This window comes from Saimiri boliviensis, chromosome 3 (assembly GCF_048565385.1).
Source record: "Saimiri boliviensis isolate mSaiBol1 chromosome 3, mSaiBol1.pri, whole genome shotgun sequence".
Taxonomy (NCBI): domain Eukaryota; kingdom Metazoa; phylum Chordata; class Mammalia; order Primates; family Cebidae; genus Saimiri; species Saimiri boliviensis.
The window spans coordinates 119,322,480-119,466,658 of record NC_133451.1 but is presented as its reverse complement, the minus strand read 5'-3'; the positions used below and the strand labels follow the sequence as shown (position 1 = coordinate 119,466,658).

The 144,179-nt window shown below is 42.0% G+C and overlaps 1 non-coding gene and 1 pseudogene across 1 annotated transcript; one reads left to right on the top strand and one right to left on the bottom strand.

Annotated features, from left to right (window-relative positions):
* Positions 1-23,395: 23,395 nt before the first annotated feature.
* LOC101041451 (little elongation complex subunit 2-like) lies at positions 23,396-83,144 on the top strand (annotated as a pseudogene).
* LOC120363686 (U4 spliceosomal RNA) lies at positions 38,310-38,448 on the bottom strand. Its single transcript, XR_005579143.1, has one exon. It is a non-coding gene; the product is annotated as a U4 spliceosomal RNA (small nuclear RNA).
* Positions 83,145-144,179: the final 61,035 nt, after the last annotated feature.

Sequence of the window (144,179 nt, the reverse complement as noted above, 5' to 3'; positions counted from 1 at the left end):
GCGGCTGCCGGGGCTCACACTCCTGATACAGCAGGAGTCGGGCCCAGGATTACTGGTGCTCATGAAGCCGTCAGAGCAGCCGCTGCTGCCGCCACTGGAACTGAGCCACCTGAGAGGGGACCCGGGCTTGCATCTGCCTGTCACTGTGGTCACCGCTGCCAAAGGCACTACCAGAAAAACAAACGACTAAATACATGGATTTGCCCTTTCTCCCACCTTTCTATTTCTTGCCAGTGCCTCCCATGATCAAAATCTTATTAAAAATCAGCCAGAAGGGAGTCTGGGAAATGTAGTTTGCAGATATCCAGTCCCTGTGATTCAGAAAAGAAGGCAGAACAGGAGGAGGGCCGGCACACCGACAGACACGGCCTGGCCGGCGCTGCACCTGCAGAGCTCTGAAGGTAGAAAGCTCTGCAGGAAGCCTGGCTGGGCGCGGGTCCCCTCCCCACAGGCGACGGCTCATGACACTGCAAGATGCCTTTCCTGCTTCTGCGGTCCCTACTCCTCTCTCCTCCTCCTTCTCTCCTCTCTCTCTGCTACCATTCTCTGTCCCTGAATCCGCCTGGATTTCCATGCTTGTCCGGAGCTACGTCAGCCACTGTAACACACCTGGCGGGCCCCGTGGCCCCTGGCCACATTTTCTCCTACTCCGTTGTCAAGAAGCTGTGTGAATCCTCACAGAAGCCATAGTTTTGTTTTTGTTTTTTAGTTTATCTGGTTGGTTCCCTCACAAGAAATTCACCTTATTATAGTAAGAAAATTGGAACTGGAGATCAAAGACTGGCTCTAGTATCGTATCCAGTGATTACGTGTAATGTTAGCAACAGAGCTTTGAGTCTCGAGGAAAATGAGTACTTAGACAAAGGATTTCTTGACAGAGCAACTGTACTTGTGCGCAGAGAGGCCGCTTCTTGTATGGTGGTCACTACAAGGGTGTGTAGAATAAAGGAGGGTGAAAGTTTTTATTCTTTTCACCAATTTCGCTTTTGTGTCTTTTCTTCATTGGCTGGGGTCAGACTGCAGTTTCGGCTAGACTTGATTAGCTAAACATGCCCTTTTGTTTTTAGGTAAGGTGGGCACGTAAGGGAGAGAGGGGAAGGGAAGGGGCATCTGCGGTGAGCTAGAGAGCTAATCGTTTAACCAAGGAGAGGAATGTGAGCTGGTGCTGACGACACCACCAGTGCCATGGCACACCTGGGCACGCAGGAAAAGCTGAAAGAAGGAGAGGAGAAGAAAGAGGAAAGGGCCCTGGGAATGAAAGGCTCAGGCTGTCTGAAGAGAAATCTTGCCATGTCTTACATGTACGATGAACTTGGGAAAATCTTTTCACATTTTGACCATCAGTTTCTTCATGTGTAAGATCCAGGAGTTGACTGTGATACCTAAATTTTTTTCCCACTCAGTGTTATGAGGGTTTGTGAAATTCAGTTGTTTAAATATCTGATTATTATCTTATTAATTTTAAAAACTTTTTACCACTAAGTCTATAACATCTAAGAAAAAAAAAAAAAACACAGAGATCCATACCAAGAATAAAAACTATAAAGCCATTACATAATCAGACACATGGATGGTCTCGAACTCCTGACCTCATATAATCCACCCATCTCAGCCTCCCAAAGTGCTGGGATTACAAGCATGAGCCACCATGCCCAGCTGTTTTCTTGTTTTTCTTTTTCTGTCCATCTCAGAAGTCTTGTCCTTCGGTCTGAAAGCCCCCCAGGCTTCCCCTTGGAAGGCCTAGTGAATGGTCTCAGGCGACTGTGTCCAGAGATTAAGGGGTGAATGACAACCATCTGCCCTTTCTTTTCAGGCTTATAAGAACACATCTACCAGGCCATGCACGGTGGCTCAAGTCTGTAATCCCAGCACTTTGGGAGGCCGAGGCGGGTGGATCATGACGTCAAGAGATCAAGACCATCCTAGTCAACATGGTGAAACCCTGTCTCTACTAAAAATACAAAAAATTAGCTGGGCATGGTGGTGCGTGCCTGTAATCCCAGCTACTCAGGAGGCTGAGGCAGGAGAATTGCTTGAACCCAGGAGGTGGAGGTTGCGGTGAGCCGAGATCGCGCCATTGCACTCCAGCCTGGGCAACAAGAGCAAAACTCCGTCTCAAAAAGAAAAAAAAAAAAAAAAAAAGAACACATCTACCAAGCAAAGGACTTTTTGCCAATGTGGACACTGTATAGCACAACCTCAGGGTATTATTATCCCTCTGGCAAAAACCTTATTTATTAGTTTACTTTTCTATGACTCATGATGCAAAAGAACAGGTCATGATAGGAGGGGAGGATGAGAAGAAATTCTGACCTACCTCAGTGCAGAATGTGAACAGGGTTAACTACAGCATAAATTGTAAACGCAGGAACAACAGACTTCTAAAGTTTTCTTTTTAAGTGCAGAGCACAAGTATGGGGGTAGGAGAACAAATTTAGTTTACTTACCGCCTTGGCCTGTAAGCCGTACATTTCAGTATGCATGCTTATATTATTTTTCCTCTTGATGGCAAATGAATGCTTCAGTGAAATGTGTCAGTCAAGGGAGCTGAGATAATGAAATGAGGACTGTTAGGAAAGGGCACTGATACTTATTGGTAACACTTACATCAGAATTATATACTAAAATGAAGTTTCTAAACTAATTTCCACATTTGACTTGAACAAAAACAGCTTATTTGCAAGACAATGCCACACATTTCCAGAGCTTGCCCAAGATTTCCAGCAGGTGCACGTTCTGTTGTTTAGAATCAGTATTCTGGTCACTGTATAAATCAATACTTTAAAAAATTGTTTCTATTAAGCAACGTAATAAAACACATGCTCATTTTTTTACATGTCCAAAGGCCTTGAGAAATTTTGAGCAAAAATAGAAGGAAGGAAAATTATAAAAACAACAGCAATATGTTCGTTTCGCATATTTTGAGGTCCACCTGTTTAAATGTTTCCAGAGTCATTAAACACATCTGTTATTTTTTCCTCTAGATAAACAAAATTATGTGAAAAAGTAAATAGACAGTTTCTAAAGCCAATTCAGATGGGCTTTCGCATTGGGCACTTACCTCTCCACGTGCTTCATCTTCATCGTCTATGAAAACAGGTTTTCCTTATTTACCTCTGAGTCCTGTGAAGTGTTCCTGAGTCCACGCAGTGCAAGGACAAGGCACAGAGCCGCCCCTCAGTTAACGGTGGGCATTATCGTTACAGAGGGAACAGCAGGTGGGTGTAGTCCATGCAGGCATGCATGTGTATTTCCTCTTTTCATATATTTAATCTTGTGGAATCTCAACAGCCTGCAGCTTCTCTCACTAGAACATTCAAAAGAACATTTAAAATTAGGAGATGGTCTCTAACAGGCCTGTACCTCTGATACTCTGGGAATCTTTGAGGCTGTGTCTTAGACACTATTATTTTTGTTTTATTTCAATGTAACTATGACCTGTCTTCTACCTGTGAAGATATTCCACAGTCAGAAACACATCCTTTTTTGAGGTATAAGGCAAGACTCCTGAGTAGCATTCTTGCATTAGCATTTATAAGCATCCCCTTGATACTAATTGTGTTAAACTTCAGTGGGGAATGTTCTGCTTAATACCACTGCATCATCTGCATGGGACTCTGTTTTATGGGCAGCTTCTCTTCTGAAGAAGACATTCCTGAACAGTTCTCATTGTCTCACTTTGTCCCCGCCTCAAGAAAGAAGACCTGGCTGGACGCGGTGGCTCATGCCTGTAATCCCTGCACTGTAGAAGGCCAAGGCAGGCAGATCACTTGAGGTCAGCAGTTTGAAACCAGCCAGCCTGGCCAACATGGTGAAACCCTGTCTCTATTAAAAATACAAAAAAATTAGCTGGGCACGATGGCAGATGCCTGTAATCTCAGCTGCTTGGAAGGCTGAGGCAGAAGAGTCTCTTGAACCTGGGAGGCGGAGGTTGCAGTGAGCCAAGATTGCACCATGGCACTCTACCCTGGGCATCGAAGTGAGGCTACATCTCAAAAAAAAAAAAAAAAAAGACCTACTCCAACCAGCATTAGTGAGAAATGCGTATTTTACTGAATATTTCTTCAAGAAACATGAATGATTGGAGGGTACATCCCTAACAACACAGCAATTCACCTCCCTGCAAAAATAAAAATATCCATTAGATACTATGTCGGTCCGGACCCTCAGGATTTTATTAAGAAACCTATTGTATAAGAACATAGTGAAAGAGCCAGAGGAGTCTGTGAGAAAGCATCTCAGGCTGCTTTCCAGTCTATGGAAGGTTCGGCAAAGCCACTGGGAAGTGCATGAGCCAACCTCAGCCATCAGAGGAGCGCGTGTCTCCCAGGCAGGCAGCACTCTTCTGCCTCAGTCACTGGCCGGGGAGCGGCCGCTGGGAATCTGTGTGGCACAAATGCGCGGTGGATTTCAGCTCAGTGGCCAGGCTCTTGGTCTCTAATACCTCTGTAAGTGGAGACCTGCAGGGTGTAGTCTCTTTCACCACAAATCTCTCTTCCCAAATTCTGCTCTGGTATCCACCGCAAATTCTACCCACTGTGCCAGTGAACTTTTCCTTAGTCTAGTCTGTCTTTCTTTCTTTCTGGTTTTTTTTGGAGACAGAGTTTCAGTCTTGTTGCCCAGGTTGGAGTGCCATGGCGCAATCCCACCTCACTGCAAACTCCACCTCCCAGGTTCAGGCGATTCTCCTGCCTCAGGCTCCCGAGTAGCTGTGATTACAGGCACCCGCCACCACGCTTGGCTAATTTTTTTGTATTTTTAGTAGAGACGGGGTTTCTCCATGTTGGTCAGGCTGGTCTCAAACTCCCGACCTCAGGTGATCTGCCTGCCTTGGCCTCCCAAAGTGCTGGGATTACAGGCCTGAGCCACCGTGCCTGGCCTAGTCTAGTCTTTCAAACCTCACACACTCAAGAATTCTCCCTTCAGAGCCTTTCCACATCTCTTCCTTTCTCTAGTCCCTTCTACAAGCTTATCCAAATTTGCATCATCCATCATTATTCTCAGGTATATTACAAGCCCTTCCAAGCATCACAAGCCACGGAAGACAGCAAGCAGGAGGGTGCCCAGAACCGTGTTTCCGCCGTGTTAGAGGAGAGCTGTGTTGGCATCAATGCTGCACCGTCTCCTCTGGCTTCCATCCGCACCAACATACTGAAACGGCTTCATAAAGTCATCAGTGTATTTTTAATTGCCAAATTTACTGGACATTTCACAGCCATTATTCTTGACTTTTATAAGCATTGGACATGACTGATCATTCATTTATTGAAATTCTGTTTTTCCCAGATGGCCGTGATCGAGCACTCTGAACATTGTTCTCGTGCCTTTACGGCTACTCCATTTCTCTTCTTTCTTACGTCTTTTGTTCCTCTCCATTCCTTAAATATGGCTCTTCCCAGACTTCTTGCTTTGGTCATGTGCTCTAAATACATACTTTCCCTAGGAACTGTATTCTCTGATGCAGAAGATAATTTTCATTTACTTATGTATGTTGTATTTATCAAGCTCTTAATGTGGCAACATATATTAAGTTCTGAGGATAATATTACAGCGAAAAATCTCTGTCTTTAAGGAATATACTGTCCAAGGTGAGAAACATAAAAGCAAACAAGCAATTGCAAGGCAATGAGCTGCTGTGACATGCGGAGGTACAGGGTTCAGGGCGCACACAGGAGGACATCTAACTCATACTCGGGAAATTAAAGAAGCTTCTCATAGGAAGAAAATCACCAATGTGTCATACTAATAACAACAGGAGCAGGAGGGCATTCCAAACTAAGAGGGCTCCGCATTTGAGCAGCTGTAATTCAGTTAGAGTTCAGTAGATCAGCCACTGAATCAAGGACAATAGGAGAGGCTGGGTCACAAAGATGCTGAACCATCAAGCTGCTGGGATGAAGGACGCTGTGTGTACCCTTGCAGCCTTTGGCTCTCATGCTGGCAGCCGTGAGGATTCAGACAGGCTTCAAAGAAGAGCATGACCTCATGTTTCACAAGATTTTTGGAAGTTTACTCCATACGAAAGAAGTGGGATATTCGGTTGGCAGTCAGCATCCATGGGCTCTGCAGGCAGCCATTCAACCTCGTGCAGACTGAAAATGCAGTTAGTCCTGTGACCATCGCATGTATGCCGAGAAACGTACAGGCTTGATGCTGCTCCCTGAACACCACAGTAGTGCAGCTGTTTCCCTAGCGTTTACGTCGTGTTAGGAATGACAGGTAGTCTGGAGGTGAGGTAATGTGCACATGTCTGTCCATGCCATGCAAACATGACACCGTTTTGTGTAAAGGACTTGAACATCGGTGGATCTGGGTAAGCGCGGGGTTCCTGGAAGCCATCCCTAGCAGATCCCAAGGGATGACTGAATTTGAGGCAAGAACAGTATCTAAGAACACTCCAGCTCAGGTTGCTAGAATATTACTTCAGCCGACTAGGTACCAAGCCCTTTAAAGTGTTACGCCTTAAAGGCTTGCTTAAGAGTAACGTGTATGGGACAATCCCATTAAAGAAAACCCCAAAATCAAAGAAAAACAAAATAAGTTTAATGTTCTTTCAAGTAGGTATGTAAGCTGTGTTTACACATGTAGTATTATGATGGAGTAAACTACTGTAACTCAGTTACCCAAACCAAAAATGCCTCCCTCATCCCTCTTCCTCGAATCCCATTATCCCACCTGCTCCAGTTCTAAAGAAGCCCCGTGTGCGCCTGTTTTTCCATCTCCATTGCCACCACCCCCAACTCTCACGCCACCCACTCTTGCCTAACCTCTGCAATTAGCTTCTTAAATTACTCTCCAGTTTCTACCCTTCCTCCCCTGGGATCCCTTTTCCACACGGTAGACAGAATAATCTTTACCTTAGTGAGTCTGACTGTATCGTTCTGCATCTGAAATCCTCCAGTGACTTCTCATTGGATTTCAAATAAAGCGAAACTCTGTCCCACACCCTGTAAGGCCTCATGTAATCTGACCCCACATGCTTCTTGACTCCTCCTAGCTGTTCTGGTCCGCCCACTTCCCCGACTATATTCACTCAATGATTCTGCAGTTTTTAGAATAGGCTGTGATGTTCTCACATATTTCTATCTACAAGATACGTACTTTTCACAGCCTCCGCAGTCACCACCCTGATCCATAACACCACCATTTCTTACCAGGGCTTCCTGCTATTTTTCCACACAGCAGCCAAAGTGATTGTTTCAAAATGTAAACCAAACTATGTTGCTCTCCTGCTAAAATCCTTCAATAGCCTCCCATCACATTTAAAATGAAGTTCAATACCCTGACCCTAATTAACCAAACCTCACATACCTAACTGGCTCCTGGCTAGCCTCCCCTTCATCCTGTGGCCCACATTCCACCTCCCTCCAGCCATCTGGACTCTCCACTGTTCTTCAGACATAGCAATGAGCCTAAGAGCCCCACTGCTCCCCTGCCCAGGACCCTCTGTCCCCAGATGTCTTCAGGGTTCTTGCCTTCCTGTCAGTTTTCATTCAAATAGTATCTCCTTCAAAAGCCCTGCCCTGGCCACCCCCACTTTCCTTCATCACTTCCTTTAAAAAAAAAAAAAAAAGACTTCAAGGGCTGAGCATGGTGGCTCATGCCTGTAATCCCAGAATTTTGGGAGGCCAAGGTGGGTGGATCACAAGGTCAGGAGATCGAGACCATCCTGGCTAATACAGTGAAACCCCATCTCTACAAAATGTGTGTGTGTGTGTGTGTGTGTGTGTGTGTGTGTGTGTCTACACACAAAAAAATTGGCTGGGCATGGTGGTGCGCACCTGTAGTCCCAGCTACATGGGAGGCTGAGGTGGGAGAATAGCTTGAACCTGGGAAGCGGAGGTTGCGGTGGGCCAAGATCGCACCACTGCACTCCAGCCTGGGTGACACAGCAAGACTCCATCTCAAAAGAAGAAGAAGAAGAAAAGACCTTTACTGATGGTGGGCACAGTGGCTCACACCTGTAATCCCAACATTTTGGGAGGCTGTGGAGGGCAGATCACTTGAGGACAGGAGTTGAAGACCAGCTTGGCCAACATGGTGAAATCCCATCTCTACTAAAAATACAAAAAATAGCTAAGCATGGTGGCGGGCGCCTGTAATCCCAGCTACTTGGGAGACTGAGGCAAGAGAATCACTTGAACCCAGGAGGCCAAGGTTGCAGTGAGCCGAGATCTTGGCATTGCACTCCGGCCTCAGTGACAGAGTGAGACAAGGTCTCAAAAAGATAAAAATAAAATAAAATTAAAAAGACCTTTATTGAGATATAATTTAAATATCATAAAGTTAATCTAATTTTAATGTATGATTCAATGATTTTTAGTCAACTTGCTAAATCTGCAGCCATCCAGTTTTAGAGCATTTCCATCTTTCCAGTAAGATCCCTCAGGCAGTCAACAGTGAACCGCCATCCCTCTCTCAGCCCTGGGCAAAGGAAACTGACCCGTTAGTCTCATAGATATTTTTTGATAAATGTAGAAAGAAATTGGCCCTTCTAGTCTTAACGCCTGAAACTTACATTTGTTTTATCTGACTTCCTTCCTCAGGAAATGACCTTCAGATCTCTCTAAAAAAAGGGATCAAAGAACTGAAACTCACCAAATCACCACAGCCAGACAAAGAGATGCCAAACCTCTTATTTATCCTGCTTCCTGATCGCTTCCTTGCCCCCCTCCCCCAGTTCCTGTTTTCTTTTCTTTTTCTTTTCTTTTTTTTTTTTTTTTTGAGACAGAGTCTCACTTTGTCACCAGGTGCCAGGCTGGATTGCAGTGGTACAATCTCGGCTCACTGAAACCTCCGCCTCCCGGGTTCAAGCAATTCTCCTGCCTCGGCCTCCCAAGGGGCTGGGACTACAGGCACGTGCCACCATGCCCAGATAATTTTTTTTATTTTATAGTAGAGGCGGAGTTTCACCATGTTGGCCAGGATGGCTTCAATCTCTTGACCTCATGATCCGCCCGCCTCCACCTCCCAAAGTGCTGGGATTACAGGCGTGAGCCACCACGCCCGGCCCTGTTTTCTTATACATTGTTACAATTTTTTTCCCTGCCATATAAACTCCTGGTTTTAGCAGGTCAGGGAGACAGATATGAGACTCAGTTTCCATCCCCTTGGCTGCAGCACCAGATTAAAGATTCTTCCTTATCTCAGTCGCTGGCTTTCTGTGCAGCCAGTAGCAGGGTCTAGACCAAATCCCTGGTGTTTCTGTAACATAAACACTAATAGACCTTCTTTCTCCATATATTTGCCTTTTCTAAACATCTCATATAAATAGAATGGTTAAAATAGGTGGTCTTTGGAACCTGCCTTCTTGGTATATTACACTGAAAATCATATGTTCAGCCAATTCTATTGAGCTTTCACTTTATATATATACATAGAGAGAGAGAGAGAGAACATGGAAATATATACATATTTCCATGGTCTCATGAGGAGAACAGAGTGAGCAAATAACCATTTAAATAATGTCAGATTTCATGGAAGTCTCATGACGTTCTGGGAGCATGTCTGAGAGGGGACGGCTTGCCTGTGGAAGCCGTATTTGACTGTGGCTGAAGAATATCAGTTACCTAGGCAAAGGGCTAAGTGTTTCAGACAGAGAAGTCAGAACATGCTTAGTAACAAAAGGAAGAGTGTTTAACACAACTGATGGAGAAGAGACTTGGCTGGAGCCTGAGAGGAAAAGCGTGGTGGAGACAAGGCTTTCCCATCACTTTCTATCCCTGTATGTATGTTACTGTACTATTCTTTTAAAAGTTATCACTATCTGACATTGCAGTATATACTGTTTACATCCTTCATCACAACATAAGCTCCTTGAGGGTAAAAACTTTCATTTTTTTATTACTATTATTCCAATATTTAGAAGAGGGTCTGACATAACAGGCATTCAATAAATACTTGTTGAATGAGATAATCAACTAAGAGATTGGGTCGCCCTGATCATTAACAAATTAGAATAAATTAAATAGCTACTGAGAACCATCTTACACAGCATCTTTCACACATCAAAGCTATGCTCAGATGAGAGGAATTTGGTGAAATAATGAATTTGGGGGGAAAATACTAGTAGATTTACTTAACTAATAATAGACTGGAAATATTTAAAGTATAATGAACTATGTAGCATTGTTTTATGTTAATAACTTCTTTAAATTTGTCAATGATTTTTGTTAGTGATATCCTTTGAATACTATACCCATTTCATTTTCTTTTTAACCTCACAGACTAATTTCCTAAATGCAATCAGCTGAATGTAACTTAATAAACCTGTGGCTTCCAACATTTAAATCTTGTCAGGAAGAAAAATATGACTTTCTCAGTTATTTTCATAAAACAAGATGACTTTCTGTGGAGTAATTCTCATAAAAGAGTAAGTATTGGGTGAATAAAATATGCTGGAAATATGTATCTATTTCAAAAGTATATTTAAATAGGCTTTTTAAAATAAGAGACTACATTTTAGGTCCATGGATTTCAGTAGAGTTTTTTCTTTGGAAAAAAAAAACCAAATTTTTATGACTTCATTTAGTTTTAATAAAAATATTCTATTTAATAAAATTATATGTTATAAGGCCATTCACACTATATTGATGATTGCTCCAATTATGAAACCTAGCCAAATTTAGACAGGTTTCAAATAAATCAGTGCTTTTAAAAAAGTAAGCCTGAATCATACATTAATTGTGCTATAAACTGAAGGTCTTATGGAAACAAAGATGTTACTTCTCAAAAATAAAAGTAATGACTATCATTTCAAGGTGGAAACTCAACCTACAAATCAGATTCCTCTAAAGTGCTGTAAAAGTTCTGCCTAACACAAAGTCAGTGAACAGATTCCAAACAGTCTCTAAACAACAGATCGATAAAAATGCCTAAAAATACCATTTAATTTATTCGAAAGTGTTTCCTGGGGACTTTCTCTTCATGAAAGACTGCTGGCTTTAGGAATCAAAACAAACGGAGGACAGAACCTTCCTGAACGCCCTGGAAGTGCTCCTGGAAGAATGTGCACTCCGCAGCTGCGTCAACAGTGGTGCGACTGCCGGGTCAGGAATGCCATTTTTGGAAGGGATCTTCAGCCAACTATTTCATACCTGCACATTTCCTGTGACATTCCCACTAAACGTCTAGTCAGTAAAAGCCAGTAAAAAGAAAAATATTTTCCTCCAAAGGACAAGTTAGACCTTTGCATAGTGTCAGTAGTTACAAGTTTTTCTTTCTAACCGTGAATCATGTTGTCTCCAACAATCAAATCGATTTTTAACCCCTTAGGGTCATGCAGGAAGACAAATAAGCTCACCTTGGGGACTGACTAGTCACTGGAGCAAGGGAGAGAATGGAATCTGGGGTGGCTCTTAGACTTACAGCTTGTATTTATATGAGACTGTGGATGGCAAATTCGTTTTTTTTTTTTAAGTGGCATGTGTTATAGTTGTCAACTTTGTGTAAACACACGGATTAATGCATTGTAATTCTTCTGCATTTAAACAAAGTGCTTAAAACCACATTTAAATTGCAAATGTTGGCTTCAATAAAATTTTTCTCTGGATGTTAATAAATATTAGAAACTATCAAATATAATTCTTATGATTATGATAATATAGTTTTTCAGAAGCCAAATTATCTTCAGTTCCAAGAGTCCTACAGCACACGTATGAGGAATATTTCTATTTTAGTAGAGTCCTTTGTATTCAGCAGTAGAGAAACATCCATATGCCACTTTGCAGTAAGTATAAAACAAAAATACAGGCCGGGTGTGGTGGCTCACACCTGTAGCCCCAGCACTTTAGAAGGCCAAAGCAGGTGGATCACAAGGCCAGGAGATCAAGACCAGCCTGGCCAATATAGTGAAACCTCGTCTCTACCAAAAATACAGAAAAATTAGCCAGGTGTGGAGGTGGATGCCTGTAATCCCAGCTACTCAGGAGGCTGAGGCAGAGAATTGCTTGAACCCCGGAGGCAGAGGTTGCAGTGAGCTGAGATTGCTTCGCTGCACTCCAGCCTGGGGGGCAAGCAAGACTCCATCTCAAAATGTGTGTGTGTGTGTGTGTGTGTGTGTGTGTGTGTGTGTGTGTGTGTGTGTATAAAGACGCAAACATTTCACAAAATGTAATGTCCTTCCTTGATTTTTTGTGATGAAAACTATACATGTGTTGGTTGACTAGCTGTATATATAATTAGGTGATAAAATTAATAGAAAACAAAAGAACTGAGGTGCAAACAGGAAAAAGGGGAAAAAGGCAACACAAGAAAAAGCTGAGATGACAGACAGCAGGGAAGGCTGTCCAGAACGATGCAAAAGCGGTGGCATGGCTCAGTAAGAATGCTGAGAACTGCAGCCTTTACAAACAGAGGAAGCCTGCACCTGGAGTATTTCTGAGAGAGTGTGTGTGAAGGTCTTTGTGTGTCACTAGTGAATGAAGAGGGCTCACACACAAAACATTGAAGTTAATTGCCCCTAAAGTATGCATTAGCCTGCTACTGCTGCCATAATAAATTAACACAACTCCTATTTATCACCTCCTAGTTTCCATGAGTCAGAAGCGTGGGTACAGCCTGGCTTGATTGTGTTCTCCTACAGGGGCACGCAAGGTGTGACTCGAGCTGCCAGCTGGCCTGGGCTCTTCTTGGGAGCCTCTGAGAGACACCCGGCTGCAGGCTCATTCAGATTGTTGGCGGAATTCAGCTCCATGTTGCTGTAGGAGTGAGTGTCCTTGTGATTTTGCTAGCTATTGGCTAAGGGATCCTTCTCAGCTTTTGAAGTCACTCATATTCGGTGGCTTTGGGCCCCCTCTGTCTTAAATACCAGTAATGACGTGTCCCACCTTTTCACATATAATCTCTGATTTTCTCTTCTACCTCCCTCTTCCGACCTTTAAAGAGCTCATGAGATTACAGCCAGCTCACCTGGATAATATAAATTAATCTCTCTGTCTTCAAGTCAACTGAGGAGCAACGTTAATTACATCTGCAAAGCCTGTCACATAACAGGCTGTGAAACTAGATGGCTGAGATCACGAGGACCAAAGTTCTGCCCACCACAAGGTAGCAATACAATATGTTAAAGATCAATCAGTATGTTGGTCAAAGAATGCAACATGTCATCTGGACAGCAGGAACAGGTGCAAGAGATCTATTGTACCCCACGGTGACCTGCTTGAAAATTGCTAAAGGAGTAGGCTGTAAGTGATCCCACCACAAACAAACAAACAAAAGTTACATGTTTAGCTACATTTACCGAATCCACAATGTACACATGTTTCAAAACAGTATGTTAGGCTAGGTGCAGTGGTTCACACCTGTAATCCCAGCGCTTTGGGAGGCCAAGGCAGGAGAATTGCTTTATCCCAGGAGTTTCAAACCAGCCTTGGAAATACAGGGCGACTTCTATAAAAGGGCTCTACCCCCCCGCCAAAAAAAATTAATTAAATTAAATTATCCAATTGGTCCCAGTTATTGGGAGGTTGAGGCCGGAGGATTGCCAGATCCCAGGAGGCAGAGGCTGCAGTGAGGTGAGATCGCACCACTGCACTCCAGCTTCAGTAACAGAGCAAAGCTCTGTCTCAAAAAAGAAAGGAAAAAGGGAAAAGCCACACTCTGTGTTGAATGCCATAAATAAGTACAATTTGTCAACTACAGTAAATAAAGCACATGTTTATTTAAAAAAGATAAATCAGCAGCACCACAGAAGTGACTGAGGAGGGACACAAAGAAGCAAGGTAGGACAGTGAATAAGAAAGGGAAAAAGTAAACCTGACCTGCACTCAGGTTCTGCCTGGGCCACTTACCATCCACGGGACTCTCAGCAAGTTATGCAACTTCTGTGAGACAGTTAGCTCACGGATAAATAAATGTATAAGACAGAAGCTCAAGAAATGATAAATACCATGTCACAGCTATGCCTTACTGTTGCCTGACTGCTCTTCACTGGGGGCACAATGCTCCCTTTTGCATGTTTGCTTATAATACCTGGAGAACTGAAGCACGTTTATATTTGACTTGGATTCTTTGGATAAACTGGCTTTGATATCGAAGAATCGTTTTCCTGTGCCTTGTTTCCTAGTCTCCTAAGATCACGGTGTGGTGAAAGATCAGCTACAGATGTGGGCAGCAGGAAGTAGCAAATAAAAACTGGCTTGGATAGCTTTAGATTTCAGTCCTACTATATGATTTTTTTCTAGTATGTCTGAATAACTGACTTATTTTCTGAGCCTCACACTTCATATCTTTAAGACTGAAATAACCAAGCTTCAGTGAGTGTAAAATCTATGAATAAATGTGAAAGCATTTGTAGTCTTAAAAGTGCTACAAAATAAAAAACACTGCTGTTATGATGGTAACAGTGGTTGGGGGGGCACACTTTATCCAAGTATCAATAGCTGGGGCTAAAGAATACAATATTTAAATTGAAAAAGTCACTGGATTTAAGAGCGTACTCAAAACCCGTGAGAGGAAACATCAATGTACTTGAAAACATTGCAACAGAAACCATCCAAACTGAAGCAGGGAGAGAATAAAAAGACTAAAAATAAATCAGAAACTCAGTGAACTGTGGAAAAACAGCCAGTCACCTAACATACATGCAAGTAGAGTCCAGGGAAAGCAAGAGTGGGAGAGGGAGGAAGCGGGTAGGAAGATGTTTAAAAGAAAATAGCTGAACATTTTGCTGGTTTAATGAAAGATATACACTCACCAGTCCAACAAATTCAGCTGACTAAAATCAGAAAGAGAAGCACCAGGAGTTATATCAAAATAAAATTACTGTAACTTAGTGTTGAAGAAAAAAATCTTAGAAGAGCTGGAGAAAAAGTACATACCACATATGGGGAACAAAAATGAGAAGGACTGAAACTTACCAGAAATGAAGCAAAAACAAAGTATTCAAATTTTACTTTAAAAATTTAAAAACTGGGCTGGGACAGTGGCTCACGCCTGTAATCCCAGCACTTTGGGAGGCCAAGGCAGGTAGATTACAAGGTCAGGAGTTCAAGATCATCCTGGCCAACATGGTGAAACCCCGTCTCTATTAAAAATACAAAAAATTAGATGGGTGTGGTGGCGCATGCCTGTAATCCCAGGTACTCAGGAGGCTGAGGCAGGAGAATCACTTGAACCCAGGAGGTGGAGGTTGAGGTGAGCCAAGATCACACCATTGCACTCCAGCCTGGCGACAGAGCAAGACTCTGTCTCAAAAAAAAAAAAAAAAGAAAAAAATTTTAAAACTGTCAATCAAGAAATGTAAATTTAGCAAACAGCACAACAACCATCATTCAAAAATGCGGATAAAACAAACTTTAGGAAAAAAAACAGCTGGGATAATTTGTCTGCAGCAAACTTATATGGCAATAAATGAAAAACTAACTTATTTATAATAAAAGAAAATATCAAATAGATACTTTGATTTACAATATACAGAAAGGATAGAACAAAAGAATGCTACCTTGGGAGTCAATGCAAATTTTTTTCTCATTTAAAAAGACTTATTTAGAATAAAATTAATAGTTTAAAACAAGAAGAAAATGTCATGTGAAATTTATAACATGCAGAAATAAAACGCACGGTAATTCTCAAAAGAAAGATAAGAGAAAAATGGAAGCATACTGTCGTAGGGTTTTTCTTTCCAAAATGGATAATATTATTTGAAGGTACATTGTGACAAATTTAAAACGGACAGGAGACAGAAAGCACACTGTTATAATGGTCTTATGTTACATGCGAAGTAGAAAAATATTATTTGAAAGTATACTGTGATAAGTTAAGATTGTAAACCCAAAAGCAATACCTATAAAATAAAGAGCTGTAGCTAATAAAGCCATAGTGTACGTAAAGTCAAACATTAAACAATAGTCAACTAACATGGAAAAAGGTGGAAACCCACAGTGAAATAAGAAAAATATGGAACAAATGGATACAGTAAAGGTAAATAGTCTAAATACTAAATTTTAAAACAGATTTTTTTCTCATAGACACAACATTCCATCTAAAAGAAATTCACTTTAAAAGTAAGAGGAAGAAACAAAAATGTACTACGTAAGTTCTTAATAACAAGAAAGTTACTGTGGTTATGTTAAATCAGGAAAAAGAGGCATGCCGAGGTGCAAAAAGACGGTTCATTTTTTAGCTAGTTTTGTTTTGTTGAGATGGAGTCTCACTCTGTCGCCAGGCTGGAGTGCAGTGGCACAGTCTCGACTCACTGCAACCTCCGCCTCCCGGGTTCAAGCGATTCTCCTGCCTCAGCCTCCTGAGTAGCTGGACTACAGGTGTGTGCCCCAACGCACGGCTAATTTATTGTATTTTTATTAGAGATGGGGTTTTCACCGTGTTGGCCAGGATGGTCTCGACCTCCTGACTTCATGATCCTCCCGCCTCGGTCTCCCAAAGTGCTGGGATTACAGGGTTGAGCCACCGCGCCCAGCCCAGAAAGACATTTTATGACGGTAAAAGTGTGGATGCATCAAGAGGACACAAGAATCCTAAGAGCAAGCACCACGTAACAGCTTCCAAATATATCAAACAACGTTGGATAGAAATGAAAGCAAAAATAGACAAATCCAAAATTATGCCTAGAGAGGGCAGAGAAAGAAAAAAAAAGTGAATACGAATCAACATATTTGTTTAATGCTCTCCAGCTTCCTTCCGGCATGTTCTCAAGATGTTGTGTTTCCATTGATGTACGTGGGATCTGTTCCCAGAGCCAGTCTTCAAGCCAAGAACAACGTGGGCAGAGGTGATTCTGGCTACCAAGAGCTTTCAGGAGACGTGTGGGCTAGAATTTCTTAACTTCATCTCAGTGTGCCGTACTGAATCTCAGGGTCCCTTTCCTTTATAATCAGTCGCTCAGCTGCTGCCAGTCAATGGAATTATGCATTTAACAGGTACTGAAACTACACAGTCAAGCAGTTAGTTTTGATCCTTTCTCCTTTGTGTAGCTGACTTTCAGGTATACGAGGTATCTTTTTTTTTTTTTTTCTTTTTGAGACAGTCTCACTCTGTCACCAGGCTGGAGTACAGTGGCACAATCTCAGCTCACTTCCACCTCCGCCTCCTGGTTCGTGCGATTGTTCTGCCTCAGCCTCCTGAGTAGATGGGATACAGGCCTGCACCACCACGCCCAGCTAATTTTTGTATTTAGTAGAGATGGGGTTTCACCATGTTGGCCAGGATGGTCTCAATCTCTTGACCTCGTGATCCACCCGCCTCGGCCTCCCAAAGTGCGTGAGCCACTGCACCCAGCCCCTTAATTTTTGGTATTTTAGTAGAGACAGAGTTTCACCATGTTGGCCAGGATGGTTTCGATCTCCTGACCTTGTGATCTGCCCGCCTCAGCCTCCCACAGAAGATATCTTTTAAGGTTACCACAGTGGCTTTCTAATTTTCCATCTGCATCTTGAGTTGAGATTTTAAAACCTAAAGCTTATCTTTCGGTGTTCCTTTCTGTACGTTTCCCAGCACAGCCAAAAGCAAGTCTTCTACCATATAATAAGGTAGAAAGTAAAGGAAAACCAGACTGTCTCTTTTCTGCTCCATTGCTCCTTTGCCATTGTTTCCCTGCGGACAGCTGCATTCCTCTGCAAATTCAGCTATTCTGGATAGCTTCTCACAATTCTGGCCTTAGGGAATTTAAGCAATTCTACTTCCACACCTGTCACCGCAGCTCAAGTGGTGGTCACCGTTACTATTCAACCCTGCTTCACTTCTGTAAGTAGTCCTTATATTACTTTCTCTTGATTTAAACTATTTGAGTGAATTCAGTCTTCTGTTGTAGCCACAGCGGACATCAGGAGTTGCCAACAGGAGTTGGTATTCTCAAGATGGAATTTGCATCTGAGTCACTTATATATTAAATAAATACATAAATAACTTCCTTGTTGAGGAAGTTAGCACTGACAATTTGTGGCATGCAGTGGTATCTTTTGTTTTTTTGTTCGTTTTTTTTTTTTCTTTTTTTTGAGATGGAGTCTCGCCCTGTTGCCCAGGCTGGAGTGCACTGGTGTGATCTTGGCTCACTGCAGCCTCCGCCTCCTGGGTTCAAGCAATTTTCCTGCCTCAGCGTCCCAAGTAGCTGGGACTACAGGCGTGTGCCACCATTCCCAGATAATTTTTTTGTATTTTCAGTAGAGACAGGGTTTCATCATGTTGGCCAGGATGGTCTTGATCTCCTGACATTGTGATCTGCCCGCCTCGGCCTCCCAAAGGGCTGGGATTACATGTGTGAGCCACCGCGCCTGGCCTGGAGGGTAGTTTATACAGCTAAAGTATCTTTCAAGAATGAGGACAAAATAAAGACAAACGAGCAGATTTTGAAAGAGTTTACTTCTAAATAAGCCTCAAAACAGCTTCTAGAGGTTGGGATTCAAAAACAAAGAGTCCCGTAAGGAAGGTTTGAAATGTATCAAGGAAGGGACATGAGGAACAGAAAATTTGACTCTTGCTTCTGTTCAGTATTAAAGAATGTCTAATTTGTGGATTATAAAAGCAAGATAGAATTTTTTAAAATACAACTGAAAATGCGATTTGAAAGGAGTGATGAGAAGTAAAGCATTCTCAGCTCCTTGAACTTGAGGGGGAAGAAAGTAAAGACACTGATTAACTTCAGGACTTATGTTTTATACACACATCCAGATTTTCAGGGTGACTATTAATATAGTATAACAAAGGACGTAGCTTCCAAACGGTAATGGAGATATAAGTTAAATACTGTCTTCAAAAGGAGCCACGGGGAAGGGGAACAGGATTTTCAGGACAATTTTTGAGATGTGTTAAAGAAACCAATTCATTTAGTGCTCACAATGAACTTGTGGCGTGGGTACTATGATTAACCCCATTTGACGGATGCAAACCTTAGGCAGAGAGAATTTGTCTTAGTCTACTCAGGCTGCTATGGCAAAATACCACAGACTGGTGGCTTAAACAAAATAAATCCCTTGCTCACGGTCCTAGAGGCTGAGAAGTCAGAGACTAAGGTTCCAGTAAGATAGGCTTCATTCTGAGGCTTCTTCTGCCTTGTAGGAGGCTGCCAGCTTGCTGTGTGTTCACATGACCTTGTCTTTGTGAACGTGTGTATGTTGTTTGCGTGTCGCTTCTTACAAGGGCACTGATCCCATCATGGAGCTCCACACTCACAATCTCACGTAACCCTAGTTACTTCCCAGAGTAATTACATCTAACCCTAATTACATCTCCAAATACCATCATGTCGTGAGTTAGGGCTTCAGCATATGAATTTTGGGGGGACGCAAACATTCAGTCCATAACGGAGGTTAAACGGTCGGAAATAAAGGGCAAGATTCAAACCCAGGCAGTCTGACTGAGGAGGGAGTGCCTTAAAACACCAGCATGACGTGTAATTTAGAAATAAATATCACTATTTCAAATATTTAAATAAACAAACTGAAGTGTCTAGTTTTCTAGAGAATTCGTCTCACTGGAATAGAAAATAAAAACCTGCTCGCTGAGGAGAGACCTGCCTAAAACAACATGAGATCTATGTTTCTGCAACAGTATTTATTACAGAGCAGTTCATTGTATGCACATATCATGATTACTTTTCCCATGTGGTGGACATTTGGGTTGTCTCTCATTTGGGACAATGATGAATTGAGCTGCTGTGACCATTTCTACGCAAGGATTTTTGTAAACCTGCTTCAGTTCTTCAGGATAAATACCTAAGCCTGACAAACTGCCAAACAATTCTCCTAAGTGGCTGCACCATTTTATAAGCCTGTTCAGCAGCATATGAGGATTCTTGTTGCCCTACTTCTTTGCCAAATCTTGTTATTATTGAGTGTTAAATTGCAGTCATTTGAGTGTGTGAATGGATATATCCCTGTGATTTTAATTTGCATTTTCCTGATAACTAACGATGGTGAGCAGCTTTTCATCTGCCTGTGGGTCATATATCTCCTATTGTCAAATGTATCTCAATCTTTTCCCTATTTGCAGTTTTTCTCCATATTGTTATTATTTAATTGCAAAAATTATTTATACCTTTTGGATACAAGTTATTTGACATAGGTTTTACACATAATGTCTCCCAGTTGGTGGTTTGAATTTTCTCATGGACATGAACTTTAAATATTTCTATAAAAAGTCAAGAATATGTCATAGAGATAAAATTTAGGAAATATGTGGAAAATGTCCATACTGAAAACTGCCAACATTGCTGAGAAAATTAAATTTCTAAATAAATGGTGAGCACATCTAATTTCAGTTTTCATCCTCTGCATTTATTCTGTATAATCAGCATAACTGTTGGCCTGGTTCCTTTGAGCCGACAAATGCATAGAACAGATACACTAGCAGGTGAGGTAGACCTTTGTGCTTGGATTGGAAAACTCAATATTTTTAAATATTAACTTTCCCCAAATTAATGTAATAGAGTCAGTGCAATTCCAATCAAAATACCAGCAGGATTTTTGTGTGGAATTTGGCAAGGTGATTCTGATATTTAAATGGAAACACAAACAACAATACAATAGCTAGAATCTTGGTTTTTGAGGTAACAAATTTCCATCTTTATTAATTTTATTCATAAAAATTTCCTTCAGTGTATTAACTATATTCTTTGACAACATTCTTTGATTAAATTAATTTAAAGCTATTTTATGGAAATTCTTTGGGGCTACGGTCTTTAACAGTTCAGGCAGGTGATAACTGGAAGTTGAATAACATCTGGGTGCTTTGGCTGAAGCCTGTATACAATGAATCACCACTTTGTGTAAATGTCAAGTTATTTTTATGAATATAATATACTTTTTATCATTTTTCACTTTGGCTTTTAATATTTTTATTAAAACAGTGCAATTTAATTATCAAATGTTATATATAGCTACATAAAACCAAATCATACCCGGCCCCACTGTTCCTCTTCATGCTGCTGCTGGTAGCAATGTACAACTCAAGGCAGAGGAAGAAGAGATTAGACAGTGAATGCTTTTCGTTTTGCTCAATATCATTGATCAAATAATTTGTCTGTGCCTATATAACAGACCTGATAAAATGGTGCAGTTTTATTAGAGGTAACTTTCCAGAATCAATAACTTTCCTAATGAATATAAAGGCACCCAGCCTTGCAGCCCAAATCCGTGCAACTGGATGGCTTGTTGTAATCAGGCACTGGCACCAGCGTTCTGGTGCAATGAGGTAAGTGCTCCGTGATTTAGCCCTCAAGTGTTTCTGGCATTTCCACTCTTTGTTGGCATATAAAACGTACATTTCTCCTGTAGTAAAAGGTAATTTATTGACTTTTTATAAAAAACATTATCACCTGTGATGAGCAGACTATTGGCCTCATAAGCTTTTCTATTCAAACGTTACTGGGCAGAAGTTGGCTTCCTCAAAGCTTCGCAAATTGAAATTCAATCCAGATCAATGAGCGTTTTTTTATTCGATTTGGTCCTGGAATGGAAAGAATCATCACATTTTTAGTTGAGCATGTCTACTTTCAGTTTCCGTCCTATGTATTTATTCTGTATCAGCAGATAACTGCTGGCCTCGTTCCTGTGAGCTGACAAATGCGTAGAGTAGACACACTAGCAGGTGGCTGTTTATTTGGGAGGTAGTGAGGAAAGACTGTGCTTAGACTAATCATGAAAATCTGATAAATGTCAGCCTAGAACTTGTGTCCCTAGGAATTTAAAACAATTGTATTTCCTCATTGTCTACATAGGTGACAAAAACGTATGCATAATGGTGCCTTATTTTACTTAAATAACAACTAGTTTTTCTCTATGAAATGCTTCCAACAGAGAAAAATATAAAGGACTCTAAATTAGATGAAGTAGCTTAGCTAAAATATTCTCTGATGGGCTGTCAGAACTGAAGTAGTTAAACACACTGTGTGGGTTAGATTTTGCTACATAACAAACCACCTAACCTCACTGGTTTAACATGACAACCGTTTATGTAACTCATCCTATGAAAGCAATTTCAGCTGCACTCTGCTTGGAAGTTCTGGTCCAGGCTAGACTCACGTGAGCATCTGTGATAGCCTTGGTCAGCTCCGGGATCATCCAAGACCTCCTGGCCACTCAGGTAACTGGCGGTCAAATCATGGTTGGCTCAGGGCTGAGCTCAGTGGTTCATGCCTGTAATCCCAGCACTTTGGGAGGCTGAGGCAGGTAGATCACCTGAGGCCAGGAGTTCGAGACCAGCCTGACCAACATGGTGAAACCTCATCTCTACTAAAAATACAAAAATTAGCTGGGCATGGTGGCGTGCGCCTGTAGTCCCAGATACTCAGGAAGCTGAGACAGAAGAATTGCTTTAACCCGGGAGGCAGAGGTTGCAGTGAGCTGAGATCACACCACTGCACTCCAACCTGGGCAACAACGTGAGACTCCATCTCAAAACATTGACTTAGTTGTTGGGGGCAGTCATCTCATCCTCCAGAGGGCTGGTCGGGGTGTATTTGCATAGTGGTCTTGGGTCTCCAAATGCATCAAAAAACATGCTTCAGTGCACAAGTACTTCTCAAGTTGCTGCAAGACCCATATTTGCTAGTGCCCCACTTGTCAAAGCAATCCAGTTTCCAATCCCAGCGGCTGTGTCAGAGGACACGACCAAAGTGAATGGAGACAGAGTGAGAGCAAGTTGGAGCCACCGCTGCCATCAACCCACCCTGTGCTGCTGCCTGAGCTGTCCCTCAGCACTCCCACCTGCCTGTCAATAGAGGCACTGCCTCCTCATTTCTAGAGTAGGGCTGTATTTGTGAATACTTCAGTAGCCTTTGCCTAGTTCCTGATAACAAAATAAAGGTACCGTTATGAAAATATTTTCATTCCCTTGCTGTAATTTAAAAGTCTCCACATTTTTCTAATATGTGAATTTTAAGTTTTCAGTTTATACTCTGTAGCTGTTTTTCGAGCTCTAGGTTTAAGCAATTTTCCTGCCTCAGCCTCCCAAGTAGCTGAGACTACAGGCACGCACCACCATGCCCAGCTAATTTTTGTATATTTTAGTAGAGATGGGGTTTCACCATGTTGGCCAGGATGGTCTTGATCTCTTTACCTCGTGATCCGCCTGCCTCAGCCTCCCAAAGTGCTGGGATTACAGGCATGAGCCACCATGCCCGGCCAGAAGGGTACAATCTTTTAAAAGAAAAAAAAAAAAAAAAAAAAACAATCTTATGAGCAGGCTCAAGAACGCTTGGAGTCCCAAGGAAGGCACCAAATGTGACTTCCCTTTTGCTCTCACGCACACAGTGCTTTGCACAGACGCCCACCCAGACGAAGGGCATCAGGACCCGGCCGCGCTGGGTGTTGCCTCCACCCCCTCCCCCATCCTTGCTGTCATCCAGCTTCTCCTCCCTGCGTCACCATCTCCTCGGGTGTTTCCACTCCTCCATCTGCGGGAAAGTGCGGTGATGCCTCCAGGTCGTGGGTAGAAGCCCCACATGGGCCTGGTGAAGCTGAGCGCGCTGGATGTGCAGGAATCCTGCTGGAGCCCAGGAAAAGTAGCTGCACCCTGTGACCGCACGTGGCCCAGGAATCAGCGAGCAGAGGGTCTGTGTTTTTGTCTCAGCTGTCAGTGCAAGGTTCACAGGTGCCTGATGGCCTTGGAGCCCTGGAGGGCCGGGGAAGTCGTCAAGCACTTGAGCTTGCAGAGAGGGGCGGAGAGGCTGCTGGCCAGAGATGTGAGCACGAAGCGGGCAGGTGGCCGAAAGACAGGGCTCCTCTGGGAACTGGCAGCTGAGACCAAACAAATGACAGACACGTCCAGACACCCCTGTGCAGAGGTGACTCTCACCAAGGGCAGGAAACCTCTCCACCTCACACACGTGGCGCCGGGAGGGCCGCCAAGAGTCTGACTTGACTCTGGACCAAGGGGGTGTTTAAATTGCCACAGGAGACTTTGAATATTAATATGCTGAGTTTTCACTACTTGATGGAAAAATCCAAAAAATAAAAATGACATTCAGCAATAGAAGAAATAAAATGGCCATTTTTCACCCATGAAATTGGTCTGGGAATTTTTATCTGCTCTGCCCACAAAGCCTCTCCTTGTGCCTTTGCGCTCGCTCTCTCTCTCTCTGTCTGTCTGTCTCTGTCTCTCTCTCTCTCTCTCTCAACCAAGACCCCACTCTACCAAAGCAGAAGGGATATACAGACAGTAGGATGAGATGCATGAAAGATATCCTGCCAGGCCAGGCGTGGTGGCTCATGCCTGTAATTCCAGCACTTTGGGAGGATGAGGGGGGGGCGGAACATGAAGTCAGGAGTTCAAGACCAGCCTGACCAACATGATGAAACCCCATCTCTACTAAACAACGACAAAAAAAAAAAAAAAAAAAAAATTAACTGGACACGGTGACATGTGCCTGTAATCCCAGCTACTCAGGAGACTGAGACAGAAGAGTCACTTGAACTGGGAGGCGAAGATTGCAGTGAGCTGAGATCATACCACTGCACTCTAGCCTGGGTGACAGAGCAAGCTCCATATCAGAAAAAAAAAAAAAAAAAAAAAAATCATCCTGCCAAATTTGAGTGACGGAAAGAATATTTTTATGATCATTATTGCAGGTATGTTTTGGTATGGTATTCAAAAGCCTATCTTGGCTATAATGATTAATGTAACATCATTAGGGAAGAAACCCTCCTCTTCCTTTCTTTACTCACAGAATAGTGGAATAAAAATGTCCGTGAATAAACTCATTGTTTTGCCAATGATAAGAAAGCATTTTCTTAAGAAAAATTAGAATCCTCCATTTTCCATTCCTGCTAATTATTTGGATTTAACTCTTGGATGTGCTTTCTAAATTAAAGTCTACCAGGATATACCGAAGGCAAATAGAAGAATTTGACAAAAAAAAATCATTAGTTAATCTAATTCCAAAGAGCAGAACTTTCTAGAAGAAATTAACAGTGAAAGGATTATTCTATCAAAATATTTTTAATTTTAAAATGCTGAAGTCAAAAGACTGACTATGTCCTAAAAGGAAATAAAGAATCATCAATAGCTTTACTGACTGCCATTTCTTAAGTTTTATTAGTGTTTTGAAAAACCTTTTTACATCTGTTATCAGAATTTGAGAGAAAATATTGATTTACTATCTTGACCTACTCAAGCTAAAAATATATTACTGAAACCATTTTAATCAAATGTTTGTAAGTTATATATTGCTTAAATTTTCAAATGACATGTTTTAGTAAATATTGATTTTAACAAAAGCATTTTATCCCTTGAAAGTTGACAGAAACTTTTAGTTTCTTTTCTTAAAGACAATTAAATACAACAACAAGCTTTGTTGAAAGAAAACAATGGCAAAATTCAATTAACTAAATACAGCCAACCTCCTGAAATGACTATTATGAAGACTAACAACATAAGAAATCAGCAATTGCACAATGGTTATTATTCCAGTCCAAATTATGATTAGAATTGTGTACAATATCCTAGTCAAAACGAATTTCTTATTTGTTCCCAATTCCGGATAGAAACCATAAAGTAAATCACAAACAGAGCTAAGTTTATTTTGCCTGTAATGTCTGGCCTTGTGATCACTGTGGCTGATGAATCTAATGAGATGTCAGAATCCATGAACCACAGGCCAATCAGGTGAATGACAAGCGTGAAGTCCAACCCTTTTTCCAAGGTAAAGATACGCTGAATTTGAGGTGTTTATTGCTTTAGCGTTCCATGATTTAAGACGATCATCAGAGGTCATATCCTTCTCTCTTTCGAATCTATGGTTCTGCGATGCCTACAAATTGTAAATGATAGACAAAGCTTTCACAGATTTGCTCTGAATTATTGGGTATACAATCCAAGCCCATGTGGAACTTTCCCTTATAGAACTCCTCAGGGCTGAGTGCTCCCCACATATTTGCCAGCATGATTGAACTGAGACTGTACAGGGAAGTGAGAGCCTAGAAATATAATGGATGGACTTCAGCCACCACCTATCCGATATGAGCACACAATCCAGAGAGCACCAGAGCCAGTAAGTCAGGCTGATTAATGGAAGTGAGCAGCTCAGAGTAAGTGGCAGTCCAAAGACAATAAATCTCGTAGTGTAGCCAAGTTCTAGCCTGCTCTTTTGAGGAAGATGGGGAGGCAAATGTTCGGCACAGTGACAACAACTGTGAGAAATACACTCTCCCAGACAAGTGTGTGTAATCCAAATGCACGTACAGACAACATCCCTGACTACTAACAGAAATGAGGAGAAACACAAATCAGAACACGAAACACTGCGACGTCTCATTTTAGAAAAAGACAATGTCGTTATTTGAAGTAAAAACATTTTCAAATTTTCAATGCGGTGTTTTAAAACATGAACGTGCTGAAGACAAATGTAAGAATTTAACAAAATAATGTCAGTTAATCTGATTCCAAAGAGCTGAACTTTCCTGGCGAAATTAACAATCGAAGGAATATTCCATCAAAGATATTTCTAATTTTAAAATGCTGAGGTCCAAAGACAGATTACGTCCTAAAATGGAATGAGCTATACTTCTTTTAATCTTGAGACTGGAAAAGTTTTTCGGAGATGAGAATCCTTTCTGAAAAATTACTATGTCGAATGTTCAAATACACACACATACACATCTGCTAACTGCTCTTCTGTTGATCTTGGCTTCTCCAAATGCTGTGATGATTATAATAATCCATCTGGGGAAAGAGGATCTTCAATTTCATTACATTCTGAACAGGGGTTCATAGATTTCACTTGGCTTCCTAAACACTGAAGTTGGGAGATCCAAACTTTTAGTGGAAGTGATTTGAAGGGTAGAATACAGTCCTCAATACTGGCTGAAACACAGTAAGGCTGTGTACAAGGTCAGAAGCCCAGGGATATTGCAAAGCAGGAAGACTACAAGTCCTGACTCTGCCAGGCCAGTGGCCCATTCCCTGTCTTCCAGACAATGAAGTATCATGTGGTTATTGGAAGTCATAGGTGGGAGGTCGGTAGGGTCTCCCCTCAGACACGGAGAATAAAGAGCGAAAATAAGGCACTAATTCTCTTTGAAAATCTTTTTTTCTTTCTTTCTTCAGAGCCAGAACAGCTGGAAAATATTTAAGCAGGACTCAGCCCTGAAATATCTTTTCTCGGTGTCCTAGGGAAATTTTTTCAGAGCAAATGCATGAAAACAGCACTAGATTGCAGAGTATAGAATCCCAGAATATCCTGGCAAACTTTACACAGATGATAAAAATGGTCACTACTTACAGAGGGCTTCTTATCTACCAGGAACTGTAGATACACTGTATCATTTAATCCTCTCAGCAACCCTTGGAGATAGGATCCGTGTCTTACAGATAAAAAAGTAAAGTGTGTTTCCTGCTTTCCCAAGATTATACAGCTGGGGAGAGGAGGGGCCTACATTTAGGATCACCGCAGCTGGTTTCAAAGAATATGTGAAAAGATGCTTATGGGTTGGGGAAGCCATGCTCAGGTCAGAAACATCTCCAACCTAAAACACTTGGAACTAACATTTTAAAATCAAGCCAGAGAAAAATTAGTTCTGTACTTATTTTTTACATTTTAATTTAACTTTAATTTTGTGTGGTCATTATTTCTTTTCCTTTTTTTCAGATGGAGTCTTGCTATGTCGCCAGGCTGGAGTGCAGTGGCACGATCTCAGCTCACGGCAACCTCCGTCTCCCGGGTTCAAGCGATTCCCCTGCCTCAGCCTCCTTGTGTTGTTATTATTTCTGTACTACTACTCTCCTTCACCTTTAAAACAATCGACAGAGAACTAGGCAAAAAAGAAGGTGAGAAACTTAATCTGTTGCTGGCCTGACTGAGGTTCAGATCCGAGGGCTGCAGGGAGCGTTCTAACGTGACCGAAGCAGGTGCCTTCAGACTCAGGGATGCCAACATACCCTCCAGGACGGAGTGATCATTGCAAAGAGCAGATTGCAGGCTATTCAGTGAGCAAGCGGTTGGGGTTTCTGACCAGAACAATTTGCATTTGAATTACCCATTTTGGACAAAATGAGCACAAACAGAGGGAAGAAGGGAACATGATACAAGGTTAATAATCTCAACTTGAGATGTCCCCAAAAGACAGGTTGAACAGATAGACTGAAGGTGACAGTAGGGAGGATAGGGCTGGTGGCTAACACCTCAGGAACTCTTGGTTTAGAATCAGATTTCACTAATTGAAAGCAATAAAATGAGGCAGTAAAACAAAGGCTTCCGGAAGAAAGGAGGAACTGGTATAGGGGAAAGCTCAAAATCCTAGTGATGCCAAGATATTGAGTTAATTAGGTTAGGAAAAAAGTATTCATGAATAAGGTAATTGAACTCTACAACTCGGTAGGCTTTTTTTTTTTTTTCCCTGAGAGTATCTGAACTACAACTTATCATTGTAAAATCTCATATCTACCACTAGAACTGAAGCAGCAGAGTTCCCTGACCCCCTTTGCAGGACATGTGACAGGGTTGTGGCTCATATGTTCTGCCACTGCACACTCAAACCCCTTATGGGAGGGAGAGACACAGGCAGACAGGTGCAGGAGCCAGGGCGCGTGTGTTTTGGGCTCCAGCCCCACAGTAGCATCTAAGGGTGGGTGCCTGCAACTCCGAAAGCCCAAGCGGAAGTGTGTTACAGTGCACTCTTTCAGCTTTGCTGTCTGCAAACAGCTCAAGTGTTAACCAGCTCAATGCCCTCTTGGTACACAGGTCTTTGTCCAGAATCCAGGAACAATCAGGTTGTACACGGACTGGAAGGATGAATGTGGGGGCTTTACTGAGTGGTGGAGGTGGCTCTCAGTGGGATGAATGGGGAGCTGGAAGGGAGATGGTGTTGGAAGGTGATCTTCCCCTGGAGTTTGGCCGTCCAGCAGCCTCTCCAACAATCCTCAGCCAAACTTCTCTCAATGTTCAAATGTTCCATCTGTTCTCTCTGCCATGCCATTCTGCTGTTCTTCTGCTCTTTGTCATTTCCTTATCTGCTTCTGGAGCCTGGGGTCTGGGGTTTATATGGTATGAGACAGTGGGGCATGGCAGGTGAAAAGGCAACTTTTGGGCAGGAAAACAGGAGTGTCCATTCCCACTTAGGTCTGTGGGTTTCCAGGCTTGAAGGCGGGGCCTTTGCCAGGGCACCATCATCTTCTACCTAGTATTTCCCTGTCTCCTGTCTGTATCAGAAATATAAACTTTAGTTCAGTATTAATTCAGTGGGGGAAAAAGCATTAGTTAAATCTTCCAACCTTATAGTTTAATGTTAACATTTAATTTCACTACTAAAATAAATGATTAATATCACTACCCTGAAACTTGATACTTTTTTTTTTTTTTTTTGAGATGGAGTCTTGCTCTGTCCCCCAGGCTGGAGTGCAGTGGCATGATCTCTGCTGACTGTAACCTCCGCCTCCCAGATTCAAGCGATTCTCCTACCTCAGCCTCCTGAGTAGCTGGGACAACAGGTACACACGGCCTCTGCCTGGCTAATTGTTTGTGCTTTAGTAGAGACAGGTTTCACTGTGTTGCCCAGGCTGGTCTCCAACTTCTGAGCTCAGGCAATCCGCCCTCCTCAGCCTCCCAAAGTACTGAGATTACAAGCGTCAGCCACCATGCCTGGCTGATAAATTTTAATATCATATCTCTACACTCACACAATTACAAGTAATAAATATACTAATTTTAAAAAAGGAAACTATTATAAAAAATTTTCTTAAAACTATCCCTGATCGAAATTTTGGTTAAATGTGGTAGTGTAAGCACAAATGTTATCTGCTCACCCTTAAGAAAATCAACTAAGAGGAGGGCAAATTAATTTAAACCTGCATAAGCCCACTGGGACAAAAAGAATGGGAGAAGTAATATTAGAAGATTAAAAGTTTAACTTTTCTTTGAAATTTAACTGACTGGTGGGCATTAATTTAGTAGAAAAAAGGAAGCTGCAATGTAAGAAGAAAAGAAATGTGATTCACTCAGAGAATCTGAGAAAGTTTTATACCTTGGAGTCAGCAAATAAGCAACCTTGGTGCATTGAGTGAGACATGAGGCTAAAATTCAGAAATGAAGTGATAACATGCATTCTAATTCACGGAACACAAGACTGTTCCCCAGAAGGCTACATTCAGATGTTATCGCCAAGGAGGAGATTCTCCTTTAGACACTGGAGTCCGGTGATGCCAGACAAAAAGGACCACTCTGTTAAGGAGACCACTGGCCAACTAAGAAATAACAGAAGGTTAATCACAGTTAAAGCCCCCTGCAATGGACCACTAAGACTGCTTAATTTCACTCAAGAACCAACAGAGGCTTTGTCTAATCTCCGGGCTGTGGGGTGTGGACCTCAGCGGGGGGTGGCCCTTCTTCTGGACCAGACAGTCCAGGGAAATCTGTGGGTCAAACGTTCCATTCACACATTCCTCTCTCACGACTCAGAGCCCTTGTTTCTGTCCTCTCACTTTGTGTAGGACCCCTTTTAGGGCTGAGACTTTAGCCTATAGTGAGTTAAATCATGGTCTTCAAAAAAATATATCCATGTCCTAGTCCCCCTAAGCTGTGCCTGTGACCTTATTTAGGAAAATGTTCTTTGCAGATATAATAAAAGTAAGGATCTCAAGATGAGATCATCTGACACTGAGGAAAGAGATGCAAGTATCCAAGATGGCCTTCCCCCTTGACTTCCACACTGCATTTCAATGGAAGAAAAGGCTGGCCAGCAGGAGCCTCCTAAATCGCCTTCTTAGAGATAGCAGGTGCCGTATGGGGGAATCTTTCCAGAAGGCATTATTTTTGCTTAAGATCAAACCCCCGTCCCATGCCTACTCCATGGACCAAGACCCTTTCACATGTGATTTCTAAGGCTGTAAACCCAAGACCCTTTCACGTGTCATATCTAGGGTGTAAGCCTATACAAAGGCAGGGATTCTCTTTGTGAGAGGAGCTGGACTGATAGAGAGCTCCGTGGCCTTGCTCCCGGCCAGAATCAGTCACCTCCTCCTCCCTAGTTCAGTGTCCAGAGGTCTATTTCTCACGGTCACTCCTGCTTCAATACAAAAGAGAAGACACACACAAAAGAGAAGACACACAGAGAGGATGGCCATGTCACGGCGCAGGCAGAGGCGAGTGTTGCAATCAAGAGTGCAGAGAAGAGAAGACAAGGGTTGGGTCCAAGCACACGCACCCAGCTTCTTGCTCTAGGCGATTCTCTGTTTTGCCCTCCACCAAGGCAGAACAAGAGTACTGAAGCCTTGTTGTCCCTCTGGACCATGGCCTCCACCGACCACAAAACGAAGCCCTTCTTGGCCTCACTCTCAGCCCACACTCAATCCTGTGGATGCACGAAAAGGGGAGACACGAAAAGATAAAGTGAAAGAGAAGGGGCCTCTTAGTCTCCAGTCCCAGGGGCTGAAATCGTGGCTGAATGGAAACCGTTCCATGTCTTATTCCAGGAACCTCTAATTGAGACATTATTTGGGAAAAGGGCCACCGAAGATATAATTAAGGCTTTGAGGTGGGGTCATTTTGGATCATCCGGGGGGACCTCAAATCCTTCCAGGACACACGGGAGAGAGTGGTGTGGTCACCTTTAACGTGGAGACTGTATTTTCATTCAGGTATGGCGAGGCTGTGAAAGAGACGTAAAAGTGTCAGGACCCCCAACTCACTATGCCGAAGGAAAACGTGAAGCTTAGCAGCCAAGTCAGGCAAAAACTGCCTTCCATTTTGTTCCTAAGTAGACAGCTGCGAACATAGAAGGCTACCTGTCTACCCCGCGACCTCCCGCACAAAGTGCTCACAAGGAAATTTCCCTGGGAGAATTTCCCTAAGACAATTCTGTTCTATTTCACCTTGATGATGTAAATTAGCAGCTTAGCTTCACAAGTACCTTGACAAAGGCGGGCCCAGAAGTCATCCTTTGGCTCACCTGAGAGGCATGCACATCTGAGCGCCCCCTCTCCTCCACTTTAACTTATCTTGTGCAGAAATGTGGACTCACCAGCACTGGACGAATGCGCAACTCGGTGCTCCTCCACCCCTCCTTTCACGTAAGAGGCAGGTTCCGTAAGTGCTGCAACCATGGCCTCTTTTGTCTACCTCCTCTCTTTTTCCCCTCTTTCCTCGACTGCCCAGGTTTTTTCCCTTTAAATCTGGGGTGTCCAATCTTTTGGCTTCGCTGGGCCATGCTGGAAGAATTGCCTTGGGCCACACATAAAATCCACTAACACTAACAAAGCTGATGAGCTAAAAAACAAAAATCACACACGCACACACAAAAGCATCATTTTAAGTCAGTTTACTAATTGGCTAATTCCAGCTGGGCCTCCTTCAAAGTGGTCCTGGGCTTCCTGAGGCCCATGGGCTGTGGGCTGGACAAGCTTGCTTTAAATGCTGAAGTCCTCAAACCCTCTTCTCACGGCCCCACTGGGGAGGAACCTTGCTTTATACATGAAGTGATCAGACCTCCATATGCAAGCCCGGACCCAGAAAGTCTGGAGTGCTGCCTGGCTCGCTGCTCACCCCCCAGCCCCCACCAGCACTCACCAGCATCCCTGGGAGCTTCCCTGAACCTCGAGCTTCTCTCCGCACCCCGCCAGCTTCTGTTACAATAATGTGAATACTCCTCACCTCACCTGCCATCTTAACTGTTACTATGATAATGTGAATACTCCTCACCCCACCTGCCATCTTAACTGTTACTGTGATAATGTGAATACTCCTCACCCCACCCACCATCTTAACTGTTACCATGATAATGTGAATACTCTTCACATCACCTGCCATCTTAACTGTTACTATGATAATGTGAATACTCCTCACCCCACTGGCCACCTTAACTGTTACTATGATAATGTGAATACTCCTCACCCCACCCGCCATCTTAACTGTTCTGACAATGTGAATACCCCTCACCCCACCTGCCATTTTAGCTGTTACTATGATAATGTAAATACTCCTCACCCCACCCGCCATCCTGTTACTATGATAATGTGAATACTCCTCACCCCACCCACCATCTTAACTGTTACTATAATGTGAATACTCCTCACCCCACCCGCCATCCTGTTACTATAATGTGAATACTCCTCACCTCACCCGCCATCCTGTTACTATGATAACGTGAATACTCCTCACCTCACCTGCCATCCTGTTACTATGATAATGTGAATACTCCTCACCCCACCCGCCATCCTGTTACTATGATAATGTGAATACTCCTCACCCCACCCGCCATTTTAACTGTTACTATGATAATGTGAATACTCCTCACCCCACCCGCCGTCTTGTTACTATGATAATGTGAGTACTCCTCACCTCACCCGCCATCTTAACTATTGCTATGATAATGTGAATACTCCTCGCCCCATCCACCATCTTAACTGTTACTACGATAATGTGAATACTCCTCACCCCACCCACCATCTTAACTGTTACTATGATAATGTGAATACTCCTCACCCCACCCACCATCTTAACTGTTACTATGATAATGTGAATATTCCTCGCCCGTATCCCCACCACTGTAACTGATCTTACTCTGTAACACCCCTGCCCCTGAAAACTTGCCCCTACCCATGAAACCAATTCCCACCCCTACTCCCTTCACCAGTCCTTTCTCGGATTCAGCCTGCTTGTACCCAAGCATGAAATAAAATGGCCTTGTTGCCCACACAAAGCCTGTTTGGAAGGTCTCTTTATTAAATGCATTTAATCTTCAGTACTATTGGATACGAATAACAATAAGTTTGTAAATATTAGTGAATACATTTCACAGAGAGAGAGACTCTGACTCTAAATAAAATAAATAAATAAGTGGTATTTATTTATAGCATTTACATCTAGAGAATGCTTTTTTATTTTAGACAGAGTCTTCCTCTGTTGCCAGGCTGGAGTGCAATGGCTCGATCTCAGGTCACTGCAACCTCTGCCTCCTGGGTTCAAGTGATTCTCCTGCCTCAGCCTCCCTAGTAACTGGGACTACAGGTGCGTGCCAGCATGCCCAGCTACTGTTTTGTATGTTTAATAGAGACAGGGTTTCATCATGTTGGCCAGGATGGTCTCCATATCCTCACCTCGTGATCTGCCTGCCTCAGCCTCCCAAAGTGCTGGGATTACAGGTGTGAGCTACCGCGCCCAGCTGAGAATGCTTTAAGTCTTAATTTGTTAGCCAATGGTGTAGTCACTAACTGTGTTTTCAAATCTAAAAATGCTGCTGGTAAATTGTGACTGCTGACCTGGCACTAAAAAAGTTTAAACTTATATATTTTTGTCCTAGGAAAATGGTAGTACTTTTCTGATTATGGAACAGAGACATGTGTATTCATTTTCTGCTTGTTATAAACATCTACAGAAAGCTGGTATTAGATGGAAACTATTTTCAGGAGCCGTTAATGCTATGACTGTATAAGTCCATGAAATTGGCGGGCCACTCTCAAGTTATATCACTGATGAGCTGCTCGTATTCTAAGTGGAGATCTCCCTGCAGTTACATCCCTTTCCTGTCTTGTAGCTCTGTTAAATACCGATCTTTCTCTTTTGCAGGGAGGAATGTGATTAAAGAGCTCTTGTCCGCATATTAGAAACTGGTCCTGACCAGACCTCTGAGGACCGCAGCAGCACATTGAAGTATTTTATAAATAATATATGAACCTCAGAGGTCTGGTTTGGGGAGATACTCACTTTTCTCCACCTGTGCACCACAGTTCATTTGTCAACAGCAATACCAGCACATACAGTTCTGCTCTGGGTGGGTAAAGCTACACCTTAAACAAACACAGAAGTAGGAGTGCCCCAGTGCAGCTCAGCTGCCTCAACACCACTTTCGGTAATTTGGGAGCAAACCGTGTTGACCATGAACGTTGGCAGATCACGCACAGAAAAGAAGTGTTAGAATTCCTTTTTATAAATGATAAATATTACCACAAAATGATAAAAATGGAAGGTGGTTTTGAATGTTGGCAAAACTGGCCAAGAACTTTAATTAGGACAGTATCTTCCCAGCAACTGCTCTAAAAACCGTAACGTTTAGAATGCTCTGGGCACCAGATGTGGCAGAGTAGCTGAGACTAGAGGCACCCACCACCACGCCCGCTAATTTACGCATTGTATTCTCACACATGTTGCATGAGACTTGTCGATGCAATTTCTAGGATAACAGCCTCAAAAAATAAATAAAAAGTTGCACATGCATTATATTTGCTTTTTAAATTATATAGGATTTAAAAGATTTTATGGCCAGATATATTGAGCAGAGCAACAACTTTTAACAGAATACAGGGACTAAACAGAACTGATCTATTTATACATTGTTCACAAATATTCCAAGTTCTTGCTTGTATCATTTTGCCGTTCATAAAAAGACTAAATAATAACACAGTGTTAACAGAAAAACTTCAGTTGAATTAAACTTTTGGGTTTTTTGGAGACGGAGTTTCGCTTTTGTTGCCCAGGCTGGAGTGCAATGGTGCAATCTCAGCTCACTGCAACCTCTGCCTTATGGGGTTCAAGCAGTTCTCCTGCCTCAGCCTCCCAAGTAGCTGGGATTACAGGTGTGCACCACCAGACCTGGCTAATTTTTGTATTTTTAGTAGAGATGGGAGTTTCACCATGTTGATCAGGCTGGTCTTGAACTCCTGACCTCAGGTGATCCACCCTCCTCAGCCTCCCAAAGTGCTGGGATTATAGACATGAGCCATCAGGCCCTGCCAGCTGAATTAAATTTAAAGGAGTTTAATTGAGCAATAAAGGATTGTGAATCAGCCCCAGAATCACAACGGATTCAGAGAGAGACTACACAGCCACATGATGGAAGAAGACTTATAGACGAAAAAAGGGAAATGATGTACAGAAATCAGAAGTGAGTTACAGAAACAGCTGGATTGGCTACAGGTCTGCCTTGCTGGAACACAGTTTGAACCCTCAGCGGTGCATGAGTGTCTGAAGAATGGCTGCTGGACTGGCCAGCACCCAGCGACTGTCACTGGTGCAGACTCCTAAGTTAGGTGTTCAATCTTGTTGGCCTGTTAGGTTAGGTTATGGTTCATCTACAAGGACTTAAATATACAAGTATCGAGTCCTTCCCAGGCCACATTAACAATGGTTAACTCTTTTTTACAGTTTTTTACAGTTTGAAGTGGATGTGCTCTTAAGTTATTCCTTACATTTCTTTATCTTAGAAATTCCTAGCCTTTAAAGTAACAAATTCTACTTTTAGTTTTTTATTAGTGCTTTCTGGCCAAGACTACTATAATATTTATTAGAAATCATACATTAATTTTATCTCAAATAATTATTTGATAATAATGCCTATTTGATAAAATGTGATTTTACATGTAACTACACATTAAAATTGTAAGTGCCTTAACATATATAATAATGGCCTGTATTTATAAAACCTACATTTTTCTAAATATAGAACATTATAAATATAGACCATTTATAAAAACTATGTTGGTGGCTCACGCCTATGTTGGTGGCTCATACCTGTAATCCCAGCACTTTGGGAGGCTAAGGTGGGTGGGTCACGAAGTTAGGAGTTCTAGACCAGCCTGGCCAATATGATGAAACCCCATCTCTACTAAAAAATACATAAAATTAGCTGGGCGTGGTGGTGCGTGCCTGTGGTCCCAACTATTCAGGAAGCTGAGGTGGGAGAATCACTTGAACCCGAGAGCGGAGGTTGCAGTGAGCTGAGATCGCACCACTGCCCTCCAGACTGGGTGACAGAGTGAAATCCCGTCTCAAAAAAAAAAAAAAAAAAAAAAGGGAAACATAGTTATTAATAAGCTGGACATGGCGGTGTGCGCCTGTAGTCCCGGCTACTTGGGAGACTGAGGCAGGAGAATTGCTTTAACTCAGGAAGTGGAGGTTGCAGTGAGCCGAGACTGTGCCACTGCACTCCAGCCTGGCCACAGAACAAGACTCCATCTCTAAATAAATAAAACATAGTTATTAAGAAATGTCCAAAAGTACACTGAAAAATGTTGGGCATTTGTTATTTTTTTTCAAAGTAACTTTCATAATTGCAAGAAAATCAGACATGCCTATTTAGGTATTCACTTATTATGTGAGCAAATCTTTATTGTGACAATTGCAAGATAAGTAAAAAGGAGTAAGACACAACTCACCTTAAAGATGCACAATATATTAACAGACAGATCGTAAATAGTATCATAATGTGATAAAATGTCAAAACAAAACTATGTGGAAAATTCCACAGGAGCACCCAGTAGAGAGTGATTGATTCTAACTAAAGTTTAGGGAAGTCTTTATTGTAATGCTATCATTTGAGGTAGTTTTTGACAAGTCAGTGGAGTTTCATACACAGAGCAATTGCGGAGAGGAGCGAATAGCATAGAGATGAAAAATAAGGTGTGTTTTAGTTACCACAAATATTGAATTTGAGTTAATGCCCACTGTAAAATTTGCACATTACCTACCGAACATACACAAGTGGATGACTGAATAAAAGGGCTAAAGAAATACACAGTGCTAGAAGTATTACATGATCTCGGCAGTGAGTGTGTTTATTCCTGGAGGGCTTGCGTGGACCCTGCTCTATCTCCTTTGACTCTCATCACGTGAAGGCATACCTGACTGATCTGTAAATGCCAGCACGAGCATCTTCTGCACGAGGGCTAGCTCTGACTCTGAAACCTTCCTGGCTACCTTTTCTAGGCCCGAAATGCCGAAGAGTGATCACTCATCAGTACAGCTACAATCAACGGCTAATGGTAATTGTGTGTAAATATTACAATTCCGTTGGCCCATGGGTGGGACTACTCAAAGACGCATTTTACCCTGGCTTCTAGATTTCCACAGCAGGATTAAGCTCCAGTTGCCCATGGTGATAACACCCTTGAAAATAAAGCCTTTTTTGTCAGTATTTTATTTTCTTCCCTATCTCACTTCTATTCTTTATGGATCATCTACTAAATGAACCACATTCACTTGAATGGCTATTTTGGTCTGGGTCTCAGATTGAAATGTACATTGGGATAAAAGGACATGAAACAAAATTAAATTACACAAGCAAGAAATAAATTTTATTTATTGCAAGCCAGTGAAACTTTGAGGTCATTTGCTCAGAAGAATAAGAGGGCCTGAAATGACTAAAAAATAATCTATTAGAGAAAAGAAGTCAACGACAAAATTGGAATAAAAAGGATTGTGTTATAAATAACAAAGAAGGCACCTGGAAAATAGGTGCTTGAATTTACTGTCTGAATTCACCATGGAACACGGGTTGGGCCAAAATGTGGAGATTTAGAAAAGGAAGGAGAATAATGTGGGTTGTCCCGCAGAAAAACAACACAACCACATTTTGCATAAATGTGTGGAAAGAAAATTAAAAGGAAGTGAATCTATATAAAAATGAGTTCAATTTCTTTTTTAAAAAATTCAGTCTCCACAGAGATTGTCAAAAATTGCCAATGTCGACTATACTGAAGTCGTCACGGCAGGGTATTGGGAAAAGTTTTCAATTAGCAATAATCACACCTCGGATAAACTTCATTGGCTACGATACTGCCACTGGCAAAGCTATGAGTTCAATTTCTTAATAGAACCTGCCACTAAAATCTGCTCATCAGCTGAGGCTTCTGTCTCAATAAACATAACCACCGTTCTCCCAGTCACCCAGACACAGTGTGCACCCTTGACCCTTTACCCTTGCCTCTCAGGTCCACTGCCAACCCCTAATCAATGGGCGGATCTTACCAATTCAACTACCTAGATATTCTTAGTCTGTCCCTCCTTTTCACTACACGGCTGCTCTCAGAGTCGGATCCTGACTTTCTCTTGCTTGATCCGTTATAATACTGTGGTTCCTACTCTTCCCTCCTTGAATCCTGGGTACCTCAACCTTATCCTCCACTGTGAGGGGTGATTGGAAACACATCTGACCACATCACTCCCCATGTTAGCACCCGTGCCCAGCCTAAACGGTGGCCCTCAAGGAGAGTGACAGAGACAGTCGGTGGAGATGTAGAAGAAAATATTAGAAACTTTCTATATGTTTATTTCATTCTAAAAAATAAAATACATGGAGAGACCACACAACGTGTAGAGAAATTATGAACACATATAGATACATTAGAGGTGACTGGGAAACTTTCACTAAATGAGTATATAATCAAAAAAGTCTGGAGGTGACCAGCGAAGAGAGAAAATCTGAGTTCCTTCACTCAGCCTGCGTTGCAGCCTCCAACGCCAGCTTCTCACCACCCCACACGACGAACTCCACAGCTGGTAACACCAGGTTTCCTCTCACTCGGCATTGTCTACACAGCAGCATAGTGAGCAGCCTCAGAAGTTAAGGCAGCTTTTCAAACTGAGTCTCCTGCTACACTGCATTCAGCAACCATCACCTTCAGAATCCTCGCCTGAACTTTCACGACAGGCTAAGTGCACCTCAGTGTGTTCTCGGGGCACCCCTTAAATGTTGCCGTCATTGGCCAGGTGCGGTGGCTCATGCCTGTCATCCCAGGACTTTGGGAGGCCGAGGTGGGTAAATCATGAGGTCAAGAGTTTGAGACGAACCTGGCCAATATATGGTGAAACCCCGTCTCTACTAAAAAACCCAAAAATTTGCCAGGCTTGGTGGCCAGCACCTGTAGTTCCAGCTACGTGAGAGGCTGAGGCAACAGAATCACTTGAACCCAGGAGGCAGAGGTTGCAGTGAACTGAGATTGTGTCACTGCACTCCAGCCTGGCAACAGAGCAAGACTCTGTCTTGGAAAATAAGGAAAGAAAAGAAAAACACTGTTTATGTGTCATGTGTCTTTATGCACTGTTTCTTCTCTTCACTGGAAGCATTTTGGGTCAGGAATCATGTTTTATTTATCATAGGATTTCTAGGATCTATAAGAGTATCTGTTAGAAGATTGGGAGCCAGTAATTGTTTGCAGAACTTCTAATATGCTAAAGAATAAATAACTAGAAAGCTATTGCAAAAAGCCCAGGTGTGAAATATAAGGAGGAAGAAAACCCCACGAAATTCTAGGTGGCTTGATTTTTCGGTTTCATATAAACAAGGAACAAATACTGTTCATTGTAAAGGGTCTAAGGTTTCCCCTACTCGCAGTCTAATGAGTTACGTATCATTCTTTCATGGATGTTGGCAAAAGACACAAGACTCTTAGGTTCAAAAAGGGAAATGATGGATACTGAGTTGGAATTCTTTCGCAGCTGCAGAACCTGGAGCTTAGGAAGCTCCAATCTTTTATAATGGACCTTCGATCAGTCTGTTTTCATGCTTCTGATAAAGATGAACTGGGACTGGGAAACACAGAAGAAAGCTTTAATGGACTCAGTTCCACATGGCTTCTACCTCACCATTATGGCAGAAGGTGAAAGGCTCACTCACAGGGCAGCAGACGGGAAGAGAGCTTGTGCAGGCAGAGACTCCCCTTTGTAAAACCATCACATCTCATGAGACTCATTCACTGTCATGAGAATAGAATGAAAGACCCACTCTCATGATTCAATTACCTCTCACCAGGTTTCTCCCACAGCACATGGGAATTGTGGGAACTACAGTTCAAGATGAGATTTGGGTGGGGACACAGACAAACCGTATCAGACCTCAAGTGAGTTTGCTCAAACTTTGCCCTAAAAGCAGTCATTATTTTAACTTTCTGAGACACCAAGAAAACCTGCTCTTTACCCGAGATGGAAAAGCTACCTTAACTTCCAAGGCTGTTCACAATGCCAATATCCTTGAAAACATCATTTGAAAGAAAAGCTGCCAGAGTCTCTGTTTTATTTTTGTGGGTTTGGTTGGTTTTTGAGATGCAGTCTCGCTCTGTCGCCAGGCTAGAGTGCAGTGGTACGATCTCAGCTCACTGCACCGCTGCCTCCTGGGTTAAAGCTATTCCTTTGTCTCAGTCTCCCAAGTAGCTGGGACTGCAGGCACTTGCCACCATGCCCAGCTAATTTTTGTATTTTTAGTGGAGACGGAGTTTCACCGTGTTGGTCAGGCTGGTCTCGATCTCCTGACCTTGTGATCCACCCGCCTCGGCCTCCCAAAGTAGGGGGATTACAGGCATGAGCCACTGCGCCCGGCCGAGTCTCTGTTTACATAACATGTGAATATCTGAAATACTCCTGGGGAATCACCTCTCAAATACAAGTAATTAAAGTATTCTAAAATATACAAGAATATTCTAGAGCATTTGATTTGAACAAACATGTGAAAAGTCTACTTAAAATGACCTGTCCTTATTCTTCTGATTTAACTGGACTTTCACTCATTTGTTACATTTAAAGATAATCCTCCCAATGATCTAAATTAATTAGAAGCTTTGAAAAATGAATTACTTTTATGCTTGAATACAATTATTTTTACTTCCCTTGAACCCAAGTTATTCAATAACTGTATTATTTGCGTATATACAGAAAAGAGGCTTTTTCCCTGAATAGTTTGTATGCTGTGAAGTCAGTGAGTGCCAAAATATTGAGGCCCTTGAAAATCTGTATCTGGATTTTGATGATGATGTCAAAGAACTTGAAACTTGTGGAGTAACTATCACCAAAGCATCAAAGTCACCAAGTCCAGCAATACTTCCACAGTCCCTAACATGGCAGACCCTCCTACAGCCCCCAAAGCAGCAGCTACACCTGTTGCACCAAGAGCACCAGACATTCCTGCTGATTCTAGGTGTTTATCTCAGATTCTGATGGAACAATTGTGAAAGGAGAAACAGCTGGACACTGGTGTGGATGCTGGCCCTGAAGAGTGGAGAGATAGAGATGGTCGGGGGTTCGAATCACGTGGTGAAAAGGTATCAAATTCTGGCGAGCCTTCGATGCAAGATAGTGACCTGAAAACATCTGATGCCTGTTGGAAAATTCTCAGGTAATTGAAACTTCTAATAAAAATGATGTGACTATAGATATGGTACATGCTGATGGCGAAAGACCCAATGTTCTAAAAAACCTAAACAACTCGAAGGAAAACACTAGTACATCAGAAGCAGCTAAAAGTGAAGATACAGTTCTCTGCAGCAGCGATACAGATGAGGAGTGTAAACATAATAGTGATGGAAAGACAGCTGTTGTGGGTTCTAACTTAAATTCTAGACCAGCTAGTCCAAATTCCTCCTCAGGACAGGCTCCTGCATGAAACCAGACTCATACTGATCATGGTCGCGAAGGGTCATGTGTTTAAAAAAAAAAACAAAAACAAAAAAACTATCAAACAAGTATATAAAAAATTTGATCCAGTTGAAAAGATTTTAAAAATGCAGGATGAGTTCTTAAAGCCAATTTCCAGAAAAGTACCCGAATTGCCCTTAATTAATTTAGAAAATTCTAAACGGCCTTCTGTTTCTGAGCAATTGTCTGTCCCTTCAGACACCTCGAGTTGACTGAAATCTGACGGCCTTCTGCATTTCAGAAGCCAGAAGGACGATTGCCATATGAACTTCAGGACTCTGCTAAAAATACATCAGATACCTAGCTCCTCAGGAAGGAAATTTCGTTTATAAGCCATTTAGCACTCAAGACCTATGGTTACTCATGTCCTGGAGTTTCCAGAGGTAGAGACAAGACCATGTTCTAAAAAACGGAAGAAAATCAGAAGACAATTTCCGGTTTATGTAGCACCAAAACCAGAGTATCAAGCTTGGTATGCAGTTGAAGCGCTGCTGAAAGTGAACCTTGTCACTTAGGAGCTGAAAGTTTATTGCATTCCAGCAGCTCATTTTATGTTGGGCATAAATGCATTTACTTCAAAGCTTTTTCTGCTGGAAGAAAATACGTTGGAAGAATTAAAAGAAAAGCTTTGAGCACTCAAGATTTCCCACATTCTAAAGAAATTAAGCAGCTTGCAGGAGGGCACTTGTATTTGAAATATCATTAGAATAGTAGTCATATAACTTAGGTGTCACGATATGTATACTAATCACATCACATTACTTTATTGTTACTAATTTCTGTGAATCTGTCTTATCTTTTAAATTAAATCCAAAGCTTTTTGAGCCAGAACCTTTGTCTTGTATGAGGTATGCTATATACCTGTGTTTGGAGGGAAAATTGAGTGATGCATTTTTTCATAAAACTGGTACACTGAAATACCATTGCTTCATGAAAACACGTTAACCAGAAGTTACTACCCCGGAGCTCCATCTCCAAAGAGTGCGGGTTGGTTAATTTCCATTAGCTCTGTGGCTTTAAGGGTTTCCTATTTTTCAAGACCTTATGTAATTCACTTTACAATAGGGTGACTGGATTAGGTGATGTCTGTGGTTTTCTCCCTTTTAAAGTTATATCACTTTTCAAAAAGCAAGTCTATTCTGAGAAAGAAAATGACTCAAAATCTGAATTTGCCCAAATGCAAACGATGGATACTTGTTTTCTCATGCGGAAGATTCTCCACTGCTGAGCTATAAGGCCTCTAATGGAAAGATCACTTGCACAGCATACAATCTGCATAAACATACTGTGGCCTTCCTCATGGACCTTCCAGTCTCTCAGTTCCCTGGATCCCATTAGATCCCAGCCCGTCATCACCATATCATCACCAGACACCACACCTGCTGGCACCTGGATCTCAAACTCTCCAGCCTCCAGAACGGTGAGGAATCCATTTCTGCTGTTCACAAACCACCCAATCTGTGGTATTTTGTTACAGCAGCTAGAATGGACTAAGATAGATGGTTTACATGGGTAGAAAAATCACCAGGAATAACGATGATAAGAAAAACAGCAAGCCAGATGCAAGAACCACCCATGATGAAGAGGGTGGGAAATGACTAGGGAGAGTGACAGAAGGCTCCCGACATGAGCTCTGAGGGAACTGGAGCTTTCAGCAGGACCCAGGGCAAATGGGCTTGAGGCGGCCCAGCAGTGTGCAGGGTGTGAAAGGGAAAAACAGCCAGCAGGTGACAGTGTAGTCCTTTCCTAGGACTTCTGTAGCAAAATACCACAAACTCGATGGTTTCAATTGGTAAACATTTATTTTCTCACAATTATAGAAGCCAGAAATCTGCAATCAGCATCGCTGGGCCACAATCAAGGTGTCAGCACTGTCATACCCCATTGGTGGCTCCATGGGGAAATTGCTTCCTTGCCTCTCAGCTTCCGATGACTGCCAGCATTCTTTGGCTTGTGGCCACATCGCTCCAGTCCTTAAGGTCAACATTTTTTAGTCTCCCTCTGCTCTGCCTTCATATTCCTTGCTTCTAGGTGTGCACTATTCTCTCCCTCCTCGTCTGTTTTTTGTTTTTGTTTTTGTTTTTGTTTTTTTGAAACAGTCTTGCTCTGTGTCCCAGGCTAGAGTGCAGTGGCATGATCTCGGCTCACCAAAACCCCTACCTCCCGGGTTCAAGCGATTCCCCTGCCTCTGCCTCCTGAGTAGCTGGGACTACAGGCAGGCGCCACCACGCCCAGCTAGTTTTTTGTATTCTAGAAGAGATGAGATTTCACCGTGTTGGCCAGGATGGTCTCAATCTCCTGACCTGGTGATTCACCCTCCTCAGCCTCCCAAAGTGCTGGGATTACAGGTGTGAGCCACCACACCTGGCCCCTCCTCGTCTCTTAACAGAATATGTGTAATTGCATTTAGGGTCCATCTGGACAATCCAAGATAAGCCATCTTAAGAACTTAATCACATCTGCAAAGGCTTTGTTTTCCTGCCGTGCGTTATGTCACCTGCAAAGACATCTGGGCCCTGAGGTTTGGTTTGAATGTTGAGGCATTCCAGCTGGGAAGGTATGCCTGTGATCCCAGCTACTCGGGAGGCTGAGGAGGGGGAATTCCTTGAATCAGGGAGGCGGAGGTTGCATTGTGACCAGTCCTTCATCTGAGTCCCTGCCTCCCCTCAGGGAGGCCCCCCGACCCCGACTGTTTCTAAAACAGAAAGCATTTTCCAGAAATATCACTTGAGACATAAACCAAATGTATTTAAATATCCCAATAGGCAGGCACTTTTCCAGTCAAATCATCCTTGAATAAACCCCAGCTAAACGTCAAGCAAAGACATAAAATAAAGGATAGGGCTGTGAGTCACACAAACGCGTAGGTGTTCCCATGCTCTGGGAAGTCTTTTCTTCTGAGATTAAAGTTGCACTTCTCTTTTCTTCAAATCATAAGAGATTGGATATTATTTCCACTAATCTATGTCAGTTATTTGTAAAGTAAGACCGGGGCACTGTGCAAACGGGTGCAGGTAAACTGGGACTCTGTATTCGCTTTGTGTTCTGACCACATTGACTGGAGTTTTCATGTTAATAAGCTTTCTGGTAGCTCTTGGAGAGCGTTGTCAGAGACCAACAATTCTTCAGAAGAGCTCACAGTATGAAGACAGAGATTTGATAAAGTGTTTATTATCTTTGTGGCCAAACTTCAAAGACTCACGTCGGGCATTGATTTAAGAGTATTTGTTAAAAGTGGTCAAAATGTGCTTTATTTCTAAGTGTCATCTGTTGTATTCATCTGATATTATTTGCAGTTTTTAAAAAATCATATTAAGGAACTATGTGCTTGGCATATACCATCAAGGACCAAATTTCAATAGTCAGATTACCAAGAAAATACTGTCAGGTACTGAAATGTTCCAAAGATGAATCATTTTATATCTAACATGTACACAGAACACTCAAGCCTAGAAAACATTCAAGCATCAAAATGGAATAGATTTATTAGTACTCTTCGTGAGTAAGATTTGCTTCAACTTTAACCTCTCTTTTGCATTTGGGCAAATTCAGATTTTGAGTCATTTTCTTTCTCAGAATAGACTTGCTTTTTGAAAAGTGATATAACTTTAAAAGGGAGAAAACCACGGACATCACCTAATCCAGTCACCCTATTGTAAAGTGAATTACATAAGGTCTTGAAAAATAGGAAACCCTTAAAGCCACAGAGCTAATGGAAATTAACCAACCCGCACTCTATGGAGATGGAGCTCCGGGATAGTAACTTCTGGTTAATGTGTTTTCATGAAGCAATGGTATTTCAGTGTACCAGTTTTATGAAAAAATGCATCACTCAATTTTCCCTCCAAACACAGGTATATAGCATACCTCATACAAGACAAAGGTTCTGGCTCAAAAAGCTTTGGATTTAATTTAAAAGATAAGACAGATTCACAGAAATTAGTAACAATAAAGTAATGTGATGTGATTAGTATACATATCGTGACACCTAAGTTATATGACTACTATTCTAATGATGTTTCAAATACAGAGAAATAAAAGTACATGTAATATCAAGAATAGTGAGAAGTCTGGCCCCGTGGCTGATACCTGTAACCCCAGCACTTTGGGAGGCCGAGGCAGGTGGATCACCTGAGGTCAGGACTTCAAGACCAGCCTGGCCAACATAGTGAAACCCCATCTCTACTAAAAATACAAAATCATCTGGGTGTGGTGGCATGCATCTGTAGTCTCAGCAATTTGGGAGGCTGAGGCAGGGGAATCACTTGAACCTTGGAGGTGGAGGTTGCAATGTGCTGAGATGGAGCCACTGCACTTCAGGCTGGGCAACAGAGTGAGGCTCCATCCCCAATAATAATAATACATAAGTAAATATAGCGAGAATAACCACGCAAGACAGAGAAGAACTATTTTAGTTCTGTAGGCTGTCACCACAAATATTCCAGTGTGAAAAGTAAAACTTTCTCTACTTGATGCACATTGCCTCTGCTTACCTGCCACGATAGGATGACTACCTTAATTAAATAAGGCAGGAAAGGTGTACGCTTTTCTGTGTTGCTCTATTTCTATTTTTGGTTATCTGTAAATAATCAAAAGAGTCACATGAATTTTCATCCAAGAGATAGAAATGGCTAATTGAAGCAATTTAAGAAATAATGGAGCTAGGGCGGGGCGTGGTGGCTCACGCCTGTAATCCCAGCACTTTGGGAGGCCAAGGTGGGCAGATCATGTGGTCAGGAGTTCAAGACCGCCCTGGCCCACATGGTAAAACCCCATCTCTACTAAAAATACAAAAATTAGCCGGGCGTGGTCGTGGGTGCCTGTAATTCCAGCTACTTGGGAGGCTGAGGCAGGAGAATCATTTGAACCCATGTGGTGGATGTTGCAGTGAGCCGAGATCGCACCACTGCACTCCAGCCTGGGAGAAAGGGTGAGACTGGGAAAAAAAAAAAAAAAAAAAAAAAAAAAAAAAGAAAGAAAGAAAAGAAAAAAAAAGAAAAAGAAATAATGGAGTTAGAAGAATAAAGTTACAGTTTCACCTTAATGTTCTGCTTTTTTACCATGAAGAGTACACAATTACAAGCTTTGTATGTGTGTTGTAAAACACTGTCTCAGAAAAGAGAAAATACAAATTATTTTCACACAGAATATTTATATGCATGCACACACAAAGAACCACGTATTGGAGCCATTAAAAAAAATCAAAATGTATTTAGCTAAAAAAAAATTAATTAAGTGCTGTAATCCGAGCACTTTGGGAAGCCAAGGCAGGCAGATTATGAGGTAAGGAGATCTAGACCACCCTGGCTAACACAGTGAAATCCTGTCTCAACTTAAAATACCAAAAATTAGCCAGGCATGGTGGTGCACGCCTGTAGTCCCAGCTACTCCGGAGGCTGAGGCAGGAGAATCGCTTAAACCCGGGAGGCGGAGGTTGCAGTGAGCAGAGGTCGCACCACTGCACTCCAGCCTGGCAACACAGCGAGACTCTGTCTCAAAAAAAGAAAAAGAAAATCACAATTAATTTCAAAGCTAAAGTCATACAGATCATATTCAAGGAGCAAGCATAAAACAATCAAATTAGAAAGTTGAATATATTTTAAAAGCACACAGACTCCCTGGGAAAAAAAAACAACAACAAGAAAAGAAAGCAATGAATACTATCTGGTAATTCTTAAACATTTTTTATTAAAAAAAAAAAACTCACTCTGCAAAACAGTAATAAATAGTTATGCCCATTCTAAATACGAAATCCATTTTTTATCCACTGACAGATTCAGGCCAAATTTCATGAGGGGTTGAGCACTGAAGCTCACAGAACGTCTATAGACTTATACTGCTGAGAGTCTGAAACCGTATGGAAGTTTCACGGGGGCGGGTTGGGGACTCGCCATACAAATCCGAGAGGACCCCAAAGGAAAGAGTGGGTGGCATTTGTTCTAGACCCGAGAAGGGAAACTGGAGCTGCATTTTCAGAAGTGAGATATTTAAAAGGCAAGAACGGCCAGGCATGGCAGTTCACACCTGTAATCCCAGCACTTTGGGAGGCCAAGGTGGGCAGGCACCTGTAATCCCAGCAACTCGGGAGGCTGAGGCAGGAGAATTGCTTGAACCCGGGGGGCAGAGGTTGCAGTGAGCAGAGATCATGCCACTGCACTCCAGCCTGGGCGACAGAGCAAAACTGTCTAATAAATAAATAAATAAATAAATAAATAAATAAATGGCAAGAACGTGCTCTGGGAGGAATGCCTGATAGAACGGAAGGAGTTCCCTAAGTGAGCAGGTTTTGTGTGCTAATATGTAATATGTTTCACAGCCAGTCAGTGGTTTTCTTTCATTTGTAGTCCACTTTCTCCTTGCTCAGGTGCGTTTTACAAGAGTTTCTAGTATTTTTTCATGAAAAATGAGTTATTTTGTAATCAGCCACATTTTATATTCTAACTTAACCCAGAACCCACAGATTAAGGAAATAGATACTATGTTATCTAATCAAAGAAACTCCATTTATATTCACAGATATATTGATAAACAGGGCATCAAATACTTTTTTTTTTTGAAACAGAGTCTTGCTCTGTCACCCAGGCTGGAGTGCAGTGGTGCGATCTCTGCTCACTGCAACCTCTGCCCTTTGGGTTCAAGCAATTCTCCTGCCTCAGCCTCCTGAGTAGCTGGGATTACATATGCCTGCCACCACACCTGGTTAATTTTTGTATTTTTAGTAGAGATGGGGTTTCACCATGTTGGCCAGGCTGGTCTCAAACTCCTGACCTCAGGTGATCTGCCCACCTTGGCCTCCCAAAGTGCTGGGATCACAGGCGTGAGCCACGGTGCCTGGTCTATAAAGTACTAACTTTGAGGTAAGTAGAATTACTATCCCTATTTTACTATTGAGTCAGGGCTTAGGCAAAGGATAAGCCTTCTGTGCCACCCAAGGTCACTGAAGTACAGACTCCAGAAACTGAATCCAAACCTCCCACCTGCCCTCAGAGACTGCATGCTCAAGCCCTGCAGACAAGCTGGTCTCCCGGACAGGTAAAATATGTTGAAAAAATAACCAGTGATTAATTTTAAATTATAATAGCCGATTATAATTGGCTCAGCTTATCATTGATAACCTTTGCTAACATAAAAATATTATTGAAATAGTTCAGTGAATTCTCTATAAATATTTTCAAAAGGAACAGCATTTTCAGACAGAATTTTCCAGCAGCAACACCTGCTTCTTTTCTTTGCGTTTAAGTTACTTTAGACAGAAGATGAAGATGAGGCATGAGCTTCTCACCTTCTTGACAAATTATATTAATAGTTAAATCTAATCAAAAGGAGATGGTCTACGTTCATTGAAAAACAGCTATGAAAATTTCCTTTATAGTAAACCCAGCTCCATTGAATCCAATCATTTAAAGAGACTATATTTCCACTTCAGAACATATGTACAACCTTAACCTAAGGAAACCTGTGCTCTGCAAATCAGGATTCTTCTGAAACGACGTTTTCAGCAAATTGGTAACTAGGTGATAAAATGGTATGAGAAGAAATAAGGAAAAAGTGTATTTGTGATACTAATATTATTTTGTTTTAAAGGATGAGTTTTTAAGATATGGTTGCAACATAAGCTGTGTCTGCACATATCCCATGAAGTGGTCGGTAGACTGTATTACACACATGCCTCACGCAAAAATGTCACTTTTCCTTCAATCACACGGAGATTTCTAACAACCTGCTTTTTCTTGCCTGGAAATTTGAAACAGTTGCTGATCTTCGCCTCTTTATGGCCCTTTTGCCATCTTCAATTTCCAGAAATATAAAAGTGAAAACAAAATTCAAAACTCAGAAAAAATATAGTGGTGTAGAATGCCTGCTTCTCCTAACCTATGTCTGTTATTGCTCGTAGTCTAACTGCATTTCTACATTTAGCCTTACAACACTCTGTTTTTGTACAGCAGACACAGCATTGGCTGGCTCCAAATAGAAGCTGGAAACTTATGAAAGGCACACACGGTTGGAGAAAGCGGCCTCGGATTTAGAAAGACTATTCCAAGCGACAGCGTTCCTTGTCGGGGTTTCCGAGAATCTTCATGTATTCCCTAAACACTGAACAGAAAGCTGACCAAGAGGGAAAAGGCTAAGTTCAGTGAAAACAATATAAATAAGCACCATGAGAATTAAGAAGAAAAAGAGGACTTTCCGTCAGAATGACCAGAATACTTCACAAATAAGCAGATGTATTAGGCTGGGTGTGGTGGCTCATGCCTGTAATCCAAGCACTTTGGAGGCCCAGGAGGGACCTGAGGTCGGGAGTTCAAGACCAGCGTGACCAACATGGTGAAACCCATCCTTAAATAAATAAATAAATAAATAAATAAATAAATAAGGAGACGTATTCTCAGTTTCACCTCAGATAAATGAGATGTGGATGAATGAGAACAAAAATATCTTGGAGAAGGAAGCAGAGGTAAGAGTGTGAGAAAGGTGATGTTAATTACAGAGCAGTGATCGTGTCAGCCTTATGTATCACTGAATTAAGACACTTAAAATAGACTCAGCCTTACAGGAAGCCTATCACTAGACAACGTTGAATGAAGGAGCATTCAATCCTATGCAGGTCAGCTGCACTCTAGGAGGGGTGAAGGAAAATGGCAGGTGACCCCCCCAGAGACGTTACCTGCTAGCCGAAGACGGCGTCTTCAGCGTCACGTGAAGGACTGTGGACTTCACTCAGCAGGCAATGGGGATTTGGAAGCTTTCAAGAAGTCGTGTAAACAGAACTATGCCTTAAAAAATGAACTGGTTACTCTAGATAAGATGAATTACAGCGTGAAGAAAAAGTTGAGCATCTACAGAAAAAGCCCAGTGAAATAAAATGAGTTTAAACCAAAGTCAGTGGTATCTACATGGCAAGGAGAAAACGAAAACTAAGATGTAGCAGGAGCTAGTGAGAAATTCACAGTGATTCAATGCAGAGCATAAAACAAGGAAGAATGACAAGTCTGAGAGTGAAAACTATGAATTTACGTTAAAAACGTAGACACATAAGGAGAAAAATTGGTGTTATAAGCATTTGATTTGCTCTGAGGCAACCTAATGAAGACATAAGAATTATGATAATAGTAGTAATGAGAATGGCGATGATGATAAAATTAATAGTAACCAGGTAACAGATGTAGCTGAGATCACAAGATGGACAAGAGAGAAATTTATTTTCAGAAAAAGAAACGTTGGGCTTGGTATCAGGAGAAGACATGATCTAAAGCAAATGCAGATGTGTTTGAAAGCAAAGCTTCTAGCATTACATGCTATTCGCCTATTGTATATTATTTTCAATTTCAAAATATATAAATAGCTAATTTGAAAAATACATGAAGGAGGCCAGGCGCAGTGGCTAACGTCTGTGATCCCAGCACTTTGGGAGGCTGAGGCATGAGGTCAGGAGATTGAGACCACCCTGGCCAACATGGTGAAACCCCGTCTCTACCAAAAACACAAAAATTAGCCAGGCGTGGTGGCGGGTTCCTGTAGTCTCAGATATTCAGGAGGCTGAGGCAGGAGATGCTCTTGAATGTGAGAGGCAGAGGTTGCCGTGAGCGGAGATTGTGCCACTGCACTTCAGCCTAGACGACAGACATCTCAGAAAAAAAAAAAAAGAAAACAAAAGAAAAATACATGAAGAAAATATAGAAAGGGGGGAAAAGGTATTTTTGAGAGTTTCAGAGAGAATGTATGGAATGAAGAGCAGAAACGGGAACACAGGCGGAAGAGCTGGAGGGACGGTGAGGGCTTCGTGAATCACATGTTTCATGGTCACATGAAGCCTACGGTTGGCTGTGCTCTTTTCAGGAAATACTGTGACCTGCCAGCTTCTATTCCACCCATCAACTAATGTCCGCTCAGTGTGAGGCAGTGTTTCTAAAACCTCTTTTACCCTGTCTTTGGTTATCTTTCCGGAGCTCATGAAGGAGCTCACAGATAAAGCAGAATGTGAATCACACTCATTGATAAACAATTAGGAGGCTTTGGTTGAAAAATATCCCTCGAGCATGGATTTAATTAAGCCATTAGATTAATTAGAAGCAGTTCACCAAAGGCTGGTCAGTTCTAAATTGAAGATACCACTTTGCCATCTGAACAAAATGCTTTGGTTATTTACAAAACAGATGCTTGCTGCCGTGTGAACATAGTGTAAATCACTTTCTGACAATACACCAGTTGTTTAAGGGACAGCCTTTGCCAAAGTAAAGAAATTCAACTTGGTTACTCTCAATCTTTTGTCTCCCAAGACAGTGCCTAGAAATCCATCCACCCATTTATTCGGTCATTCGCACCTTCCTAGATTAAAAACAGTCATTGAGCAGATTCCATTCATTCCAACTTCCATGTTACCAAACAATTTTGGAGACAATTCTATAAAGAAGCTAATTCACACCATAATAAATTTATGGTCTTCAGCTTTAAATCCATGTTAAATGTTATGCAGCAATATTTTACAGTAAAACATCCAACATGTGGATTCTTGATTACAGAAAAAAATTGACAAAGTTTAGAACTTAAACATCTCAGATTTTGAGATAACTTTACCTTTAGACACCAGACTTTTATAGCAGCAAGAATTAATGGCTTATCATGAATATATTAGTGATGCTTATTAAATAATGACTTTATAAATACGGCACATGAAATTGGCATATTGAACTAAATGCCAATGAAATAGTGAATTTTCCTGAATTACCTTCATTTCAAATAGTTGATATTTTTTATTTTCAGTATTTAAAATATATCTAAAATGTTGCCTTAAAAATAGTTGCATCTGCAGTGGAACTGGGGCCTGAGATGGATGCTGAAGAGTGGGGAATTGAAGGTATTTTAAATACCTTCAGTGAGAGTAAGAAAGGTATTTTAAAGTTACTTATGTTAAAAAAGAATAGGCAGAGTTCATTGCTACTTGACCATTCAACCAACAGACACGTATTTCTTTATCTTCTTCTATGCAGCAAACACTGTGATCCTAATTGAAGAACCAGACTCGATGAAAGGCCTCAAGGTGTCATGAGCCAGGCTGACAAGTCAGCAGCCGGTGTGGTGCTGTGATCCAGGCCTAGAGTCAGTGCTGGGGAGGGAGCAACTGACAGGGAGCGATAAGGAAGAGCTCCACAAGGGAGTAAATCAGGCTGAGCCTTAAATAATGAATGAAAATTGCCAAATGAGGAAGGGAAAGTCCAAATGGAAGGGGTAATCAGCGAAAATATATTAGCCTTTGGGAATGAAATGTTCTGAGTCATGGTGAATGACCATTGGGCACATGAGGTCAGAGGACTGGGTAGGCAACAGACAACGGAGAGTCATGTGTAAGGTCAGTAATTTAGACTTTATCAGGTAGATGGGAAGCAAGCGGCAATTTTAAGGTAGAGACTGACATTCTTACTTTCTGCTGTAGGACTGGGAAGCAAAGGAGAGGAGAAATTAGCAAGGGATTTGATGAGTCCTCATGTGTTAGGTGAGTCTCTTGAAGGCAGCAGATAGTTGATTGGTGAAGTCTTACCCACTCTGCAATTCTGTATCTTTTCAGTAGAGCATTTAGGCCATTTACATTCAATGCTAGTATTGAGATGTGAGGTGCCATTCCATTCACGGTGCTTTTTGTCACCTGTATACCTTGGTTTTTCATTTTCGTTTTTTTTGTGTGTTTTTTAATTGTATTTTTGTTTCATAGGTCCTGTGAGATGTATGCTTTAAAGAGGTTCTGTGGTGATGTGCTTCTAGGATTTGTTTCAAGATTTAGAGCTACTTTTAGCAGTTCTTGCAGTGCTGACTTGGCAGTGGTGAATTCTCTCAGCATTTGCTTGTCTGAAAAAGACTGTATCTTTCCTTCATTTACGAAACTTAGATTCACTGGATACAAAATTCTTGACTGACAATTGATTTGTTTTAGGAGGCTGAAGATAGGGCCTCAATCCCTTCTAGCCTATAGAGTTTCTGCTGAGAAATGTGCTGTTAAACTGATGTTTTCCTTTACAGATTACCTGTTTGTTTGTGGGTTTTTGTTGTTGTTGTTTTACTCACAGCTCTTAGGATTCTTTACTTTTTCCTAACTTTAGATAACCTCATGACAATGTGCCTAGGTGATCATCTTTTTGTGATGAATTTCCCAGGTGTTCTTGAGCTTCTTGTATTTGGATGTCTAGGTCTCTAGCAAGGCCAGGGAAATTTTCCTCAATTATTCCCCCAAATATGTCTTCCAAACTTTTAGATTTCTCTTCTTCCTCAGGAACATCGATAATTCTCAGGTTTGGTCAATTAACATAATCCTAGACTTCTCGGAGTCTTTGTTCGTATTTTCTTAATTCTTTTTTCTTTGTCTTTCTCAGATTGGGTTAATTTGAGAACCTTGTCTTTGAGCTCTGAAGTCCTTTATTCTGCTTGTTTAAATCTATTGCTGAGACTTTACAGAGCTTTTGCATTTCTTTAAGTGTGTCCATCATTTCCTGAAGTTTTATTCTTTTTTATTTATGGTATTTCATTGGAAATTCTTCCCCTCATTTCTTGTGTCATTTTTTTTTTTTACTTCCTTAAATTGGGCTTTGCCTTTCTCTGGTGCCTCCCTGATTAACTTAGTAACTAACCTTCTGAATTACTTCCAGGTAAATCAGGGATTTCTTCTGGTTAGGATCCATTGCTGGGAAGCTAGTGTGATTTTTTTAGGGGTGTTTAAGAACCTCGTTTTGTCGTATTACCAGAGTTCCTTTTCATTTGGGTAGGCTCTGTCAGAGGGATGGTCTAGAGCTCAAGGCTGTTGTTCAGATCAATTTGTTCCATGGGGTGTTCCCTTGATGTAGAGTTCCCCTTCTTCCTAGGGATGTGGCTTCCTGAGAGCCGAGCTGTGGTGGCTGTTACCTGTCTTCTAGCCATCCAGCAAGTCTACCAGCCTTTGGGCTGGTACTGGGGGTTGTCTGCACTGAGTCCTGTGATGTGAACCGTCTGTGGGTCTCCCGGCCGTGAATACCAGCACCCGCTCTGGTAGAAGTGGCAGGGGGTAAAATGCACTCCATGGGGGTTCTTTGCTTTGGTTGTTGAATGCTCTATTTTTGTGCTGGTTGGTCTCCCGTCAGGAGGTGGTGTGGTCCAGAGAGTGTCCACTGTGGTAGCATGGGGAGGAACAGGGTGGGCAGGGCCCTAGAACTCCCAAGAGGATACACCCTTTGTCTTCAGCTACCAGAGTGGGTAGGGAAGAACCATTAGGTGGGGGCAGGGCTAAGCATGACTTAGCTTAGACTCTCCTTGGGCAGGTCTTGCTGCAGCTGCTGTGGGGATGGGGTGAGGTTCCCAGGTCAATGGAGTTACGTTCCTATAGGATTATGGCTGCCTCTGCTGTGGGGATGGGGTGAGGTTCCCAGGTCAATGGAGTTACGTTCCTATAGGATTATGGCTGCCTCTGCTGTGGGGATGGGGGTGAGTTTCCTGGGTCAATGGAGTTACGTTCCTATAGGATTATGGTTGTCTCTGTTGTGGGGATGGGGGTGAGTTTCCTGGGTCAATGGAGTTCCGTTCCTATAGGATTATGACCATCTCTGCTGTGGGGATGGGGTGAGGTTCCTGGGTCAATGGAGTTATGTTCCTAGTAGGATTATGGTTGTCTCTGCTGTGTCATGCAGGTCATCCATCGGGGAAGTGGGGAAAGATGGCAGTCAGAAGCCTCACCTAGCTCCCACAAAACCCAGAGGGCCAGTCTCACTCCACCGCCCCCAGCAGCATCACCTGTTTCCAGGTGGTGGGTGAGCATGGCTGAGAACTTGCCCCAGGCTACCTGCCTCCCAGCTGTGGTAAGATGAGAAGCACAGAGCGGTTTCTTGTTATGGCCAAGGCAGCATCTGCTGTGTCTCTGAAGTGAAGCAGAGGAAGTCAGAGCAGGGGCTCTGCCCAAGGCAGAATGGCCAGAAACTCAGCACCACGTGGTTGTGCAGGTGAGCAAGAGGACGTGGACAGAATGGAGCCAAGTGGGCCAGAATGAAAACACAAGTGATAATGCCGTAACTTAGTTCATTAAAACAGGAAGTAAAGGCTGGGCGCGGTGGCTCACACCTGTAATCCCAGTACTTTGGGAGGCCGGGGCTGGTGCATCACGAGGTCAGGAGATCGAGACCATCCTGGCTAGCAGAGTGAAACCTCGTCTCTACTAAAAATACAAAAACTTAGCCAGGCATAGTGGCATGCACCTGTAGTCCCTGCTACTCAGGAGGCTGAGGCGGGAGAATCACTTGCACCTGGGAGACAGAGGTTGCAGTGAGCCAAGATCGCACCACTGCACTCCAGCCTGGGCAGCAGAGGGAGACTTTGTCTCAAAAGGAAAAAAGAAAAGAAGAAAATGGGAAGTAAAATAAATGTAGGTGTAAGTGGGTAATAATGATTTTTTTAGCCATATTAAGATGCCTGTGGGGAATTGTACACACATCAATATAGAAGTGAATCTCAAAGAAAGCATGGAGATACAAATCTAGAAGTAATCAATGCAGAGATAATTAATGCCATAAAACCAGATGAGATTATGCTGGAAAGTGAAAAGAGAAGACCTGGAAGGAACTGTAAGAAACTTCAACATTCAGAGAGCAAGCACAGGACTTTTAAGCACAAATACACACAGTTTAGCACAAAGCTGATTTAATGACATACTTTTCTTCAGCATACTAGGAAATCAAGGATAAGATGATCATATTAATAATAAACAGCACTAATGATTACTGTCAGAAATGCATGAAAGCAACCCGACAGCATCTATGTCGGTATGGATGAAGCATTAGGACTTTAACCAATGTAATCACATGGCATTTAGCAGGGCATCCAAGAATACCCGAGTCTTGCTCCAGCCTCTACTCACCTCTTTCTACAAGGTCCACAAAGCATATTTATATGCAAAAAAATAAGGGAAAGTGCCTAATGGTTCCAAAGACACATTGTTAGCTGGGCATAAACTGGCAGATTCCATTGCAGAAAATGTAGATAAGATGGGCTGTTTATAGTCCTTCAGCCTAAGCTCATTAGGTCTAAATGATTTTTAACTAAAAAAGAGCAATCCAAATGTGCACAGGCTCTCTGCCACGGGTCTGATTTCTTTCTTGTTTTTGGGACAGACTCTCACTCTGTCATCCAGGCTGGAGTGCAGTGGCACGATCTCTGCTCACTGCAACCTCCACCTCCCAAGTTCAAGTAATTCTCCTGCCTCAGCCTCCTGAGTAGCTGGGATTATAGGTGCACACCACCACGCCCAGCTAATTTTTGTGTTTTTAGTAGCATCCAGGTGGTAAATAAAACTAAAGAGATGCAACTGAGAAATTCTCCATCACTATTTCTCCAAAAACTGCTTGAATGCAAGGTAAAATCAAATACAAAATCCAGATTTACTTTAATTTCTTATTCCTCCACCTTTTTTTTGTGAAAGGTGATTTTCACAGACAGTCAAAATACATGGGCATTTGTAAGATTATTCAATAACTTGCAAATGATGCTGTCCATACATTTTCAAGAGGGAACAAATGCTCTTTCCTAATGGAAGAATTGACCTGGTATTCTAATGATCTCTTTCAAAACAGTGAGATACTCAGGAGAGATATTTTTCTTGGACAAAACGTAAAGACTTACAAATACTCCAGATTATATTGGTTATGACTCTTTAATAAATACGATTTTATTAGATACATTTTGAAGGAAGTTGTGTCTTATAGGACCATAATAAAAGAGCAGTCTACCGTGTAAACCAGTTACTTTGAATATCAGCCTATGGCTTTTGAAGCTCTGAACAGTTAGAGCTGAGCTGTATTTCTGTAACTGATGAACTGTCCACATGGCCTAGAGCATATTGAAATGATTCTCCTAAGTAAGCTTCCAGTCATCACAGAGGCACATGCAAACGGGCAGCAATTTCACATTCAATCATTGTACAAGAGGAGAAGGTTCTGCATGTCTAATGGAAATGATAACCTTAAAATACTTGAGCACTCATCTTTGAGGAAAGCAGAAAAACCCAAAGCCTATCCTATATGAGCACAAGAAGCCTAGAGTCACGGCAGCATTGATTCCATGGGATCTAGATGGTCATTCCAAATTCTACGTAGCCTGTTAATCGTCCCCATTTTACATTTACAGATGTGCAATAGGTCTCTTTATATCAGTAGACTTTAAATACAGGTAATTTGGAGGCACAATTCTTTACAAAATATTTAAACACAATTTCTAAAATTATTCAAGGTTTTATCCTATCGCACAGTTAGACTCTATTTCAGCTGGAAAATACACATCAATTTGAAAGGTGTGAAATTATTTTTTAAGCTGGAACTATAAATTATATGCCAGCAATATAGGGTCACTTTTCCTAGTCATAGCAAATGTTCAGGTACCAAGTTAACTTTTAAAGAACTTTTTTAGGAGATCCATGGAAACCAGCTGTCACACTGCTACAGGACTCAGGAGGCGTAAAATGTGCATTCCTGACACATCCAGTTGTTTTGACACAGGGCAGAGTAACACACTGGACAACAGACAGCACGCGGAGTCAGAACCGGTTCTGAGTCCTACCTCGGTTAACTGAGTGTTTTTAAAACTTCAGGTACTATTTCACGTTTTGGAACTTTACCTGCTTCTCTGCAACATGAATTTAATAATACTTATCATAAAAACTGCTCTAAAAGGAAGAGGCACTGAGGGGTGAGCCATATACAACTGTGGGGTATGCAAGATTTTCTTCTTCCCTGCGCCTCACTAACTCATGAGTACAGGATGCAGACTGCATTTCACTTGCTGGTGAGTAACTGTGGTAAAATGCGTTTTCATAGATGTGACTTCCTCCTACCCCTGCAGTGCCACCACAAAAGCCCACCCAGCTGATGGCTTTATCCAGTGCGGAAGCAGGGAGTGTGAGACTTGCGGCTTTGCGAGGATGCAGGCCAGTTGTCTCTCTCTCTGGGCTCAGTGGGCTCCCTTTCGTTAGAAAATCAGACCTCGGGTCAGGTGCAGTGACTCACGCCTGTAATCGCAGCACTCTGGGAGGCAGAGGCGGGCAGATCACAAGGTCAAGAGATCAAGAACCTCATGACCAACATGGTGAAACCTCGTCTCTACTAGAAATACAAAAATTAGCTGGGCGTGGTGGCATGTGAATAATTCATATTTGCACACTTAGAAATATTTTCTACTAATAGGAAAATTCGCCACCATCATGTCATCGTCTGTATAAATCAGGAATGTGTTTAAATAAAAGCAAATATCAGTGTGAAACCAAAGCTCTCATCTCCACTTTTCTACCTTAAAGCCTTTACCTTCAACTCTTGAAAAGCCCTTTCGTTTTTTTGCCCTCACCCTGATTACAGGTAAAACATGACAATCAATCTTGCTTTGTGCTCTAGCGTGCACTCACAGCAGAAAGACTTCACTGCTCCTTTGATATCTGCCATCCCTTGAGATTACTCCTACTCAACAATGCAGTTCTTGCCTTGAGAATGGCCTTCGAAATCCTTATTCCTTTGTTAGTGATAATTCCTTGTACGACGTGATTTTTTTTTAATGCTAGCTAGGATTGTGGTCTGCATATCTTAGCATTTTGAAATTAAAATTGTGCTGAAGGGAGATTTATTGCTCAACAGACATCTTACTACAGTGAAAATACTTTTCCTTTAGAAAAATGAGTTATATGCCCTTATAAAGACTCAAAGTCAACAGCAAAATACTAATTGCAGAGACATTTCTCTGGGATTGATAGAGTGACCGTATTTTGTTAAGGTAAGAGATCCAAATAAAATAACATGTTAACAACTCTACAATTATAGTAACTGTAAATATTATTCATTGCTATGATAATGCTTTGAAATGTATACTGTATACTGGACTCTTATCTATTACAGTTTTGTAAACAACACTGCATTATATACATAAAATGACAATCAAACGATGTTATCTCAGTAGGTTTAGCTTGTTGCCTCTCTGTTTATTTTCTACAGTATTGTTATTGATTTTTGATTGTACCTTACAGTCTAATTCAAAGAAATACGGTAAGTCACCCATTCTCCCAGACAAATAACTTCTCACTTGTGTAGTTTCTATTCATCATTTCCTTAATTTGTCTTTTTGGATCTATTTCTTAAACAAACCGTTTACTGCTTTTTAGAATTAACAGGACTCAGGGAATATTTTCTCTGGGTAATGGCGTGCCACAATGAAAGAACTATCTAAAATAATTTTAGCATCAATGTCTGACTCCATTGTTTTTGAATGATACACATTCGAAAACATTTTAAGATAGAACATTTCAAATCTTGCACCACTTTCACAAGGAGAGAACTTCCTCCCCATATTCCCGCCGCTTCCCTTTGTCCCTCCTTACACCCTGGCCATACCTTTTGCCCACAGAAATTATTTTTCTGTAAGGTCAGTCACTGGACCACATTTGCCAGTACATGGCACCACCTGGTCTTACAGGTGAACCCAGGCCCTGCCCTGAGTCCCACTGGTCTTCAGACTCGCAGCTGTAGCCAGGCCTGGCCCCTCAAAGGTGAATTGCCCAGTAAAGGCCGTGCTTCAAAGACAGCCTGGAAATCCTCACCTCCCTCCACTCTTTCCAGGTTCTTGGCTAAGGCTGGGAGGGTAAATCAGGCCACAAGCTCCTGCTCGCTCCAGCATCTTAGATGTAAGGTGTGACGGGGAAGCAAGCGTCCTCACGCAGGCCTCCCAGGAAAAGCCAGTTTTCAAATGCAGCTGGAACCAGAAGTGCCCCAGGGGCTCTCCCGAGCACTGGTCCAGCCGGAGACATGGGCTTGATGCCTCGCTGAGTGTTACTCTGTATACCTGCAGCTCCTTCCAGAGGAAACCTCAGAGGAAAGGAAAGCTGGGCAGCAGGATTGGGGACAAAGCCCTCGCACTCCTGCTTACTCTCTAGCAGTGACCCTGGAGTGATGTCAGGGAATGGCGGGGTTTCCGTGGCCTCCCCTCAGACCCAGGGAGATCAATCTTGCAAAGACAGTTCCAGATTCTCGTGTGAGTTCTGAAACTGAATCCAAATTGGCTCAGAAACTAAGAAACTAGGAATGTTCAGGTTAGAGTTTAGCGCTCACAGCCAAAATAAGTTGGAAAATAATAATGACAAAAATATAATATATTGAACAATTTCTAGTGTAAAAAATTTTATAAAATTTTAAAAACACATCTGTGAGATAGAAATTATTATTACTCTCATTTTCCACATTAAAAAACTAGCCTCAGGGCAATCAGCTTACTCAAAGGTAAATTCAAAAATCGTGTTCTGAACTATTACATAATTTTCCATCTCAATCAGATATTCTCTTAGAAGTCTACGCTTCACCAACAGTATCAATGCGTGAAATTTTCACGCAAAATGTATTCATCTGTCTCCCCCTAAAAGAATGGCAAAACAAAATAAAACAAACAAACAACAGTGGACAGTGACAGTTTAACACTTGCCAGTCATGTTGATCTCAAAGTGACACATCATAAGAAATCAGAATAGATCCTGGTAAGAGACTGCGCTACTTCCACAGTAAGTAAAGGATTGCAGAAAGGAAAGACCTGCTGTCTGTGATACACACTGAGCACCTCACAATTTTGCCTTATGCCTGCTTACCTTGCCTATAGGGACTTTTCTATGACTTAAGAGACTCTTGCTTCAATCAGAGGTCTGGATCATGAGCAGGAAGAGAATATAAGTTATTTGACTGCAGACACCAGTGAGCTCTGACTTGCGAAACAAAACGCTGGGTGTTTTGTCCTTACTGTTTTCGTTTTGTTTAATCTCAGGCATGCCTTCTCTTCCTCCCTGTCCTCTGCCCCACTGATGTCCCTACAGTTCCTTCTTGCTGTCACTCTCTTCTCCCTCGTCATACTGTGTAACACACCTCATCAGTGTCAAACACACTCAAACAACACGTGTCTTTTTCCATCTTCCCTCTAAGTACTATGCTCCACGTTTCGTGTCTGGCGTGGCCAAGAGAGGACGTGGCGGGAAATGGCGCAGCATTCTGTCATCGATAGGAAGACAGAAAAAGAAGTTCAAATATTTGTCTTTGGGTAAGCAGAGACACATATTCTCCTCTTACCTTCCTCATAAGAAAGTTGGTGCAGCTTTTTGATATCCTGCCTTTACTAACATCACAGAGTCCTTGATTCCCCGTGGGGGTTATGGGCAGAAACGACCCTGATAGAAGCTATTTAGGTGACATGGTAACACAACTAGGATGGAAGTTGTCCTGATGGAGGAAAACTTCTTCCGGAACCTGAGAGAGCATCTGTGTAACACAGAATGTCTCACTTGGAACGGCTGCAGGCTGAGCAGAAACTCTAGAAGGCACAGAAACATTCCCCCTCCCACTTCCTGCTTTCCTTTCCCCTTCACACCGTGCCTGAGCGAGGGCGGTTTTCACAGTGAATTCTCAATACACATATTCGAGGGTCTCTGTGGAGTACACAAAATATCAATTAAAGCCAAGTCATAAAGAGTCCAGCCTTCACTGATGAAAAAGCCAGAGATATTTTCCTCTGCTAATCTCCCTCACAGGGTGTTCAGGTAGCATGTTTTATGAAAAAGTTCTTTCCAGTAATCATTTCCAGCATCCAGTGACACAGCAAAGACTATCTAAGTTTTCACCAGCATCTTACTCTTTCTTTGGCTTTAAGATGTTCAACCATGTGAACAAATACCTGAATAAAAAGCAAACCTAAAATAACCCTTTATCATTCCTCCTAATCTCTTTGATATCAACTTTAAGAATATCTACAATCATGGCTGGTATTTAGGTAATCCATCATTTTCAAAACATTTTAGTTCATAACGTATTTGTGAAACAGATCAAGAATGATTAATTCCATTCTGCAGCTAAGAAAACTAATACTCAGGCAGATTAAGGGAACCACACAAGACTGCAGATCTCAGGAGAGACTGACTTAGGGCTGATGAAAGGTACGCTTTCTTCTGAGCCTATGACCTTCCTCCACAGTGCCTGCCTGTTTCTAGGAACGGATGACACTGACCATAAATCTGTATTGAGGTTGGACTGAATAACGGTCTGTTAGTGAGTTTACCTTCCATTCACCCCTCCTCTTCAGGGGCAGACCTCTGCTCTCCTCAGTCTCAGATCCTACCTGCCTCTAGAATTGTGTGTATCCTCACACTAACCTGGCTAAACAGGTGGCCCATTGCAAGGCCATTCTTTTTTTTTTTTTTTTTTTTAGGTGGAGTCTTACTCTTTCGCCCAGGCTGGAGTGCAGTGGCGCTATCTTGGCTTCACCGCAATCTCCACCTCCTGGGTTCCAGCAATTCTCCTGCCTCAGCTTCCCTAGTAGCTGGGACTACAGGCGGCTAATTTTTATATATTTAGTAGAGACGGGGTTTTACGATCTTGGCCAGGTTGGTCTTGAACTCCTGACCTCAGGTGATCCGCCCACCTCAGCCTCCCAAAGTGCTGGGATTACAGGCGTGAACCACCGCGCTGGGCCTGCAAGGCCATTCTTATGCTTTCTACCCTGTGCCTAGATATTCTCCTCTTAGTACTGGCCCCTCCAGTGTTACTCAGACTGAATTGCCTATGTGGAACAGCGGCTTCAGAGCCGTGCTCATGGCCGGCACAGGCACGTGTGGGTTGAACGGAATTGAACTAACCCATTGACTTGACATACTGCTATCCTGTAAGAAAATTTTGAAACATATATAAATAGAAGCTGTTTTACTTTTGGCTTTCTATAATGTTACTTTTCCTTTTTTCTCTGCCCTCTAGCACTGCTAATTGATAAGGGGCATTTTCAGTCATGGTGGCTCACTCTGAAAGTATTTCCCTGTGATTATGTCAGAAAACCCAGAATCACGTATGAAGCTTTCAAACATTTTTTCCCTAACTGATTATTACCACCAGGAGAAAGACCATCTCTACCCCGTTAGAGTGGTACCCCACTCCTGATATTTGTAGCTCAACAGGAACATTTCATACCTTCACCCGGAGGTAGCTTCAGAAATACTTCAAAGATGGGCTTTCCATGCATGTAACGACTTTAATTTCACCACTTCCAGATTTCTGACAAATGAGCCCCTGATGAACTCTACCCCGTGGATGTTTGTTTTAAATAATATGGATTTATCACCGACAAAAAGAGACTACTAGAATGAAAAAGTTGCAAAGACAAAGGGAAGGAGGCGAAAAGGAAATTAACCTTGAGTAGTTACTCTGCGTCAGGTAATTTATATGCACGGATTCTCATTGAATGCTGGAAGTCGTGATCATGTAGGTCGAAGAAGCGGGCTTGGGGGGTTAAGTATTCCCTCCCATGCTCACTGCACGGTACAGGCATGTGGACACCGTACCCTGCAGCAAGCTCATTACACAGGCACACCATGTGCTTCGTGTGCAGCGGGGGACAGATGGGAATCCCAAGGCCCTGGGCCTCCCCCTGGAGCCTTCGGATGTAGAAAGATCACCGTGTGTTCTGTAAGTAAACGGAAAAAGACCTGTGCTGGACTCTTGTTACCCTGAACACTAGGCCAGTGGTACCACTTTATAACAAAGAATATCCGGTCTACTAAAATGGGATGAGACATAAAGATACTTCAGATAAGGTATACTGAAATCTAGTCAGAGTCCAGCGTATAGTACAAACCTTAAAAGAAAGTGAATGAAACCTAGGAACATACAGTTATTGTCTACACTTAAAAGAACGTTTAAAATATAAAAGGCTACGTATGATTAGGTTCCTGGATTTCTAGTCCAACATTTGAGCATCTATTTCCTTTCAAGACCAGGAACCGAGGACCTAAAAAGTGAAATGATTTGCCTTAACATACAGTTGTATCTGCTACACACACAGATATTTTCAAAGCAGATTTCCCTGGGAAGTCAAGGTGCCCTTTAGTCACTGTGGGTCTAACTCTGCAAGCTATCATTACGAAGATTAATTATTTGTGTAACGCTGATGGGTCTGGCACTGTACCAGGCATAAAGAATATGTGCCCAGGGCTCGGGAGACACACAATCTAAATTAGAAAGACAAATCGATGTTTTAAGAGCTCAAGCGGTGATTAGGACCTTGAATTGTAAGTCAACATGTTTACGTGTATGAAGAACGTTCTTCTCCACTGTCACCGCCTTAACAGCTCATAAATATCACCGAGATGGGCATCTGACGATAAGAGCATTTGTGAAACTGCATGCAACTGCTCGAAAATGCTATTCATTTTCGCGAGTTTATTACTGGACAGTTGTTTACAAATTTGGGAGCAGATTAGTCCATGGATGAATGAATTTTGGTTGAAGGAACAAGAATTGAGAGGCCTTTGAGGTCCTTGCCAGTAATATTTATACTGACCAATGTTCCATGATGCCCACGGGGAGCTGTTGGGTTTTTCCACACCAGTTGATTGGTGGTAAATATTGTCTGAATTATCCTGACAAAATACAAGATAGAAAACATCTCTTCAGGGGCACTGAAGGCTCAGGAGTACATATGGAGCCAGAAACGAAGCAAGTTTTTAAACTTCAGCACTGAAATGCAGCCTTGTTTACAGTTCCTGAAGGTCATTGTCTACCTGCATCAAGCACGCTGTATTCATCTGGTCCATGTTAATGCCAAATAATCCCAGAAGAACCATTTTAAAAAACTCGTTGAGAGCATAGATTCATCATCATCACGACTGAGCTCAAACCCCAGCTCTGTGTCTTACTCCTGCATGGGTTTGATCAAGTAATTGAAACGTGATGAGCCTCAATGTCCCAGAACACAAAATGGGAGTGATAAGGCCAATACTTTACAGTTCATTTTAGGGTAAGATTGGCTTATTTTTGTAAAGGCACTAACATAATGCTTGCTGCGGCACAGCTGCTCAGTAAATAACAGATGCGGTTATTATTATGAGTGTTAGCGTTGTCACTTACGCACCTTGAGTAGTTCTGTGCTGCTCTCTACTCCCCGAGAGTGAAAACGGCAGCTCTTAGTCATGTGCCATCAACGAAAGAGTGTGTGCTTTGAAATCAGATAGACGTATGCCTGAACAGTGCACTAATTTTTCAAGAGGTTAAAATTCACCGAGCCTCAGTTTTCTCCTTAGAAAAGAAGAAGAGAATAAAGCACGACTCAGAGGGCAGTTGCGGAAAATCAAATAAGAAATCATGTGAGCACAAAGGGGCTGGAAGAGCGGAAGAATCCAGAAAATGTTCTCGCAAATACGCAGCTCTGCCCTCACAGATCGCATTTTACTGTAGCTGAGTGTCCATTTCATTGCATGGATCGTGACTGTCCAAACTGTTTATCAAGAAAAGATGAAGACCCTGTTATTCATACTCTCAGTGAAAATATTCTGGGTCCCATTAGCCAGAAAGTTGATTAAAAAAAAAAAAAAAAAGGCCAGGTGCAGTGTAATCCTAGCAATTTGGGAGGCTGAAGTGGGCCGATCACAAGGTCAAGACATGAAGACCAGCCTGGCCAACATAGTGGAACCTCATCTCTACTAAAAAACACAAAAATTAGCTGGATGTGGTAGCAGGTGCCTGTAGTCCCAGCTCCTCGGGAGGCTGAGGCAGGAGAACGGCTTGAACCTGAGATTCGGAGGTTGCGGTGAGCCGAGATCACACCACTGCACTCCAGCCTGGCGACAGAGCGAGACTCTGTCTCAAAAAAAAAAAAAAAAAAAAAAAAAAAAAATCTTGTATTTTAAAATTTAATGTACAATTTGCAAAATACATTTGCATTCTTATTTAATTCACTCTTAAGCATGGGGTGAGCAGGAAGAGCTGGGGGGAGCATCGGGAGTGTGGGGATTGAGGATTCCCCTCCACCAGGAGGGGCGTAACATACGCGGTTTTCTTGGGAGGCCCTGTCCGCTGATGACCTGGCAGTTGTCACATGAAGAACAGCTTTGTGGAGGCTCAGTTCTATCCCAGGCAGCTGCTGTATCTAAAAGGATCCCCCGGGATTTTGGCCTTTTTCTGGAACAGCAAACAGCCTGTGACAGCGGCATCGCTAGATGTCAGATTTCCTAGCAGCCTGCTTCACCTCTGGAGCAGCTCCTGACCTTCTGTCATTTCCCAAGATACAGTATCCAAATGGTGTCAGTTTCTTGTACCAATCTACCCACTGATCAGCTCTCTCACAGGTGAGAAAATGGGATATTATAGGCATATATGACACCTGACAACTGGCCACGTGGATGGAACTTGGTATGGCAACCTCCTCTACACCCAGGTGACTGCAGCGTGCATTTAAAAATCAAAACTAAGGCCGGGCACGGTGGCTCAAGCCTGTAATCCCAGCACTTTGGGAGGCCGAGGCGGGTGGATCACAAGGTCAAGAGATCGAGACCATCCTTGTCAACATGGTGAAACCCCATCTCTACTAAAAATACAAAAAATTAGCTGGACATGGTGGTGCGTGCCTGTAATCCCAGCTACTCAGGAGGCTGAGGCAGGAGAATTGCTTGAACCCAGGAGGCGGAGGTTGCGGTGAGCCGAGATTGTGCCATTGCACTCCAGCCTGGGTAACAAGAGCGAAACTCCGTCTCAAAAAAAAAAAAAAAAAAAAAAAAAAAAAATCAAAACTAAGGCCGGGCGCAGCAGCTCACGCCTGTAATCCCAGAACCTTGGGAGGCTGAAGCGGGTGGATCACGAGGTCAACAGATCAAGACCATCCTGGTCAACATGGTGAAAACCATTAGCTGGTTGTGGTGGTGCACACCTGTAGTCCCAGCTACTTGGGAGTCTGAGGCAGGAGAATCGCTTGAACCCAGGAGGGGGAGGTTGCAGTGAGCTGAGATGGGGCCGCTGCACTCCAGCCTGACTCCAGCACTCCAGCAAGACTCTGTCTCAAATACACAAATAAATGAATAAATAAAAATCAAAACTATGCCCTCCATGCAGCCAACCTAATGTCCTGTGGCACCTCTATCAGGAAAACTAATCGCACACTCCTGACTTGTACGATTTGTCCTACTGACTTCACACATTGTGTTTTCACACTGTTTCTTCAAGATAGGCATCATTGTCTGTTCTTTCTGTTTTCACCAGGGCTAGGCTGTGGCCCTGAGTCATGCTCATGTCCCTGTCCCTGCCTGTCTCCTGCTCCCCAGGCCGTCCTCATGGTCTCAGGTCTCTACAGGAGCTCCTCCATCCTGGGCTCCTCTGTCCCTGGGAGGTTCCTCTGTCCCTGTCACTCTCCCTCATTGTCTGTATCCTCAGGCAGCCCTGCTGAGCCCTCCAACGTCCACACTTCACTGGTTTTTCTTACCTAGAAGGAGATTTGAAAGCAGAGTGACTTATGATTAATCACATGCAAATTCATGCGTGTCTTTTCCTTAAAAGTGCTCTTTCATGGAGCAACCACAGATTTTTAAATTGAAGGCATTGTAGCTGCTTAAACTATATTATTCTTTTATTTTAAAAAGTACATACATTGACTAAAAATAGACTATGCTCAATATCATAATATGAGGAGAGGGATTTTTAAAAAATAAGGCATAGTTGGCCCGTCAAGGCGGCTCACGCCTGTAATCCCAGCAATTTGGGAGGCTGAGGCAGGTGGATGGCCTGAGGTCAGGAGTTCGAGACCAGCCTGACCAACATAGTGAAACCCTGTCTCTACTAAAAATATAAAAAAAATTAGCCGGGCGTGGTGGTGGGTGCCTGTAATCTCAGCTACTCGGGAGGCTAAGGCAGGAGAATCGCTTGAATCTGGGGGACGGAGGTTGCCAAGATGGCACCATTGTACTCCATCCAGCCTGGGCAACAAGAGCAGAGACATAGTCATTACTACAGGGAGAATACCATATGGGGTACAGATAAGAAAATGTCATAATAAATACAATATAAACAGAACAGAGTAAGTCTCAAGGGAAGTCCGAAAGGGGGCTTATGGGATATTGAGGAGAGCATATTCAAAAAGCTAGCTCAGGGCATCCTTTAGAGAAAGGGCACGTTTGAGATAGACGAAATGAATGACAAAGGGGATTGGGAGGACGATAGAAAGGCTGGAGAAGGGAGGAGGAAGTAGGAGCAGAATAACAAATCGGATGTACAGGATGATCTGGAACAATAAGTAGCCACTGTGGAATTCGGCATCATCACTGGAGCTATGTCTCAGAGAGTCCAGCATCCATGGTCTAGGAATTCATGAAATTAATAGGCAGCGATAGCCACTGCCTATTAATTTCATGGTGAATTTTTAAATTTCTGGTAAAAATGGAATCTTGTTATGTTGCCCAGGCTGGTCAAGAACTCCTGAGCTCAAGTGATCCTCCTGCCTGGGCCTCCCAAAGTGCTTGGATTATAGGGATGAGTCACCACACCCCGCTGAAATACCACTATTAATGAAAATACTGCTCCCAGGCTAAAGTAATATAAATATTTGAATGTTTATCTTTTTTGCACAAATTAGCTTAACTTTTTTTAAAAGCAATTTGACTAAATTTATCAAAATATAGTTAGTGATTCAATGACTCAAAAATCTATGTAAAGAATGTTTAAAAGTCTTTATGTGCAAGTGTTCAGCTTGCTATTACTTATAATAGAAAACCATAGGAGACCATTAAATGTTAAGTATGCTTCAAGTGCTCAATAAATTATGGTACATTTACTCGAATAATTATTAGACTCAGTTAATCATATACTTATGATAAGTTTAAAGTAGCCTTGGAAACAGAATTGAATTTACATTAAATATAAATATAATACATTGTAACCACAAATATTTAAGAAAACAGAAAGAACAATAGAGAATGAAAAGAAAGACACACACACTGAAGAGGAATTCACGAAAATTCTGAGGGGCTTTCTTTAAATCACATCAATACTGGTTTTCTTTCCTTCTTTCCTTGTTTTCAAAGGTGCTGCAATCATCTTTATTACACACATAATGGGGAAATATAATTTTTCAATATTATTGAATTATTTTCAATTAATTACTGCAGGAGCTTTAATATTATCGTTCAGTTATTTGGCAATTTAATAGTTTGCTAAAAATCAGTTATTTGAATAGTGGTTGTTTCTGTACTTTGCCAAATATGTACTAATGAGGTCAACGTTCGGGAATGTTACGTACCCTTTCTGAACCTCAGCTTCCTCATGTAGAATATTAACAGTAACTACCTCACACGGGTTTGGGACGTTTTTGAGGAGATGACACAGATAACATTAAAAGCTGCTACTCTGGAGTGTTAGTTCTTTTCTCCCTGCAAGAATATCTTTCTGACATCTGATAGCACAAACCACCATCACAGTCCTCAGTTGAGCTGTCTACCTTACAGCCTCTTTGATTTAAGTTGGAAAAATTAATGATGGTGCAGAGACAGTGTATTGCATTTGCTTAATATTGAGGTAAAACGCATTAGTAACAACAAGAAATTTTTATCTAGTCTTAAGGAAATTGTATGCTTTTGGGAAAGTTTTTAAATAGCCTTTGGAATGAAATACTTACACTATTTCTAATAGGATCCAAATATCATTAAATGTGTTAGACTGTTTGGGAATAATGGTACAAGTACATTTTGGTAAAAAATATGAGTCTTGTCAATATGCTAATTTTACAGGCATATTTCTACTTGACAACTGTGGATATTATTTTAATTAGAGTCATACTTACATTCTAATATAAGAATTACTACTAAAAGCAGTCTTAATTTCCATCAAGAATAATTTATTGTATTTTGTTCTCTTTATTCTCGAATCTACACTTGCTGCAGATTATCTTGTCATTTTAAATTAGTAGCCTGAAGCAGTCTTCTTGTTTTCTGCTCTTCTGTGCTATTTATATCAGTTATCTTTCTTTCTTCTTCAGTTTTCTCTTCATTTAAATTTTGGCGTGATAAAACTTAAGAAAATAATAATAAAAGAATTTTGCTGGTTTTAAATAAAAATTGATTCAGTATTATTTTCATTTATTTCCAAATATGCTTTAGTGAGAAACAATGAAGCAATAGGGAATAAACTAACCTCAATCATGGCTATATTCTATTTTATCTAACCTCATAAAACTTTTGAATGATGATAATTTAGACTAAATTGTTTTATTTTTTGCCGTCTTCCCTATATAATTCCAATTCAGCCTAGTTACATTATATATGCAAAATAAACCTTTTAAAACAACATTCTCTCTCTTAAGCCACCGGCATAGCATCATAATAATGCCCCCTCATTTACATGTACAGCTTGGCATAAACAAATCTGAGTCTTTATGGTAAACCAGTGACTGAACAGGTACAACTAAATGTCTCTACAATTTTTTTCTCTTTCTCATTGTCTTGTAAATATACAATATTTAATTAAGGTAATCTATTAAATTTATTTCTGATATTAGTCACTACTAATAATTTAGAGCAATATTCAATGACTACAAATATATAATACGTGTCTTGGCAACAACTTATACATATATTGTGCCAATTTTCCAATTTAAAAAACATATACTGGCAAAATTAGACCTGATGATTAATTTATATGCCAAATGTGTCAATTTTGCTGAAACCTCCACTTGAACATATCACTTTGGAGGAAAATTTAACTGAAATGTTAATAGAGAGTCACATTTAGTAGTGTTATTATGTGAGCTAAGCCTATAAAATAGAGATATTAAATGCTTTCTAGAATGAGAGTTTGTGAATTTAATAGTATTCGCCACCCTAAGACATTTCATGTAGTCACCTGATGGCAGCCAGCAGCACTATGTTATGTCTGTGTGTTTATTTCTTACTGAGCTGACTAAAATGGCTTCTTCTATTTTTTTACAGAAGTGTTTACTTAACACACAATAATTTTATTTATTTATTTATTTTGATTTTGATTTCAATAGGTTTTGGGAAAGAGTTGGTATTTGGTCAAGTTCTTAGTGGTGATTTCTTAGATTTTGGTGCACCAGTCACCCGAGCAGTGTACACTATGCCCAACGTGTAGTCTTTTCCCTCACCTCACTCCCAGTTTTTCTCTGAGTTCCCAAAGTCCAGTGTATCATTTGTTTTTTGTTTTGTTTTGTTTTTGAGACAGAGTCTCGCCCTGTCACCCAGGCTGGAGTGCAATGGTGCCATCTCAGCTCACTGCAACCTCCGCTTCCCAGGTTCAAGCAATTCTCCTGCCTCAGCCTCCCGAGTAGCTGGGACTACAGGTGCCCACCACCATGCCCATCTAATTTTTGTGTATTTAGTAGAGATGGGGTTTCACTGTGTTGGCCAGGTTGATCTCAAATTCCTGACCTCAAGTGACCCATCCACTTCAGCCTCCCAAGGTGCTGGGATTACAAGTGTGAGCCACCATGCCTGGCCCCACTCTATCATTCTTATGCCTTTACATCCTCATAGCTTAGCTCCCACTTACAAGTGAGAACATACGATGTTTGGTTTTCCATTTCTGAGTTACTTCACTTACATTAATGGTCTCCAGTTCCGTACAGGTCACTGTAAATGTCATTATTTTGTTTGTTTTTATGGCTCAGTAGTATTCCATGGTATGTGAGATATATATATATGTGTGTATATATATATATATATATATGTATGTATATGTGTATATATATATATCACAAGTGGAAACACATGTGAGATATATATATCATATATATGATATATCATATATCATATATATCGTATATATCTATATACGATATATATGATATCCTATATCATGATATATATGTCACAAGTGGAAACACGTGATACATACATATATATATATATATATATATATATGTATATCTCACAACTGTTTTATCCACTCATTGACTGATGGGCATTTGGGCTGGTCCCATATTTTTGCAGTTGTGACTTGTGCTTCTATAAGCACGTGTGTGCAAGTATCTTTTTCCTAAAATGACTTCTTTTCCTCTGGGTAGATACACGGCAGTGAGATTGCTGGATCAAATGGTAGCTCTACTTTTAGTTCTTTAAGGAATTGCCACACTTTTCCAGACTAGATGTACTAGTTTACATTCCCACCAGCAAGGTAAAACTGTTCCTTTGTCATCACATCCACACCAACATCTATTACTTTTTTATTTTTTTGATGATGGCCACTCTAGTGGGAGTAAGGTGATATCGAATTGCAGTTTTAATTTGCATTTTTCTGATCATTAGTGATGCTGAGCATTTTTTTATGTTTGTTGGCAATTTGTATATCTTCTTTTGAGAATTGTTCATTCATGTCCTTAGTGGACTTTTTGATGAGATTGTTTTTTTTCTTGTTGATTTGTTTGAGTTCCTTGTAAATTCTGGATTTTAGTATTTTGTCAAATGTATAGATTGCAGAGATTTTCTCCCATTTTGTGGGTTGCCTGTTCACTCTGCTGATTGCTTCTTTTGTTGTGCAGAAGCCGTTTAGTTTAATTAAGTCCCATCTATTTATCTTTGTTTTTGTTGCATTTGCTTTTGGGTTCTTGGTCATAAAGTCTTTACCTAAGCCAATGTCTAGAAGGGTTTTTCTCATGTTATCTTCTAGAATTTTTATGGTTTCAGGTCTTAGATTTAAGTCTTTGATCCATCTTGAGGAATTTTTATACAAGGTGAGGGATGAGGACCCAGTTCCATTCTCTACACGGGCTTGCCAATTATTCCAGCACCATTTGTTGAATAGGGTGTCCTTTCACAACTTTATGTTTTTGTTTGCTTTGTTGAAAATCAGTTGGCTGTAAGTATTTGGCTTTAATTCTGAGTTCTCTATTGTGTTCCATTGGTCTGTATGCCTATTTTCACATCAGTACCATGCTGCTTTGGTGTCTATGCCTTTATAGTGTGGTCTGAAGTTGATTAATGTAGTGTCTCCAGATTTGTTCTCTTTGCTTAGTCTTGCTTTGGGTATGTGGGCTCTTTTTGTTCCATATAAAATTTAGGATTCTTTTTTCTAGTTCTGTGAAGAATGATGGCGGTATTTTGATGGGAATTGCATTAAATTTGTATATTGCTTTTGGCAGAGGGTCATTTTTACAATATTGATTCTACCCATCTATGAACATGGGATGTGTTTCCACTTGTTTGTGTTGTCTATGATTTCATTCTGCAGTGTTTTTTAGTTTTCTTTGTAGAGATCTTTTACCTCCTTCATTAGGTATATTCCTAAGTATTTTTTTTTTTTGCAGCTATTGTAAAAGGAATTGAGTTATTGATTTGACAGTCATCTTAGTCACTGTTGGTGTATAGCAGAGCTACTAATTTGTGCACATTAATATTGTATCCTAAAACTTTGCTGAATGTATTTATCAGTTCTAAGAGCTTTTCAGAGGTGTCTTTAGAGTATTCTAGGTATACAATCATATTATCAGCAAATAGTGACAGTTTGACTTCCTCTTTACTGATTTGGATGCCCTTTATTTCTTTCTCTTGCCTGATTGCTCTGGCTGGGACTTTCAGTACTGTGTTGAATAGAAGTGGTCAGAGTGGGCATCGTTGTCTTGTTCCAGCTCTCAGGGGGAATGTTTTCAACTTTTCCCAATTCAGAATAATGTTGGCAGTGGGTTTGTCATAGGTGACCTTTATTTCATGAAGGTGTGTCCCTTCTATACTCTTTTGCTGAACATTTTAATCGTAAAGGAATGCAGGATTGTGTCAAATGCTTTCTCTGCATCCGTTGAGATGATCGTGTGATTTTTGTTTTTAATTCCGTTTATGTGGTGTATGACATTTACTGACTTGTGTATGTTAAACCATCCCTGCATCCCTGGTATGAAACCCACTTGATCATGGTTTCATCATAATGAATTATCTTTTTGCTATGCTTTTGGATTCTGTTAGCTAGCTTTTTGTCAAGAATTTTTGCACCTATGTTCATCAGGGATATTCGGCTGTAGCTTTTTTTCTTGATATGTCCTTTCTTGGTTCTGATACTAGGGTGATATTGGCTTCATAGAATAATTTAGGGAGGATTTCCTCTTTCTCTATCTTGTTGAATAGTGTCCATAGGATTAGTACCAGTTCTTACTTGCATGTCTGATAGAATTCAGCTGTGAATCCATCTGGTCCTGAACTTTCTTTGTTGGCAATTATTTTTTTAATGCCTAATACTTTTTTTTTTTTACTTGAAGTTCTGGGATACATGTACAGAATGTGCAGGTTTGTTAATAGGTATACATGTGCCATGGTGGTTTGCTGCACCTATCAACCCATCATGTAGGTTTTAAGCCCCAAATACATTAGGTATTTGTCCTAACGCTCTCCTTCCCCTTGTCCTCCACTGCCCCCCCCAATAGGAGCTGGGGCAATTTTTTTAAATTACTATTTCAATCTCGCTGCTTGTTACTGGTCTGCTCAGAGTTTCTATTTCTTCCTGGTTTAATCTAGGAGGGTTGTATGTTTCCAGGAATTTATCCACCTCCCCTAGGTTTTCTAGTTTATGTACATAAAAGGCTTCATAGTAACCTTGAATGATCTTTTGTATTTTTGTGGTATTGGCAACATACAGTAATTTTACGGTATTCAATTTCTCTTTCAACATTCGGATACTTTTTTCTAATTTAATCACCTTCTATAGAAGGCAGGAGTGTCCAGAAGTAGAGATTAACTGTGAGCAGAACAGACATTTTCATCACATACAGAAAAAGCAGTGTTACGCATTTGTTTGGCAGTTAAATTTCCCTCAGATGGAGGCTAGTGATGTTCTTCATCTATGTGGGATGGTGAGTCTTCCTCTGGTACACATATTTGCTCCAGATATCATAATTTAATGACGATTAATACATATCTTTAGCTTCTAGGAGAGCCTTTACAACATTGTGATTTTTGTTCTTTGGGATGTTGGAATGCTCTTTGAAAATCTAGTGGACTCCCAACCACAGGCACTCAACAAAATTTCCTGAGGAAACTTTTGAAATGTCTTTCTGGCCAGGCGCGGTGGCTCATGCCTGTAATCCCAGCACTTTGGGAGGCCGAGGCGGGTGGATCACGAGGTCAAGAGATCGAGACCATCCTGGTCAACATGGTGAAACCCCATCTCTACTAAAAATACAAAAAATTAGCTGGGCATGGTGGCACATGCCTGTAATCCACTCAGGAGGCTGAGGCAGGAGAATTGCTTGAACCCAGGAGGCGGAGGTTGCGGTGAGCCGAAATCGCACCATTGCACTCCAGTCTGGGTAACAAGAGGGAAACTCCGTCTCAAAAAAAAAAAAGAAAAGAAAAGAAATCTCTTTCTTAAACACTGTTTAGCGGTTGTGACTCTTAATACCTGGTCTTTGCTTATGTGTCTATTACTGCTCCTTGAACCTCCCAAAGACTTGGCTATTGGATTGGTTCTTTTCTGACTCCTTGTGTGGTTAAAATACAGTAGATTCAGAAATGTATATAAATGAAAGTTAGACAGCAATTCATAGTAGAAATCTACATATACAGTAATCCCAAAATGATATGAGAAAAGTATTCCTCCACTGCCCATAAATCTTTTCGGAGAATGCCACACAATGAAGTCGTTTTCTTCTACTTTTCCTAGCTCACCTTTTGGCATTCCTTAATGACCATATACACAGAAGGTAGACATCACAGAAAATAAGAGAAAGAAAATTGAAAAGTCCTAATCACCTACAGCCGAAAGGTATTTTCTAAGGGCAAGTTCACCATAGTGAGTTGTGTGCAGTTAAAAATCTCAATTACATGAAATACTGTAGTTCTGCTGTTACCGTCTCTTCTAACCATGTGTTAACCAAAGGCCTCACCCTATTTTTTTCTTTCCTTTTTGACACAGAGTGTTGCTCTGTCACCAGACTGGAGTGCAGTGGTTCAGTCTCAGCTCACTGCAACCTCCGCCCCCCGGGTTCAAGCGATTCTCCTGCCTCAGCCTCCTGAGTAGCTGGGACCACAGGCACGCACCACCACGCCCAGCTAAGTTTTTTGTATTTTTTGTAGAGACGGGGTTGCACCATATTGGCCGGGATGGTCTTGATCTCCTGACCTCATGACCCACCTGTCTCGGCTTCCCAAAGTGCTGGGATTATAGGCATGAGCTACCGCACCTAGTTGTTTTTTTTAGTTTTCTGATCTTCTTGTTAAAATGTCTTTCCCATTGTCCCTACGGCTAATGTACTCTCTTATGGAGAAAGAACACACTAAATCTGCAGGGGTCAAGGACAGGTCATCATTTGGCCACTGGAAACTACTATGTCTTGTGGCAAATGTGGCCACCATCAAACTCTTCCAAGGAATCGGTGAATTGTTTCTGCTTGCTTAAATGTGGCATGACATTCATTCTTCCTATTTTCCATTAGAGTAGAATCCACAAAGTCAAATGATTAAAAATGATCATATAGAGAAATCGTTATATTTAAGTTATCAAAAAAGAAGCATGGTAAAATGGCCGGGCTTTAAACATTTTAGATAAAGTAACTTTGGGCTCAGTTGTATAGTTAATGAAAGGAGGAAGACTTCTGAATGTACATGAGATGTTTGGTTTTTTTTTAACAAAACTTAATTAATTGGGATTGAATTGCTTTCCACACTCATAATAATTCTTACAAAGGCCTGAAGAGGAGTGGTGTTTCCAATTGCAAAGCTTATGAGTGAGGGAGAGAGAGAGAGAGAGAGAGAGAGAGAGCGAGAGAGAGAGCAAGCATGCCCACTGCCTAGCTCCTCACGGTGGGAGTCAAACCAAATTTTCAACATTGTTATTAAAGACGAATACAGAAAACAGCAGCAGGTTAATGATATTTTCAGCCATGGCCAAGTTAGAACGCAATAAACTCATCAGAGAACAGAAGAAAAATTCAAAAGAGTTGAATTGAAGAGTGTATGATAATTAAGAGGAAATAACTGAAGGAATTTCCATGGAAAATCAGGAGCTTAAGCTTCTGGAGAGCATTAGAGAGGGGAGGATGCAATCAGATGGAATCCAGCCATTCAACAGCTGGAGAAATGAGAAAACAGGGCGGTCCAGTGCAAACCGAGGATTACAGCGAACACCAGCTGCATAGCAGTGTTCGGCTGTTTTGACAGACAAAAAGGCCAAAGCTGGCTGAAGCAGAATACCAAGAGATGTATTTCAACCTGAATAAAGAAGTCAGGTCTTGTTAAGGCAGTCCCTTAGTCCCTTGACTTGTCGGGAGAGTAGCTGGAAGTTTGAGAGCTAGATGATTAATTTCTATTAAAATCACAAGTGAAATTGATAAATTAAGGACCAGAAATCTACAAGTCCCCATCCTACATCTGTTCAACTGTCAAGGTCTGTTGATTCTCTTCACTAAATATCTCTCACATCTGCTCTCACCTTATTTACCATCCTAACCCAAACCACTATCACGCCTCACAGAGACAGCACAAGACCCTCCTAAATGGCATCCCACAGCCACCTCCTTCTTCTGCTTAACTCTCCAAATGTTCACTAGAGGAGTAGTTTAAAATGCAAATGGTTACAGCCAGAGCCAGCTGCTAGCCGAACTCACTGCCTTTGTATAAATCTTTAAAGGGCCCTTTCCTCAAGACAACTCACTTCCATCTGTCAAAACATTGTCAGGAAATACTTTGTTAGAACAATCCATTTTATCACCACCTACCAGAAAACCACTCTAATAAATAAAGATCAGCTATCTGCAATGTGAGCAGCACTCACATAAACGAGGTACCCTTTTTCTTTCTTTTTTTTTTTTTTTTTTTTTTTTTTTGAGACGGAGTTTCGCTCTTGTTACCCAGGCTGGAGTGCAATGGCGCGATCTCGGCTCACCGCAACCTCCGCCTCCTGGGTTCAGGCAATTCTCCTGCCTCAGCCTCCCGAGCAGCTGGGACTACAGGCACGCGCCACCATGCCCAGCTAGTTTTTTGTATTTTTAGTAGAGACGGGGTTTCACCATGTTGACCAGGATGGTCTCGATCTCTTGACCTCGGATCCAACTGCCTCGGCCTCCCAAAGTGCTGGGATTACAGGCTTGAGCCACCGCGCCCGGCCGAGGTACCCTTTTTCATGCACCCCAGGTGCCATCATGCGTACAATAAGGTGTTGTAACACACGTGTTGTGATGTGTGTGGGAACACGTAGCAGCCCTGCGGTGTCACTCCCATGATGAAAACTTTCCATAGCATCTTTTTTTCCCTAAGTTAACGGCTTGAAACTAACATGTCCTGTAAGGCTCTAGACTATTCTCTGCCTATGCTGTTCTATCAGCCTGAGATGTCTTCTCCAACCCCGCCCCTACTAGCTCTGTGATCTCTTACTCATCCTCCACTGTCTACGTGTGAATGCCATTTCCTTTAGGGTGCCTGTCCTGACGACTGGATTAGAGACACCTGAGGCCTCTTTGTACCTTAGAGCATCACAGGTTCCTATCCAGCGCTCACTTGGTAGAAGGCAGGCTGCCTGAGAGAGGACGAACCTGCCAGGCTGGCTCACTGCTTTGCGGTTCTTCACCCAGTGATTTACATACAGTAGGTGTTTAATGCAAATCTGTAGAATGTGAAAGTGAAAGCTGAAAATATGTTAGTGCTACATAATAAGCAGGCATCTATTGAATTACGAATTATAATGAAAAATATTTTAAAGAGAATAAAAATCAAAGGAAGAAACAACATGAAATTAACATTTGGAAACTTAAGATTTGAGCTGTACTAGATGCTTCTAGTCTGCCCTGTTCTTGACTATGAATTCCAAACAGATTACCTTCCTTAAATTAAATTCTGTATCATAAAATATTATAGAAAAGTTTTTGCTTCTCCATGTCAAATTTAGGTTCCTTCAAAATAGAGTTGTTATTTTGGTTAAAAAATCTTGGTAGCATTGTAAATAAAATATTACTTGTGTAAAGTACTTAAAAGGTATGGGTAAAAAAGGTTGTACAGTCACTTGTAGAAGCTTCATATTTAATTTCAAATAGAAGAATTTGTGAGTTTTCTTCAGTAAAGATTTCAAATAACCATATAATTAAGTAAGTATATTCATTTTTTCCTCCAAGATCAATAGCTTAATAAGCTCTATTAGCCTACATAAATAAATAAAGAATATTAACAAAAGTAATTTAAAAATAAATACTATTTTTTCCTTGCAACTTTAGAAAATACAGAGAAAACAATGCATAAATAAAATTGACAGTTGCCATGGACTAAAGACTTAAGCATAAGACCTAAAAATATAAAAACCCTAAAACCCTAAAAGAAAACCTAGGCAATGCCATTCAGGGTATAGAAACGGGCAAAGACTTCATAACACCAAAAGCAATTGCTATAAAAGTCAAAAATTGACAAATGAGACCTAATTAAACTAAAGGGCTTCTGCACAGCAAAAGAAACTATCATTAGAGTGAACAGGCAACCTACAGAATGAGAGAAAATTTTGGCAATCTATCCATCTGACAAAGAATCTACAAGGAACTTAAACAAATTTACAAGCAAAAAACAACCCCATTAAAAAATGGGTGAAGGATGTGAACAGACACTTCTCAAAAGAAGACATTTATGCAGCTAGCAAACATATGAAAAAAAGATCATCATCTCTGGTCATTAGAGAAATACAAATCAAAACCATCTTATGCCAGTTAGAATGACGCTCATTAAAAAATCAGGAAACAGGCCGGGCACAGTGGCTCACACCTGCAATCCTAGCACTTTGGGAGGCCAAGGTGGGCAGATCATAAGTTCAGGAGTTTGAGACCAGCCTGGCCAACGTGATGAAACCCCATCACTACTAAAAATACAAAAATTAGCCAGACATGGTGGCACATGCCTGTAATCCCAGCTACTCAGGAGGCATGAGAATCACTTGAACTCAAGAAGCAGAGGTTGCAGTGAGCCGAGATCACACCATTGCACTCCAGCCTGGGTGACAGAGAAAGATTTCATCTCAAAAAATAATAATAATAATAATCAGGAAACAACAGATGCTGGAGAGGATGGGCAGAAACAGGAACATTTTTAAACTCTTGGTGGGAGTATAAATTAGTTCAACCATTGTGGAAGACAGTGTGGCAATTCCTCAAGGATCCAGAACCAGAAATACCATTTGACCCAGCAATCCCATTACTGGGTATATACCCAAAGAGTAATAAATTCTACTATAAAGACACAGGTATGCAGCACATGTATGCTTATTGTAGCACTATTCACAATAGCAAAGACCTGATCCAACCCAAATTCCCACCAGTGATAAACTGGACAAAGAAAATGCGGCACATACACACCATGGAATACTATGCAGCCACAAAATAGGATGAGTTCGTGTCTTTTGCAGGGACATGGATGAAGCTGGAAACCATCATTCTCAGCAAACTGACACAGGAACAGAAAACCAAAAACCACATGTTCTCACTCATAAGTAGGAGTTGAACAATGAAAACATATGGGCACAAGGAGGGGAACATCACACATCGGGGCCTATCAGGGGGATGGGAGCCGAGGGGAGGGAGAGCATTAGGAGAAATACCTAATGTAGAGGGCGGGTCGATGGGTGCAGCCAACCACCATGGCACATGTGCACCTATGTGACAAATCTGCACATTCTGCACATGTACCCCAGAACTTAAAGTACAAAAAAAAAAATTGACAATTGCCTCTGTGTTATACTGAGGACCAATGGATAACCAGAAAGACTATGCCATGTAGCCTGGAGAAGAAAATCTTTTTTTTCCAGGTGAGAAGAAAATCACACAGCTGCTAGGGAGGTGTTAGAGACGGAAATCTGAAGCTCCGAGGAGGGCGTCCAGGCCGACAGTTCACCACCAAGTGCAGAGGGGACTGTATGGAAAGAGGGAAGACAGGGGCTGCAAAGTCCCCTCGATTCCGTCCAAGGTAAGTTTCGCTTTCACTGTTCAAATCAGATGACGTATTGAAGCAAAGTTAGCATATTTGTTTCTAGTATCTTCCAAGCTCCTCTACAGAAATACGTATTTCTGACGTGCTCATCCTTTTCCAAGTAACAGGTCGAAGGCACAGCAGTCCCTACGACAGTGCTCCTAGAAGACTGAGTCACTAGGCCGGGCACTGCGGCTCACGCCTGGAATTCCACACTTCGGGAGGCCAAGGCCGGGAGTTCCAGATTAGCCCGGGGAACACGGCAACACTCCGCCTCTGCCAAAAACACAAAAATGAGCCCGGCATGGTGAAGTGCACCTGTAGTTCCAGCTACTCAGGAGGGTGAGGTGGGAGAGTCGCTTGAGCCTGGGAGGTGGAGGTTGCAGTGAGCCAAGATCACACCACTGTGCTCCAGCCTAGGGGACAGGGCAAGGCCCTGTCAAAAAAAGGAAGAAGAGAGAAAGAAGAAAGGAAGGAAGGAAGGAAGGGAGGGAGGGAGGGAGGGAGGGAAGAAAACCAAGTGACTAATTGGACGCATTAACTTTCCACAGGCACTTCTGCCTGAAAATGTCGACCAAGGAGGAACTAGGAAACACGGATATTGTCACTCGGGCCGCTCACCTGGAGCACCGACTGGCCTCACTCCGTCTAGGCAGTTACCCTCTCCGCACTTCACCATGAATGTGACAGCCATCATGGGTTTCAGTGTGGAGCTGACTCTTCCTTGCTCAAAGGCATTTGAAGGACTTTCTCCCCATCTTTCAGAATGTTTCCAGTTTTCAAGTGCTCTCATGAGAACTGGCTTTTTGTACCCTGTCCTTAGAGTTGTCTCCTCTACAACAGGTAATGACTTTGCCCCCTTTAATGGGCTCAGCTTCACCTCAGACCCCAGGACAATCCTGCTCTTAGTGGGTGAGAAATTAAAACTGTTCACGCGACACCCTTTAGAAGAATTTATTGAGTACTTTCAACAATCTTTCCTAACCTCATGAAACTCCACCTAATGGAATCTAGCTTTTTTCATTACCAACCCTCTTATTTATAATAAGGAGGTTCTCGTCTGGGTCTTTATCTGTATAACCTTTATGGTACCTGCACTCCTGCCAGCCTGGGTCTTGCTTTGCTCCCGTCAACCTTGTCAGATACTAGGGGCCTCTATAATTTCTAGACTCAACATGAAGTGCCTCAGTGGAGATCGGATCACTTGCAGAGCAGCTGTCTGCATGGATTTCCATCTCTTGCCTATTCTCCACTCTTCTCTATCCATCTTTGTTCCCATGGAAAGTCTCCCTGACGTGGACTAGAAGGCTCCAGTCCCACGTGCAGGGTGTCAGTGTCACTCCCAGGTCTGTACACCGCCCTGCTGCAAAGGCTCTGGCTGCTTTCGGCTGAACACATCCCAGTGTCTCTCCAGGTGATCTATTCCACAACCATTTCAGCCTGTTTTCTCCGGTACAGGGAGGCCCTCCGTGTGGGGTGAAGATCGCGGCTCTGGCTTCCTGAATGACATCCTCCCCACCATGAACCTTCTCCTCCCTCCACCTCCTCTCCGCTGCCTCCCTTCATCTCCTTCCTCTTCTGCAAAGCTGTAAGTTACTAGTGCTTTCCATCTGCTGCATCCTGGACTCAGGGTTTCATATGCAGGATCTCATTTAATTCTCACAACAGGTTGGCGTAGTCACCATTTTCATTCCAATTTTCAGTAACTAATAAGCTAAGGCTTACAATATTTAATGACTTGTCTAATAATAAGACATAGAATTCGGACTCAAAACAAAGTCTCTTTAACTTGGAAGCCCATATTTTAGTTACCAGATGAAAAAGCCTTTCTTAGCTCAGGGGTGATTGAATTACTAACCTTCTTTGAATGGATGCCCCCTTGTAGCCTGAATGGGTCAAGATTAAAGTTCAGCCAGAAACGATCGGTCTTGGAAGTACTGTGGATCAGACACTTAACTGACTAAATTAAAAGAGAAATGCGCTTGGAAGAATCAGGCAGACTGGAAAGTCAACCACAGACTCAGCCACAACCAGGGAACTGCCCACACGGACCGCGTATGACAGTTCTCAAAAGCCTGAGTGGGGCCGAAAGATAGCAACAGCCCATTTCAAACACACGCGGTGTGTCTCGTCTAGGGATCTGGTCTGTGAGCTCAGGGTCCGTTTTACTGCCCACACCTGGGACAGCCAGACAGCACTCGCTGATGGGCAAAAAATGCCATTACAGATGTTGTCTGTCCGGCCATTCTGTCACCAGACACTCTGCCCTCATTCCTTCCTTCTCTCACTTATTTTTTCCCATTCTGGTGTGGACATTTTAGTAATATTTCAGAAGCCAAGACATGAAAGTAACTGATAAACCTTGCTCTTGAAAACCCTTCCAGCCTTGGAACTCAAGATTCCAGCAGTCTTAAGAATCTTTCTTTCCTTCTTTCTTTCTTTTTCTTCCTTCCTTCCTTCCTTCCTTCCTTCCTTCCTTTCTTTCTCTTTCTTTCTCCTTCTGTTTTATTAAAAAAAAAAAAAAAGAAAAAAAAAACTTGGGTTTACATACATTTATCCATGCTAAGAAGACACAAAACAATTTAAAACATCAAGTACTTCCCCTGGGCTAAATTTTGGCTAACTTTATGCCTGTAGCAATAGAAAAACTATCTGAAAATTTAAAATTTGAAAACTTACAGGCACAGCATTAAAAGCATTGTTTGCATTTTCCCATTGAAACCTCATGAATATATCCTAGGAGGCAATATTATTACTACACCTTTTAGAGATGGATACACCAAGAGTTACAAAAGTAAATTTAAGTAGCTTTCTAATTTAGGAAAGTAAAATCGGGGCCAGACACTGTGGCTTGCACCTGGAATCCCAGCACTTTGGGAGGCCACGGTGGACAGATCACCAAGTCAGGAGTTCAAGACCAGCCTGACTAACATGGTAAAACCCCATCTCTACTAAAAATACAAAAATTCGCCAGGCGTGGTGGTGGGCACCTGTAATCCCAGCTACTCAGGAGGCTGAGGCAGGAGAATCACGTGAACCCAGGAGGCGGAGATTGCAGTGAGCTGAGGTCGTGCCAATATACTCCAGCCTGGGTGACAGGGCAAGACTCCATCTCAAAAAAAAAAAAAAAAGTAAACCTAAGTATCTAGAAAAGCAAATGACGGATGGAAACGGAATTCAAATCCAAATATGTCTAACACTAGTGCTCAAACCATTAACTGACTATACATATTCTGCTATTAACTGAGAAATAAAGACAGATGGCTTCAGCCACTTCATCCTTGCCCAGTTTGGGGCAAGTTCATCAACTTTCATTTTTTTCTCTATAAAATTAAAATTTTAATGACATTTACCTTCTAAGAAGGTTGCATGAATTAAATACATGAAACTAGATATACAGTGTATGGTTAATTGAAAATTACTGGGTTTTTTTAACTTAGTAAATTCAGCTGACTCAGTAGAAAAAAATTTTCATAACATCCAAAAAATAATAAAATGAATAAAAATTTTTGGAAAGACAAATGTTCCTGAATGCAGTCTAGAAGAAGTAATAATTTAGCTCCTTAGTCTTACATCCTATATTTAGGTGAATAAACTCCATTATGATAGATTTTTGTTTACAAATTTTATATTTGAAGAAAATATACATATATCTATTTATTATTTTAAAAAGGCTACTTGGGGCCAGGCATGGTGGCTCACACCTGTAATCCCAACATTTTGGGAGGCCAAGGCGGGAAGATGGCTTCAGGACAGGAGCTGAAGGCCAGCCTGGGGAACACAGCGAGACCCCATCTCTTATGAGAAAAGTTCTTTTAAAGGGTCCTCGAAGGTGCTGGATTAAAAGAACTCCTTGATGTAACAGTTCACGATATATTTACAGTGGGCTGAGGTGGTGTACAGCATGTTTACACATGAACAAGGACTCAGACCGAACAAAGACTCAGGTTGGAACCTGGAGGAGAAGAACTGGATGAAGAACTATATCCTCTTCCATGCATTTACCACCTGCCATGAAAGATTATGCAATTCTCAGATGTTTAACAAATCCAACTATTTTTGCCAATAAGTACTTTCATTTTGTCAAACTAGCAACCTTGCTAAACTGACAATTCCGAAGTGGATGTTATTTTGTGTTTTGTAACTGAAACTGCCAAGCTCCTGTTTTAATCTCGCCAGTCACTGCCACCGTCCAGAGCCTGCCATAAACTCAGCTTCATTCATTCACTCTAAGAACCAAAGTGCTCAGACTAATCATCTTGTGGTCCACACACTGGGGACGTTTTAATGATTAGATAGAATTTGTTGCATATGAAAAAGCAATTGGTGTGTCAGTAATTAACCTACAAACAATCAGTCTCACCAAAACCGGCAAACTTTTATTATAATTCATTTTCTTTTCTACATTCTGACTACATTATCAGTTCAACAAATCATACTCAAAACACATCCAAAAATTCTCTCATTTTTTTTTCATTGTTAACAAAAAAGAGAATACCTAAGGGAGCTATCTTCCTTTACTTTCTTTAAAAAACCTTTGACACTGTTTTCTTTGTAAAAGAAAGACGACCTGGAATCAGCTTTGGAAAGTGGCTTTAGTTCTACCCCCATCAACAAGTGAAAATAGACGGAGCAAACCTGGGAGACTTAGTAAAATAGAAAGAACGAACCTATTTCTCCAGGTTAGTGTTCTCAATAATTGCACTTTGTCGAGGCTAGGACAACCTAATTGCCTTTTTATTTTTGCCCACATAATTACCTTAACTGAACTCAGATCTGGCATGTTTATGGTCCCAGAATCATCATTAAGCTAAAAATTGAACATTCTATCTTACCCTGAAAAAGTCCAATTAAGCCCACTTGGAGATTTCCACTGAATGCCAGCACTGATTTCTTTCCGTAGATATCAAGAGTGCCAGCATGTCACACCAGAGAGGCCAGTAGTCAGCTCATTAACAAGACTGATGACCTGTACCAGCAGCTAGATCTTACTGACATGAGTCTCTCAGTGTAGACTGTAGTCCCATCCTGTGATACTGTAGGAAGATCAGGGAGGTCATCTCTCATTAAAAACAAGTTTATATGAATGGTTCAAAATAGAATGATCTGAAGAACTCAACTGGCTAGGCACGGTGGCTCACGCCTGTAATCCCAGCAGTTTGGGAGGCCGTGGTGGATGGATCACTTGAGGTTAGGAGTTTGAGACCAGGCTAGGAAACATAGCAAAACCCCGTCTTTACCAAAAATACAAAAAAATTAGCCTGGCAGTGGCAGGTGCCTGTAATCCCAGCTACTCAGGAGGCTAATGCAGGAGAATTGCTTGAACTTGGGAGGTGGAGGTGGCAGTGAGCCGAGATCGCACCTCTGCTCACCAGCAGAGTGAAACTCTATCTCAAACAACAACAACAACAACAACAACAAGAATTCAACTTTGGAATGATGCCAAATCTTTAAACATTTGCAGCTCTCACACTTCTGTTTAAGTGGTTGATATACTGACGTAAGCAGCACAACTAAAATTCTTCTACCTCGGTTTCACTTCAATGGGAGATGCAATATGCAAGCTGATGACTCTGACCTTCCGCCCAGCTTTCTCTTTATTATTAAGACATGATTTTGTTTTCTCCAAAGCCGAAGCTAAGAATAGAAATTAGATTAGTGTATCTGCTAATTCTCTCATCAGTGGTGGTGCTGCAGGGATTCGAGACCAGAGAGACCCATGGGTGAAACAGGAGGGTTTTGTTTAGGTGCGCCTGCTCAGTGGATCTGTATCGAAAGCTGAGCCCCAAACCAAGGCAGGGTTTGACCCTTTATGAGTGAAGTACACAGTGGTTCTTTGGTTTGGTTTCGTTTTTAGTGGAAAAATCAAGGAATGGAGTGAGTCCAACACACGCATAAGTTTTAGGGTAGAGACCCACAGCCAGGAACGTAGCAGAGAGCTGAATTAGTGCCCAGGAACTAACACTGTCCACCCCTCCACACACACACACACACACACACACACACACACGCACACTCACGCTCATACCCGAAGAATCACAGAATTATTCAAGACGGCACTGAACACCACCGGCAGCAGGAAACAGAGCGAATGTTGAGGCTGAAGGAGGACTCCAAGTGACACGGGGCTCACAGCTTTCTCATGCGTCTGTGATACACACACACTGAACCCAAGTGCTACTTTCCATCTGCAACAAGTCTTTCACCCTGGTATTGGCCGTGTGAATTAGGAAAATGAACCGGTTTTCGAACAAAAGAACAACTGGCAGCATGGTGCCCTGGCAAACGCAGGAACTGAAATACACGCTCCCCTGGGCTGCCTGCTCTTAAGGGAATGAGGATATAACGTCAACGATCGGCACCTTTCCAGCCCCACCAACTGAACTCCATCCAGCGCTGCAGTGACAGCAGTCAATCCAGGCTTTTCCGGCACTTGGAAGGTTAGCAAGAAGGGATCACTCACACTACGTGTGTCAACACCCCCGCATTAGAGGACCCAGTGCCGCTTGCCTGGCAGTTGAGCAGTCCCATTTGGGGGTTCTGGGATCACAACATGTATTATCACAACACATAGCACAGGACCTCTCTGCCCTATCTGCACTGCAGAAGTCAGAAGCCAGACCCAGATTGCACAGAAGGCAGTGATGTGTGACCGCTTAAGGAATGACCTGCCGTCTCCCCGTAAATGCCTGGTATATAGGATGATTTCTGTCCAACACGCCAGCCTTTTGACTAACTACCTCCCAAAGTACCTTTGAGGAAGAAGCCGTTGTTACAGGTTTTGTTCTGGGGTTGGTTTGTTTGTGTGTTTGCTTTCAGTAAACACAGAAAGTGGGAAAGTCAGTTCAGAAGGTCTGAAGAGGAAGAAAGGGATCAAGGTTTTCTTCCCAGGTCTTTGTGGAAAGGCACTCAATGTAGAGAAGGGCTATTGGGAAAGCTCTCTCTCTAACTTTCCGAATGGGCACAACAGCCTGCTTCAGGAGCCTGGCAAGTGTTTGAGGGGGTGACCAGCCTCCCCATTGCCTCCTCTCCAGGCCTCCTCACTGGATTCTCACAGACGGTCCAGTCACAGGCTCCTAGCCATGCTTCTTAACTGAAGCCTGAGAGAGATCAATGGTGTAAAACGGCAGCAGCCACATGTACTCACTGCCTCCTGAGGGCCCAATTTTTTTTTAAGATGGAGTCTTACTCTGTCACCAGGCTGGAGTGCAGTGGCACAATCTCTGGTCACTGCAACCTCCACCTTGCCGGTTCAAGTGATTCTCCTGCCTCCACCTCCAGAGTAGCTGGGACTACAGGCACGCACCACCACACCCAGCTAATTTTCTGTATTTTAGTAGAAACGGGGTTTCACCGTGTTGGCCAGGATGGTCTCGATCTCGACCTCATGATCTACCCGCCTTGGCCTCCCAAAGTACTGGGATTACAAGCTTCAGCCACCACACCCAGCTCAGCTAACAAGTACAGACTGCCTCCTCCGGGCCAGACTCTGTCGTAAGTGCTGCATTCACTCATTTAAAAACAACCGTAGGAGAAAGCTGAGGCCAGAGGCGTGAAGTAAATTCACACGAGGGCTGCACCTCGCAGACTCTGAAAACCAGCTCACGTAAATCAGGACTGGAGCCAGCATTCTTTTCTTCGGTATTATATCTAAGTTTTCTTCCCATTTCTGAATTAAACCAGTCCTCCAGGCCGAGGACTAGTGCCTCTGCCATCACTGTGGAGTCCTTCGTACCACATCAGTCACCGTGAACCCAGGAGGCGGAGGTTGCGGTGAGCCGAGATCGCACCATTGCACTCCAGCCTGGGTAACAAGAGCGAAACTCCACCTCAAAAAAAAAGAAAAGAAAATTATGCAATCAGTAAGCTAAATCTGTGAAGCAAGGAAAAAATAGAAAATCTGGGAAGCAAGGAAAAAATAGAAAATTGTCTGCTTCTTCTTTTGGAAAATGATGGAGAAAACAAAATTCCAACAAACCAATCAACAAATTTTCCATCTCATTGAGAGCTGGCAATTTCCACAGCTCCCTTTGAAACAGACAGCATGGGCTCCAGCCAGCATTTTCCCAGCTCGACCAATAGACTGCTTTTTACAAGCATTTATTTCATCGTTCTATGGCAACCATGTGCCTGAATTAACTTATGACTATACAGAGATACAGGGACAGATTTTTCAGGCTTTATCACAGGAAAGAGCAGGCCAATATGGAATTAGTTGTACTTGGTCTAGCAGAGGAGTAAAGTGGAATTCACCAGAAAGAAATGTGTTTGCATCGTCTCAGCCCCTAGATTTTTTCACTTTCTTTTGCATGTTAAGGCTTTCTTCTGGGTACCAAGAAAAAAAGAAAACATTAGCAAATGTCTAATTAAACTAAAGCATTTTATGTTTGCCAGTACAATTTGATCCTTCTTACTGTAGTCCATAAGTAATTTTCACTAAAAGTATTATGTTTTTAAAAAGATGTGTCTTGAAAATGGAAAATATTTTTGCAATATGTAAAAATTTACTTAGCACTTTTCTGCAAAGCATTGGCATAAATACTGGGTTTGTGGAAGTGGGGACATCGAGCTGGACATGGTGGCTCACGCCTGTAATCCCAGAACTTTGGGAGGCCAAGGTGGGCGGATCACCAAGGTTGAGAGTTCACCAGCCCACCCAACATGGAGAAACCCCATCTCTACATACAGAAAACAAAAGGAAATAATTCGGGCAATTTTTGTGCACTGAAAAACAGTGCCTGCCGTAGAAAAGATGTTTGATAAATATTTGTGTGAAAAGTGAAGAGAACATTAATAATTGCAAATTGTTGTATAAATGAGCAACTTGCAGTAATTAATTTAGGAGTTTGTAGCAGTGACTGGTGCTAAAGACCTCGAATCCTGCAGTCTAAGTTACTTAAATGTTCTCCACCTCCGTGGGTCAGGAGGAATAAGCAGAATCAGCACCTGCACTCTCGGTGGGTGACTGCTGCTGTATTATCATTCATAGGCGGTAAAAATGATACACTGAAGACAAACTAAATCCACCTCATTTGCAATATGATTTAGGATAAGCCACCAAGATGAAAGAAATCCTGCTCTGCATTGTTACCTCATTAGAAAAAAAAAAAGGCAAAGAGATAATTTACTTAAACATCCCAACACTGTATAAATAATACGGTGACCTAAACGAAAAGCTTTTAAAATGCCACTCAGCCAGGCACGGTGGTTGGCGCCTGGAATTCCAACTACTCAGGAGGCTGTGATGTGGGAAAGATAAGAAGACTTCCTTCTCTCCTTCTCTGGCAAAAAAAAAAAAAAAAAAGAAAGAAAAGAAAAAGCCATTTATGGCTAAATGAAAATTTTCTGGCAGGGTGCAATGGCTCACACTTGCAGTCACAGCACTTTGGGAGGCCAAGGCAGTCGGATCACCCGAGGTCGGGAGTTCAAGACCAGCCTGACCAACATGGAGAAACCCTGTCTCTACTAAAAATACAAAATAAGCTGCATGTGGTGGCAAATGCCTGTAATCCCAGCTACTCGGGAGGCTGAAGGAGAATCACTTGAACCTGCGAGGCTGAGGTTGCCGTGAGCGGAGATAAAGTGTACTCCAGCCTGGCGACAAAGTGAGACTCGGTGGTGAAAAAAACCCAAAAAGTAGAGAGAGGATGATGTGAAGAATAAGGTCTCCCAGTGGTCATGGTAGAAAATAATATTAGAAATAAATGAATGTTATCTTTAGATTGAAGGAATTTTTTTTTAAAGACAGAGTGTCACTTTTGTTGCCCAGGCTGAAGTGTAATGGTGCCATCTTGGCTCACCACAACCTCCACCTCCTGGGTTCAAGCGATTCTCCTTCTTCAGTCTCCCGAGTAGCTGGGATTACAGGCACTGGGCACCACGCCCGGCTAATTTTTTGTATTTTAGTAGAGACGGGGTTTCACCATGTTGGCCAGGCTGGTCTTGAACTCCTGCCCTCATGTGATCTGCCCGACTCGGCCTCCTAAAGTGCCGTTGGAATGACAGGCGTGAGCCACCGTGGTGGCCTCCTCTCTCCACTTTTAACCTCACTTGGGCAAGAGCCTGAGACCAGTTCTTCAGGTTTCTCTTTGCAGGTTTGATTCTCCCCCGAAGTGCCAGCTCCAGCCACCTTGGAGAGAGAACACTGCAGTCGTTACGCCTGCAGCTGCAGGCTGGGTGACAACGAAACCCCACAGCTAAAAACGTAAACGTTTGGCAGTGTTCCTGTATAAAAGTGATTCTCACTGAAACTGTAAAAGTGCAAGGCAGGTGTATACGGCAGCGCTCAAAGCAAATAAGAAGAAGCCTGGTCGTCTGTCAAAGTTTTCATGTCGCCGTTGGGACGGCGTGATGTGGGGCAAGCGTTCGACTGCAGCGACTTGCTGTGCTGTCGAGCAAATCTCTTGTCATAGAAATCTATTCTGTAATGCCTTTTTACATTTCAAATTTTGAATTATTCATTAAATTTTAAATGTATATGTGAGTGTGAGCCTAAGTATATATGTTTAGCTTGTGTTTTAGGTATTGGTCATTTACATAATTTATATAGATTTATTGAATTATTCAGAAATAGAAAAACAAATTCAGTGTGAAAGGTAACATAACATATGGGCGAACCCATGTTTTGTTTTTGCTTTTTTGTTGTTGTTGTTGTTGAGACCGTTTTACTCTTGTTGCCTAGACTGGAGTGCAATGGTGTGATCTCTGCCCACTGTAACTTCTGTCTTCCGGGTTCAAGCAATTCCCCTGCCTCAGCCTCCCAAGTAGCTGGGACTACAGGCATACATCACCACGCCCGGCTAATTTTTTTGCATTTAATAGAGAGGGGGTTTCACCATGTTGGCCAGGCTGGTCTCCAACTCCTGACCTCAGGTGATCCACCCGCCTCAGCCTCCCAAAGTGCTGGGATTATAGGCTTGAGCCACCGTGCCTGGCCTGTTTTTTGCTTTTTGATTGCCAAGTTTAAATTCACAAATCAGGTTAAAGGACGTCATCTGAGTAAGTGTGGCCATAAGAACAGAGAAAAATTTATCAAATCTAGGAATAAATAATAAATTACCAATGAATGTCTTCAAGTTCTTAAAGGAAATACATTTATGATAAAATGTATGAGCTGTTAAGAAATGAAATTTACGTTCATGAAAGCTACACAAGCAAACACAAATAAGACGAACTTACAGAGAAGATCCAGAATCTGCTGCTATGTGATGCTTTGTCTAGACGATTGCTACCGTAGTTATTTGTTTAAAGAGGCAGCTGTCATTTTGCATCCTCACTAACCAAATTGCTGCAATAACGTTACTAAAACGTAGCAGGAGCAGAGATTTCACTTCCAAGGAGAGATGTCTGCTTCCAGCATTTACTATCTTGCCTTTGAGGTATTTTTCTGAAGGTTTTAAACAACCACCCAGGCAGTTCCTGTTTTAATTTATGTGACTCTGTGAGTCCCCATGGCTGTATTCTAAAATCAGCCAAAGGCCCAGTAGCTCCCTTCAGAGGTGTCATTTCCCTTTCGAGGCCATGGTCGCAGAGACAGTCAGCGCCTCTCCATCTTCATGGGACTGTAGACTTCCAGACGCAGCCGGCTGGCTCCTAACTGTCCATTTGAAACCCGTGTTTTACCCTTTGCTGCATAAACGGAGGGTTGGTGCAGGCCCCGCTGCTTTTTGTCAAATCCAGTTCCAGCCGGCCCATCTGGGCAGACTGCGTCAACACAACTTGGTGAGACTAAGTTTTTGTCCTTAGATTCCATTTGAAATTCTCAATCACATGTTTATTTAACCTCTAAGTCAGGGCAGAACCGGCACTGTAGGTAATGCCAATCTGATTTAATATAATAGTTGTTTAACTATATCTTACCAAAAAAATCAAAAATTTGTATTAGAATTCTACGTAGCATCGTTTTTGTACATCACTGGTTTTATAGTTTTATTGACTATGACTGACTATTACTCATTAAATTGTGCCAGAACTTACTACATTTAAAATGTGGTCGTATTTTAATCTTCAAAATAAAAAATGGGTATCTATTAATAATTTATGACAAAAGATTTATCTCGCTTTCAGGTAACAGTTTTTTTTGTTTTTTTTTGGTTTTTTTTTTGACACAGACTCTTGCTTTGTCACCAGGCTGGAGTGCAATGGCATGATCTCGGCTCACTGCAACCTCCACCTCCCGAGTTCAAGTTATTTTCAGGCTTCAGCCTCCCAGGTAGCTGGGACTACAGGCGCATGCCACCACGCTCAGCTAATTTTTGTATTTTTAGTAGAGATTGGGTTTTACCATGTTGGCCAGGATGGTCTCGATCTGTTGACCTTGTGATCCACCCCACTTATCCTCTGAAAGTGCTGGGATTACAGGTGTGAGCCACCACACCTGGCCACTTTTTGCTTTTTTGATAACACTTGCCTTCCATTTAATTTTGGAAATGTTTCTAATTCAACTGAGCTGAATAGTTTATTTATTTTCATGGATCAACTGTAATCGTGTGGAGTTTAACAGTGAGTAAGTATTATAGCTAGCTAGCATAAATTATGTATCCTGCTTGACATGAAATCCCTTATTATTAATATTTTTACTTTAATTTACGGGAACTATGTCATATTAAAAATAATTTTTAAAACAGGAAGTTATATTCAAGTTATAGAGCTGTGTCTGAATTTGACATTTTTCGCTTTCCCCAAATACCACAACCTCATGACCCTTACTTTCATGGTGTGAAGACTTAGCACAAAGTCAGCTCCACCTAAGGAAAACCCTCTTTACTCTATCTTTCCATAACACTGCCAGGCCAGAAAACAGGTCGCCTACAGGAAAGCACAATCTGTAAATATAAATTATAAAAGAATAAAAGCAGAGGGCTGTAAGTCCTTTACACATGTAGTACTGTGGGTGTTTGTTTGTTTGTTTGTTTGTTTGTTTGTTTTGAGATGGAGGCTTACCCTGTTGCCCAGGCTGGAGTGCAGTGGCATGATCTCAGCTCACTGCAACCTCTGCCTCCTGGGTTCAAGTGATTCTCCTGCCTCGGTCTCCCAAGTAGCTGGGACTACAGGCATGTGCCACCATGCCTGGCTAAGGTTTATATTTTTCATAGAGACGGGGTGTCACCATGTTGGCCAGGCCAGTCTCGAACTCCTGACCTCAGGTGATCCACCCACCTCAGCCTCCCAAAGTGCTGGGATTACAGGTGTGAGCCACTGCGCCCGGCCACATGTACCACTCTTAAACTCCATCTACCCAGCTCTGTTTCTGTGTGGTTTCTATTGTTTCAGCTCATTAGAGTGGCTCCAGCTTTTCTTTTGATCACCAGGCCATGAAACAGCGAGCACAGCAGGGCGGAGCACACAGGTCCGCAGCACGCCACGCAGGCATCTGTCCGGGACAGCCACGAACCCATAGTAGCATCTGTGAAACAAAGTCTTCAGTGGATTACAAATTCACGTGGGTGACTAGACAATCGACATGTCACTAGCTTACCCAAAAACTCCCCAAAATGTCTTTGTCACATTTTTTATTGAAATTCAGATACGACATGTTTATAGCATTTTCCAAATCTTCCTGTCTAAAAAGACTATTTTAAAAAGTAATAATTTGGTATTTCTTAATCTTAGTTAATTTACCTTCATCTGATTACTATTTGCTTTGTGAAAGCTCATAAGCCATTATATAATAATTCACTCTAGAATTTTATTATAACCTCAAGCTCCCTGAAATGGTGCCCTATTTTGTAGAATCTATCATGTTATTTTTCTATTAAAAATCACTGCCCTCCCTTATTCTAAATCACATTTCTCATAATTATATGCTTTTCTGACAAAAAGAGGAAAATGTAGTATAATAGGCAAAGTTCAGCGAAATCATTAAGTCTTGGGATTCTAGAAACTTCTAAAATGTGAAATGCCTGAATTAGACTAGAAAAAGAGGAAGAAACGGAAAGCTGATGAGTGTTGGCATTTTTATGACAGGTATGGTCAGCTTTGTAGTTTTCATGACTTGAATTGAACTGATTTAGAAAGCATCACAATGCATACATTGGTATGCAAAGACCAGTCTCATCTATCCCGCCTACACACCTCCACTGTTTCTCTTTGTATACTCTGGAACAATAAAGGATTTAACAGGATTAAAATATCAGGCTATCGTGATAAAGACTAGAAGAAATACAGTCTATCACATCTTATTTTTCTGTTGTTACTGTTGCTGTTGTCGCTACTGAGAACAAGCTTGAAAGAAACCCTATCAGAGTCAGTATATTTACCCTACAGAACATGTCTTTCCGGATCTTATAGTACAGAGGAATTAATACCAAATACAAAACTGCTTATGAATATGGACTCCACAAGTAATGACAGCCTTTTCCTAAAAATAAATCCCTCTCTAGAGAACTTACCATACCTTATTTTGGATCTTTGGATTACTTGGGAAATTTCAGACAAAGGCTTCCAAGGGAATGTGCAATAAAACTGTGTAACGCTCTTTCCATACTTCAGCAGATTTGCCTGTTTTAGAATATGCTTTGGAAGCATATTTGACACCAATCGTTTTTAACCTATGGATTTTGAAAACAGAACACAGACTCTCCTCAACTTATGATGGAGTTGTGCACACCCCTGCTCCCCGCTAAACCCACCTTAAGTTGAAAATAAATTGGCCAGGTGTGGTGGCTCACGCCTGTAACCCCAGCACTTTGAGAGGTGGAGGCGGAGGCGGGTGGATCACGATGTCAAGAAATTGAGACCATCCTGGCCAACATGGTGACACCCCGTATGTACTAAATATACAAAAAAAATTAGCCAGGCGTGGTGGTGGGCGCCGGTAATCCCAGCTACTCAGGAGGCTGAGTCAGGAGAATCACTTGAACCCGGGAGAGCAGAGGTTGCACTGAGCCAAGATCGCATCATTGCAGTTCAGCCTGGCTACAGAACTAGACTCCGTCTAAATAAATAAATAATAAATAAATAAATAAATAAATAAATAAAATAACGAAAGTAGAAAGTGTGTTTAATTTAATACACCTACCATACAGAACGTCACAGCCATGCCTAGCCCACCTCAGATGTGCTCAGAACATTGACACTGGCACGATCATCTGACACAAAGCCTACTTTGTAATAAATAAAGGGCTGAACATCTCATATAATTTACTAATGATTCGATGAAGGTGAAAAACAGGATAGTAGCAGTACAGTTCCTACTCAATGCTATCACGTTAGCACCCTTGCAAAGTTGAAAAATCCTAAATCAAACCATTGTAAATCAGAGACTGTAAATTTAATTTTAAAGTTCATGTAATGAACTTTAAACTATGTAGTTTCCATTTCAAATTTACGAAATTATTTGAAACTGGGAAAACACTGATAAGTATATTCATAGACCTAAACTTTGGACCCTAAACTATGTATTTCTGTTACTCTATTTACCTGTTCATTTATTTGTTTAAAAGGTGAATGCCTAATATGTGAGAACTGGTCTAGAATTAGTCTACAATGCTATTTTCTTAAAAACATTACCACCCCATCTCAAATGTTCTTAATTATTTCAGAATTTATATCAATAGGAAAACAGATGTATAAATCTATGATTATCTCACAATATAAGTGAATGTATATGCCAGGTAAATTAAAAGCCAAAATGGGTCGGGCGCAGTGGCTCGCACCTGTAATCCCGGCACTTTGGGAGGCTGAGGCGGGCAGATCACGAGGTCAGAAGATCGAGACAAGCCTGGCCAACATGGTGAAACCCCCTCTCTACTAAAACACAAAAAGCATCTGGGCATGGTGGCACAGGCCTGTAATCCCAGCTATTCGGGAGGCTGGGACAGGGGAATCGCTTGAACCCAGAAGGCAGAGGTTGCAGTGAGCCAAGAATGCCCACTACACTCCAGCCTGGGCGACAGAGCAAGACTCCATCTCAAAAATAAATAAATAAATAAATAAATAAATAAATAAAAACAGAGAAAATGAAGACATGCCTACGGTTGCCGGGAGGGGATAAATTAAGTAAATGCTGACATGTTCTTCTGTTTCTCACTCACAGTAACGGATCCTTCTACTATTATGTAATCTGCCATCTTTTAATTGATGTTGCAGATTTGTGTTCCACTTCCTGGGCCAGCGAGAAGCATCAATGATTACAAAGAGTGTGGAAAATACTTGAACACTTGGGAGAATATATCCAGTTGATTAACATTAATTGATGATAATAATGTTCATGCAGTTAAAGAATGCACTTTCTTCCACGAATTAAAAGGATCTAATAGGAATGAACTCGCACTTGAGATTTTCCAGACAGCAAGGTACTTAATTCTTTCATTCCTCTTAATGTGGTGCTTCTATTTACTTTATAATTATAAAGTGCATTTTCGTAACAACACGAGCGCAACACGGACTGCCAGTGTTTGTGGAGAGCTGGGGAACGGGCAGAACGATTTCATCCATCGAGGACCTCCTGTAACGAAGCCCCTCTCAGGGCTCCTAATGCCCATGAAATGAAGCGTTCGCTGTAGCTCAGTCTGACCCACTGGTATTCATATTCCTGCAGCATCCTTGTACATCAGATGCAGGGCATGAAGCCAAAAGAGAAATGGCTTTCAGATCGGATAAATCTTAGAGCTCATGGGCATAATGCCATGCTTCTGTGACTCAGGTGTTTTTTGGTAGTACACAGTAGTAAACACTCAACCCTTATGATGTAGGCACTGCGGTCCTCAGCAAAGGACAACTCAAATGAACAAAAGACACCATAACTCACAGGTGTTATATATTGCCCATAAATTACCAGCAGCTGTGGATGACAGCGAGGAACCGACCCCGTCCGTCTCTGCTTTGCCATTCAGCTCTCAGAAAGTCTGAGAGCAAAGAAGTAAAAGATGATTTATGGTGAGTTCCCAGATACCACGCTTGGATATTGCCGTGTGTGGAGCAGGGATCAGTTCACAGCTTACAAATTTGTCACAGGACACTGTGTCTTCCAGTCTGCCACCTTTAAATTAAGTGTCATGATGAGAGAAAAATATGGCATTGCCTTAGGAAAAAGACACCACTTTTGATTAGGCTACAGAATTGGTGTGTGACGGCGAAAGGCAGACCTTTACAGTTCCCATTTGCTCACAGCTTTCAGTCTAGTGTCCAGGGTACAGAAACAAATGAGAAAATATGTAAAACACAGAGGAAAAATGAAAAGCCTGACAACCACAATGAAATGTTGTCCAAGTCTGTAGCATGTAAAAAAGTCACTGATCCCCAGCAAGAGCCCTGCCTCCTTCCGGCTCCTGACCACAGCCTCTCAGTATTTCTTGTAACCTGTATCTACACAGATAAAGGATGCATTGTAAAATATACATAGGATCTATTATAAAAGAGCTATATATACATAAGATCTAGCTAGCCAGCTGTATAAATTAAGTACTGGTTTTAAATTGACAATAAGTATACAGATATGATTAAATGTCTTCTTGGATCTCACACATCTGAATTCTTTTTTTTTTTTTGACAGAGTCTTGCTGTGTCACCTGGGCTGGAGTGTAGTGATGTGATGTTAGCTCACCATAACCTCCGCCTCCCGGGTTTGAGTGATTCTCCTGCCTCAGCCTCCCAAACAGCTGAGATTCCAAGCACATGCCACCACTCCTGGCTAATTTTTGCATTTTTGGTAGAGCCAGGGTTTCACCATGTTGACCAGGCCATTCTGGAGCTCCTGACCTCAGGTGATCCTCCCATCTTGGCCTCCCAAAGGGCTGGGATTACAGCCACTGTGCCTGGTCACATATTTGAATTCTTTTTTTTTTTTTTTTCTTTTTTTTCTTTCTTTCTTTTTTTTTTTTTTTTTTTTTTTTTTTTTTTTTTTTTTTTTTTAGACAGAGTCTCATTCTGTCACCAGGCTGGAGTACAGCGGTAATCTCTGCTCACTGCAACCTCTGGTTCCCTGGTTCAAGCAATTCTCCTACCTCAGCCTCCTGAGTAGCTGGGACTACAGACACACGCCACCACGCCCAGCTAATTTTTGCATTTTTTTTTAGTAGAGACGGTGTTTCACCATGTTTTCCAGGATGGTCTCGATCTCTTGACCTCATGATTTGCCCGCCTTGGCCTCCCAAAATACTGGGATTACAGGCGTGAGCCACCGCGCCCGACCTGAATTCTTGATCTTGATCCTAAATCTGTTTCTACTCCGTCTCAGCAAAAGTCACCTCCGGCACACTGGGGATCTCTCTGACATCATCTTCTCCATCGTCCCCTACCCACCACACTTCCCAAAATCCATCACCGGTGTATCCTGTTCTCTTTGCGTTACCCGGCTCCACTGTAAGCCACCTTCCTCTTTTTCCTCTCCCATAACGGTAGCTTCTCATGATCTCGCTATTTCTTCTCTCCAGTCAAACGATCTAGTATAAAGTAAATCTGTTTTCTAGCCCTTAGTGTTTTCCAGTTTCAGTCAAGATTAAACCACAAGCCCTTGCTGAGACACATGGAGTTCTTCAGTTTCTGGGCCACTACTTACATAGGAGGTGTCCAGTCTTTTGGCTTCCCTGCAACACACTGGAAGAAGAGGAAGTGCCTTGGGCCGCACATAAAAAACACTAACAAGAGCTGATGAGCTAAAAAAACAAATAAATAAAAAAGAAGAAGGAAGAAGAAAAATGGCAAAAAATCTCATAATGTTTTCAGAAAGTTCCCCAAGAGGGGAAGGGGGAGGAGGGGGAGGGGGAGAGGGAGGAGGGGGAGAAGGAGGGGGAGGAGGATGGCGAGAGAGAGGGGGAGGAGGGGGATGGGGAGGGGGAGAGGGAGGAGGGGGAGAAGGAGGGGGAGGAGGATGGCGAGAGAGAGGGGGAGGAGGGGGATGGGGAGGGGGAGAGGGGAGTGAGAGGGGGAGGAGGGGGATGGGGAGGGGGAGAGGGGAGTGAGAGGGGGAAGGCTCTGCTTCACCTGAATATATAACATATATTATATATATAATGAATACATATGTAATAAATAGAGTGGATACAATTTCTATATTTATCCACGATGTATATATATAATATATATCCACTGTATATACATACACAGTGGATATATATATATATATATATATATATATATATATCTCCACTAAATCTTTTTGGCAAGCAAATGAGAACTATTTTGTCCAAGAAATAGCTTTATACTCTGTCAAAAATATTTATATAGTTTTCTACTTGTTGGTAGTTAAAAATGCACTTGATTTATTAACATTTTCTTTGAATGAGGGAACACATGCAAATTGAACTGGACAGTCCTGTCTTGTTATCCCTGACGTTTTTCAGCTTCCCACCTCCCTCCCCCGTTCTCCTACCCAGACTTCCCAAGTACTCTACACGCTTCCATCAGCCATGTTCCATTTTCCCACTGCATCTGGGTTTAGGAATGTCATTTATCTGCCCACTAAACTGCAGCTTCCTGGAAAGGGATTCATGTCCCATAAAGCATTATGAAATACCATAAGCAACAAAACAAAACAAACACACACCAAAAAAATGCTCCTGGATGATTTTAAAATGCTTAATGATATGCTTCTACAAATATATGGGAGTTAAATTAGAATATACATTAGAATAGATATCTATAGCAAATTATATTTCAGGCTTCCAAACTCGAATGCATTCATACGAGATACAGATATGGAAAATATAAAAGAATTGTACACACACACACACACACACACACACACACTCTGCCCTCTGAATGTCTTTTTAGTCTCATATCCTGAGCATCTTTCTTCATGGTTTAAGCTTTAAAATAAGGTTTCAGTGTGGTAGCCAAGAAGAAATTCGGTATAATTTTTTCTCTTCCTTTTCTCTTGTCTTTTAAAAAACTTAACTGAAGCCAGATGCGGTAGCTCATGCCTGTAATCCCAGCCTTTTGGGAGGCTGAGGCAGGTGGATTATGAGCTCAGGAGTTCAAGACCAGCCTGACCAAGATGATGAAACCCGTCTCTACTAAAAATACAAAAATCAGCTGGGCATAGTGATGAGTATCTGTAATCTCAGCTACTTGGGAGGCTGAGGCAGAGAACTGCTTGAAGCTGGGAGGAAGAGGTTGCAGTGAGCCGAGATCGAGCCACTGCACTCCAGCCTGGGTGAGAGATACTCCGTCTCAAAAAAAAAAAAAAAAAAAAAAAAAGTTGACAGAAATCACTGATTTTTTAAATAAACGATCTTTTTTTCCATACTTATTCCCTGAACAGGAAGTTATTATCAAGCCGGGGAATGTGTTTCCCCGCCTCACTGCATGCAGGTGCAACAGTGTGACTACCGCTGTAGCATGTGACAGCAGCCACCTGTGTCACCAGGTTGATGCCTGCGTGCCTTCTCCTAGATGCCCCCTCGTTCTGCTGGAGACTGCATTTCAGGTGGCAGCTCGGGTCCCTCAGGAGGGTGAGCGCCATCTCGTCAGAAATGCCTTCATTGGCCTTTAGGACATTGGACTGAGAAATAAGCATTCGCTGTGATTACTACGGCTAGAGGTTGTCTGTGACAGCAATTCACATTAACCAGCCTCAAGTGCCAGCAGACTTATGTGTTCAAATATCATAATGTCACAAAGACGATACAGAAAAGAACTTGGTAAACACTGGGGCTAACTTTGAACCTGCGTTATCGCGACGTTCTGGCTGAAACGGGAGACCCTGGGTGAGTCAACCGTATGTACTCCACTTCCCTGATGGGGATGTGACAAAAATGCAAAAACTGATGAGATTGTGTGTGTGTGTGTGTGTGTGTGTGTGTGTGTGTGCGCGCGCGTGTGTGTACATTCCTCAAAAATCAAAAGCACTGTGTAACTTAAAATAGTCTGATGGTTATTATAAAAATGAGAAGATCAGTAAACAACGCTCCTGAGCACGCACAGCACAGGCAAGTGTGGTAGCTGCCCGTGGTTGCCGTCACCAGCAGGGCACAGTTACAGACACGTGGGCACACAGCAAGAGCGAGTATTTCACTGTGAAACACGGTTTCTTTGGATGCTCCTCCTCTGGGCCCAGTTCCTTCCCTCACCTATCTGTGCCTGAGTGGTTCTTCCAGCGGGGTCAACTGTGAATCTAATCAAATTTACGCTTCAGGACCATCTATTGCATCAGACACTTCCAAAATCCAACTACAGGCCCGGCACGGTCACTCATGCCTGTAATCCTAGCACTTTGGGAGGCCGAAGTGAGCCTAAATACAATAGTAAAAAACCCTGTCTCTTTTAAAAATACAAAAATAAGCCGGGCATGGTGGCACATGCCTATAGTCCCAGCTACACGGAGGCTGAGGCAGGAGAATTGCTTGAGCCTGGGAGGCAGAGGCTGCAGGGAGCCGAGATCGTGGCACTGTGCTCCAGCGTGGGCAGCAGAGCAAAACACTGTCTTGAAAAAAAAAAAAAGGCCAGCTATAAACAATACAAACACATGATGATCTTTGTAAAGGGATCAGATGAACCATAACTTACCTGAATCCTTGCAACTGTGAAGGATTCTGTGGCAACACTACAGTCAGCAGGCATAGCGGCCTGACCGTGTGAGCATTCACAGGCTTCTCAGAGCCCAGCGTTTCAGGTCACATATCTTAGCCTAGCTCACGCTATGAGACCTGTAGAGCTGTCACTAATACAGCACAAACGTTCCGAATCTCATAGTTGTTATGCAAAAGCAACTTGATAGACGTTTTCCAAACTTTGACAACAATCCTAAAAAGATCACATTACCAATAGAGTTAAGAAGCTGAAAGAATTCTTTCTAGGCTGGGTGTGGTGGTTCGTGCCTGGAACATCAGCATTTGGGAGATGCAGGCGGAGGGTGATTGAGTCCAGGAGTTCAACACCAGCCTCTACAAGAAGATGGAAACCAAACAGGTGTGGTGGGACATGCCTGTAGTCCCAGCTACGCGGGAGGCTGTGGTGGGAGGGTCGCTTGAGTCCAGGGAGTCAAGCTGTAATGAGCCACGACTGCCACAGTGAACTTCAGCTCAGCCCGTACCATTTTGGAAGCCCTCTTCAAAAATATTAACGCAAAATTATTTTTTTTGAAACCGTCTCAAAAAAATTCTTTTTGAAATTCAAATTTTGATCAACCATACAAGAAGCAAGGCATTTTTTCAATTGTCTCTACAGAAAATAATAATTTAAAACTTTTTTTTTTTTGAGATGGAGTCTTGCTCTGTAGCCCAGGCTGGAGTGCAGTGGCACGATCTCGGCTCTCTGCAACCTCCTGGATTCAAGTGATTCTCCTGCCTCAGCCTCCTGAGTAGCTGGGACTACAGGCGCATGCCACCATGCCCGGCTAATTTTTGTATTTTTTAGCAGAGACGGGATTTCACCATATTGATCAGGATGGTCTTAATCTCTTGACCTTGTGATCCACCTGCCTCAGCCTCCCAAAGTGCTGGGATTACAGGCATGAGCCACCACGCCCAGTCCTTAAAATTCTTATTTAAAAGTTTTTTTGGTTTTTTTTGTTTTTGTTTTTGTTTTTTTTTTTTTTTGAGACAGTCTTGCTCTGTCGCCCAGGCTGGAGTGCAATGGCATGATCTTGGCTCACTGCAACTTCCATCTTCCAGGTTCAAGCAGTTCTCCTGCCTCAGTCTCGCAAGTAGCTGGGATTACAGGCACATGCCACCACGCCCAGTTAATTTTTGTATTTTTAGTAGAGACGGGGTTTCACCATGTTGGCTAGGTTGGTCTCGAACTGCTGACCTCAGGTCATCTGCCCACCTCAGCCACCCAAAGTCCTGGGATTTCAGGCGTGAGCCACCAGATCATGCCAAAGTTAGAATTTTAAAACAAACATTTACTCATTATACCCATTGATTTGGTCACACATTTCTAATCTATTTACTTCTTTTACTACTTAAATTATAATAATTCAGACTGTCTCAGAGATTTATATGTATATATGAGAAATAATTTTATTTGAAACTATCAAGATCTGTGGTTAAATAAATAATTTTTAAAATATATACAGATATTTCCTAAACACGTTATTTTAACTCAAAAGAATAAATTTGTATTCATTTGCCAAAATTTGCCATAGGGCCAAGGCCTTTTGCATATGTGATTCTGACTGGCAATAGGTGTTATTTTTCTGACCTAAGCTAAAACTGTAATTCTTGGTCTATGCATTGAAGTTTAGCTTCCTTTGAAAAGGCGCCACGTGAGAAGCAATCTGAATGCAGAACCCGCCTGGAGTTTGACCCTCCTGCCTGACACGCCTTCAACACCACTCAGAATTTTCTTACCTACTCACCTTACATCTTTCCAACGCATTTGACTTAGCTTGTGTAGAAACAGCTTGCCTCTTCATACTCACTTGATTACTTACATACTATTTATTTTATTTTATTTATCTATTTATTTTTGAGACAGGACCTCGCTCTGTCCCCTCAGGCCATAGTGCCATAGCAGAATCTCAGCTCGCTGCAACCTCTGCCTCCCTTCCCCCACACCTCTAAACACTGTCTTCCCCAGTTCTATATAGGTTTTCTTTAGCTTTGGAAAACATGCAAAACTCTTTTTCTACTTTATTGCAAAAGCATTCTTAATGCTTGTATTCAATTATATATAAATGTTCTCAGATTGGGTGTTGGATATTATACATTAGTATAATTTAAATATTTATGGAAGAATTTAATAACTAAATAGATTTGAAATTTTACATTGACATTAGGACGTTTTAAGCAATGTTCTCATGTAAGTTAATTTATAAACTAGACAAATATGTCTTTCTAAATACCGTATTATGTTTGCTTCATTCACTTATTAAAGAACACACGGTATGTTTCAATAATACTGAAATATCAACTTTTTTAATTCATGACGTAAGTAAATAATACACAGCTAAACTTATCTAAACTCTAAAAAATGTTTTTCAAAATGACTTTACAATACAGAAACAAAACAATCAATTAGAAAAAATCTTTGTAGCAAAAATTTGAATAGTTTTATTTTTAAAAATATATGCTTAGGATTGTTTAGCCAAATAGGAAGAGTATGAATTTTTAACTGTGGTAATGATGCCATTTTTCTAATTTAAAGCTAGAGAAAATTATTACACATAATCAGTTTATCTGAAAAATGAAACAACTTGAAATAATCATTAATAATATGACTGAGTTTTCATACAGTTAAATAGGGCTAAAAATATAATCAAGTCTGTATATTGGAAGAAAATAATTATCTTACTTTGTCCCATGATATTAATTTCTAGGTTTCTAGCAAATACTTGTCAGAAAGGTTGCTCTTCTTTTCTGGTGGAAAATAAATAATTGTTCATTATAGTCAGCACATTGGCCTTGTAATCGTATCCCAAAATTCTAAGACTGTGGAAGAATCTCCTCATCACACAGACAAGAATTACCAGTATGATTTAGGAGTCTGGACCTTAACTACCAATTTCAACTTCTTTATTACGATACCTAAACCAACAAGCTTCCCTCCTGCCCTAGTTTAGAGTAATCATCAAATTTTGGGTATAAACAAATAAAAAGCTATTCCTGGTAACTGGCAACCAAATACAATACGTTAGCAGGTGTGTGTGAATTGTAAAACAGCAGACGGGTTTTCTATAGCGGTCCTTCTGCTTGTGTATGGGAAGGTTTCTTCTAGAGCAAGGATGCTAATTTTGTTATTGCCAAAATTTTAATGTCATCCCGGATCTACTGCTTCATTTCATCCTTGGTTCCTTTGTGATAGCTATTTCAACCATGAGCACTGACTTTAAAACTCTCTTCGAATTCCAGAAAGGAACGATTTCTCTTTCTTTACTTAATTTTGCTATAAAGTATCATTTGATGTTACTAGTATTGATAAATATAAACAAATGAGGGGAAAATTACTACTTCAGTTTCTGATTATGGGAGAACTTCTTACCCTAATCTCCATGAAAAATGATCAATTGATTACCAAGTTAGTAATTATAATCTGATTTTCTCAAGTCACTTCCAATGCTAAACAGATTCACAATCATCATGTCAACAGGTTCAGATATAATCTACCTACTTTTCTAGTGGCCCATATGTTCCGTCAAATATCAATAAGCAATGAAGTAATATCCAATAAATTTCATCAAGAAATTTCACCAATATCAATATATTAGATTCCCTAATAATAATAGGGCTTTTAAAAATTATATCCATCACAATAATTGTCCCTATACTAGCATATTAATATATGAACATATTTCTAATATCATTAAGAAATAAGGGCATTTAGGCCGGGCAAGGTGGCTGATGCCTGTAATCCCAGCACTCTGTGAGGTCAAAGCAGGGAGATCACTTGAGGTCAGCCTGGCCACCATGGTAAACTCGTCTCTACTAAAAAGACAAGAATTCGCCAGGTGTGGTGGTGGGCACCTGTAATCCCAGCTACTTGGGAGTCTCAGGCACGAGAATCATGAGATGGAGGTTGCAGTGAGCCAACATCATGCCACCATACTCCAACTTGGACAACAGTATGAGCGAAATTCTGTCTGAAAAAAAAAAAAAAAAAGCCAGGTGCTGTGGCTCAAGCCTGTAATCCCAGCACTTTGGGAGGCCGAAGCAGGTGGATCACGGAGGTCTGGAGTTCAAGACCAGCCTGGTCAACATGGTGAAACCCCATCTCTACTAAAAATAAAAAAATTAGCCAGGCACGGTGGAGCATGCCTGTAATCCCAGCTACCCAGGGGCTGCCGCAGGAGAATTGCAAGAATCGCTAGAACCTGGGAGGCAGAGGTTGCTGTGAGCCCAGATTGCGCCACTGCATTCCAGCCTGGTGACAGAATAAAACTCTGTCTCAAAAGAAAAAGAAAAAAAAAAAAAGTGACAATAAAACAGACAATCAGATGGGCGCCGTGGCTCACACCTGTAATCCCAGCACTTTGGGAGGCCAAAGCAGGCAGATCATGAGGTCAAGAGATTGAGGTCATTCTGGCCAACATGGTGAAACCCTGTGTCTACTAAACATACAAAGAAAATTGGCTGGGTGTGGTGGTGCATGCCTGTAGTCCCAGCTACTCAGGAGGCTGAGGCAGGAGAGTCACCTGAACCCGGGAGGCAGAGGTTGCAGTGAGCCAAGATCGTGCCACTGCACTCCAGCCTGAGCAACCGAGGGAGACTCTGTCTCAAAAAAAAAAAAAAAAAAAAAAAAAAAAAAAAAAAAAAACCAGACAATCAAAAGACATTCTAAGCACTAATGCTTTTCACAAATAATTTATAATAGGTTACCTTCTAAAAGGTATCTGGCTTCTATCTAAAATATCAGTATTTAAAACAATGATATGCTAACAGAATTTCATCAGATGGTATATTTTCGTGGGCTAGGCAGATGCGAATTACATGAGTTTCTCCCTCAACAATCACTTCTGGGAAAATTGATTCTCAGCACGTGTGGCAGCGTGAAAGGGACTCAAGAGACATCATTTTTAATTTTGTATGTGTTTTAGAAAATGGCATGCAGATTTCATGACTTAAATGAGTTTGTGTGTTTGGAGATAGATGCTGATATTTACAGATGAAATGATATTTTTCAGTAAGGGTTCAATGAGAGAAGAACCCGTAGCAAACAGTGAGAGGTTACTCTGGAGATCTGAGCTTCTGCCCTTGGGGGAGCTGGTCACACCATTTCTGAGGCTTCTGGTGCTGGTGCTGCTGGACTCTGATGTGTTCAGGATGGGCAGCTGGCAGGGAACATGATGTCCAGTGGGTGAAGAGGGGCAACAATGGAACATGGGAGAATGGGCAGAGCCCACACAGGGACAAGCTGTGAGCTCATTCATGCCTCACACACTCAAGTCTTCACCCTCCATGTGGAGGTGCCTGCAGGAGAAGGTGACATTCCACATAGAGCTAGACCCTCATCTGGGCCAGAAGTCAGAGAACCTGAAGGAGGGTCTCACAGAGCGCGGGGAGCTGCAAGACCAGCTCGGCAGTGACAGAAGATAAGCAGTAGCGTGTCTGGGGGTGACAGTCTCATGCCCCGCACCCACCCTGCACGCACGAAATGAAGCTGACACGCGCTCTGCGGCCTCCCGGATCACACACAGCTGTCTCATGGGCCAGGCTACCGGGAACTGTGCGGCGCAGGAAATTCTGGGATGTGCATTCCTGGCTTTGCTAAACTGACATGACACAAATCCACCACAGATGTGATGCCCAGGGTCACTTCCAGCATCAACCAGGGCTCAGCAGTGTTGGCCATGGGCAAATAGTGTTTAACTGGGAGGAAGGGTATATTCGGGCGTGACAACATTCTCTGGACTAAAGGTATATGCAGACATGACAATATTCTCTGCACTAAAGGGTATATGGGGCATGACAATATTCTCTTCACTAAAGGGTATATGAGGACATGACAATACTCTGTGCCCAGCCGTCTGGAAATCTCTGATTAAAAATTCTATTTAAGAAACCAAAGGAGGCCGGGCCGGTGGCTCTCGCCTGTAATCCCAGCACTTTGGGAGGCCGAGAGGGCGGATCAGGAGGTGGGCGGATCAGGAGGTCAACGGATCGAGACCAGCCTGACCAAAATGGTGAAACCCCTCTCCGCTGAATGTTCAAAAACTAGCCGCGCGTGGGTGCGCGCCTGTGGTCCCAGCTGCTCAGTAGAATCGCCTGAACCCGGGAGGCGGAGGCGGCCGGGAGCCGAGGTCCCGCCATTCGCTCCGGCCGGTGACAGAGCGACACTGTCAAAAACAGGGAAAAAAGGAAAAGAGGGAGACGCCTGCGGAAGCAAAGCTGGGGCCGGGGAGGGCGGCGGCCGGGCGCGGTCTCTGGATGGAGCCGCCAAAGGTGGAAAACGTGTTTCGGTGACTCCTGAGTGACCGTCCTCTGCAGAAACGCTCCGGGCAGCCCGCGCTGCCGGTGCAGGTGTCCGCGGGCGACGCGAAGGGCCCGGAAATCCCTGCTGGGGCGAAGGTCGGCGACAGCGGCCACCTGCGCTTCCACCGGTGGCTTCGACCTCTTCCGCCAACCCCGGGCCGGTGTGTTTCCACGCGAGGCGGCGGCTCCAGCCCCACTTCTTCCCAGGGCGGCGCGCCGGATGCAGCGGTGGAGGATGGCCACGGCCCCCCACGGGCCCCCACTGTCCCCCACGGCCCCCCCACCACGGTCCCCCACAGGTCCCCGCTGTCCCCCACAGCCCCCCCACAGGCCCCCACAGGCCCCCACAGGCCCCCACGGCCCCCACGAGGCCTCCCCCCCTCCCTAAACCCACCACGCAGGGCCGGTCTTCAGGACTTGGTACCACCATGCAAATATGTGTTCACGGCCCCAGTGCCAAGACAAGAAGGACTAAACCTCCCTCAAGAGAAAGAAGCAGCTCAGCAGCACCATAAAGGCCAGACGTTTACTGACTGCTTCCTACAGCTTCGCAGCTGGCACTGCAGATAGCCGAGAACCCTAAAAAGAAACAGCCCTGCTTCCACAGCCGCCCTGCGGTGCTAACACTGTCAACGCAAGGGTGCCCCTCAAACCGTTCCAAATTAACGCCACGTTGGAGGTCCTGGCTTGCGCAGGAAGTGAATGAAAAGAAACGCGAGGCGTTCAGACCCAGACCCGTGGCAACGTGCGGGCCGCACGATCGTCGTAGGAAACCCCAGGGAGATTGCAGAAGAGCTGCTAGAACGCGATCCCTGACTTCAGCGAGGCTGCAGAACCCGAGCTCCGTGTGCAGACGTCGGTCCGATGTCTCCACACCGGGAACGGACAGCCGCACAGAGGATTCTGCAGAAATGCTACCGCCGCGGCCGGGCTCAGCCGGGGAGGAGCTTCATCGTCCTGACTATCTGCCCTACGCATCTTGAACGAGCTTAGCCTCCACAGTCACAGCCGATTTCTTGTAATAAATCTCCTTCTCTCTTGCTGTCACTAGTAGATGATTTAGATAGAAGATAGATTGATTAGATAGATAGATTGGCTAGATAAATAGATTGATTAGATAGATGGATAGATGATAGATTGATTGGATAGATAGATGGATGGATGGATAGATGGATAGATAGATAATAGGCAGACAGATTTTCTACTGTGTTTACACTTGTGGTTGAACTTTGACTAAATTTATAAAAGAAAAATGTGATAAACTTATCAAAGGTAAGAATCTCTGTTCTTTGAAAATTACTATTAAGAAAATACAAACACAGGCTATAGACTGGAAAATAACATTTGCAAGTCATTTCTCTGATGAATAATTTACATGAAGAACATATAAAGAACTCTCAAATGTAACAGTAAAAACCGTAAGTAAAAATGGGAACACTATTCAAACAGATACTTTATCAAGAAAAACATCAGAATGGCAAACAAGCTCGTGAAATGATGCTCAGTACCATTAATGATTACAGAAATGCAAATTAAAACAACAGGATACTAATAAATACCAATTACAGTGACAAAAAAGCCCTCATAATGCCAATCAATTGCAGTTATTAATGGTGAGCACCTGGAACTTACATGTTTTGTATAGAAATGCAAAATGATGCAGCCAGTTTGAAAACCAGTCTGGCAGTGTCTTATGACAATGAGACTGCTGTTGTTGCTGAGACAGTTTCACTCTGTCACCAGGCTGGAGTGCAATGGCGTGATCTCGGCTCACCGCAACCTCAGCCTCCTGGGTTCAGGTAAATCTCCTGCTTCAGCCTCCTGAGTAGCTGGGATTACAGGCATGTGCCACCATGCCGAGCTAATTTTTGTATTTTTAGTAGAGCCAGGGTTTCACCATATTGGTCAGGCTGATCTTGATGTCTTGACCTTGTGATCCACCAGCCTCGTCCTCCCAAAGCACTGTGATTATAGACGTGAGCCACCACGCCCAGCCAGAGACTGCTTTATATCATTGTTGTGATGGTGATTCAACTTCTGTGTACATCTGTCAAAACTCACAAAACTGTATACTAAAAAGGGAGAATTTTACTGTCTGTAAATGTGTCTTGTTGATAAATAGGATAAATATGTATAGATAGTATTAGGTTGTGATGGATGCTAAGAAAGAAAAGTGGCCAGGTGAGGTGGCTCACGCCTGTAATCCCAGCACTTTGGAAGGCCGAGGCAGGCAGATCACAAGGTCAGGAGTTCGAGACCAGCCTGACCAACATGGTGAAACCCTGTCTCTATTAAAAATACAAAAAAAAAAAAAAAAAAAAAAAAGCTGGTGTTTGGTGTATGCCTGTAATCCCAGCTACTCAAGAGGCTGAGGCAGGAGAATTGCTTCAACCCAGGAGGTGAAGGTTGCAGTGAGCCAGGATTGTGCCATTGCACTCCAGCCTGGGCAACAGAGTGAGACTCTGTCTCAAAAAAGAATGGAAGGAAGGAAGGGTGAATTAGGGAGGGCAGATAAAAATCATCAACAGTGTTGGTTAAATTTTAGAAGGAGGTAAGGGAAGAAAGACGATTTTTGAGAAACCTGAAAGAAGTCTGGCATATTAAGGAAGAATACAATCAACATGAGCAAAACAGCGTGAGTAAGAGAGAGCAGTAGACGGTGACATCAGAGAGTTGAGTGAGGGCAGGCGCAGTGGTTCACACTTAATCCCAGCACTTTGGGAGTCTGAGGCCAGTGGATCACGAGGTCAAGAGACCAAGACCCTTCTGGACAACATGGTGAAATCCCGTCTCTACTAAAAATACAAAAATTAGCCAGGTGTGGTGGCATGTGCCTGTAGTCTCAGCTACTGGGGAGGCTGAGGCAGGAGAATTGCTTGAACCCAGGAGGCAGAGGTTGCAGTGAGCTGAGATTGCTCCACTGCACTCCAGCCTGGGTGACAGAGCAAGGCTCCGTCTCAAAAAAGAAGAGTTGAGTCAGAGGTGAAGGGGGATGGACATCATTTGGAGCCCAGTGGGTCACAGTGAGGCTTTGGCAATCACCATGAGTGAGGCGGGAAGCTATTAGACCATTTGGAGCAAAAGACTGAGGTGATGTTGGTTACCTGCTAAAGGATCTGCTCTGCCTTTTGGGTTGAACAGAAGAGACAAAAGTACACCAAGAAGACTGGTTACTGTGCCAACCCAGGCAAAAGATGGTGGTTTGGGTCAGAGATAAGGCAGTGGAAAAGGATAATGTGGTCACATCCTGGATATACTGTGAATGCAAAGCCAACAGGTTTCTGGTAAACCGTATGTAGAATGTGTGAGAAAGAAAGGAATCAAGAATGTGGAAGGTAGGAAGGTATTGGTCTAAACAACTGGAAGAATGAAATATATCCATTGAAATGATGACAGGTAAGCAGCATGCATGGATGTCAGTTTGGGACATTGAATTCGAAGATGCCTGTTATGCAGACAGGCAGAGATAGGAAATAGACAGTGGGGCACATCAGGAGGCTGATGTGGGCAGATCACAAGGTCAGGAGATAGAGACCATCCTGGCCAACATGGTGAAACACCATCTTTACTAAAAATACAAAAATTAGTTGCGAGTGGTGGTGTGTGCCTGTAGTCCCAGCTACTCGAGAGGCCGAGGCAGAAGAATTGCTTGAACCTGGGAGGCAGAGGTTGCAGCGAGCCAATATCATGCCACTGTGTGATGACATAGTGAGACAAAAAAAGAGAGAAAGAGAGAAAGAGAAAAAAGAGAAAGAATGAATGAAAGAAAGAGAGAAAGAAAAAGAAAATAAAAAGGAATATCTGAGTCTGGAACTCAGTGAGAGGTTCCAACTGGAGATAAACACGTGGGAATTGTAAGATTTATTGCCAAGGTAAAATGAGGAAACTGAGGCAACTATAAGAAAATGAGAAGCTAATTTATTCAGCTCCCGGGGTGAGGTTCTGTGGTTCAGGGAGGGGCCAAAGAAGTCGCGCCCGGCTGTTCAGGGCATGAGGTCTTATGGGGATGGAAGGCGATTGATTGGCTATTGGGGAAACAAAGCGAAGGCAATCTTATCAGCTGTTAAGAAGCAGGAAATACCTGGAGCTAGTTGTTGTGGGTAGGCGGGCAGGACCTTGGGTAAGTGGGCCTGCCGTGGGGTACAGGGCAGGGTCTGATGGGGCTTCTTTAAAAATTTTTTCTGCAGTGTTTTTCGACAGCGGGCTGGGGGTTGAATACATAATGTAGTGCTGAATGTGGGCTTGAGTCTGGTATGTGGAGGCAGGTGCGGGGAAGCTGTGGGGCAAGGCCAGATAAGGAGCTTGAGTGATGACGCAGTTATCAGACACGGGGAGAGATGGATGTGTCCGTTTAACCCTCTGTGAGGCAGCCGGCCTTACAGGAATCATTGCCATAACAGTAATATCTAATGCCATGAAGCAAGATGAGATCACCAAAGAAAGAGTATAGACAGAAAGAGAAGTTCAAGAACTGAGCCTTGAGGCAATCTGTGCATCAGCTAAGCTTGGTCAATGTACTTATGATAAAGAGAGGGAATAGCAATATCAAACAGGAGCGAAGCACTGCTAAACCTGAACCAAGTAAAAATGTAAGTACAAAAAAAGTCACAGTTGAAATGAAGAAGAAATGGTTTGCGTAAATAGTAAGATAAACATAAGCTAAGTGGTGAAACTTTCCAGAGGGCAGCAATAAAGGACAAAGAAGAGATAGAACAGAAAATCTAAGAGAAAATGCAGGCTAGAAATAAGTGTGCCAACATCCAATTGTGAGTTTCAAGAGCGGAGAAATAAAAATGAATCTGAGGAAATACATAAGAAATAATGGAAATGAATTTCTCAGAATTCAAGAAAGATGAATGATCTTAAGTAAAAGAGCTCATAGAGGACCAAACAACTGAAAGGAAAAAAAAGGCACTCTAAGATAAATTCTAGGGAAATTTGAAAAACATCATATACAAGAACAAACTTCAGAAAGCTTTTAAATGGAAAAGATCATCTACAAATGAGCAAACCAACACATTGAATGCAAACAGATAATGGAAAGCCATTTTTACCATTCTGAAGGAAAATCATTTTAACTAGAATTTTCTACCCAGCTAAATAGTCCATTACTTGTAAGCTTGTAATAAAAATATTCTCAGGTGAACAGTTTTAAAATGTTTCCAGTGGAGACATATGGACTTAAGAATATGCTCAAGAAATTGAGCAAAATATTCAAGTATGTTGTAAGACATATAGAAAGTAGAGCATATAAGTAGAGCATTCCAGATATAGAAAATATGGAATGTCGATGTTATTTTTTAAATTGTTATCTAAAGGAAAATAAAGCCAGGACAAAATGAAAGAAAATGCATTCAAGTTAACCCAAAACTAAAATGAAGGCATTATCAATATGACTTGGCTGTGGAGGAGTGTGGACTAGTAGCCAGTAGGACGTAAATATATGTTAGAACATTTTCTAATTAAGGTAAAGGAACCGATAGATATCAATAACAGAATAATTGAGGCTCAAAGGATAGAAAAAGAGAGACTAAGCTAATATGAACCAAAAGAAGGCAGGGGTAGAAATCTCAGTATCTGACAAAACAGATTTTACAGTAAAACTGTAGAAAAGAGAGGAAAAAAAGAAAACTGTCATGTTGAAAAAAAGAATGTTAAATATGTATAAAATATTTCAAGGAATAATAGAACAGATTCTCCACCATGCCTACCGTAAGCAGATATGTAACTAACTGTAGAATTACAGTGTATCAAGCAACAATTAAATTGTATGGAGAAATCATGAAGTCAACAATTGTAGTTGGAGATTACAAAATATGCTTTCCAGAAAATGGTATATCAAGCAGGCAAAAGAAAAGAAAAGACAGAGGTATTGAAACCTGTAAATAAAATTAAGACCCTTGTGCTCTAATTTACCATATAAGAACACAGAATATTTGAAGTCTCAGTAAATACCAAAGAAGCAATTTAACATCTTATTATAAATCCAGTAACCATAATTATAATAATTTAGTTTGCTAATCAATATCTTGAGCTCATATATTATATACTACCCAATTTTATGGAAATTACTTGAAAATAAAGATTGAATGATGTTAAAATAGCTAAATAGCTATAATGTATCAAACCTTGAAAAAAATAATTATAGTTATTTTAAAGTGATTATAAATAATAAGACACAAAAATTTACAAAATTTTTAAATGGGGTGATTCAATATTCTCACAAGTACCTATCATTTTTATGGCAAGTTTAAATTGTCTTTGTCTTAAAGAAGAATTTAGATTAATTGAAGGAAATGTTAGGATTACATTTTCTTTTTCTGAGAGCTGAAATTGTTGTGGAAACATTTTAGCTGTTGAGCTAAATATCCAAATCTGACACTGAATTTACATGCCATCCTGCCCTTTACTGAAAACGTAATGAATCCATCACCTTCATTTCATCATGCGAAAAACCAGTGGGGTTATCACAGGATCTGCCAGTTCTAGAGTCAGTGGCTATCATATGCTCACCTTACAGATTTTAGCAGGGCTTCCACTTACAACTTTAAAAAGCACAGACGAAAAGTTACATAGCAGCCTGCATTCATCTGTAACGTTACCACAGCCGATATCCTCTCTGGAATGTGGTTATTAATTTCACTGCTTTCTGTAGCCCCCTCACATTTACTACCTTTGAATACCAGCTGAGTAAGATTACAAATTCTGGTCACAGAAGCTTATCTCAACCTTAATGTGCTGCTTTCCAAAAAGCAGGTTTCAAGTCAGCAGGCATATTTTCTTACCCTATGCTAGTTTAAAAAAATAATTTTGTTTATGCTATACAGTATACAATCAGGTGATAAAATCAATACAATGATAAGAAGCAAGGCAAATACATGGCATCACCTATTTATTTCAGCGGAAGAGGAAGAAGAGCAAAGATACTCCATTTTAAAACCGCCCATGTGTTAACTAAAGTAATATGCAAATACCCTGACAATTATAGTCTGCTAACTGCAATAAGAGTGATTTAAAATATTACAAAAGGGCTGTTATAATCTATGAAATTATTCATAACTACTTACTAACCAGCTTTCATTTCACATTAATATTTGCCATTTGCATAAGTGATTCTAACCAATGAAGTCCAAACCATTTAAAAGGTTATTTATTAATTAGGCAGTTGATTGATGATTATAGACTGGAAAATTGTGACTTAATGTTTCAAACTTCTTGCTTCGCATTGTAAAAATGACAATTTTTCATTCAAAGACTCTAGACTTTCCTATAGTGATGATCATGAAGCTTATTTACTAGTCTGGTAGTTACTGGGCTTCCGTAATTAAACATTCTGTCAAGTTCCATTTACTTAAAATAAACACAAACAATAGAAGAAGTTGCTTAGTCTCAAGGTTTCCACTGAAATAATATTTTTCTGCAATGATTCAAACAGAAAATCCAGGTCCGTGCGTCATGAAGGAATTCAGTGCTGAGCACTTGCTTGCTCCCTTCAAAGTCATTAATCCCATCACCATAATAGGTGCACGGGACAATTCTACAGGCCAGGGGCTGTGGAATTCCTGACAGAGAGAGCAGGCACCCTTCCTGAAACGTGCACAGTACAGCACCAGACAGTTTGTCTTTAGACCCTTCCAATCCAACACCCATGCTTTAAGCTCCCAGTATTGGCATGCTTAACTCAGACTGATTATTCACATAGAAAATCAAAAGGCTCTACAGATGAACGTGTAATTAATAAGTGATTCTGGAGAGGTTGCTGGATATGTCAATACACGAAACCAAGTGATTGCTGTACACAGCAATTAACAATTAGAAAGTTATCTTCTTAAATTTCATTAAAAATGGCGTTGAAAATATAAATGCTACTTCTGTGCCCCTTCACAATGAAGATATGGTCTTAGAAATGCACTGTCAGACAATTTCGTCATTGTCCAAACATGGAGTGTGCCTACACACACCTGGGTGGTGTAGCCTACTACACACCTCGGCTATGTGGTGCAGCCTGCTGCTCCTAGCCTACACACCTGTGTAGCAGGTTACCACTGCTGTAACACTGCAATAAGTATCTGTGTATCTAAAAGCATCTAAACATGAAAAGGTACAGTAAAAACACAGTGTCTTATGGGACTGCTGTCACACATGCGGTCTACGGTGGACTAAAACAAAAGGCATAAAACATCTTTTCTTTGAAAACTGCAAAATATTATTGAGAGATATTAAATAAGACCAAGATCAATGCAATGATATGCACTGTTTCTAGGCGAGGAGACCCAGTACTGCAAAATATCAGTGCTCCCAAAGTGACTTACAAATTTCACAGCAACTCCAATAAAAATCTCAGCCTTTTTTGTGGACCTTGATAAACTGATTCTAAAATATAAACAGCCAATGCAATAGGCCAAGAATAGTCAAGAAAATCCTGAATAACAAAATTGAAAGGCTTACAAAACTGACAATCAAATCTTATTTTAAAGTTGCAGCATTAAAATCAGTGGGTTATTGGTGGAAGAGTAATAAATAGACCACAGGAAGAAAAGAGAGAGTTCAAAAAACAAAACACACACTCACACACAAAACATAGGTAGAGATACTCAGTGTATAGCAAAGATGGTATTGTGGGGGAAAAAACAATGTTTTAATACATGGACATAAATTGTAAATCTATGTGAAAAAAGTTAATATTGACTCCTACATTAGCCATAACTAAAAGAATACAAGGCCTCAAGGTGAAAGGAGAAAAAAAATAGAAAAATAGCATTTATCCATAAAGTGGATGCACACAGGACACAAAACTCACTACTGAGAATGAGAATTAGAAACTGTCAAGATTCTGCTGAAAAGTAGAAGACATATGCCATCCATATAACTGAAAATTCATTATCAGAATATACAAGGAATTCCCACCAATCACTAAGAAAAATACAGACATCCTTATATAAACATAAACAAAAGACATGAACCTGGCTGGTCACAAAAGGGAAGACTAAAATGGCCGATCAGGATGACTTTAGGAAATGGAGAGGGGCAGCTGATCACTCTGCTGTGACAACTGACGTCGACTGGAACTCTCTTGGGAAGATTTCCAGCAAACACATGAAGAAAGTCTCAACTTAATCAGGGATCAGTAAATGTCAACCAATGCCACAGTGTAATGTCATTGCCTGAGGATCTAATTTAAAAGAAAGTCATACCAAGTGTTGCCTAGCATGTGGCAGAACTAAGTCTCCCACACTGCTGCGGGAGAGCTAATTATATGTTGGAAAGTGTTGGCATTGTTTACCAAAGAAAAATATACATTTCCTGTGGTTGGCATTGTTTACCAAAGAAAAATATACATTCCTAGAACTGTGGTTCACCAGTTCTAGTCCTACGGATATGTCTAACTGTGTTATGTGTTAATGGGAACCCAAAGATATGCACAAAATTTATCCATAATAGTATCATTCATAACAATAAAAGAAGCTGGAGGAAAGCTCTACATTCATCAACAACACTATCAATAGATTGCTTGATACACCACACAACAGACATATTATTCAGAAATGAAAATGAACAGCTGCTACAGATGATCCCCAGAAACACACTATTAAGTAAAAGCAGCCGGACTGAAGAGGAAGCATACTGATACATTCCATGCGCATGAAGTTCTGAAACAGCCCAAACTCACCCCTGGAGTCAGCAGTCAGGAGAGCAGTTGCAGGGAGAGAAGTGAGGGCTAGCAATGGCAGGAGGAACTGGAATGGCCTTGCCAGAGTTTCCAGCAAAGCCAGTTTGGGAGCACCTATGTGAACAATAATGCTTGTTGCCCTTTGTATGGTAACCAGGCCATGTATTCGGGACTGAAGCTTACTTTGCAGGTAGATTGGTCCTGCTGTAATTTGCCTGTGGTGGAAGCCAGTGGCAGGGGGTGGCTGGAGACAGAAACACTGTGTTTCAGAAGAAAATTATATTATTAGATTAACCTTTGATTCCTGGTTGGCCACATGGTCACCCATGATATGGAGCTGCTGACAACAGCCACCCTCAGCAAGACACAGCTCAAAAAATCAACAACCAGATTCCCCTTGATTGAGGAGCTGACAAGTAGCTCCTCATGGGCCAGCTCCCGATTTGGTTGTTGGTACCTAAGTGATTATTTGTGATCATCTAACAAACTGTAAATCTTATGATTTGCTCCTTTTTGTTGCATATTTTACACTTCAGTAAAAGAGTCATTAAAATATGTTTAATAATTGCATCATATTCCTTTCAGGATATCATGAAAAACAATAATGGAGGGTATATACACAAACAGAAGGAAAGATGATTAAATGCTCAACTAATTCTCAAAATGTAAACAATAATTCAAGTCAAATATTGCTCAGGAGCTTGGGTTCAGTTTGAATTACCTAAAATCTAGCTAGAAGTTTTAGTTAACTTCTAGGCAGAGTCTTGGTTTCATGGAAAAAGCCCAGAAGAGTAGACATGAAATTGTCACCAAAACTCAAGGTGCTCGGTCTAGGTCCTGCTGCTCACTACACAGAAGGCCAATCACTGAAGTGATCAGTGTTGCCAAGGAAGAAGACTTGAGTTGGGTGCTGCAGCCAAGGCAATGGCAGCAGAATCTCAAATCCATCTCCCTGACTGACTTTATATAGCACACAAGAAATGTAACAATGTGTAAGAAGACAGGAATTCAGGAGGGGCAAAAAAACCAATCATGATGAATGATTTAGCAAAAGAGATAAATCAAAAACATCTACTAGAGAGGAGACTCAGTTTCACAAACAGTCAGACCTAATAAAGACAGCATGAGGCCAAGTAAATCTGTCTCTCCCCACTTCATTTTCTCCCTGCACTTTCCTCAAAAAAGTAAACAAATTCTTTTATCTTTTAATATCACACAAACATTTTGTTCAGAAGAGAAAACCATATTTTACCTTTGCATAATGTGTTATTAATGTTAAAGCTAATTTTAATAAAACCGTATAAATAAACCTAATTAAAATCCATTTGACCATAAGGTAAGATTTCCATAAACTTTTAATAATCTTTTCAAAGTTTCTGCTAAAGAGCAGCTCAATGCTCCAAGCAAATGCTGTTATTCCAACACATGGGCCCAGATGCTGACTAACCTTGCATCAGTGTGCTTTTGATATTAACATTTAATTTTTTTTTTTTTTTGAGACAGAGTTTCTCTCTTGTTACCCAGGCTGGAGTGCAATGGCTTGATCTCGGCTCACTGTAATCTCCGCCTCCTGGGTTCAAGCAATTCTCCTGCCTCAGCCTCCCGAGTAGCTGGGACTACAGGCATGCACCAGCATGCCCAGCTAATTTTTATATTTTTAGTAGAGACAGGGTTTCACCACACTGACCAAATGGTCTTGATTTCTTGACCTTGTGATCCACCTGCCTCGGCCTCCAAAAGTTCTGGGATTATAGGTATGAGCCACTGCACCCGGCAATTAACATTTAATTTTTAGAAAAAGTGGACTCATCCTTCAGAATAGGCCTTTTCAACTTCACGCATCCACCTCTTCGGTGATAGTCCCTGGGCCTAGAGGTATGGAATAGTTTTAATTTCTTGCCCTGTGTCTCACAAAAGCAGTTCGTTTTGATTATCACCTTCTCCTGGGTCTGAAGACAAAGCTTCAACAGCTGTCGATGCTCTTCGTAGGTGTCAGTGTCTTTTTAGACCCAGGAGTTGAAGCCCTGTGACTCAACAGCACAGGGATTAACTCACAGGATATTTATATTACGGAGAGTCCTATCATTCTCTTTAACGTGTTACAAATTAAAACTCTGATTTGGCGTTTAGAAATTACTGCCTGCTGCACTTCAAACCACTGTATTAATGTAGTTAGGTTACTCATTGCATACATCTAATTGCTAGAATTCTAGTGACAGAGGTGTGACCAAAAGCATCAAAAATGTGATGAGTCTTATCTCAAACTTATCAAAGTCAGACAACGAACTTTCTCCTGACCTCGTGATTTGCCTGCCTCGGACTTCCAAAGTGCTGGGCTTACAGGCGTGAGCCACCACACCTGGCCTGTTGTACAGTATTTAAGTGAAGAAAGATTACGTTTCTTCATATTGAATTTACCAAACTGATATTTATATTTATCATTTTTTAATGATGGAGAGAAAGTTATTGTATTTAAACATTAGACCCAAATGGTCGTTAACATGGAAGCTTCTGCAGTATGAGTCTCGTATACTTCTTTTCCCTGATTTTACCTTTGTATTTATATTTCGTTTTTACTCATTTATAATTTAATATGTGATCACACATGTTCTTGTTTATGAAATGCTTGAGTACACAAAGGCAAATGAGGAAGAAAATTATTAAACATAAAAATAATAAATAATCCCCAAAAGCACCATTCTAGATTTTCATTTTTCATGGATTAGCTTTTCAGCTGGCAGTGTGACCTAAGAAAATGCAGTTATTTTATTGTGGTCTCATTTCTTTCCCTAAGTCATGAAGGAATTGAGTTGGATACTGTCTGAGGTCCCTTGAACCACCAGGACTTAACCATGAAATTTATGTTCAAGTAACTTGGCATAACATCCTGAAAACATTTTCTGTTAAGTAAAGGATTTCATTCTTGGAAACTTTTAGCTTAAAAATATTGATTGAAAATCTCAAGAGAGGCTGTGCTATTTATTGATTTTTTTATAAACAGCTAAATATGAATACCATGAATATTTTCCAAGAGAAAAATGTGAAGAGTTGGAAGCTTGTAGTCACAGAAATGGAAAAGGCACTAGAGATTTCACGCTGTATTTCGCTTAGTGTAGGACTCACATTGTGGTTTACAAGAATTTAATACACAAAATAAATAGCTCATAGCTGTGAGACAAAGTGCGTTAAACAAAGAAATTGCAACTTGAGACTGAAATAGATAAAAATAACTTCTTCCTACGTCTTTACACACAGAATAATCAAGGGAAGAAGCAATGTAGCTCGTTTTGTCTGACACTAAATATATTTTGCCTTCTACTTGAAGTATACATGGAATGCTTTATTTTGTTATTATTATTTTTTTAGATGGAGCCTCACTCTGTCACCCAGGCTGGAGTAAAATGATTTTGGCTCACTGCAACCTTTGCCTCCTGGGTTCAAGCAATTATCCTGCCTCAGCCTCCTGAGTAGCTGGGATTACAGGTGCCCACCACCATGACCGGCTAATTTTTGTATGTTTAGTAGATGTTTCACCATGTTCGTCAGGCTGGTCTCAAACTCCTGACCTCAGGTGATCCTCTTGCCTTGGCCTCCCAAAGTGCTGGGATTACAGGGATGAGCCACCATGCCCGGGCCTGGAATGCTTTATTTACATATCCATATAGTTATTCCTTTCCACCAATGCATATATATCAATTTATGCATTCTTTTGTCACTCATTTAATAAACCTGCACTGACCACCTAGTATGTGCCTGGAGATCAATATAAGGAAACAATTATATGCAAACTTTCCTTCAGTCTAAAAATTACAGCATTCTTTGGCAATCCTTTCAGTTCAGGAGGATGCTTCTATGTTGGTTTAGTAAAGGGGTTATAAGCACTTGGATTAAACTTCCCAGTTAAGTGAGGTGTTGAGAGCCATGGCCACAGTGGTGGATGCTGATAATGACCGTCACTCTCCTCCACAAGGCAGTGCCCAGCCTGGTTGCTGCCTGCATTTTTCTTTCCTTTTCTATTCCTTTTTAAATATTTTGTATCTTTTAGGTTTTTGTTTTGTTTTGTTTCTATTTTCCTCTCCCCAGCTCTTCAGTATGCAGCTTGCATTTTTATCTATCGAGCAGAGCCTCCTCATAGCAATCTTAGGACGCTTTCCAGCTTTCCCCATGTAGAGATACGGGTCATGGATAGACCTGGTCTTCAGTGTTAAGCCAACAGTTTTCAGTCCTCATGGACAGGTGCTAAGCAGCTGCACAAAATGCCGAGTGATATCAAAAGAAGGTAAAAGGAGATCTCTGTTCAGAAGAGTCACCAAAGCAAGGTCACAGTCTTTGCAGAGGCTACTCACTTTCCATTTCTTCTGACAATGCTCCCTAACATTCTTATTAATTTTTTTTTTTTTTTGAGACAGAGTCTGCCTTTGTTGCCCAGGCTGGAGTGCAGTGGAACAATCTCGGTTCACTGCAACCTCCGCCTCCCAGGTTCAAGCGATTCCCCTGCCTCAGCCTCCCAAGTGACTGGGACTACAGGCGCGCACATCCATGCCCAGCTCATTTTTTGTATTTTTAGTAGAGATGGGGTTTCACTATGTTGGCTAGGCTGGTCTTGAACTCCTGACCTTGTGATCCACCCACCATGACTTCCCAAAGTGCTGGGATTACAGTCATGAGCCACTGTGTCCAGCCCCAAAATACTTTATATTTTATATATATATATATTTTAAAATTTGTCAGCAGATGGGGGCTCTTATTGGTTAAATTGTGTCCGCCAAGAAGATGTGCTGAAATCCTAAACCCTGGTACCTGAGAGTTTCTTTGGAAATAGGGTGGTTGCAGATGTAATTCGCTAAAATGAGGTCATTCTGGAGTGGGATGGACCCTTCATCCAATTACCTGGTATCTTTGTGAGAAGACAGAGACACACAGGGAGAGTGTCATGAGGTGACAGAGACAGAGATTAGGGTGATGCAGCTGTGAGTCCAGGAACACCCTCAATTTACGCTTACTACCAGGAGCTGGGGGAAGAAAGGCGGGATTCTACCCAGAGTCTTAGGTGTGGGCAAGACCCTGCTGATGATGTAACTTGGGCCTTCGGGACCCCAGAGCTGTGAGAAAATACACTTTGGAGGTTTTAAGCCACATATGTGTGGTATTTTGTTACAGAGGTCCTGGAAAATGAACTCCAGGGTTTGTAGAAAAGATCAAGAGAGCTACACAGGTGTGATCGTGTGTATCTGCATAACACGTGAGCAAGATGAGGGTGCTTGTGTAGAAGAATGGACTCCGAAGTGAGCAAGCTTTACTGTGTGCCTAGCACTGCCGTAAGCAATTTATAACCACCCTTTGATTTAATGCCGAGTATCCTCTAGCACTCCAGCCACATGAGTTCTGATGCTTTCCCCAATTTAGAGACAAAATCTGTACTAATTCTGCTTAAATAATTATCCTTTCAAGGAATGTATTATTCTGCTCTCCAGATTCCTTCTGGTGAATAATGAGGCTCTTTTGGCATTATGCAGCCTTCATGGAACTAAGTACTAAAAATTTTAAATGTTCAATTACAATGAGAAAAATAATTGGCAACCTCTTCTTTCTTCAAAACTTGTTATATCAAAGTTAAATCTATAATAAAAAGAACAATACAGGCCTGGTCTCTGTTATGTTCATGTAATGTGCTAATAATCACTATTTAAAACAAATTAAAATGGCTCAAATATTACCCTGGTTATGATGTACAGAGAACAGCCTTTTAAAACTATTATCTTCAAACACCTGCTTTAAGTAGATTGATTGCAGGTTTAAAAAAACTAAAACTGACCAGACATGGCTCACGCCTGTAATCCCAACACTTTGGGAGGCTGAGGCGGGCGGATCACAAGGTCAAGAGATCGGGACCATCCTGACCAACATGGTGAAACCCCATCTCTACTTAAAAAATATATATATACAAAAATTAGCCAAGCGTGGTAGTCCCAGCTACTCAGGAGGCTGAGGTGGAAGAATCGCTTGAGCTGGGAGGCAGATGTTGCAGTGAGCCGAGACTGCACCACTGCACTCTAGCCTGGTGTCAGAGCAAGACACTTGTCTCAAAAAAAAAAAACAAAAAAAACTATAATTTAAATTAAACCTCCAGAGAGCATTCTAGATCTTCTACATTAAGAAATATTTCGCCGGGCACGGTGGCTCAAGCCTGTAATCCTAGCACTTTGGGAGGCCGAGGCGGGTGGATCACGAGGTCGAGAGATCGAGACCAACCTGGTCAACATGGTGAAACCCCGTCTCTACTAAAAATACAAAAAATTAGCTGGGCATGGTGGCGCGTGCCTGTAATCCCAGCTACTCAGGAGGCTGAGGCAGAAGAATTGCCTGAACCCAGGAGGCGGAGGTTGCGGTGAGCCAAGATCGCGCCATTGCACTCCAGCCTGGGTAACAAGAGCGAAACTCCGTCTCAAAAAAAAAAAAAAAAAAAAAGAAATATTTCAATTCCTTGATGCCAATAATTATTGGATGTTTTACGCTTATATTCTACCTATTTCTATTTTTACTTCCTTTGTTCATAAAGTATTGCAAAACAGCTACGAAGCACAAGAGGAGCAGAGGGCTAAGAGTCTCACACTGCCCCTGTGCCCACCCCGTGCCTGGAAATCAGACAGCCTCTCTGATTTCCAGGCACGGGGTGGGGACAGGGACAGTGTAAGACAGTGACAGCAGACGACACAGGGGAGGGGTTTATTGCTGAGTGAATGTTAACCTCAGAGAGAGACCGCAAATGCCATTCCTCCACCGCCAGATTTTTCTCATTCATATTCTTCATGCCGAAAGCAAACACATCAGTTTGAATTTGCCTCATTCTTGCATACCCTCATTTCAAAATATCACGAGCTTCCATTGTTTGGCAAGCCCCAAAGCCTAACAATTGATTTTTGTCATTATTATTCATTATTATCAATTTACATACTCTATCAACATCAGCAGAATGGGCTTTCGAATTTAACTGCTTAACAATAAACATGAAGTGACACAAGCACAGCCCCCGGTTTTTACACTTGCACATTTATCGTGCTTATGAATTTACAATTTTTCCTTGGCTGTAACATATAATACATTTATAGAGTGATAAAGCTTTGTAATTAATATGTAATTAAGCAGATAAAACACTTATATATACGGCCAATAAAGTGCTTCTGGAATCTAAAACAGTGAACTGTAAAAGACAGTTAGATGTATAAAACTGCACAGTGAAGAACGTCCCTGGTGGAGAAGTTCCCGAAGGACACAGGCGTCTGCAGGACGTCTTCAGCAGGAGCTGGCTGCAGCTTCCCACAGGAACCACGCGAAGGCACAGACGACCACGTGCTCACAGCCCCTTAGCTTTGCCAACACAATGGAATCACCAGCCTTCTCCCTTCACCCGCTCCCACCAAGCAAAAGCAGACCAAAAGAACACGCTTTTGTTCCAAGCTGAACAGTACGGAGGACTGGAGACCCGTGGCTTTACATACATGAATATATTGGTTCATACATTTAATCAACAACTATTTACTCTTAGGTCATAATTATATTAAAATACAAAAGATACTGTTTCTGCCTCTAGGAGATCACTCCCAAGTAAGCAGTGTGTAGCCATCTCAGTGCAGCAGTGTAAGGCATGGGTTAGCTATCCATCTATTGCTGAGTAACAAACCACACCAAAACGGAGCCACTTAAAACAACACATATTTGGCCAGGCACGGTGGCTCATGTCTGTAATCCCAGCACTTTGGGAGGCTGAGGCGGGTGGATCATGAGGTCAGGAGATCGAGACCATCCTGGCCAACGTGGTGAAACCCTGACTCTACTAAAAATACAAAAATTACCTGGGCGTGGTGGCGCATGCCTGTAATTCCAGTTCCTTGGGAGGCTGAGGCAGGTTCAATCACTTGAACCCAGGAGGTGGAGGTTGCAATGACCTGAGATTGTGCCACTGCACTCCAACCTGGCAACAGAGCGAGACTCTGTCTTAAAAACACACACACACACACACACACACACACACACACACACACACACGTTAGTGACTCACAGTTTCTGTGTGGCAAAAATAAGGGCATGGCTTAGGAGTGTCCCGTTTCTCAGTCTCTCACAAGGCTACAATCAAAAAGCCAGCCCAGGGTCTGCAGTTTCATCTGAAGACTCAGCTTTCTAACTGATTTTTGGCAGCATTCAGTCTCTGTGGGCTGCAGACCAAGGGCTGCAGTGTCTGCTGACTGCTAGCAGAGGCCACCCTCAGTTCCTTGCCATGTGGTCCCCTCCTACACAGCAGCTTTCTTCATTCTAACGTGCAAGCCAAGGAGGCGTGCAGAAAGCCTGCTAACAAGACTGGAAATCGTGGATTTTCATATACTAGCCACATAAGTAGCATTTCATTTATTTTGCTCTATTTATTGGTTTAAAATTGAATCATTACTTAACTGTCCACCCCCAAGGGCAGATGACACAGGCGTAAATGCCGGGAGGTAGAGATTACTGGAGGCTGTTTTAGGAGTCTGTCTACCAAGGGCACTAGGATGGGCTCCATCCACAGTTACTTTTACCGCCAGTGATCCAGGCTCTCTAAGATCTCTAGTAGTGGAGTCACTTAGCACCCAAGACCTGTGTTTTCCACGGTGTCCTTTATTATGCAAATGCACTGCTGTTGCTAGGTTACACTCGTGGTTCTCTAGTAAGTGCCAAGCTATGGGACACAGGAAAGAAAACCTTTGATGAGGCGCCATGGCAAAAAAAAATAAATAAAAATATCATAGAATACAAGATGGTGGCTGAGAGAATGGGTCTGGAGCATGCCCTATGGAGAGGGAAGGAGAGGCAGCCTAAGGTCTTTATCACCTTCTGATGTTGCCAGATAGGAAGGACAACGTGGATTATAATCAGGCTCGTCCTCAAACCAGCCTGGCCATGGTCCGTTAGTATTTCTTTAGTCAGGCCACTCTTACCTCTATGTTTGTCCCTGATGACTAGATGGGTAGAGTTCAGAACCATGGGGAGACATACTGTTTTCTTCTTTGAGACAGAGTCTTGCTCTGTTGCCCAGGCTGGAGTGCAGTGGCATAATCTCGGCTCACTGCAACCTTCACATCCCGGGTTCAAGTGATTCTCCCGCCTCAGCTTCCTGAATAGCTGGAATTACAGGCATGTGCCTCCATGCCCGGCTAATTTTTGTATTGTTAGTAGAGATAGGGTTTCATCATGTTGGTCTGGCTGTTCTCAAACTTCTGACCTCAGGTGATCCACCCACCTCAGCCTCCCAAAGTGCTGGGATTACAGGCATGAGCCACCATGCCTGACAGAAAAGGTTCTTCATCATGCCCTACCTGTATGCTCAGAGACATGAGCAGTGTCAGAGCTTCAAGAATAGAAATGCCAATTACAGTTTTCCTTAGGAATTATAATTTAGAGCTTTAACAATGGTTCTGCCTATGATGAATACTTAATTTTTACCAAACAGCCAGTGTGTACTGGGCGGGGTTAGTGAACTTAGAACAGTGCACTTTTCAGCATGCATGGGCCCAGGACTGGGAATATTTTGCCAGTCAAAGTTAGGTGCCATTCCCACCAATACACCTGTTCTCGTATTGATTTTCAGTTCTGCAGATAAAGTTAGGCAGCCCACCCTGCACCCTTTGCTTTTCTCTTTGCTGTGAATCTATGCAGTACTCGCTCTGCAGTGGGAGAGGATGTCGGTCTCACATGGGTGTCCCTTCACCAGACCATACGTTCCTATTCGTCATCATGCCCCTATTTTGTGCATACAAGCCACTCATTAATGTTACCGAGGAGGTTAACGGATCATGGTGACATGCAGGTCCTAGAGCAAATGGAGCAGCTTCCAGGACTTCCAAGGTCTGTTTCTAGTCTTAACGAATTTGCTAAAAATAAGGATTTGATTTATCAAGGTCATTGGAGACATGATTTCTGAAAGGATCTGCTTGACAAAACCATATTATAATAATTTTTAAAGAGATAGTGATCGGTTTCATATTTTATTAATTAGGGGGTCACTGTGTCATCCCAGGTGACTTCCATTATAATATGTAATTTAGGAAGCTACGGCATAAACAAAGACTTTGATTTCCAAGGCATCGATTATGACAAGTGAGGCGTGCTGGAGACCTGTCACTGTCACATGGCCAGATCAATGACGGAGGAGTATTGGAAGGCTGATGAAATGCACCCTAAGTTATCTGTTTCCTCAAAGAGATGCATTCCATCATGGTGACTTTAATTTTTTAAATCAGTATTCCTAGGAAAAAGATTAACTTTGAATATACTTTCAAATAAACAGAGTATTTCACTAGACGACTCTCATCCAACTTTGCTTAAGTTTGGACTAGGTACCCATTTGCCCACGATAGACAATTTACAGAAGATAGATAGGAAACACCAATGCCTTTATTTTATAGGGAAAGTTTAAATGTAGCAATACTACTTTGGTCTCAGCATAGTGAATCGATCATGCGTAAGTGGCAAAGGTTAACCACTGTTCTCCAAAACCTGTGCTGGCATTTTCTCTTCCTGTGAGACACGCACCTGCGTCTTGCTGCTATGAGCTCGTCAATGACCTCAGCCTCCCTTGCTGCTATGAGCTCGTCAATGACATCTGAGTGCAAGGGACACATTCCACTTCCAGGCCTTGTCTATAAAACACACGAGCACACTCGCCCATGTTCATTTTCTCTTCCACCAACTGGGGATGAAGGCAATTACGACAATCTCTGAAGCCATTATGACAGTCTCTTCCCAACCAGCTGCCTACACAAACATACAGGAGAGAGCCCCTGGGTAGACAGCCCCGGGACTGCTTCATTAGCCTCAAATGAACTGTTACTGTGTGAGGATTTTTTTGTTACAGGAGCTACCATTACATTACTGATATATACACACAATTATGTAGGGCTTTGGATCAGAAATATCCAAACTTAGAGTAGTATGTCCCAGTTGTGCAAAATGTGTTCATTCTTGTGGATTATATTAATAATTTGAATCTGTTTATATAAATAAGGTTTACACAGAAAATTAATTATTATCAGGTTGTTACTTCCTTTAGGAAAGCATATCAAGTTTTTCTATATACCCAGGGGTGACAAATGGTATCACTGATTGAATATTTTGTGTAGCCCTAGAAAGGAAAATTTTAAAAATCTCTCTGGTCATTTGTCTTCCATACTGATGGAGGGAAAAAAGGGATGGGGAATGCTGGCAGAGTTATATCCCTAGAGCCATATGAATTTAGAAACTATAATTTTGTGGTATATTACAGCAACATAAAAAAAACTTCTTAAATCAGAATTAATTTGTATTGCCAAACAGAATCTCTCTGCAAATAGGGTTTATAATGAAATTACTGGCAGACTCTTAACCATAATGGTGGAAATTAAAAGACTGCAGCAATTTAAAATAAGTTTTTTGGTTTGAGGGCTGTCAAAACAATGAACTGTATGTTTTTTATTTGGCTGGTTGTGCATTAATGCTTCATTAAATATTCAGATCCTCGGTTCAAGCTAATTGTGTATCACCTTGCCTAAGATTTTAAACATTCCGTGTTGTTAATCTTTTGAAAGGGCATTTGTCACACTAGATAAGCACACAGTAAAGAAATATGCAGAAATGAGCTTCCTACTGAGTTATTTACTTGGAATAAGTGTATCCTATAAAGTGTTTGACCTAAAGTATTTAGCTATAAAACCCAAGAGGCAATAAAACCTCGGTTACACAGAGAGTTCATCAAAATTTAATACGGACAATACACAAAGAAAAACTTAACTCTGTGGAAACCTGAAAGCAACAAAATCAAAGTAATAAGCGTAAAACAAGCCAGAGGAAAAGACAGAGCCGGGCGCGGTGGGTCACCCTGCAGCACTTTGGGAGCCGAGGTGGGAGGATCACGAGGTCAAGAGATTGAGACCATCCTGGCCAACATGGTGAAGCCATGTCTCCACTAAAAATACAAAAATTAGCCAGGAGGCTGAGGCAGGAGGTTGCAGTGAGCAGAGATGGCACCACTGCACTCCAGCCTGGTGACAGAGCCAGACTCCAACTCAAAAAAAAAAAAAAAAAGGTGGAAAGAATATTAAGCCAAAGCTTCTGCAATTGCACTAATCATTGGAGAAATAAAGTTAAAATATAACATAACAGGTTACTCTTTATTAGTATTTCCCAGTTTACAAAATTCACATTGCTTTTATAGTCTGGAGGTAAAACAAAATTATCACTACTTTACAGATAAATAAACTATTTAATGGTCCTTTAAAATATCATTTATGCAGCAAAAGTAATCATTTTCAAGGCTTTACGTCACTTACCTCTGACTCATTTAAGGAACAAAAATCAGTGGTGTTTTCCATCTTAAATTACAAACTATAATTTTATGGGTCATTTAGACAACATACATACTTATAAAAACGTTGAAATGATTAAGGAATTTAGTTAACGCCTCATAATTTGTTTGACTAAAGCCGGAGTTACCTTTCCGATTTCTAATCCAGGCTTTTCCGCTAATAGCCTGCTATGCCCCTTGTGACAGGTGAGGGAAGGGATCACGCCTTTCTGACCCCACAATCCTTGTTAGAGTGCTGACTGGAGGGTCCAGTGAGCCACACCTCAGCCCAGCAGAGTAACCCCATGAACATACGGTGAGGACAGAGAGCCCGATGCTGTCATCTAACCCCGCACGGCGACGTCCCGGCTGTGTGTGATACCTAGTGACAGGACATCTCTTTCCTGCAGTTCCAGGAACACGGGCAAGACTAGAGACACTTCTGGATACCAGAACTGGCCTGCCTTGATGCCCCTCAGAGCCAGGCCTTCAAGCTGAATCCTATTTCCCCACATAATGCTTGTATGAGAGAATAGCGAGGTGTGCTGGGATGCGCAGGGATCCTACAAAGAGCTCGATGAGAAAGGGAAGAGCAGGAGCTGAAGTTATCTGGATGCCAGCTGCTACCAGGCACCAAGTGCTGTTCATGGAGCAACTCACTTAAAGAGGGCTGAACCTAGCGGGCACCATGCTAAGTGAGATAAGGCAGATCCCGCAGGATCCACTCGTACATGAGACTTGGAAGTCTAACTCAGAGAAGCAGACAGCAGAGGGGCATGAGTGAAGTGGGACTGAGGAGGTGTTAGTCCAACAGAACGAATCTGCAGGCGTCGGATAATTCCATTCTGGCACTGAAACATACAGCATGGCGTTAATAACGATACACGATCGACTGGACAATTGCTGAGAGGATAAATCCACACGTTGAGACACGGCAAGTGTGTGAGGTGATGAATATACTAATTAGCTTGATTGTGGCCATCATTTTACAATGTGTATGAATATCAAAACATCACACCGTACACCTTCAATAGATAGGCTTTTTGTTCAATCATATTTCAAGAAAGCAGAAAACATTTTCTTTCTTTTTTTTTTTTTTTTTTTTTGTTTGTTTTTGAGACAGAGTCTCGCTCTGTCGCCAGACTGGAGTACAGTGGCACAGTCTCAGCTCACTGCAACCTCCGCCTCCCAGGTTCAAGCGATTGTCCTGCCTCAGCCTCTCGAGTAGCTGGGACTACAGGCGTCCGCCACCACATCAGCTAATTTTTTGCATTTTTAGTAGAGACGGGGTTTCATCATGTTTGCCAGGATTTTCTCGATCTCCTGACCTTGTGATCCACGCGCCTCGGCCTCCCAAATGCTGAGATTACACATGTGAGCCATGGTGCCCGGCCACAATTGTTTTAAATAAAGAGGGACGTTGACCTGCCCCACCATCTTCACGGGGGTAACCTCAAGTCATGGTTCAAGAAAATTAAGGAAGATTCTGAGCTGGAGAATAGAGAAGTCCAGTCTTCTTTGAAATTTCAATGGAGATAGAAGAAGAAAATACTTTCAAAACTGAGAGCAATGTTCTATTGACCAAAGGTTATTAGATATAGACATCACTATAATAAGTATATAGGTATATATGCATATATTTAACATTTGGTACACACACACACACGCACATACACACACACACACAAACACACACACAATACCTTTGTTCTGGGAAATCACTTGAACGAGGAATATAGGTACGTAACAAAAAGCAGCAATGTCTGTGTCTCCAAGGAGAAAAACTTCTCTGCACAGGAATGGGAAACAGTTGTAGAAAGAATAAGCTGGTAGTGGCTCATGCCTGTAATCCCAGCACTTTTGGAGCCAAGGTGGGCAGATCACAAGGTCAGGAGTTTGAGATCAGCCTGGCCAAAATGGTGAAACCTCATCTTTACTAAAAAATAAAAAAGTAGCCGGGCATGGTGGCACACACCTGTAGTCCCAGCTACTCTGGAGGCTGAGGCAGGAGAATCCCTGGAACCCTGGAGGCAGAGGTTGCGGGGAGCCGAGATCCTGCCACTGCACTCCAGCCTGGGTGACAGAGCAAGACTCCGTCTCAAAAAAAAAAAAAAAAAAAAAAAAGAATAGGCTGAATTGTATCCATGCACGCTGCTGCTGTTGTTGTTAACAAGAAACTTGTGTTAGGTATACATTGAGACCACCACGCTCCTAAAACATATTAATCATTCAAGGGAAGAGTTTATTTTTTCAAGCCGACGTCAGTAGAAAATCTGAAGCTGAGAGTCCTGTGGAAGATACAGGCACATGAAGAGCCCTCGTGGGACTCTGATCCCAGTGTCCTGGGTCTGCGCCCAGGTGACAGCACAGCTGGCAGGGCAGAGGGTCTCTGTGCTTTGTCACTGCGAGGTTGTGCTCACAGCCCTGGGGTAAGGGGTGCATATGGAATGGAGGCACTGGAGAAACCGTGGCACAGTCTTGGCATCCTCATACATGGAACAGCGGCGGTGATGTGCCCCTTCCGGCAGCTTTGAGGACGGTAGCAGTACCTCCAGGCATCTGGGGCTTGGGAAGAGACCGTGGCTCCAACTGTGGGAATGATGCTGGAAGGGTGGGCCTCGAAGCGCCTGGAGTACACATCATATAGCTTTGGGAAATTTCAGAAAGCAGGATTTTACAAGGATTGGGAATATCCAGAAATCAAGCTGTCCTTGACCTTGGCATTACTGCAATGCAAGCGTTAAATACTGGTGTGCCCCATTTGTATTCCCAGGAATAAACCGAAGCTCTGTGGTTCCGCTTTTTAAATGTCACTTTTATCAGGGTCCGAAGCCAAACAGTCTTGGTTCACTCTGATGTCTTCAGAGGGAGGGGTAATCAAAGGCCTTAAAACTCTTCTTAACCCTCCCCAAACAAAGCTTTAATAATCCCTGCCCTTAGCCTTAGCGTTCCTCAGTTGGAGAGCGATTTTATTTCCTTCCTCTGTGGCTATGTTTTGGAGGTGTTTTTATTTTCTTAGTAATTTTATCTTTCCCATGTCATTTTGTTTAAGCCCTAGAAAATGAGGGAAAAATGAGATTGTCCATATCTACACATATATAAAGAAAGAGAGTAATACGATTTTCTGTGTTTTATTTCTGTTCAACATTTAAAGAAAAATTTTACAAACAATTGTTTTTAGCAAGTTTTGCACAATGGATTTCACACACTTCCATTCATTACAAGCCAGATATCTCAGTTATTCTCAGAAGATACAGACACACACAAATTCCTAGATGGAGCCGAAGAGCCAGAAGAACAGTAAAGTTTGATGATAAGTTATGTAATTGTTTTTTGTTGTTGTTGTTTTTTGTTGTTGTTGTTGTTTTTTGAGATGGAGTTTCGCTCTTGTTACCCAGGCTGGAGTGCAATGGCGCCATCTCGGCTCACCGCAACCTCTGCCCCCTGGGTTCAGGCAATTCTCCTGCCTCAGCCTCCTGAGTAGCTGGGATTACAGGCACGTGCCACCATGCCCAGCTAATTTTTTGTATTTTTAGTAGAGACGGGGTTTCACCATGTTGACCAGGATGGTCTCGATCTCTTGACCTCGTGATCCACCCGCCTCGGCCTCCCAAAGTGCTGGGATTACAGGCTTGAGCCACCGCACCCAGCAAGTTATGTAATTGTTAAAATGTTAAAGTGAATGAAGGGGATGTTGACCACTCTGTCAAATGGTAGATCATCTGTGGAAGTCTATATTTAAGAGAACTGTTGGTTGGGCACGATGGCTCACGCCTGTAATCCCAGCACTTTGGGAGGCTGAGGTGGTGGAAAACAAGAACAGAAGTTCGAGACCACCCTGACCAACTTGGTGAAATCCTGTCTCTACTAAAAATACAAAAATTAGCTGGGCATGGTGGCATGCACCTGTAATCCCAGCTACTCAGGAAGCTGAGGCAGGAGAATAGCTTGAACTCAGGAGGTAGAGGTTGCAATGAGCCGAGATCATGCACTGCACTCCAGCCTGGGTAACAATCTTGAGACTTTGTCTCCAAAAAAATAAAATAAAATAAAATAAAATAAAATAAAATAAAACATAAAAGACATTTTTAATTGTATTTCTAAAAAATAAAATTGCACCAAAATATGTCACAAAAATTTAAAATATTGGAAAATAATTCTAGGACTTTTTTCTGCAGATGATACTAAATGGTTAGTAACCTACAATAAACATATAAATAACTCTAAAATTATTATTATTATTATTATTATTATTGAGATGGAGTTTCGCTCTTGTTACCCAGGCTGGAGTGCAATGGCGCGATCTCGGCTCACCGCAACCTCCGCCTCCTGGGCTCAGGCAATTCTCCTGCCTCAGCTTCCAGAGTAGCTCGGATTACAGGCATGTGCCACCACGCCCAGCTAATTTTTTGTATTTTTTTTTTAGTAGAGACGGGGTTTCACCATATTGACCAGGATGATCTCGATCTCTTGACCTCGTGATCCACCCGCCTCGGCCTCCCAGAGTGCTGGGATTACAGGCTTGAGCCACCGCGCCCGGCCATAACTCTAAAATTATTATGAAAAAACAACAGAAAGAAATCTAAAAAATGGGTAAAGGGTATGAATAGGAAAGACCTAAAAACACAATTCCAAATGGCCAGTAGATCTTTTACCAGACACTTAAACCCATTAGTAGTCACAAAATGCAAATTAAATTAAAAATCAAATATTACAGCCGAGGGCACTGGCTCATGCCTATAATCCCAGCACTTTGGGAGGCTGAGGGAAATGGATCCGCTGAGATTGGGAGCTTGAGACCAGTCTGACCAGCATGGAGAAACCCCATCTCTACTAAAAATACAAAATTAGCCAGGCATGGTGGTGCACGCCTGTAATCCCAGCTACTCAGGAGGCTAAGACAGGAGAATCGCTTGAACCCGGGAGGCAGAGGTTGCAGTGAGCCAAGATTGCACCAGTGCACTCCCCCCAGGGTGACAGAGCGAGACTTCATCTAAAAAAAAAAAAATCAAATATTACTTTATGGCATCTATGCATGCAAAAATTTAAAAGAAGCATTAAATCTATTGTGAGAAGGTGAAAGAATATTCTTATCTAATGCTGGTATCATCTTACTGCATCTATTAAATTTTAGAACATGCTTTTTCTCCTGGGAAAGTCATCTTTAGGAATCTTTGCCATAACAATGAGAACAACAGCTGATAATGATATATGTGTGATGATTTTTACAGTCATTGCACAAACATTGTTAATACTGATGAAATAAGAGCTAGAAGAGAAGTGAACACCCACCAAGACAGGGCCTGATCAACTACAGGCATTTTGGTCAATGAGGGCTCACCTACACACATAGCAGTGATCCCATAAGATTATAATACCAATTTTTTACCACACATTTTATATGTTTAGCTATGTGTAAATACACAAGTACTTACCATTGTGTTACAATTTCTTACAGTACTCAGTGCAGTCATCTGCAGTACAGTTGTGTAATCTAGGAGCAATCAGTTCGCCATATAGCCCAGGTGCATAGCAGGCTCTACCACCTACGTTTGCGTGAGTGCACGCTATGATGGTCATATAACAAAACTGCTTCTAAAAGACACATTTCTCCAAATACACACCCATCATTAAGCAACACATGACTGTATTGTCACATATGTGCCCTAAATACCACACAGCCAAGGGAACAAAGGAAAAAAAGTAGCATTGGTATCTCATCTGTGAAAATAGTGTATTTATGTCTGTGTTTATAGTCATAAAAAAATGAGAAAACATTTAAACGCTTAAGGTCAATTGTCCTGTCTGAGAATTAGATGAAAGCTAAGCATCTAATTCCCAGAAAAGCCCACATCTGCACACAGACACCAAAATGAGCTTGTAGTGTTCAGGGGATTTACAGAAGCTTTAGAATTCATCTGTGGATACCCAACTCAGGCTGTTTCCATCACTGTGGATGTGTGGACCAGGGACCACAGCCCAATCAAGATTACTCCAGCAACTTGACGTCTGAACAGATCAAGTGGTGCTCTGGCCAAATTTGACTGCCAGAGTCAAGATAATTTCCCCATTTAAATGCAGCCTGTGTATACTTAGGGAGTAGCTGGTTCAGCCGACGCATTTGATCAGATGTATATGTCTCCCTCCCAAGCCGTATGAAAGTCCATATTGTTTTTCCGTAAGGCAGAAGAGTCTTTGGGCTTGAATTTTATGCAAGAAAGGTTTTAGATTTCTAGAGAAATGATTCTAGTGAACCACATCGAATTAATCCATTCTTTTTGGCAACTTAAACACAGGACCTCAGCTGTGGGTTAACTTTTTCTCTTGTTCTTTGCCTATTATCCCTTAGGTAGTACACAAACCACAGGAAGCCAGCCCAAACCATTTGCCATTAAAACGTCCAGGTAGAAAGGGAATAGAGTTAACTGGTTCGGGAACACAGAGGCAATCCTAAAGGTTAATGCAGAACTGTAGGGTTGAGTCCAGCTCCGCCTCTTCAGTGGTCATGTGGAAGTGCTTCTGCCAAGGACAACAGATTTAGAAAGGCATCTTAAGAGGACCACATGGTAAGACCGACTTTCAGTCACAGCCTGCCAGGAGCATCAGGGCCGACAGGCAGTACCAAGGCAAATGGCTGTACCTTCTCCTTGCTTAGTCAGCCCCGAGGCCCCCCTGATGAAAAGTTGCCAAGTTATGTAGGGACTTGGTAATGGGACTACTGTAGACAGGCACTAAATGAGTTTGAGAAACTCATTCATCTTATTGACCATGCTTGCAGTCTTGAGAGAATGCATTTACTTTGAGTACAATACAAATAAACTCCTATAGCACCTTTGACTCTAACACATCTAAGGCACTTTTCAGCAAAGTACAAGACTAAAACGTGCAAGTGCGCCATCAGAGAAAATGGACCCGTTCAATCATACAAAATTTCGGTTTGAATAAGCCTCCACATTTAGCATTTTGTTTTCTAGGTTAAATCACATTCAAGAACAGCCTGAAATTACTAGTGCGTGATTAGGTCCTGGAAGTTTCCACGTTTATCAGCACAAAGGTTGTATGGATGATCACAGAAACACCCTGCAGTTATTTTATTGCTGAGCTTTGAAATCTGCATTTCTTGATATCTGTGTTGTGCAGGCACTGATGAATTGGCAGTACAAACTACTCTGGAAGCCATTTGTTCTGAGTCTGAGCTGTCTGGTATGGGTTGCTTCCTTGGTCACCTTAGCTAGACAATTTTCAAAGGCCGGCTTCCTTTTTGCTATGTGGACATGGCCCAGCCCAGTGCTACCCAGAAAATGTTTTGTACATCTTTCTACCTTCTCTCCAATTTCTAATGGCAGAAACAGGAGCCAATGTTTTCTTACACTCATGTGCTACTGCAAGCAACTCTGGAAAACCTTCAGAAAGGCACTACTGTATCTCCTAACAGTGATAGGCAATACATTTCCAACATTCTGTGGATACACTGGCAATTGCCTTCATTTTAGCTCCCCCAAAATGAACAAGGCTATACGGCATGCCTTTTACATTTCAACTCTCTGATGATGCACCAGATGCATTTGATCTTTAGGTGAAATCTATACTTTTTCCATCCGAAGCTGGTATCCTCCACCAATCAAATGAACTGCATCTTTGCCAAAAAGTGATTCACATTGTGCTGTATGTATACAGCTAATAAAGATAAGGAGAATTGGCACATGCTTTTGATGCTTCTTCTTTACTCATAAATATTTAATATTTTACCATATTATGAACAGATCCACGACAGCCAAAAAGGAACAGCTCTGGAGTGCAATTCCCAGTGAGAACACAGAGGGTGAGTGATTGCTGCATTTTCAAATGAGTTTTTACTGCCCACAGACCAGGAGATTCCCGGGCAGAAAAGCAACACAGGTCTCTAGCATGGCTGTTTCAGCCGGCACAGCGGGTCTCCAGGCAAAAACTCACACAAATCTGGGCGGCCATTTTAACTGGCGCTGTGAACCCATGGGAGACAGAGTCACCCATTTAACTGAAAAAAAGGGGGTTGAAACAGGGAGCCAGGTGATCTGGCTTGGTGGGTCCCAGTCCCACAAAGTCCCGCAATCTGAAACGCTCTGAGTATTTCACAGCAAGCACAGCCGGACCTGGGACAGTCCAGCTCTGTGAGGGGAAGGGTGCCCACCATTACCGAGGCAGTCCACCGTTACCTAGGCAGACCGCCATTACTGAGGCAGCCCTCCACTACTGAGGCAGTCTGCCATTACCGAGGCAGTTCTAACTATACATCTATAAACAAAACCTCAAGGAAGTTGGCATGGCAGCTGGGCAGAGCCCACAGCAGTTCAGCAAAGCCTCTGCTGGCAGACTGTGACTAGGCTGCCTCCTCGCTAGGCAGGACATCTTTGAAAAAAGGCAGCAGCACGTCAGGAACTTATACATAAAGCCTCACCTTCCAAAGACAGAGCACCATGGGAAAAAAGGTGGTCATGAGTTCCACTGCAGCAGACTTAAATGTACCTGCCCAGAAGCTCTAAATGAAACAATGGAGCTCACAGCTCAGCACCTGAACTCCTGTAGGGGACAGACTGTCTCCTCAAGCAGCTCCCTGACCCCTGTATATCCAAAGAGACACCTCATAAAGGAGAGATCAGGCTGACATCTGGTGAGTTTTCTTCTGGGATGAAGATAACAGAAAAAGAAACCAGCAGCAACACTTACTGTTCTGCAGCCACTGCAGGTGATCCCCAGGCAAGCAGGATCTGGAGTGGCCTGCCAACAGTCCTACAGTCAACGGGCCTGACGGGTAGAAGGAAAACTGAAAAACAGAAAGAAATAACTTCATCATCAACAAACAGGACATCCACTCAGAGACCCCATCCGAAAGTCACCAACGACAAAGACCACAGATAGATAAATCCACAAAGATGGGAAGAAACCAGCACAAAAATGATGAAAACATCCAACACCAGAATGCCTCTCCTCCTCCAAGGAATAACAACTCCTCACCAGCAAGGGAACAAAGCTGAATGGAGAAGGCCGGGCGTGGTGGCTCAAGCCTGTAATCCCAGCACTTTGGGAGCCCGAGGCGGACGGATCACAAGGTCAAGAGATCGAGACCATCCTGGTCAACATGGTGAAACCCCGTCTCTATTACAAATAAAAAAAAATATATTAGCTGGGCATGGTGGCATGTGCCTGTAATCCCAGCTACTCAGGAGGCTGAGGCAGGAGAATTGCCTGAACCCAGGAGGCGGAGGTTGCAGTGAGCCAAGATCACGCCATTGCACTCCAGCCTGGGTAACAAGAGCGAATCTCCGTCTCAAAAAAAAAAAAGAAAAGAAAAGAAAAAAGAAAAAGCTGGATGGAGAATGAGTCTGATGAATTGACAGAAACAGGCTTCAGAAAGTGGGCAATAACAAACTTATCTGAGCTAAAGAAACATGTGCTAACCCAATGCAAAGAAACCAAGAACCTTGAAAAAAGGTTTGACGAAATGTTAACAAGAATAAACAGCTTAGAGAAGAATATAAATGAATTGATGGAGCTGAAAAACACAACACAAGAACCTCGTGAAGCATACACAAATTTCAATAGCTGAATAAACCAAGCAGAAGAAAGGATACCAGAGGTTGAAGATCAACTCAATGAAATAAAATGAAAAGGCAAGATTAGAGAAAAAAGAGTAAAAAGAAATGAACAAAGCCTCCAAGAAATATGGGATTATATGAAAAGACCTAATCTACGTTTGATAGGTATACCTGAATGTAATGGAGAGAATGAATTCAAGCTGGAAAACACTCTTCAGGATATTATCCAGGAGAACTTCCCAAACCTAGCAAGGCAGGGTGATATTCAAATCCAGGAAATAAAAAGAACACCACAAAGGTATTCCTCAAGAATAGCAACTCCAAAGCACATAATCATCAGATTCACCAGGGTTGAAATGAAGGAAAAAATGCTAAGGGCAGCCAGAGGGAAAGGTCGGGTTACCCACAAAGGGAAGCCCAACAGACTCACAGATCTCTTAGCAGAAACCCTACAAGCCAGAAGAGAGTGGGGGCCAATATTCAACATCCTTAAAGAAAAGAACTTTCAACCTAGAATTTCATATCCAGCCAAACTAAGCTTCGTAACGAAGGAGAAATAAAATCCTTTATGAACAAGCAATTGTTCAGAGATTTCATCACCACCAGGCCTGCCTTACAAGAGCTCCTGAAAGGTGCACTAAACATAGAAAGGAACAACCAGTACCAGCCACTCCAAAAATGTACAAAATGGTAAAGAGCATCGACACAATGAAGAAAATGTGTCAACTAATGGGCAAAACTGCCAGCTAGCATCAAAATGGCAGGATCAAATTCACACATAACAATATTAACCTTAAATGTAAATGGGCTAAATGCCCCAGTTAAAAGACATAGACTGGCAAATTGGATAAAAAGTCAAAACCCATCAGTGTGCTGTATCCAGGAAACCCATGTCACATTCAAGGATACACATAGGCTCAAAATAAAGGGATGGAGGAAGATTCACCAAGCAAATGGAGAACCAAAAAAAAGCAAGAGTTGCAATCCTGGTCTCTGATAAAACAGACTTTAAACCAACAAAGATCAAAAGAGACAAAGAAGGGCATTACATAATGGTAAAAGGATCTTCTTCAACAGGAAAAGCTAACGATCGTAAATATATACGCACCCAATACAGGAGCACCCAGATACATAAAGCAAGTTCTTAATGACCTACACAGAGACTTAGACTCCCACACAGTAATAGTGAGAGAGTTTAACACCCCATTGTCAATATTAGACAGATCAATGAGACAGAAAATTAACAAGGATATCCAGGACTTGAACTCAGACCTGGACCAAGCAAGCCTAATAGACATTTACAGAACTCTCCACCCCAAATCTATAGATTATACATTCTTCTGAGCACCACATCACACCTACTCTAAAATTCACCACATAATTGGGAGTAAATCACTCCTCAGCAAATTTAAAGAATGGAAATCATAACAAACAGTCTCTCAGACCACAGTGTAACCAAATTAGAACTCAGGGTTAAGAAACTAACTCAGAACCGCAGAACTTCATGGAAACTGAACAACTGGCTCTTGAACGTTGACTGGATAAATAATGAAATGAAGGCAGAAACAAAGATGTTCTTCAAAACCAGCAAGAACAAAGACACAACGTACCAGAATCTCTGGGACACATTTAAAGCAGTGTCTACAGGAAAATTTATAGCAATAAATTCCCACATGAGAAGCAAGGAAAGATCTAAAATCAACACCCTATCATCAAAATTGAAAGAGCTAGAGGAGCAAGATAAAAAAAACTCAAAAGCTAGCAGAAGACAAGAAATAACTAAGCTCAGAGCAGAATTGAAGGAGATACAGACACACACACAAAAAAAAAAACCTTCAAAAAATCAATAAATCCAGGAGGTGGTTTTTGAAAAGAACAACAAAATAGACCAGTAGCCATACTGATAAAAAAGAAAGGAGGTTCCAGGGCCAGGAAGCTTGGGGATCCCTGTTAGAATTCTGCCAGGCACAATGTGTAAGAGTCTCTTTATAGGCACTACATCTGAAACCACAAGCAAGGAGAATCAGAAACCCAGTCAAGGAGAGCCTGTCCCTCCACCCCTTCAAGCACCGGATTTTCATCTGAGACTTGGGGATCATCACGCTTTGAAAACTGTTGTGAGGCGTGGCATGAGGCAAAGGAGAAGGACGGCCATTTGACTCAGGTGTGACGGTGAGGTGTTGGGTGAAGGAGAAACCCCCTCCCATGCAGTGGCAGGATGCGCAGGGAAGAGGTTCTCTGTGGACACCCCCACCCCATCATTCTCAGGAGCTTTAAACGATGGAAGCCGGCCGGGCGAGGTGGCTCACACCTGTAATCCCAGCGCTTTGGGAGGCCAATCGCAAAGTAAGGAGTTCAAGACCAGCCTGGCCAACATGGTGAAACCCCATCTCTACTAAAAATACAAAAAATTAGCTGGGCGTTGTGGTGGGAACCTGTAACCTCAGCTACTCGGGAGGCTGAGGCAAGAGAATCACTTGAACCTGGGCAGCGGAGGTTGCTGTGAGCTGAGATCCCACCACAGCACTGCACTGCAGCCTGGGCCACAGTGAGAGACTCCATCTAAAAAAAAGAAGGATGGGAGCCAATGCAGCACTGACCTGTGAGGCTCCAGCAGCCCGGGTCCAGCATGGGCTACCTGCAGGAGCGAACCCTCCCTCAGAGAACTGGAGCTTCCTCTGGGGCAGCACAGGTGGGAAGGTGAGCAAAGGCGGCCAGGTGAACCTGACCGCGAAGCAGCAGCTGAACCACCTCCCAGCAGTTGCTAAATGGGGCCACGTGCATCCAGCCTCAGTGCAGCTCCCTCTGCTCCCCTGACCGCAAGCTTCTGCCCTTGACTTTTCTGTTTTTTTCTGAAACGGCGTCTCGTCCTGTCACCCAGGCTGGAGTGCAATGGCAGGATCTCGGCTCACTGCAACCTCCGCCTTCCGGGTTCAAGCAATCCTCCTGCTTGAAAAAATGTCCACAATATATGTACGTGCAACAGGTTTCTAAAGTAATGATTTGCTAGGTCCCGAAAGGCAATTGTGTTCATGCTCCCGAATG